General features: G+C 45.8%; 4 protein-coding genes across 8 annotated transcripts; 2 read left to right on the forward strand and 2 right to left on the reverse strand.

The window, feature by feature from the left end:
* The first annotated feature begins 20,159 nt into the window (after positions 1-20,159).
* Positions 20,160-33,986, forward strand: WNT8B (Wnt family member 8B). 2 transcript variants are annotated; one of them, XM_068166146.1, is made up of 6 exons: positions 20,160-20,474; positions 26,653-26,686; positions 27,932-28,070; positions 29,439-29,564; positions 31,544-31,686; positions 32,105-33,986. In XM_068166146.1, the coding sequence occupies exons 1-6, from the start codon at positions 20,416-20,418 to the stop codon at positions 32,660-32,662; spliced, it is 1,059 nt and encodes a 352-aa protein (XP_068022247.1). In that variant the 5' UTR covers positions 20,160-20,415; the 3' UTR covers positions 32,663-33,986. The 2 variants fall into 2 exon arrangements, with proteins under 2 accessions (XP_068022247.1, XP_068022246.1); XM_068166145.1 differs by lacking the exon at positions 20,160-20,474 and having other exon boundaries at positions 26,620-26,686.
* Positions 33,987-37,781: 3,795 nt separating this feature from the next.
* SEC31B (SEC31 homolog B, COPII coat complex component) lies at positions 37,782-73,041 on the reverse strand. 4 transcript variants are annotated; one of them, XM_068166191.1, is made up of 27 exons: positions 72,930-73,041; positions 67,842-67,930; positions 65,930-66,053; positions 64,917-65,112; positions 64,079-64,174; positions 62,933-63,073; positions 62,292-62,434; positions 61,941-62,040; positions 59,676-59,837; positions 57,645-57,797; positions 56,715-56,945; positions 55,278-55,352; positions 54,617-54,700; positions 53,862-53,970; positions 53,263-53,441; positions 52,487-52,613; positions 51,205-51,350; positions 49,884-50,057; positions 49,126-49,302; positions 48,220-48,430; positions 47,500-47,826; positions 46,437-46,475; positions 43,355-43,410; positions 41,967-42,113; positions 41,464-41,580; positions 40,314-40,385; positions 37,782-39,601 (listed from the first exon to the last, which is right to left on the reverse strand). In XM_068166191.1, the coding sequence occupies exons 2-27, from the start codon at positions 67,918-67,920 to the stop codon at positions 39,422-39,424; spliced, it is 3,645 nt and encodes a 1,214-aa protein (XP_068022292.1). In that variant the 5' UTR covers positions 67,921-67,930; positions 72,930-73,041; the 3' UTR covers positions 37,782-39,421. The 4 variants fall into 4 exon arrangements, with proteins under 4 accessions (XP_068022292.1, XP_068022294.1, XP_068022293.1 ...); XM_068166193.1 differs by lacking the exon at positions 72,930-73,041 and adding an exon at positions 70,945-71,101; XM_068166192.1 differs by lacking the exon at positions 72,930-73,041 and adding an exon at positions 68,563-68,629.
* A 2,779-nt stretch (positions 73,042-75,820) lies between these two features.
* NDUFB8 (NADH:ubiquinone oxidoreductase subunit B8) lies at positions 75,821-79,085 on the reverse strand. The gene is made up of 5 exons (XM_068166134.1): positions 78,976-79,085; positions 78,680-78,806; positions 77,972-78,071; positions 76,735-76,890; positions 75,821-76,048 (listed from the first exon to the last, which is right to left on the reverse strand). Exons 1-5 carry the CDS (start codon positions 79,073-79,075, stop codon positions 75,956-75,958), a joined length of 576 nt encoding a protein of 191 aa, XP_068022235.1. The 5' UTR covers positions 79,076-79,085; the 3' UTR covers positions 75,821-75,955.
* A 2,103-nt stretch (positions 79,086-81,188) lies between these two features.
* HIF1AN (hypoxia inducible factor 1 subunit alpha inhibitor) lies at positions 81,189-91,151 on the forward strand. Its single transcript, XM_068166131.1, has 8 exons — positions 81,189-81,368; positions 82,722-82,972; positions 84,065-84,213; positions 85,947-86,092; positions 86,592-86,698; positions 87,091-87,154; positions 87,379-87,489; positions 88,661-91,151. The coding sequence occupies exons 1-8, from the start codon at positions 81,198-81,200 to the stop codon at positions 88,703-88,705; spliced, it is 1,044 nt and encodes a 347-aa protein (XP_068022232.1). The 5' UTR covers positions 81,189-81,197; the 3' UTR covers positions 88,706-91,151.
* The last annotated feature ends 51,207 nt before the right edge of the window (positions 91,152-142,358 follow it).

Consider the following 142,358-nt stretch of genomic DNA (forward strand, 5'->3'; position numbering starts at 1 on the left):
TCTCCTCTAAGATGACATTTTTTGTTTCAGGCAGTGTTGCAATTTTTATGACCACATTTTCTGCTGGCAAAAGTATCCCCTCAGTGGAATTTAGCTGGTCAAAAGGATGATGCAGCCCTTGGGCTGGGCCAGCCTGGAGTCTAAGTAAGTAGTAATGCATTTGTTTGGTTCCCACTCTACTATTGACTGCTTATATGATACTATGCAGGTCTTCTAATCCTCCAGGAGCTGGTGCGGATGCCTCTTTCCTCCTTCCCAGATTTTCTGCTGTGCTCTATGGAGTGTAGATGACATTCCACATCTAGCACTGGGAAGTCAAAGTGTGGTTATAGATGTTATAACCCAAACGGCCATAGTAGAAATATTCTGTCTTGTCTGTTCTATTTAGAGTTCAGACATTCCTGTTTCCAAGAAGTTCATGAGGCAGATCTTCAGGCTATCCCTCAGCCTTTGACAAAACAACAGAGCAGAGCCTTTGCTGCTGTAGAAGCCACTGGCAGAATCAGACTTCTGCATGAGAGGCACTGAAGCACTGAAACTAAAGCACCCTTTCTCGGGAGGTGCATACACAATTTTTTCTCTCAAAATATTCAAATTAGTCCTAGCTGAGCATTTAAATACTTAATGGTTTTGAGTGATTGATGGGTTGAGGTACAGCTTTTCTGATACCTGGTTTGGTTTATGCCTGGCTCCTCATCTGAATACCTTGAGCTGGCAGAAGAGCACAGATTGATAGTAATTGTTTCTGCCATGGGAGCTGGACTCTTTTCATTCCTTAGCAGCATGATTACTGTCAGCGCCTTCTACAAGACCAGGTACAGGACATATCACAAGGATCACTAATTGCCTGACACATCTTTGGCGGTTACCAGCTCAGATGAATTTTCTCTGCTCCGCTAAGCTACTTTTGTTCAGCCTCAATATCATGTCGTGCTGCAACAAATTTGTTTGGCTGGAGAAACCCTTCTCTGGCCTCTTCTCAATCCTGCTCTGCCACCCAGCAGCAGAGGTGTTGAGCTGGGGCACAGGTGAACTCCAAGCTCAGCAAATGCTAAGGACAGTTTCTTTGCCCTTTAGTTGCACACTAAAGTAGGTAACTACCTTAAGGTAAGGTGAGATACACCTCCATTCTGTATGGCTGGCACATATGGATATCTGTAACCAAAATGTTTGCCTGGGCATATCATATGGTGTCAGTGGCTTTCAACCTCCTCTGGTCTCCAAGAGAGAGGGCAGATTGCTTCCCTGGCTTCAGCTCCAGCACAAAAGGTAGTACCCCACACAGACTTTTACATGTGCTTGCTGTTCACTGCCATGCTTAAATGCATAGGACTGCTCAAGGCATATCAAATGGTAAATATTTATAAAGTCAGGCTGGGATCAGGCATTGCATCTTTCCTGAAAACCACACTTCAGAACACATAAGGCTATTAAATTCATTTGCTTCCTTCTGTAAAAGGCTACTGCAGAAAAAAGAGTCCATTCCTGGTCATGAGGGGGCCCCAGTGAAGCAGTAAAAGAGAGCCATACTCACTTAGAAAGTGAGTTTGCTTAAAGGTAATTCACTCCCTTAAAGATAATTCTCCCCATCCTTTGTGAAAAGTACTGGGACACTCCAGATTATCTGACAGAGATAGAGCACCTCCAAGTAAAATCTCAGATTTATAACTATTGAAAAAGTGCCACCTTCTTCCCATACTTAGAAATAACTTTTCATGGTTTAGAGGACAGGGTTAGAAAGCTCATGTTGGGGGAGATGGAGACATTAACACAAACATGTTCTTACTGCAAGATAGCAATTACAATAGCACCATCTCCCAAGAATCAGGCAGCAGAGACTGAGAAATAACTTGGCTGCTGGAGAGCTGTTTGACTGAGACAGCAGGAAAATGGGTTTGGGAGATGATTCCAGTGAAGGGCATTGCATCACATAACAAATGGCACAGTTGCCACGGCTGCCAGGGTGTCTATCACAGTGATAGAACCAAAAAAAAAAAGAGTGCTTGGCAGTGCAAACACCAAAGTCCATGCAGAGCACAGTCTGTTAATAGGGGCTGCATGTGCCTCTGATTTCCTCTGGTTTTGTGAAACAAACAGTAGCACTTCACTTAGCACTTCAGTCCACAGCTAGTGACTCTTCTTTATTGATATGTCAGCATGGCCTTTATATGCTTCCCTGCTGGTTTATACTATTTTACTATATGAACCACAGACTGCTACCTGGTTTGAAGTTAAAATTGTGTGGAATTTCTGAATGCTTTTGAAACCTAACAGAAACTGCCAACAATGTAAAGACATGCAATACATGCTAACCTACACACCTGCCAACCTCAGCCCTACTGTCACAGGTAACAGCTACAATAGCTCTCAATTTTCCCTGTGTGGTAAATGAAATTATTAATTCAGAGTTTTCTCCATTCTGGTTCCTTCTAAAAAGCTGCCTCTTCTGTTTCCTTGGTTATAAGTAGTCAAATCCCCCTATGCCTTCTGCTTCCTCTGCAGTTGACAGTGATGTGGGTCAGAGCATCAGTCAGACTGACTGGGTCCTCTCTCCCTGCTGGTTGCTTCAGTTGCACTGAAAGCAAACCCTCCTGGTAAGGTGGAGAGCAAGACCTGAGGGATCCTACAGTAGGTAAGGGCTCATGTAATAGTGATCAGGAGCCCACAGAGTTCCCTATCACTGTCCTTTTACCCAACTCATATTCCCAGTCACTTTGGCTGCTCAAGGCAAGAGTCTTTTTGGAGGGTCAAACTCCATGGAGAGGAAGAGGCAGGGCTGGAATTAGGAAGAGGTTTAGAGCACTCACCCCTTTCCTCCACTGTGGACACCCAAGATGATAAACACTCATTTCTCCAGGCTTGCTAGCTGGGATTAATTTCAGGCTTGCAAGCTACACATGAGCTACAGCCCAGACTTCTTTGGGAACCCTTGCTGGGCAACCAGCAAAGGTGTTTCTTCTTTCAGTAGCAGAAGACCAAGACTCATCTGAGTGAAACCAAGGAGAGACATCCAAGACCATTGGCATAGCTGCCAGACTGAGCCAGTGCTGTTCACAAAGAGCCAGACTAATTGAGATCTGCTGAAGAAGCAGATTACCTCATTAACCACATGTATAGAAGAAGCCCCAAGCAAACCCATTCACAAGTAACCAGTGCAGCATGTCATATGATTAAGATCCCAGAGATCTCTCTCCTGGTTTGAAAGTTTGGGCCATCCCACTCTGCTATATTCCCATATGCAGCAGAGATGTAATTTGCTAGCTGCTGGGTGCCATGCAGTTAGAACTTCTGTTAACCCTTCTAGACTCAGCAAGGAATGCTGCTCTTTACCATCAGTCAGTCTATCAACCTGGCACAGTTATGAAAGGAAGTCATTGCACCACATACGAGACAACCAGACCACTGTGTAGAACTTCTGCATGTACATACTCAGTTTCATGAGGTGTTAGAAGGAGTATCCTGAAGACAGAAGTGCTACAACAGCACAAAAGTTCATGGATACTATTAAAAATCAGGAACCAGAATTGGTCTACCAAAACTTGTTACATGTTTATGTATTTCTAAAGGGTATAACTGAATAGTTTTGGTCAAAAGTGGAGGCATGAAGATTGGTCGTATGGTTGGTCACAAGCATAAGTACACACTTTAAAATGGGAAGGGAATTACATCCCCATGGATCAAGGGAGTCCAGAAACAGCAAAGGATGTGGGGACACTAGGCAGCAAAACACAAAGGAGAGCTGTGGCAGGGAGCTTTTCTTTGTGTCACATACAGGTTCTTAGACCAGCTGGAGTAGGTAAATGCCAAGTCTGTCCATCAGTCTGCACAAGTACTGAACTGTCCTGCTTATTCCCTATGAATCTGAGCCCATCTCATGCCACAGTATCTCCTGAGAACATATTTATTTAGAGTTCAGTATCACTAAGGTTGGAAGAGACCTCAAAGATCATCGAGTCCAACCTGTCACCACAGACCTCATGACTAGAGTAGGGAGGACACTACTATCTTCCACCATCCCACCAAAGCATTACTGCCTGGTAGCACAAAAGCCCACTTTGTACAAGTTTGTGTGTTTGAGTTCTGTGTATTTCTATAGATTTGGTTGGAGAAATAGTTACCAGAAATCATCACAGGCCAAAGACAAGAAAGATATATGCTACAAAGATCCTACTTGGAAGTTTCTCAAGGACTAATAAACTTTGGAGACACATGATCCTGACAAATTTGCGAGAATTTGATAAGCCACCGGAGCCTAACACTGTACAAGGCTGCCAGCACACATTAGCATCTACAACAGGTTTGTATAACTTGAATCACACCCAGGAGGGCAGTAGCTACTATATGCAGATGAAGAACGCAGAGTTATGTATACAGCTGGTGAGACAAAGTGCCCTCTGAATGAATTTCTGAAGACCTACCTAGAAGCCAGTGGTGCATCAGGATGACCTTCTGCTTCCAAATGTACATATTGGGGTTTGCCTCCCAGCAGTTGCTCCAGCTAATGTGTGAATGTGAATGGTGTTATGTGAATAGTTACCTGCTATTACTAATAACACCTTGATTCTACTAACAACAGCAGCTAATGACTAAAATATATTTTAAGAAATACTGCTAGGGGAAAACAGAGATTACCAGTGCTATCTCCTATCAGGGAAACAGGGATTTATACTACATGATTTGGAGAAATATGCTAAAGACAGTGTGCAGTCACACCTCTTCATGGTGGGACCTGCAGACCCAGTTAGGATAGACCGTGTTAGCACTTTGAGCAAACTATCCACGAAATTAAATCCCAGAGAGAAATCCTTGCCACTGCCTGCCAGAGAGATTTGGTGTCTGTGGGGAATACATTCCTCTTCTTGAAATGTGCTATAGAAAATTTAGTCAAATCTAGCCCTGTGGAGGGACTTGACAGGAGCCATGTGCCTGTTTGTAAGGGCAAGATCTGTTCTAAGGGAGAGAGTCCCACGTAAGAGTCAGCTAACCTTTGTCTGCTCCATCACCCACACGCTGTCTCCTCTGCATGCTTTAATGCATGGCTGGGGACTATGAACCAGCAGACTCAAGTCTGCCACTTAGTTGTTCTACAAACATGGGTTTGCTGTTTTTCTAAAACATCTCCACAGGGGTGCTTTGTGGCTGCCACTGATGTTCAGAGAAGCTATGAAAGTCCAGCACTTCTAAGGCAGAAGAACAAGTGCTGAAAAAACTTGAGACCCACAACATTTTAATCTTGCAATCCTCCCTCTCAATCTGCCTCCAGGTAACTTGAATTCCCATCTCTACAGGGCTGTCAAGTCTGTATCTCCTCTTAAGAAACATCCAGGTGTCTCCATCTATAAAAAGAACATGAGGTTGTTTGAATAACTATTGCAACAAAACTGGCTTTATTGAGTCAGACCAAATGTGTTCTCTGGCTAACCACAGCTAGCAAATGCTTAGAGGGCTATAGAACAATCAGATTACACCTGGACCTCTAATAACTACCCACAGCCTCATCCTCTGTCAAGCACTCCTATTTAAGTGCTGAAAGTCTTGAGCCAGGTCACAAAGGCTTGCAGCTCCTACCCTAGAGAGAGTGTACTACACAAAAGGCCCATAGACAGCTGCATGTACAGATTTCCCATGCAAGAGGCAGCCCAAAGCATTCATGGCAAGGCTGAGAATCAAATATAGTCTCTTGACACTGGGTTATATTTTCAAAATCATCTGTCCAAAACATGATGGAAATTATTAAACTAAAGAAAGAAAGGCTCTGACAGGTCAAACTTCCTTCTAGATTTTCTGATGTTCCAGCATTGATCACTGAAATTTCACATGCACACCTGACCTCTGTGAGCACAAGCACAGTGCTAACACATGCCTAGCTGAACAGCCATTCAAGCAAAACTTTCTGCTTGGTGAGCATGTTTCCTGTTGTCTGCAGCAACTCCTTCAATCCCAGCACACTGATATCAGCAACGTCATGATTTATTAAGACCTGGAGCAGACCTTTGCCAGTGTTTTCTTTATTTTTCCTCCCCCTCACCATTGTCATCAGGGATGAGGTCTAATCTTTGAGAGCTTTCTAGGTTCAGGCAGCTTGAGCTGGCACCCTTGCTAAGCTGTGGTCAGCAAACATTTTCAGTCAGCAGCTGACTTCCCACTGTCACCTGCCCACTCAGGCACACAATGAAGCACTTTTGTGCTCAGCACCTCAGTCCAAGGACAAAAGAAGGTCCCCCCAGGTTGTGGGACCTCCTCACCCCACATGTTGCCTACACCCTAATGCTCAGAAAGAAGCCATATTGGGTGTGATAGAAGAACAGGAGAAAAGTGACCTGGCTCAGCTATTCTTTAATGGTATTAGTCATCAATTTTCACTCATTCAAAGTTCCCAAAGCTTGCTTTCCTTTTCCCCCTCATATCTCTTTCATCTGTGTGAAACACATCTCAATCCTGCTGAGACAGTCCTGAGAACTTTGCTTACCTTTGGCAATTCCACATTTACCTCACAGTTCAAGGAAAGCCTGTGGGATGATAGCAGCTGTAAAGCTAAAGGGACTCCTTTCCAATCTTCTCTGCCAGTGCCAAAACATTGTCAAATGCCCACTGTGCTTCAATAAGCAGGGTATCTGCTGGCATGGCTCCAGTGACCTCTAAAGCTTCCAAACCAACTGCTGTTAGCAACCCAAGCAGATGCCACTTTTGTTTGGCAGGGTGGTTTTTAGAAAGCTACAGGGTATCAAGTGAGAGTTCTCCAAGGCTGTATCACCTGACTTGCAGGAGAGGAGCTAGCAAGAACCTTAAGATTAAATCCTATTGCTTTAGGAGTTTAATTACAGTGCAGATGGAGTGGGTGGAGGAACCTGTTATGAGGCAATTAAACAGTACACCTACTCAAGATCAACCCCAGTGATATTCACTCCCTCCCCTCAGAGAAGCATCTGCAGTCTGAGCATATATGTAGCAAGGTGAACATACCAGCTCCTCCACCAATGAGGTAGAAGTTGCCACCTTCCCTTTCCCTCTGTCAGTCTTGTGAGGATTAAAAAGAAATAATAAAATTAAAAAGTCTTTCCGTTGCTGTATGAAACATTAATTGCACTGGGGCTCAAGAACTTCGGGTGCACATTCCCACTATGCCACTGACTGGCTGAGCAACCTTCACAAGGACTAATCCTGACCTCACTGGCTGTAGGCGACATACCCCTGCTGCAGCTGATGTGATACTGCTGCATCTAATAAAGGAGTAATTGGACCTGTCCTAGATGGCCAAAGGTTTGCCAGTTCTGTTGGTTTTGAACCATTCTGAGGCCTATTTGATTCTGCATTGCTGCCTAAGATCTTTTTGCAGATGAAGAAAAAAAAAAGTCAATTCCAGATCAAAATGCTTTTAAAAATTTGACATCATTAAATATTACAAAGGGTTGCAGCTGGACTGTTTGCTTAGTGATGAAAAGGCAGAGGATATAGCCATGAGAAGCCTTTCAGCTAGGATACCTGCTTTTCAGATATCAGGGGAGATATGACAGCTGTTCAGATCTAGTAAGATTCCCTACAGACACTGTTTAAAGATCAAACATCTGTAATTTTCACTCGGACAGGACATGCTGCCAACCACTGCAGGAAACATGGGCGCACTAACAAAAGTGGCAGATTCTCTGTTTATCTGCAGGGACCAGAGAGTTGCTGAATCTTTGGCTGACCACAGGAACCTGAGAACAGTAAAGTTCATGGGTGATAAGACTGATGGCCAGGCAACAAGGAAACCAGCTGATTGATGCACTCCCCATGCTCTCTGACGTGGGAGGAGCAAGAGGTTACTTCAGTGGAATGACCTGATCAGGCACTGCCAACACACGAACACCTGCTAAAGCTGAAATCAACCAACCAAGATAGCAGCCCAGCAACCATCTCATCAAAGGGTAGCTTCAGCCTCAGATAACACTTTGAGCTCTACCCCTCCACTCCAGTATCTGCAAGTTCATAAGAATATGCCAGCAACAAGCAGACAATTACCACATAGGTCAGACTGCCACATCATCATCGGAAAAGACCACATGCCTTTGTTGCATGTAAAGCCAGGAACAAAGGCATTGCTTTCCTCAAGTGTGAGGACTCTAAACTGACAGAAGCACAGGCTCCAGAGCCTCAGGATTCTTTCAGGTTCCCAATATCAGACCCTAAAAGCTTTTCTTTCACACTTCCCAGAAAAGAGATGGAAACAAGGAAGAATTGCAGAAAAGTAACTCCCAGCAAAGTACACTTTCTCTCCTGAGAGCAGACCATGCATTGCTTTGTGCTCCTTCTCTTACACCATACCAGTCACAGTAGTTTCCAAATACATCCATTTCCCCTTTTCTCAAGCAGCTGCTTTACTAGCCCCAACCAGCTGCCTAAACCACAAGCAGAATTTCTAAGGCCTAATCTCTCAACCTGCACTAGAGTTTTGCTGCAGCCCAACACTTCTGTAGCACATAACATAAGCAACATCCTACATACTCTCATCCTCCAAAATAACCTTCTGGAAGCTATTGTCCCAGCAGGCTCCTTTTATAGGAAAACCTCACTGCTCGCCTGCCCTCTATCCCCATTGATGCCCCCACCTGGAAGGGGCTGAGGCTCAGTCTGCCTCTCCATAAAGCTTGTGTTAATTTCAGTACAAACTGTCCAAGATGCACAGGCTGAGCCCCTAAGTATACCTCAAAAAAATGTATTAACATGTTTGAGTGAGCATAAGAGAATGATCCACCATCTTAGCCTTGCATAGAGGACATCCACATCAAGGTTTACATATGTGAAAGGTGACTTTGGAAATCCTGACAACGATATTATGAAACACCCAGTTTTCAGAGGACAGGGACTCTCTTTTTCTGGAAATCTGGATTAGAGAGGACTGTTGGAGTTTTTTCCCTTAGAAGTTTCTGAGTCCTGCTCTTTGAAACTTGCTTGTAATCGTTAGTTCCTTGGCAATTCTGCCTTTGGCCTCTCAAAATAACCCAGCAAAGAGGGAGAGAAAACAGCTCCAAATCACCATTTAGCTGCTGCTACAAACAACATATTTGGGGCCACCTTCTCTCTGGTTTTATAGGGCTTAGCACATATTAAATGTGTGTGCTTTAACTGAGCTCAGATGAAGCCCCAGCAGTGTCTGCTGCTGGTGCAAAACCAGAAGAGTAACTTAGCTCTCCATGAGAGGCATTACATGTGAGACACTCTGGGGCTGAGGTCATGAAAGAACATGGCAGTGGGCTCTGTTCCTGTTTGTTGGGATATTGAGGGCACAAATCTCAGAGGACTGAGTGATTTTTGTCGGGGGTCCTTGTGATATGTAGGGTGCTTGCTCCTTCAGTGCATGGGGAAGATGGTGGACATAGTAGGATGTTCCTGATTATTACATCATTGATGCCATTTTTTTGGGAGAGACCCCCACTTTGGTGGAAATGCTGACAGAGTCCTAATACCCAGATCCTCTCACAGGAGACTTTGCTATTGACAGAACTCAGCAAACAACATGTTATTTGATTAGTTGTTTTCATAGCCAGTGCAGCCAGAAATTATTTCAAACTGCTCTGCTTTTGGCCAGACACTTGATAGAGTTTCATGTTATATATTTATTAAGGAAGTTGAGAAATCCTAACCAGACAAAAATAGCAAGGCTTGGATTAGAAACTGGTTGGAAGATGAAGAACAAAAACTTCACTGTTGCTCCAGGGTGCTTAGTGTTGCCAGAAAGATCCTGCTCAATGTTGATGTGGGTCTGCTGAGCTGGGGCAGAGGAGACACTGAACACAGGAGGCAGGCCTGAGGAAGCACAGTGGAAAACAACACCAGGTCTTTTGGATATCTGTCTAATGTCTTGATAAAGAGAGATAGAAAGCCAGTGAAATAGGTTCTCTCTGGTAGAAACTGCACACAGATCTCTTTGCAGCCCAGCAAAGCTGAAAGACATACCGTTGGAGGTGAGGTGCACAGTGGAGTTCACTCTGCTGCTATGCAAGATAGGAAGTTTGTTCTCTTAGTGACAAGTGGATCAGTATTAATGGTCCTTACATTATTTATGGGAAAAAGGACAAAGTTTCCTGTTTAAAAATGTCCTTTGTCAGGCTTTTTCTAGTCAAAAGGGAGTTTCGCTTTTGCACTGATACTTGCTGCCTCCTGCGGTGCTTCTATTGGGCAGTTAAAAATGGAAAAGGAACTGGACGGCCTAGTCTCCTCAAACCTTTGAGTTTTTTCCCTTCTTCAGATGGGACACCTTTGCAGTGTGCCAGTGTGTTACTAGTCCTGCTTTGCAGGAGTTCCGCTCCACAGAGAACCAATTCAATTACTACACAGTCACAGTCTGGAATCTGAGCCCAGGACTTGACTTTCCCACACAGAGGAGAGTTTTTAACAGGCAGTGGGTATGGTAATATGCATTGTGTCTGAGGATCCATGCTGCCACTTGGAAAGCAGTCACCTCCACTCACAACCTAGAAGTTAAACCTTAAGTGACTCTAAACCCAGAAAATTCTATTGTATAAACACATTTTCCTCCATCACTTCTTATTGCACATGTCATCTGGAGTCAATATGGCCAAAGGATAGTTCAGGTAAATCAATTCATATGAAGACTTTGATAATTCTGTTAAGAAAGTGAATGAAGGCTGCCATCGGGATCAAGTTCTCCATTTGTACTGAGTGCTGTACAAACCCGTATTGGGGGACACACATTAGCGCCAAAAGCTTACAGTCTAAGTAGACACTTGAATGGGGAGGGAGACTGTGGCACATGAAAAAGAAATAATTTGTCCATGATCAAATGCTGAGCTGGAATTAGAAGCTTCTGTGTCCTGACCAGCATCTGCTATCTTCTTCTAGCATCACCACCTACCAGTGACTTATGCAGTCTGTAAATAGTCGTAATAAAAAGTCTCCCAGAAACAAGCCGCGCTTAATTCCTGAGGACATTTTGTTCTTTCTCTGGTTACAAACCATGGGCGGGTGAGGGCTGTTCCAGCAACTGCATGCAAGGCTTCAGATGTAGCAAAAGCAGGCGGACCACAGCTGTAAGAATGACTCCTGTCATATGCAATCGTCTGTCAGCGCACCCTGCAGTGCTAATATAAAATGTCCTTTGCAAAGTGCACGAGCGTGCATTATTAGCTGAAGTAAGAGCTGAGGCAGCATCGCCATCCTTAAGTCAAAGAGAGAACTGCAGGGGAAATTTGTCTGAAGTTGGTGCCTTCAGTGCCACTGTGCATTACATAGTCCTCTTTGCTCACGCTGATGGCATGAGGTCTAAATCATGCTGCCATATTTCGGAAAACTGAGAAGCAGAAGGCTGGGACTCTGTCTCCAAGCAGGCACTGCAATGACATCTGGCAGCAGAAAGTCTGGGAGTCAGCACATCTCTCACAAGGTCCTTATGAATGGGTAAGGACAAAACTACCTACAATACATCATTCCAGGAAATACTTGCCAGTGAACATCAGTTTCTTCTAATGTGGTGGCACTTGAGGTTTTTTGTTGCCTTCTCTCTTTACATGGCAATGAATGCTTTGTCCTCCAAACACAGGGTCCATTCCTACTTTGCATGTGTTAACGTAAAACCAGTGCAAATGTGTCTGTTCATTTTCATTCTGAGACTAGATACAGGGCCCCATATAAACTTTTGATGTTTGGGAACAGCTGACTCTGTACAGGATCCTTTTTTTCTCCTGAGGCAGTGCTACCCCAGTGTATTGCTGTCTCAGCCTAGAACAACCTCTGGCCAGAAGCAAGGATGTTCTTGTGTCTTCTTTGGTAGGGTTCCCCTCTTTGCAGTATTGATATGTCACAGGTGTACTCTCAGCCCCCTCTTCCTCTCCTAGTAGCAGGTTATGCTTTGCTCTGTTTTCAGCTCAGACATATGGTACAACACCTTGCAGCCTGGGCCTGGGCAAATAATTTTCTGTGCCATGTCTCAGTTACCAGCCTCTAGTCAATGGCTGACTCTTCATGTTCTCGTATTCTGAGTTCAGTTCAGGGGACCACAGTATAGGAAAGACGTAGAGGTCCTGGAGCATGTCCAGAGAAGAGCAGTGAGGCTGGTGAGGGGTTTTGAGGGCATGTCATATGAGGAGTGGCTGAGGGGGCTGGGCTTCATTAGTCTGGAGAAGAGAAGGCTAAGGGGAGATTTTATGACTCTCTACAACTACCTGAAAGGACGTTGTAGTGAGGCTGCTGTTGGTCTCTTCTCCTAAGTAACTGTTGATAAGATGAGAAGAAATGGATTTAAGCTGTGCCAGGGGAGATTTAGATTGGATATTAGGAAAAACTTCTTTACTGAGAGAGTGGTGAGGCACAGGAACAGACTGCCCAGGGAGGCAGCAGAGTCACCATCCCTGGAGGTGTTCAAGAAGCATGTAGTTTAGTGGTCATGGTAGTTGGACTTGATGGTCTTGAAAGTCTTTTCCAGTGTAAATGATTCTATGATTCTGTAAGTGTACTGAGAGTTTGCAGTAGACCATGTCTTGGAATGGTGCACTGATGGAGCAAAGCCATCAGATAAGGATGACTTTGTGAAACATTCATACAAAGCAAGCTTAGTTGCTACCAGTTGTGACAAAAGTAACTGTCCAAAGTTCACTGTAATTCATTGACTTTCCTCAGCAGCACCTGACCAGCATGAAGCTTTCTTTTCTAGATGTGCTTCAATGGTGACACTCAGAAAAGGATTATTATTTCTGGACAAATTTCTCTTCCCTTCAGTCTCTGGGTCTCTGTTTTAGGGCTCAGTGGAAAATTTTAATCAGGCCACAGATTATGTTCTTAGCCTGCAACCAAAATGTCTACTCCTTTTAGAATGCAAAAGAAACATCTCCTTCAGAGAGTGTTATGCTTCAATAAAGCACCTCTTTGTGGTGGCCCTCAGCAATGGTGAAACAGGCTGGCAGTATGAAAGCCAAGGGGCTTGCCCCAACAGGCCAACAGAAATGCTGCTCTTTAATTATGCAGCAGCCTTTTTCTTGGGACAGTTATAAAAGAGGTCAAGGTTGTCCAACAACGGTGTGTCCACAACTTTCTTCCAACGACCATCAATAAAGCTGTTTCATGCTTAAGATTTTGATGGGAAGCTGGATTCTGGCTCTTGCAGCAATGGCATTTGCAAAGGCCTAGTGATAGACTTTGTAGTGCCAGTTTATCCTGCCCATCTTGGAGATGTTTCTTCATCTTGTCTGTCTGATTCAACCTCCAGCTTCCTCCTCATCACAGTTTATTGGGGCTGACTGTTCTGGCAGGAAAGATGATCCCAGTCAGTGCAGGTGACACTGGGGAGCACTGGAGCTGGAGCCAAATCTTGAGCCCTGAGTTTTATTAGGAAATTATTCAGTTTACAGCTCGGTGGGGGCCGCAACACCCATGGGCTGATCTGATGGCTCACTGCTGAAGTGCAGCCACTCCCAAGATGAAGAGTAACAACAATACACTGAAGACCAAGAGATATTCTTGTCCAAGAGCAGAGCCAAAAAGATACCATGTTTTAATGCAGGAACATTAAACCTGTGAGACCACTCAGGCAAACATCCAGTACCCACACCCACAAAGTTTAGGGCAACACAGAGGGGTCCTACATGTCTTCTCCACCACCCTAACACCTGTGATTTATGGGAAGCTTTTTGTTGTTCAGTGTTCATTGGAAAGCTTGATTGCCTGCAGCCCAAGGCTCTGTCTTTCATGCAAGAGAACAGCATGTTCCCAGCCCTGCTGTGATTCCACAGGAAACAAGCCCCAAGAGAACCTTAAAAGCTTGGACACAAATAGTTTCCCCTGTGTATTATTTTCAATCCAGTCTCATGATTTTTCAGGCCTGACTCATTCTGGGTAAATGCTGAGGGTTAGTCATGTTAGTCATCCATGGGCAAAGAGGAAGGATTTGATGCCAGTACAGTCTTTGATGCTGCTTTAGGGCAAAGAGCCGAGCCAGATTAGCAAGTCTTGAGATTTGTCCTCGGATCTGTTAGGGGGTACACTACTGAAGAAGTGTGGATCCAGATCTTCTACTGCTGATGGCTTTACATCCATCTCTCTGCTAAGGGTTAATGAGCACTCAATCATTCCTGAGCTAAATCCAAGTACCAGTGGAAGACTCGTTGGCTGCCATGGTAGCTGGCACACGGGGTGGTGTGCCACAGCACACAAGTGGCAGCTGCACCATGGCACGCTGTGGCAGAGAGCTCATATCAGGGTGCTGCTGCCCTCCACCTGTGGGCACAACTGCCAGTGTCTCCACACCACTGCTGTGAACGTTGAACTATTCACAATCATCTTTGGTATTAATGCATGATGAGGTCTCAAGGTCTGGAGAAGAAGGGAAGAGGGGAGGAGGAGAGGAGATTTTTTTTTTAGTCCTGGATCCCTTGCAGGTCCTGTCGTCTGCGCTGGACACAGGACAGCCCAGCACAGGATCTAAGGATGTTCTGCAGCAGCCGCTGAGCCCCAGCCTGGCTGCAGGCCGAGCCGGGAGCACCATCTGCCGGCTGCCACACAGCGAGCGGGCCCACAGAGCACACGACACGGCACAACTCGGCTGTAGCTGCTGCTGCTGTATGATCATTAGACAGCAGAGGAAATTAGAGATGAAAAAGATCGCAGGGTTGCCTGAATCCCTCAGCTAAATGCCCCCCTCTTTGCTTTGTAAGAAGACTCCAAACCAGTCTCTCTGCGCTAGGGCTGAGCAAATTCACTCGGGTGAAGGATACCCAGCTCTGAGTCAGCTGGAGCTGTTTACAACTCCCACAGAGCTTGTAAAGTTAAAGATCAAAGCGTGTGACTGGGCAGTTTTCTTCACGGAAGAGCTTGATTTTGTTTGATTTGAAATATGGTTTTGTTTCCAAATATTCCTGATAATAATATTGAGGGGAGAACAGGGAGCCTGAAAGGGAAACAAAATACATCTCTGGTGCAACAGTGACCTGTTTCAGTAGCTCCCACATAGATTTTTCAAGCAGTAACCATGTAGATTTTTCTTGGATTCCTCAGGTCTGCCCAAGATCCATACCAGCAATTATTTACAGCACACTGCTGAACTATCTTCCCGCTTTACCTGCCTTGTCCTCTGGCCCACTGAGCTCTACACACCTCTCAAATCCATAACCCCTTTTCCTTCCAGCTACTAAACCTTCTGGCCAGTAAAGGATATCTCTGTCTTTTTTATTGTATTTTCTTTTCCCTTTCCCTTTCCCTTTCCCTTTCCCTTTTCCCTTCCCTTCCCTTTCCTCTTCTCTCTTCTCTTCTCTTCTCTTCTCTTCTCTTCTCTTCTCTTCTCTTCTCTTCTCTTCTCTTCTCTTCTCTTCTCTTCTCTTCTCTTCTCTTCTCTTCTCTTCTTTTTCTTTTCTCTTTCCTTTTCTTTCCTTTTTCTTTCCTTTTCTTTTCTTTCCTTTTCTCTTTTCTTGTCATGACTCAAATCTGTATGTGCAGGGGCCAAGCATGTTTCCCCCTTCAGAAGGCAGAGCGCTCATGGGTGCTACAGAGAGCCACTTGCATTGACACTTGTGGCATTTACTCCCCATGACCCTGAGCTTCTCTGTGGTGGCCCAAGCAGGGCTTTCTGAAGGACGATGATCTTGTTCAGGATGAGGAACAGCAATATCCTGGTCCCCAAAGAACTGTACTTCCTTCAAGGTATACAGGAACAGAAGCAATGTGTGGCTGGGGTACGTTGCAAGACCTGAGAGATAGTATGGTCCCTCTCACCTCCAGGGTTATCTCACCTCTTGACAGCCAATCAGGAATGTGCTTCAGCTTGCTCAGTACTGCTCATCCTAATTACCTTCCTGTAGTGCTATACATCATTTCCCTCACACCTTTGTAGTCCTTTTTCTCTAAGCTGATCCTGCTTGTCCTTTAATACTACATCACCTCCACATTTTCCTTTGGTTTTCATCCCCAGATACCCTGCCTCTCAGCACTTCTGTCCCTTTACCCAGATACTTGGTCTCTGAGTGCTGGAAAAATATGCCCTGAACTTGTGCTTGCTTTCTGGAGTCTCAAACGTAATACTTTTTGGCCAACAGAGTTTAAGCCTATGCATGTCACTGCCTTGGCAAGTCAAGACCATTCAGAGGGAATATCCTCTCATACTAAAACTGAGAATATGTGATAAGGGAATCATTGTAGCCCCGGCTAAAGATGAACTGGTGCTCTAAGTTACTTGCTTCAGGGCATGGCTGTCCTCTATATACCACAGCAAGAGAGGATACTTCCTCAAAAAACTTTGCCTTTCCCTTGAGACTGACTGCCTTGAATCTTAGACTGGTTGATTGGAGTCTATGGCCATCTTAGAGCATAGGATAATGGATGTATTCCCAAACCACTGCCCAGCTCCAGGCCCCAGTTTTGCATTCTGTGAAATGGGAAAAGTGAAGAAGCTGTTTCACTGAGGCACTTTGACAGCTTCAGGTGGAAATCACTTTGTAACTGTCCATGCCTTGAATCAACCACCTATAGCCATTGCGACATTTCTGACCCTGCCCATGTGGAATAATTTTCTTGTGCACACCTTAAGCCTTTTTTCCGGCAACTGATGAACAGCCTAAATATCTGACCTTCCTGCCTTTCCCCACAGTTTGGCAGAAGTCACTTTCTGTGAGATGTTTGATGGATGTGTGCAGTCACATGGTTCACTGCAGAAGGCAATGTTCCCTTGAGCTGTCCCCGCTTAAACTGTAAGGAGAACTTGCACATGTGAGACTGTATTCAATACTGGTAAAGCACAAGCAGACCTTGTGGGAGAACGCTCAGCATGTGTCACTCATGCAAAAAGCAGTAGAGGCCACACAGCCATTTGCATGTCCTAGTGTGTCAATACCACCTTTAATGACACAACCTCAGAATAATATATCTAAAAAATAAACAAACAGACTTCTGGGCACACCAGCACCTTTCCTATCTTTTCAGAGGCAAAGTGCTCAAAACACCAGTTTGCTGCTTCTATTACATACCAGTCAGTCTAATAAAAGCTGTTAACATTTCCTCAGCCTTTGTCTAGTTTTTGCTTCTAGAACCACTTGATGGTAGGAGCAGAATAGCATAGGACATGCTCACTACAGGGTTACAGTTACACTTTCTTGGGGTGCTGGGGGCTGTTTTGATTAATTTCTTTATATTTTGATCTCATACCTTTTGCGTATCTTTTAAAGCAAGAGACTTCAGATTCCTTCTTGACCTTTCTGATGACCATTTTGTTTAAAAAAAAAAAAAAAAAAAAAAAAAGAAATCTTTCCTTTGGGCACTTTGCATTGACACCAAGAAAATGTTGAGATATCTTTGAGCCAGACTTGAAATTTTTACCCCCACTTCTTATCCTTATTTTTCACATCCATCAGTTGCATTGGTACCAGGTTGGAAGGCAGCAAGAGCATTAGAGGCTTTATTTTACACTTTTCCTGTGATTACTTGTACAAGCTCTGCAAGGACAGTTCACATCATCTCTGTACTCTGGAAATGACACCTGGACATCTTATATTAATGTTTTGGGTTGAGGTTTCTTTAACAAATTGCAACAAATTACCACAGTTCTCCATCTCCTGTTGTCCTCGAACCTTGTCTGCTATTCTGGGAGATGAACAAATAGTCAAACACATTACAGCACTCAGTGCAAAGGTTAGGGGAGATCAATATTGGCTAACAGGTCAGATGGGATAACATACCAGTCCTGGCCATAAAATACACTTTAATGTTCTGTCTGCCCATTTTAGAAAATTTACAGGCTTTTTGTTGGTAACAATAACAAAATTTGAGGAATGTTATAAAACAATTTTGCATTCCATTTCGCTTAGAGAGTACCTTATACAGTCTATTAAACAGCCTTTGGGAGCTATAATTAAGTGCTTTGAAGCGTGTTTGGGACAGTTTTGTTTCAGGCTTTGCCTCCAACCTCTTTGGCTTGAAAAAAACATGCTTGTTTGCAAGAAAATGACGATTGCATTTCATTGAAATTAGAAGTTGGCTGGGAAGGCTGCTTGGCCCAGAAGCACCCTGGTACTGCTGGTGCTTCTGTGGGCTTGGAGGAAGCCTTAGCTGCCTCTTGTAACAACTAATTAAAAAAAAATTAATTCCTTCTTTTTATTTTGGATCTACCTCAAATTATTTTGTTCCTCATTTTGCAATCCCTTTACTTAATTTGTTGTGGAGTAAACAAAAATAACTCACCCCAGGGAACCCAGTGGTGTTCTTCCTTTCCTGTTGGTCAAGACATGTCTGAAGCGTTGCATGATTACAAAATGATGTTGCTGCTGGACTTGAGGAATGAGAAGAGTCCAGTTCAAGAGTCCTGAAATAGACATTTGGAGACTCAGCAAGAATCAACTGGAAATTGTTCTTCTTCCCATCACTGGAAATAAATGGCAAGTGCAGGGTGGCAGCGTCTGCTGCTGCCCACCAGCACTGTCTCGGTGAGGATGAGCCCTGACAGGGCCAGCAGCCTCTTGGCAGCCCCTCAGCTCCTCTGGGGCAGCATCAGCCTCTGCAGCTGTTCCCTACACACCAGACCTGGGACAGCTTCTTCTGCACTTGAATTAAGCCACCAAACCCATTAAATAGTACTATTTTTCACAGCATTTAAATTCTGTTTCAATATAATAAAGAGTAAAAAAGAATAATTTGAAAAATGGATAAAGGGCTTGCTTCCCTTATCTTTCTGTATCTGGGGTTTTATCTTCTACTAGCCAAAAATGCAAGTTTCTTTCTCAGTGTACATAACACCTTGTTTTTTAAAATGCTCAGGGCTCTAGGAGCTGGGGCTTTAGTTAAATACCATCATCCTCACTGTAATAGGGTGCAGCTGGGAGCCACAGCTGACCCTGGAATCAGTTGCTGGTGGCTGCATTTTGTCCTCGCCTAGGGACTTGCAAATGACCCAGGCACTACCCAGGGCAGGTGGCCCTGCTGGCTGGGTGGGCAGCGCTCCAGCAGTGGAAACATTTTGCCAGTGGTGCTCAGTGTGTTGTGCTTCGCTCATACGGATCCAGAGCTTGCTGGTTTGGGCAAAGCCTGTCTTCTCATGGGATGGCCTAAGTCTGCATGAGTCTGCTTCTGCTGGACAGGTTTCCATCCCCAAGACTGTGTGACTCTGGAGGAATTTTTGTCTGCCTGAGGCGGCACTAAGCAAAGCTCAGCCTCCAGCTGGCACTGCTTGATGGCTCAGCCATGGGTTCTTGCAGCCCATCAAATCCTGCTCTTGTCCATTCCTTCTGCCCAGTGGCTGCACCCTGGTATGAAAGGAGTCTGACTGACCTCAGCCCCTGTTCTAGGTGATTACATCCATAGCACAAAAATCAGCTGTGCACCATAGAGAAGATGTTCCTACAGCTAGTCTTGTAGACCTAGGGCCAGTCAGTGTGGCTGTGGTGGTAGTGTGGAATGTCACCTATGTCCAGAAGGCACAGGCTAAATGTATTTCTGAGTAGCTCCAGAAGGTCTAGGCCTGGGATAATCCCTCACTCAGGGACTACTCACCTTTTCAAACTGAAGATATTCTCCCATAGACTTAATGGGAAATCCCCAAAGCAAAAACCTAAGGGGCAATAGGAAGGGTTAGTCAGAGGCCTTTCTCTTGGGCTGAGAGTGGTATGTTGCAGACAGGAGATGGGAAGAAAGAACAGGTCACCACTGGTCCTAATCTCTCTTGAACTCCTGGGGGAAACTGAGGCATATGTTCACATATCTGTTTTCCAGCCTTCTCCCTGAAGCAGACTGCATGGCCTCCAAGCAGCAAGCACAGGCAGCCCAAACCCTCCACCCCAAAGCACTCAGTGCACTCCGGACCCAGCGATGTCTCCAAGGCAGGCGGAGTTGAAGGCACATCAAAAGCAGCCCTTCCAGTTGCCTTTGCAGGGCAGTGCTGGTGGAGATTGAATCTAGTGATTACTTTAAGGGATTTGCTGTGTCTCTGTGTCTTTCTTTATCCCTCTCTCTCCTCTCTCTCTTTTTTTTTTTTCCTTTCTTTCTCCTTTCCCTCCCTCTTATCCCTTTCGTGGTGCATTTGTCTTCAAGGAACCTGGGGTGTTCTTTTCATCAGTTCAATCTCTCTCTGGCACTTGAATCCTGATTGGCTGAAGGACTTAGGGAAAAAAAAATCTTTCATTAAGTAGATAATCTCTTCTTAGGAAGTTCTGTGGCTCCATTTCACCAACCCCCTTTAGCTCTTACTTTAGGATTGGTTACCCTTTGCAGAAGTTGGGATTCAGGGGGCATGCACCTCTTCATCACACCAGGACCGCCGGGTGGAAAATAACTCCATCCCTTCCCTAATTTTGTTGTGTTTATTTTTTTGGTTTTTTCTTTTCCCCCCCTTTTTTCTTTCCTTTGCTCGTGGTGGTACCCAAGCTTCTTTTTTTTTTTCCCTTTTTTTTTTTTTTTTTTTTTTTGAGGATCTCCTTTCTCTCTCTTTATTTGGATTTTATATTTCACATGGACCCTTATCTGGGCATCTTCTTCCTCACTCCCTTCTTCCAATCCTGCTGTGCCTGGTGAGTATCAAGAGCATCTCAGTCTGTGCCACAGGCAGGTGCTCTTCCCGGACACCCTAAAGAAATTCCTCTCCACTTTCCTAAGTGCCCCCTCTTTCCCACTTAGCTCAGCTATGGTCTTTAATGGGACCAGATATTTAACTAAGTACCAGCACACTCATTGGCAGAGAGATTTGATCTAAGAAAGATGTCTTTTTCCCCTGCACCTCCTAACAATAACTAGCTACACAGCCAAATCTTGAGCTGGAGTAAGGTAGAATAGAGGACAGTGGATGCATTGGATTCAGTCTCACTTCTAACTGGGAAGATAATGCAACAGGAAAGTCAAGGATTTCTGTTTTTCAAGGCTCACAGTCAGCTTGTCTTAATCAAATCAAGTGGGGCTTCTCTTGCACTCCCTGAAGAAGACAGTCCCTGATTAAGAGCTCAGAGACAGCAGGGGTGAGTTAGATCCACAGGAGCATCACTCTAGAGGAGCAGCCTGAGACTCAGGCTCCTTGGCAGGCACAGGGTAAAAATATATGTCTGAAATGCATGTATTAAGATTTCCTGGGGAGAAGCTATTGGTACAGAAATTGTTATAGCTTGGTTCCCAACCATTTGGGTCCTGTCAGTCCTGTAGTCATCTCTTACAGGCCTCCTGTTTTGTCTTAAGCCTAGTTTTACATTTATTTCCAGACATGTTTGATAGAGGTGAACAGGAGAGTACACTTGCATCAAATCTCTTGTCTTGCGGAGTGTATCTATCTCATTCCCAAAGTGGGATGGACTCAAATGGCCTGGCTCTATAGGGACTTTTTTCCTATGTGATTTTTACTGACTACTCAAATATTGTTCTCCAGTTCTGTGATACCATGAGGAATCTGGTCAGTGGATTACAGACTTATCTCTCACAGCAAGGAAAGTCTTTTCCGATTCAGTTACTAAAATCCCCTTCCGCCCCCAGAGAAGATCCTGAGGGTTATTACCATGGATGAAGGAATCAAAATTACAGAAAGAAAAACTCATTGCCGTTAGGTTGGGAGTGAAATTTATGGTATTTCAGAGATTTTCCACTCCATTAAAAGAATGGGCAACAATTTGTATATGTCTAAGTGTTACACAGTAGCAAACTCAAGCTAAGTGTCCCTTCTGGAACAAGAGCAGTGTGCGTTATGCGGAGAGGCTGGGCAAGTACTCATGCTGCTTTTATTTTTCTTTTTCTGCTCTACCTGTATATGTCTCATACCTTCCTCAGTATAAACAGGCTTAGGATACATTAAAGGATTAAAAAAAAAAAAAAAAAAAGGCATTTTACATTAACAGTTTGAAGGGGAGAAATTTCTGAGGACAAAGTAGAGTTAAATAGAGAAATCCCAGGTATTTGCAGCAGAAGTTGAATGTCTAAATTCTCTCTCTGCCTGTCAGGAGAAAAGTTTACAGCTCGAGATAGCCCCACTTCTCTCTGAATGTTGCTAGTAGATCATGATTTCCAGAGAGAAAGGAAAATGGTAAACTTACTCAAAATTAGCATAGTGCACACACTGTCCCTTAACTCCTGATGAGGAGAAAGCAAGGTTCATGAGAATTGTACAATAATCCTGCCTGCAATTTTTGCTGGTCCTTCGTATCGGATCCATTAGCTTAAAGTGCAACAAGATTCTTCTTTTCTTGTGATTCAGTCATAAGATCTGGGAGGTAGGGGACAACATAATATAGATGAACAACAGTTATTTTTATATCTATATGGTCACTTCCCTCCGCTGAGTATGGATTAGATTCTGCTGTGTCAGCTAGGTTGTGTGTTTCAAAATATGAGGGTTGGATTTAGGAACTAAAACCCAAACAAATACAACAAAACAGAGAGAAGAAAAAAAAAAAACAAAAAAAAAGCTCCAAAAATTCTTGAGTTGCCTCCCAATCTCTTATCTTGTGAGAATAATATAACACTCTCTAATGCAGCAGCTTATTTCTAAATTTTGAATTTTTGTTTTAACACTTTGGCTGTGCAATTTTGCCTTTAGTTTCCAGTGTCTGGCTTTCTAATAACTTGAGAAAGCTTGTACTTGAGCGCAACATTCAGATCCAAAGTGAAAAGTATCAATTTTCTGTATTCAAATAGCAAAAGTAAAGACCTAAATACAGCTTTACAGCTTTATAATTTTTTTAAGAGCTGAACCAGCAGCACAGTAGCATGAATAGGTGATAGCAAACGAATACTTTAATGGCAGATTTGATAAGGCATATTAAACTGAGAAGTAGGATGCTGTTACTGATTAAATTGTAACTGAGCAGAAATTGGCAAAGGCTTCTTAGTGTTTGGTATGTGTAAAGTATAATGGTGCATCTGTTTGGCCAGGTTATTTGCTTTTGGGTTCAATAAAACAGTGACAGAATTCCTGCACAGGTATTCGCTACCTTCGAGACAATTTCCTAATATTGGATGCAATGAAAATCACTTGCCCTACATTTGGTTTTTACCTGAATTCCTAGAGTCATCGTGAGGGAAGCAGCATGCACTGCCAACAGCCCTACGTGGGCTGGGAAGAGGGCTGAAGAACTCATTGGGAGTCCTCTCTCTACCTGCTGAGGTCCCTCTGTGCTCTGTTTCAGTCTGTGCAGTGTCATTCTGTAGTTTGAAGGTGGAGGGAAAGAGGGTTACACAGCTAGAAGCCCTGTAAGCTTTCTCAGAGAAGAGAAATAATTTCCTCTCATGTGTGTGGTTTCAAAAGGTTTTAAATCAGTGTGGTGACACTGAAGTCACGGGAATTGGTCTGGTTTACACCCGTTGTGGATGCAGCTAGCTAGTTTGTTTAGGACTACATTTTGCTTTCCTTTAACGTGGTGTGGAAAATAGCGGAAATAAATCCATTACAATCACAGTACAGAGACAAAAAAGAAGACAGATTCATTTTCATAGTGATTCCTATTTGCAGCACAGAGATGACTCTAGTGGTATTATCAATATTGCACTACATGTGTGGAACAAGTGTGGTAATTGCTCCCTGCTGGAGACTGTATTCAGAATAGAGATGCATTTCTCTTAGCCAGATCATACAAGTAAAGAGAGAGTGCATGGATTTTGTCTCCATTATTGTATTTCCTTCCCTTGCAGCACAAATAAGAAAAATTTCAGCTAGCCTCCAGCCACATGACAGTCCTGTCTCCCCTTCTTCTGAATCTACTTGCAGCTGCAAGAGTTAAATGTGGGGGGTCAAGTATACCAGTGTAAATGAATCCTTCACTTGTCTAAGTCCCACAAACCCGCCCAGCAGCGTGCCTGCCTGTTGATCAGAGAGCTCAGGGAAATGCCTTTTCTCTCTCCAACTTAATAAAAATGTTTAGAATACCCTGCTGGGAAATTGCTACTGTACCATTTGCTCAGCTGCAGACGGTGAATTGGCATATCCTGAACATGACCTTTCTGTGAACCTTGAGGTTTATCCCACGAAGACCAGATCCTCTGCTTCAATGCAGTTATGTCAACTGACACCTGCTAACAGGCTGGGTTGCCTTAAATCCTGGATTCGTGCGTTACTGTCCTCCTAAAATCACCCTTGCAACTGCTCCTGATTCAAGATGTTCCTAATTCAAGACATGGCTGGCAAAGGTTTGAAGCAAACCGTTCTTATACACTGCAAATTTATTTTTTCCTGCCCAGGTTGGAAGCAATGAAGATGGGATGTATCTCTTGCTTTGGCCACAAAAGCAATATGAGAGGGCTTGCAGTTCTCTAGATTTTGCCTACACCAGGGCACTTTACCAAAGTTTTCTCACAGCTGCACCTAGGGGCTCAGATTCATAGTGACACCATCCTGAGTGTGGTCCCCATAGCAAAGCGCTTGAGGTCAAGGCAAAGGACAGGAGGGAAACCAGATGGAAAAACAAGTTGTTCATGCTGCTATCCAGTTGCATTAGGATGGGGACCCATGGAGCTTACACAGCCTGAATAGCCCCAGGTTCATGGCCCTGTGTGATTCAGGTCACCCAGTGCTCTAATCACTTGGCTACAGATGCCGTCTCTCCAAGTCCCAGGAAATATTTAATTAGCCGTACAATGCAGAAGCAGTTCCCAAAGGAAAATTCCTCTGCAGAACAGCCATCAATTTCATGCTAAAGTACTCATGGGGGCTGGAGCACAGTCGGGTCTGAATCCCAGGCCTGGAACAAAGGGAAAGGATCTCCTGCTCTTGTAATGCCCTGACACAGCCCCCTCTCTCCTATTTTGACCCAGAGGAATCTTTCCCAAAGCAGGCTTCATCAATATGGGCACATTCCCACCCAAAACAAAACAAAAATAATCCCAACAGTAGACCTGCCAGAGTGAAACTTAGCAAACTAGTTCTCTCAACTCTTTCTAAACTGTCAGTAACAGCAAAATCAAATTTCTTGTGACGTATCTCAAAGAAGATCTCTGTGAGGGCAGTTCTAGCAAAGGTGAAACAGGCTTGCTGACCACAGAGCAGTTTTCCATGGCAGAGAAACATCCTCTCTAAATCTCTTACGTGTCTGATGTCTGGGCACCAGTTCTGCTGCCCTGTCTGCCCCCATGTCCGCAGCAGGGCTGCTGCACGACTACACTTTGTCCCTCAGTTTAGGGCAGCAGTGCCTGCTTCTGCCTGTACTTGCGCCCACCCTGAGATACCATCATACCCTCTCTGCTGGATTTATAGCACAACAGGACTGTGCCTTTCTCTTCCATACCAGAGGTACCTGTGGCTCCAAATAGCATTGTCTGAAAACACACAGGAGGCAAAACCCATACCCTAACCTGTGCCTTTCTTCCCTGCATCCAGCCACTGTCTGCCCAGCTACTGGGATTTTCAGGGAATGGAGAGGAGCTAGAAAAGCAGCAAGCATCAGTGCATGCCAGGTAGCTCATCTGCAGAATGGACCTTGCTGCTGCGCTGAAAGGACAGTGTGGGTTAAGGCTCTGACAGGGCTAGCTGGAAAGTAAAAGCACTCTCCACTGAGAGACATCCAGTATTTGAAGCAGAACATCATCTCAAGAAGAAGCTGAAGCGCACACTTTCTCTCGATACATGCTGTAGCATTTTCCTGATCACTCACTGAGAAGTCTCAACCTACTCATTGCACTTCTCTGGCCTCAGTGTCTTCCCCTGGGGATAACAGCACTCACTCACTTCTCTGAAGTGCTGGGTGTTGGCGGGTTAGTTGTCCAGGAGACTCACCAGAAGTGATGAGAGCTGTTTTGCACACCTGGAGATACTGGAATGAGGTATTTGCAGGAGAAACCTCCCTTTTCTTGTTTCATTCCTGGCTAGGGATATTTGGGTTTGGTTCTTGGGCCTTTTTAAAGCCTCAGTCCTTTCTGCCATAACACAGCTAAGCTAGATTCACCCAGCGATCCTCCACATTTCTAACAGTGGTCACTGCACCACACAGAGTCCTAACACTGAGCATTTTCACTGAAACAGTTTTCTTGCTGGAGAAAGAAGCTTGGACCAGTCAGCATCAGTTCTGCTCTGCAAACCCCTGCCTGGGGAGAAGGATGGGGACTGGCTATGCTGCCTTGTGGCCCTTTACAGCTTCAATGGCAACACCAGAATGTTTAATTCTGGTTCAGAGCACCTTCATGCCCCCATACCCACCCTGTGCAGGAGGACAAGCGTGTTTGTGCTCATCACCATAATGTGACTAAGAAGCGAGGGTGTGTGACCAGAGATGGCACTGCAGGAAAACAAGGGAGCAGAATATGGGGAGATGCTGTTGTGATACACACTGCGAAAGAGCAGTGGTGTGACCTCCTACTTCCCTTGGCTTGGTGGTGCAGGGAGAGTAGTGCTGGGATATGGTCGTGCTTGTGGGGCTAGACACAGCACTACTTTGAGTTAAGCCAAGCAGTGGTTTGGTGAGGTAAAAAGCACAACTGGGGCAACAGGAAAATACTTAAAAAATAGGAGGATTGTTATGAAGGGAAGCTGTGAAGAGGAAAGAAAAATGAGGGAGCAGTGAGAGGGTTGCATTTCAGTACATCCTGGGTGAGAGAGCAGGATGGGGGGGAAGGAGAAGGCACCATCCTGACTCACAGGGAACAACAAGGGGAAGAGACCAAAGGTGGCTGCAGCCAGGAGACAGGCAGGCTGCAGGGGGTGAGAAGGGAGCCCTGGGATGCCAGGCATTCCCCAGGCCTCTCTGCCATCAACCCCTCCCCACTGACACTGTCTCTGTCTTCCAGGTCAGTGAATAATTTCCTGATGACGGGCCCCAAGGTAAGAGAAATCCTTTTGATCTCTGTCCTGATTCCACTAAACCTAGGGAGGGAGGGGCTACTCCTTCCCACTCCTCTCTGTCCAGCCTTGGCCAGAGGCCCCCTCATCCCCAGGATTCCAGCAATGAGGCAGAGGAGGACCAGGAATGGCCAGCTATGAGCTGCATCTCCTTGGGCTGTGTCAACCCTGAGCAAAGCTGGCCTAGGGTTCTTGAAAACTGTTTGGGGCCAGATTTTGGAGTTTTGTCCACTGGCACCACCTGAGGCTCTCACCTGTCAGCTATTGTCTCCTGATGATCAACTTAGCATCAGGACCTATATTCATCTAGTTGGAAAGGTACTTTCTTTAGGCCCTGAAAACCACACTTCCCTGAGGAGCACAACTGGAATTGCCAGTACCTAATTCAGTACCTTTGATTCCTTGCCTCTTTTCACCCCCTTCAAAGGCTTTTTTTCCTATCCAGGACCATCTATTTTTGTTCTGGCTATTCCCAGTAACATCGCCAAGTCTGTTTAGCTCTTCCTACATCTCAGTGCTATCGTGAAGCAACCTTGCCTCAGAGACCTGAGTGTCCCCCAGGGGCAGGGGAGCTCCCTGGTCTCTGAAGAGAAGTCTCTGCTTCCTCTCGTACTGGAGACATAAGGGGTTCTCCATTGCAGTGGCTGGCTGGCACATCTCCTAACATGGCTAACAGCCAGCAGCTCAGCCTTCTCCCTGTGGGAGGCTCAGGCTGACCCAGCACAGCAGAAAATGCATTTGCTGCTGCTGCTGCTGCTGGTGAGCTCCACTCTCCAGGGGAGCTGGGCCTGAAAGGTCTCCTCATCTCTGCACCTCTTGACTCTGTGAGATAGCATGAAAGTTATTTTCAGTTGAATGCCAGCCTCCCAGGGACCCTGAAGCCATGTTATTCCTGCTGTTTGCACTGTGCTTCTGCAGCTTTCTAGACCCCAAAGCAGCAGGGCCCACAATATGCAGCACAGGGTGGGAAATCTACACCTGCATCATCCCCACTGCTGCATAGGAAGCAGCTGGGGCTGCAGCACCTTTGCACTGCCTGCAATGGATATCAGAGCTGCTGAGTGACTCTCGTGGACCCTGGGGGTAGCCCTGGGACCCAGTGTCATCCACAGGGCTGTCTCTGCATGCTGGCCAGCATGTCCTAACTCAGATTTGGAAGTTAATGATGGGGAGGGCTGAAGCAGGACACACTCCATTCCCACTCCTGACTCACTGCTCTGCTCCTAGGCTTATCTCATCTACTCCAGCAGCGTTGCAGCGGGGGCACAGAGTGGCATTGAGGAGTGCAAGTTCCAGTTTGCCTGGGACCGCTGGAACTGCCCGGAGAGAGCACTGCAGCTCTCCAGCCACGGCGGTCTGCGTAGTGGTAAGGAAAGCCCTGGATATCACTATTGGGGCCCCCTTGCTACAAGTTAGAGCCCATAGGCTCCTCCTCTCTTCCTAAGTGCCCTCTTTTCTTCCCCATTCCCACCTGAGATGTGCCTCTCCCAGGAATGTCTCAGAGGGATCTTTCCAAGAAGCTCCCTCACCCATCAGCTCCCGGACACATGCTGGGATCTAGCTTCAAGACAAGGCAGCTTCACAATGCCAGCAATCACCTCTGGACTCACCAACGCCCAGGTTGTGCAGCAAAGAATTGCCCCACCAACCCTCACACAAGTGGCTCCCAATCTGTCATGGGCTACTGGACACACCATGCCTAGGTGGAGTCTCTCATCAGGGCATCCCAGGAAGGCTAAGAACCAATGTGGGGTGGTGGGGTGGCAAGCAGAGGGCTATGGCTAAATGGAGCAGGAAAGAGTTCATCAGTGATTGTGCTCTGATCAAGAGGCAGGAGAAAAGTCTTCCCCCAGCATCTAGAGGTCAGAATTACCTTGGTCAGAAATCCAGCATCCATGACATATGCCACTGCAGGCATAGCATATTATGCTGTGGTCATCCTCATTGTTTCCCATTCCTTCTCTGTTTGCAGGTACCAGCAAATGTTTCCATTTATATCTGGTCCTTTAGACACATGTATGACTCTGGGCCAAGCTCGTAACTGCTCTGTACTGATAGAACTTGGGTATGGAGGAGAGTCTCAGGCCTCTGGTGGGGAGTGGCAGCAGGTGAGGGACCAGAATCCCAGACAGAAGTGGACAGAGGTTTCAAAGTGGGGCCTTGAGGAGGCAACTGCAGAGCAAAGTAACACTCTGGGACTGGGAACAGGCCCCTGAATTTTTCCTGTCAAGCTTATCTGCTTGTATACAGACCTTACTGGTATCAAACAAAAGCCAAAGGCTCGGGGAAGTCAGCTGGTGATCACCACACTGATCCTGGTGGTAGGTATGGTCACTGCTCTGAGGCCTGGACAGTGTCCAGCAGAAGGTAAGGTTGAAGGAGGCTGTGATCCTTGGAGAGGGCCCCCTCTCCTCTGGGGTGTGACAGTGAGACGTAGGGGACATGCCTGTGTAGTATCCCCACAGCTGAGCTCCCACAAGGACAGCCAAGTGCTAAACTCATCCACACTTTTGAAAACAGCATGAATCAGACTGATTTGGGAGCTTTGGTCTTCATGCAGTTCAAACCAAAACTAAGCTAATCTGACATGTAAAGTCTCCTCTTCACCCCACAAATCACTGCCCATTGCAGATCTCTTCATACACAGTCCTCTGCAAGGTAGGAGTAATTTCTAACACTGGCCTTGCCATGAAATCTTCATCACATCTGCTTTCCTTGTATTCCCACTTGACAGCAAACAGAGAAACCGCTTTTGTCCATGCCATCAGCTCTGCAGGTGTCATGTACACGCTGACCCGGAACTGCAGCCTGGGGGATTTTGACAACTGTGGCTGTGACGACTCCCGCAACGGACAGCTGGGTAAAGAGAGATGAGCTGACATCCCTCTCTCACTTCCCAGGCAGCAGGAGACAGCTCTTCTCTCCTGAGGCCTGCAGAAACAACTCCTTCTCCTGGGCCCTGTATCTGGAAATAGTGCAGAGAGCAGAGCTGTACCTGGCTCAAACCAAAGTAGCTCCTATGGAAGCTAATGAGTCCTCCCCCAGTTTACACCAGCCGAGGTCAAGCTGTTGAGGTTTTCCATTACTTTTTAAATGAGCAGGAAAGAAGAGGGTTGCAGTTTCCCTGGTTTGAATCAAGAAAACTCTGTTTAAGCTGATGGAGGGAATAGCTGTATCATACAGGCAGAGGAGAGGATCTGATACCATGCACGTAACAGGCAGGTCTGGTTAGAGCAGTGCTGACCAGGGACCTTGAGGCTCCCAGTGTCTGTAGGATCAGAGTGATCACAGAGCAGAATCATTAGGAGGGAAAGCAGAGTGGCATTCATAGACCCTTCCAGTGTTTGTCAGCATAGCAGGCACATGAGACCACAACCAGGAGAACTGCTGTGGCAGCACACAGTCTTCACCCCATTGTTGTTGCAGTGGTACCCAGGCCTGCAGCTGCTAAGTAGCCCTGGGTGGGGAGCCCCTGGCTGTACTGCTCCAAGCTCTCCACTCAGCTTCCATGGAAAACATTGACATTTCAGTCTTTTGTTTTGAATGGAAAGAGGTCAAATTTCAAATTACCAAAATCTTTTAAAAGTCATTTCCCACCCAGCCACACTGGGCAGTCAGTGCCTGGCAGTTCTGACAGACCTCTGGAGTATCCAATATTTAATAATTTGCTGTATTGGCTAATAGTTTTTTTAAACCAGCCACTGCTTCTTACATGTCCAAGGCATGGCATAGTCCATCTTTAGCAAAGCAAGACTTTGGGCACACCAAACTTTATGTCCTCTGGAAAATTAAGTTAGTCATGCTCCACTTCCTTCCCTCAAAACCTGCCTGTTTTCCACGAAAATTTTCCACTGTGAACTTAAAACCTTGAAAGGCAAAGGAAACTTTTGGCCTTGCCCTGAACAGTGTGATTCAATTCTAAATGCTGTTGTGATGAATCCAAGTTGGTGAACGTTGTGTTCTCCCTTTGGTCCCAGTTCTTGATTTGGACTTCATCATCTACTGCAATTGCCCACCTCTCATGAGACACTCCTGCCTTTCCCTGAGAGAGGGGACATGATGTTTTTGAGGAAGTCCAGGCAAGGGCCAGGCCTTTCAGTAGAAGCACAAGGCCATTAAGCAACTACAAAGATGCACTGCACAGGTATTTAAGGGTCAGAAAGTTCCAGATTTCAAATCTTCATAAAGAATGTGTATTTTTCTCTAGGAGGAAAAGAAGCAAAGTGCATGATATGTTTCCAGTCAACTGAGCTAAGCTATTGAGCTCCCATGTAGTTAAGGAAAGTACCCCTCACATCTTTCTGTGTAGTTTCCCAGTTCTGTGCTGATTCCTTTGTTTCTTTATGATGATTGGGAACGCAGAACATTCTGAGAGGCCAAACATGCTCCTAGGATTCTGAGTGTACCAAAAAGAGTGCCTCCTCAATATGGGCATGCCAGGCTTGGGCTGTTGCCTGAAAGAGGGGAATATGCTCCTTCTGAACAGGATGTATGCACCAGCCTGCTAATCTATGTTAGCAAGATGCCATCCTTGTGAATCAATTCAAGTCAGGATTTGAGAGAAGGTGATTACAGACCCAAAGCCTTATATGTGAAAATGAGAATTAATGTAGAAAGCCTGGAAATTCCTGGAACTGCCACACAAGATATACCCCTTTGCTGCCTGGCATGAGCCCAAAGGAAGGGAATTGTGGAGCATCATGAGGCAAAAGGCTAAATTTGCCCCACAGCCTCTGCTCGATCCCATCTCTTCTGAGACCCTTTCTTGGCCCCAGAGCCACAAGCCAGGCAGGTGAGGGGCTAGTTCCCTGACAGCACATATCTCATCTCCTATCCTAGGGGGGCAAGGCTGGCTGTGGGGAGGCTGCAGCGACAATGTGGGCTTTGGGGAAGCCATTTCCAAGCAGTTCGTGGATGCCCTTGAGACTGGACAAGATGCCAGAGCTGCTATGAACCTGCATAACAATGAGGCAGGTAGAAAGGTAAGCCACTCTCTCCCTCCAGACCTGACAGCACATACCAGATTGGCTCTGGCCATTCACCGTGGAGAATCTCCACTTGCTGTGGCTGAGAGCACATGTCCAGAAGAAACAACTACCTTGCTGAGGAGGAGGATATGGAAGCAGTATTGATGTGATGCGTGGTGTTTGTTCTAAGGTAGAAATTCTTCTGTGATTATACTGCTAATGGCTTTTTGCTGTCCTCTTTCTCCCAGTTCAAGTAAGGGAGAAGCAAAACTGCAAGCTTTAAGCCAGCAAGCTCTGGGCAGGACCACTGTGTAGGGAGCATTGTTGGAAAACCCCCTCCACAGGCCTGGAGCCATGTTTCTCCTTGCACCGCTATACAGGAATGACACCTCTGGGCTCGTTCCTGAATCCTTTCTCTCTCCTCACCCTGTAGGCCGTGAAAGGGACCATGAAGCGGACTTGCAAATGCCATGGTGTGTCAGGGAGCTGCACAACGCAGACCTGCTGGCTACAGCTGCCTGAGTTTCGGGAGGTGGGCACTTACCTCAAGGAGAGATACCACAAAGCCCTGAAGGTGGACTTGCTGCAGGGAGCAGGGAACAGTGCTGCCAGTCGGGGTGCCATTGCTGAGACCTTCAGCTCCATCTCCAAGAAGGAGCTGGTCCATTTAGAAGACTCTCCTGACTACTGCCTGGAGAACAAGACACTGGGGCTGCTGGGCACAGAGGGCAGGGAGTGCCTGAAGAGGGGCAAGGCACTCAGCAAGTGGGAGAAGCGGAGCTGCCGGCGGTTGTGCGGGGACTGTGGGCTGGCGGTGGAGGAGAGGCGAGCTGAGATGGTGTCCAGCTGCAACTGCAAGTTCCACTGGTGCTGCGCTGTGCGCTGTGAGCAGTGCCGCAAAAGGGTCACCAAGTACTTCTGCGTCCGCAAGGAGAAGCGCGAGCGGAGCGGGGGTGGCGGAGCCAGCCGCAAACTCAAGAGAAAGCTCTGACTTGCCTCTCTTTCTCCTGTCTGCCCCTCTCCTCTCCTGCCCTCCCCATCAGCCCCTGGCACCATTGCCCTTTGGCTTAGTTTTATTGCATTCCCAGTGCTCCTTCACTGTGTCTTGGGCAAGGCAAAAAAAACTTGCACAAGCCCCTAGGTCTTGGCCATATAAGGCATTTCCCCTTACTGCAGTGGGTGATGACTTCTGGTGTCAGAAGACAAGATGAGATTTGGTCCCTTCAACTCAGTTGCTCTATCCAGTGGTGATGGTTTTACCACTGAACATGCCAGTAGTCTTGGTGGCTCCTGCTGTTTTGAGTTAGTCTGTTCCTCAAACAAGCACCTGCTCTAAGCTTTTGAGTAAATGAGATCAACACTTAAGAAAACACAAGGAAGCTGAGATGACACCACCAGAGATGGGCAATTCAGAGTGGTAATCCCTAAAACAGAAGAGGCTTCTAGTACCTAAAAAAAATAGGGGCAGTAAAAATAGTTACTACCTTTTATTAAGCCTTACACTATGAGGGAATAGAAAAGGCATGTGACTTCTTCCTGCAGCAAGCCACCATGCAGCATCACTTCTCATCCTTTGACAGCTTTGCTAAGCTCTCTAGTGCTTTACTTTGCATTTGAGGTGGCAGGAGCAAGACTGAAGCTGCTGCTTGACTTGCCCATCAAACAGCTGTTCAAAAGAGTAGTCCCATCACTTGCTTTTTACACACATTCTCTGTATTTTGTAATCATGCAGGTCTGATCTCCCTTTCCACCCCAGTATCCCTGCCAAAGCCTTTGACTGATGCCATAAAGATGCCCTCACACTTACTAGGACCCTCTTTCCTCCCAAATCTCTCACCAGAGTGGAGCTGCCAGCCAAGCCCATTCCCCACCTCCTGGTGTACTTGCCAAGCACTCTTAACCTGTCAGCTAACTAATTACACACTTCCTCCTAGTTTGAGAAAATAACCTTGGTTACTATTTAATGGTATTGTAAATAGGAAAGTGAAGCACTTTGAAGTTTAATTTATTGCACAGTTACTGTGGTGTATACATAAGATTTTCCTCTACTGCTTATTGTATATATTCTATGGGCTAAGCAAGCAGCAGGAAGATTTGGTTGATGCATCTGTTCCCTTACTGCAGTTGGGCTAGGCAGGGAAGAAGCCATCAGCTGCTTCCTGGGGGAAGCTCACTGCACCATCACAGTGATCTCCCCTGAACTCTGAGGTTATTGTCTACTTTGCTGTTTGAAATGCCCTTTAGCCAGATGAGAAGCCAGCAGAACTAAGTTACTGGCCATTAGACCTGTCTTGTAGCCAATATTTGTAAACCAATAGCCAATGCAATAAAGCAGTAGCCAAGTGCTTGCAAAATGCTGTTGTGTCTGAGTAGTTGGGTGGGTATTTTTCATACAATTGCATGTAGTTACAGTGCTGGAGACTAAAACACAGATGCTTACCCATCTGTTAAGCATAAGGGCTGACCAGTTACCTCCATGCAGCACAACCTTGGTCCCTACTAGCAGGTGAAAGGCCCTGCTCTCAGATTTTATGCCCATTGCCCATTGGAATGGGCTGCCTGGGGAGGTGGTGAAGTCGCCGTCGTTGGAGGTTTTCAGGAGGAGACTTGATAGGGTGCTTGGTGCCATGGGTTAGTTGTTTAGGTGGGTTGGACGTGATGATCTTGAAGGTCTCTTCCAACCTGGTTTATTCTATGTATTCATTTCGGGTTGCATCCACATGCAATGCAGCTGCCACAAGGGTGAGAGGGGAGGTGAGAGAGACTGCATTATCTACTTCAGAGATGATACACTGAAGATACTCCACACTCTCTCTGTGTCTCTTAGTAACCAAATACCCCCCCCCCCCTTGATCCTAGGACTACTTTGTTGAGGGTGAGAATTTGGACCTAGGGGAAGCTGAGGCCTCACCAGAGTAAGAGCATTTGTGTTACACTAATCTGGCTCTTCAAAAAGCGCAAAACCCCTGATCATCTTGGACCATTTTCAGGGAAACCTGAAGCACTTCCACTTCACACACAAGCCACCGGCTGTTTGTGCAATAATAGTTGTTAATACAGTGCCCCTGCCCTTGGACTCCCTTACATCTCTGTCAGCAGTCCCTCAGTGTCCCTGGGATGGGAACGCATCCTTGGGCAAAAAGGTGGCAAGGGCCTCTCACCCAGCAAGGAAAGCACAGACTGGCTTGAGAATCACTGCAAGCAAAGAGGACAGCATCTAACCTCTTGTCCCTCTGTGGCCCTGATTCCACAGCCAGCTGGAGACATAAGAAAAGATGATGTGGAAGCTATTCCCTATTTCCTTCCCCCTCCTTAGCACATGGCAATCTGAGCTACCCCATCCCTCCCCTACATGGCTGCCCTGTGAAGGCCGTGGCACAGCCCGGGATGTGCCCTCTGGGCACAATGATGCCTGTTGAAGGGGACACGAAGAGAGTATTACAAGCATGAGTGTGTCCGCCCCCACTACCATTCCCCCCCCCCCCCCCCCCCCCCCCATGCTTCGTTTGCTGGGAGAAAATGGCGACACCACAGCTGCAAAATGTGCTGACCTCAGCAGCAGGTCGGGGCGGAGGGGTCCCCCTCCCCGGCGCAAGGAACCCTTGGCGGTAAAGGCTCTGCTGCCATTGTGCGGCAGGATTGGATGCTTCCATGTATTCATTTCGGTTTAATGAAGGCGCATTCCTCAGAGGAGAAATATTTACATTCAGCTTCCCAGGTGGTCACCTTCGCCCAGATGACACACAAACAGGCAGCCCCCCGCTCCCTTTTCCAATCCAAATCTCTTTAGAGGGATCAGGGAGGAGGGGAGCAAGGGGAGGGGGCTGCAGAGGGAGCAGAATAGAGAAGGGAACAAAATGTTAATAAATCAGCCAGCCAGCCCTTTTCCCCTCCCCTCTGTGGAGTCAATGGAAAGTGTCATTTCACATGCTAATCCCCCTCCGCTCTCTTCACAACACCTTTTCCGAAAAGTGTTTGGGAAAAGTCCTTGTGGCCCGTTTACAGCTCCCTGCCGCTTCGGATTCCTTCTTGTCTAAGGCCACGGCCCCCGTGTGGGTCTCTCCCTCCAGCAGGGCTCCTTACAAAAAAAATCTCAACAAAGACTTTGGAGTTCATCAGCCTCCCACTGAAATTCACAGCTGCTGAACAAACTAATCCCCTCTCTTGGCCTTTCTTCCTTTCAATGGGTTCTTAGCTTCAAAGACACTTTGGGAAAGGACTTTGTGGGGACTCACACTGCTCCTTCAATAGAAGTTAGTGCAAGCATTATCTTCAGAGCAAGTGGCTTTACAAACAAATACTGCCTAACAATCTCTGCCCCTCCAGCTCCCCCAAACACACACAAACCTAGCCTGCAGACATGATGTTATCTGCAACAGGATTAGAGCTCTATTCCCTCTGCCCAGAGATCCTTTCCTACAGCTCCCCTAAATTCTTTGTCAACCCGGAGACCTTTTCACTCAACAGAAAATGTTTTCTCTGTCAAGTGGTGCAGGGATGCTGTGGTAGCATGTGCTCGTATTGGAGGAGGTAATGCGGAGGAGCCACTGTCCATAGACCAGAAGCTGTTACCAGCCAGCAGAGATAGTGCTGTAAATGGATACACACTTCCTAGTGGGCCTTGTACAGGTATGTGTGTGTATATATATACATACATAGACACACATCACACCAGGGCCCCAGAGGTAGGCCTTCCACCACAAGCCTCTCAAAGACCATGAAGTGGGTCACCTCACTTCCACCTGCCTGGTTTCCCTACCAAGAGTTTTTAGGGATGGTGCTCACTGGGGTAAAATTGAAGCAAAACTGAGCAACAGTGGGACAACAGGGCAACAGGACAAGCAGGAAGGACTCATAGCAAAGACAAGATAAACAGTCTCTGCACAAGTCCATGGGTAGTGGGAGCTGTGTGTGCTGGAGGGAATGAAGGTCAAAACGCATCTTGAGAAATACATGGAAAATATGTGCCCATTTCTCAGTGGTAGAAGTGGTCTGAGTTAAGAAAGAGGCTGGACTGCACAAGGTACTGTAACTGGATCCAGAAAGGTAGAATCTAAGAAACAGCAGGTATGTTAAATTCTCTCAGAAAGCTAAGACTTTCCTTATATACTCACTGAGGAAATGCCTCTGGCGCTTACCTGCCTACTCATGTTATGACCCTTTCTGAAGCCGTACAAGTGCTGCCTCTGAAAATCAGTTTGCATTTCTCCACGATGATGGACAGCTGGAAGGCCAAACTGGTTGCTAACTGTGCCTAGACTGAGCTGCAAAAGCCCTGCAAGACTGTCCTGCACTTGGTGTTTGCCTCTACCAGCATCAGAACTAACAAAGGCTGGTTTTCCACAAGTGTGTATACTGTGCTTGTAACACCCCAGAACTCTCATAAACACTGGCCCCTTCCCAGCAACAATCTTCCCCATCCAAACAATCTTTCACAACCTTTACTTCCTCCCAAGTTCCCCAACCCTGTGCCTGGTAACAGAGTCCTGTGTATTTCAGAGTTCCATGTGTGCTGACTGGCTGGTCTGTACATATACAGACCAGCTAGTCAGCTGACAGCAAAAGTGAACCATTTTTGGGTATTACATCAGGCTTTTTGCAGAAGCTGTTTTGCTTCCTTCCTAACTTTATATCAGTACCCATGTTTTACTTCAGTCTTCTTACCCCCTTAAAAGCTAACAGGTTGAGAAGTTATTAACTAATGGTAAGAACTGACAATTCACACTGACAATTTCACCAAGGGCTTGCTGACTTACTTCCAGCTCCCAATGTCAAGTGTGAAATTACCAACACTGCTGTAATTCCCCATGAGAACCTCAGCCATCCTAGGGATCTTCTTGCATTTGGTGCAGAAAAACAGTCACAACTGAGGCAGAGGATCTGGAGAAGATCAGTTCTCTGACCCTGCAGTCTTCTAGAGTGGGTAAAACCTGAGGTCTTACTACACCAGGACAGTTGCTGCCCATACCAGTGGAGTCCAGAATTGGGTTTGTCCCCCCTGTTCTCAATTGCCCCCCTCACCAAAGCTGACAACTTGGCTCTCAGTGGGTGGCCCTGCAGATTGAGGGAAGTCCCCTGTAGCCAGAGGTGACAAGCCAACAGAAAAAAGCTAGCAGCACCACAAAACACAGCTTTTATTTCTCAGTGCATCAAACCGCAGCAATAGAAACAACACAGCAGCAACGAGGAGGCACTTTGACCTGGAAAGGAGAGAATGAGACATGTCCTCTCCCTCACTTCTGATTCTCCTCCCTCCTGTGTCTCATGGTAGAGCAGACTGATCTGTGTAAGTCACTGAACCAGAGGCTCACAATGGCATCATCACTCAAGCAGCAAGTATCGGAAGCAGGGTCTGTCTGCAGCCAAAAGTTGGAAAGAAGTCTTGCTCCCAGACAGGGCCCAAGGATCACACTGCCTTGTTAGTGTGAAAGAGAGGAAGGCGAGAGGAAGAGGGGGGAAGACACACACAGAGATGTGCCCTAAAATCCCATCTGCCTTCCCAGACTTCTTCCTCAGGACAGATACACTTCACTCACCTATTTTACCCCAGAGAAAATGCCACAGTAATGAAAAGCCTCAGCACAGCCATATCCTCAACCTGGCAGCATCACCTCCTGCAGCATATTCTTACCACCACAGTGCCCAGGGGTCTTTGAGAACTACCTTTCTATGTGTTACTGTAGAGAGAATTAATATACTAGGGGCAAAGAGCTGTTTCCTGCTCATGTCTGGACTGGTCAGAGTAGCTTGAGGGGATTCTTTACGGAACCCGAGCATCTCTGTTTCTCTTAAAGCCCCTTGACTGTTTGAAAAGCTCAATGAGGAAAGCCCTCACATGACACTAGTGGACAAAAGGTCAACTGTGCTAACATAAAGGAAATGAAAAAGGCCAGGAGCCAGAGGGGGTGGCTTTTAGCCCAAAACCAGAATGCAATCGGCTGTGGGGAGCCTCACACAGAGCAGTCAAACCTGCTAGCATTCCTGAATGCAAAAGTCCTAGGAGCTGGAAGGGGAATCAGCCCTGATCATGAAATATAAAAGGGCTAAAGCCTACAGCTTATGGGAGAAAAGACATAAGAGAGGGGAATATAGGATGAACGGGGAAGTTGACTGTGAAACAAGAGGGCTGGGTGATGAAGAGTGAGAGAACCAAAGCTAGCCAGGGATAATAGCCCTAGTTATTGCAGGATATGAGTGCAGAGGGGTGGGAAGGCGAGTTGAGGACGAGAATGAACAGAAAGGAGGAACCAGAGGACAGATACTTAACTGCATCCCATCAGAGCAGGGATACCCCAGCTACCAAGGGAGCCCCGTTATCATTCTGGCAGTTTACATTGCAGTAGGGAATAGGGCCTGTGTCTCTCCTGTCTGATGGCACTGCAGGTGCCAGCCCTGTTTGTCTCCTAAAAAAATAAGAATGCCAGATGGAGGGAAGGAATTTCTCCTTTGTGCTGGGGATACAGGGAAGAGATAAGATCTCTGTACAGCCTGAACAGCCTGAAATTGAGATCCCTGGGCTGGGAAGCAGCCTCAGATTAGTAAGAAACACAAGAGAAAGAAATCTCCAGGAGTTCCAGGCACCAGTGCGCTGTCTGGAGAGTGGATGAGGCCAGGTGTATTTGCCCATCACAGTTCAAGACACTGCCACAGACATATTTCTCCAGAGACAGAAGAGTCCACAACCTGCAGCACATTCCGGTTGAGGGAGTCCATCAGCTCTTCGTGGGCACTGTTACAGCTGCCCCACACTTCACACATTCAGCTTGGCAGCAATCGTCATGAGGACTTTCAGGATGGGCATGAAACCGGACACCTCACTGAAACTACTGCTGCTCACCACTTGGGTGTGAACCAGGAGACCCTGTTGATAGTTCCTAGCCTCAACGCAGCGGGCAATTTCATGAAGACCCATGAGGATGGCTGGAGAGAGCTGTGGGGAGGGAGCAGAAATGAGTCAGCATACTTAGCACTACAACACAGAACCCCCTCCCACCACACCCCTTCCTCCTGTCCACCACACCCTATCCAAGCACACTTGCACATTCAAGCACTGTCAGAATGGATAGCCTGCTTCCCCTCTCCATTTCTCAGCCTACAACAAACATTAATCTAATACCCAGGCTAGGTAACAGTGAATACAGGTCCCAAGTAATGACATTTCAGCATTAATTGAATATCTGAGCACAGAACCCTGTCTCTGTTCAAGCCTAATATGGATACTCCAGGTAAGGGTGTATGTTAAAAGGATTTTTCCCTTGATAGATAACCCTTTAGCAATTTGTATTAGCTTCTGAGTTTTCTAAGCCAGAGATAACACTATGTTCATACTTAGCATCTACCCCCAATTGTCCTTTCCCAGTTGGAACCTGTCCATATGCCAGCATACCTCCTGAGGGTAAAAGCATTCTGCAAATGCCTCTCCAGCTTTTCCTTACACTATGTCTGGGCCAACATTAAGAAGAAGAGATAAGGTTGGCTGGAATCAAGGTACTCAAGGTGCATTGAATCCAGCCATCTGCCACTTCCCTTTCTCAAGTGGGCATGTGTTGGTGACACTGGGACAGAAAGGAAGGCCCACAACCCAGTGCAAAAGTGGAATCAGGAAGCCATCTGGACCACAAGGAATGGTGACATCTACTTACTGCCTGCTCGCGGAGCTTCTCGTACAAACACTCCAACCGCTGCAATGCATCTTCCAACTTCCTTCGGGTTTTCTGAAGGAAACAGGCAGTGCTAACTCTTTTGAGCTTCAAAGCCACCTCTCCCAGAACCACATTGTTCTTGCTCAGTCCCTCCCCTCCTCTGTTCTACCCACAATACCTTACAACTCAGCAGCATCTTGGCCTGTGCCAGCCAGGGACAGCAACACAAGCCAGCCATGCCCTCACTGTGCATGCAAACATGTACACATTCTCTCTGCAAGGCAGGAAGCTGGACTGGCCCTCTTTCCCATCTCCCAGTGTAGACTTCCCTCCTTTCTGACAATGCTTGCAGACCACAGGACAGTGATGACTTCCAAAGCTTAAGGAACATCCACTGGTTGACCCATGGGGCATTTAGACAGCCTCACCCTGTCTGACCTAAGCAACAACTTGTTCCCAGTCTCCTTAAGGGAAAGAGGGAATATCCTTCCCATTCTAGGTAACCACCAAGGAATAAGCCTGAATACTGAAGCTCTTTTGGAACTGATCCCAATAACCCTATCTTGGATAATTCACTCAGGTAAATTATACTGTGGCTAAAAATGCCTGTCTCTGGAAAATGCTGGGACAGACCTGTGAGTCTTAGATGCTCAGGCACATTGCACTGCTGTACCAACCCAGCTCTTCATCCTCCATGTCAGTCAAGTATTTAAGCCCAAATCAACAGGCTTTCTGTCCATAGAGGGAGCCTTCAGCTTATCTCCCAGAAATTGCTACACTGCACTCTCAGAAAACACAGAGCTCTGATGATAGCTGCTAATGCCATCTATGCAAGAAGTATCTACAGATCAAGCTAGTGAAAAAGGAAGATGAATTAGCTGTGTCTTTTCTTCTTTAGTCAGAGACAAAAGCCAGGAGAACAGAACCATTGCTCCAGACAGGCAATGAGGAATAGTGAATAAATGCTACAGAATGCATCTCAGTTCCCAAGAGATGGGCAGGCCTAAGCCCTAAAGGAAGAAGGCAAATGGAGATTAACTTGGTCACAGGGAGAAGACTCTGCTTCTCTTTTCCCAACCAAAAGAAAGAAACACCAGTCAAACATCTAAGAGGGGAAAACAAGCCAAAGATCTGAGAAGGGACGACTTACTGGATCAGTGGCGACAGCAGAGCAGCGTTGCACCAAACCTTCAAATGTGTCCTTCAGAGCCTGGTGCTCAGGGGGCACCTCCTTCCTCTCAACCCTCTCCACAGGTAGCTGGTGATACTGACAGAAAGAGAAGCAGCTGAATGAATGCAACAGGAGCATGAAAGGCTTGCAGATGCCCCTCCTGAACAGAAAGAATTTCAGTCCTTTGCAAATCCAGAGAATATCTGGAAGCAGAGAGTTAGAGTCTCATCTTCAGACTGTGGTGTATCTTCAGGCCCAACTTACAGCAGGTTGATAAGTCTGCCTGGCCTCCCTCCCTCTCTCCCAGCTGTACCTGTATACTGAGGCAGAGATGTCTTACAAGGGCTATGGAGCACCATAAGCCCTGTGGCTGTCAAGTAATGAGAATGTCAAAAGCTGAGTTGTTTTAAAGCTGAGTAGTTTTTTTAGTTGACAAGGAGTCAAGTAGACTGGCTGGGGAATGTCTCACTGTCCCTGAGTACCTGCAGGCTGTCTTCCTTGGGTGCTCCTGGGGGTGACTGGCCAGATTCTTGCAACCTAGACAGCTGAGGATGGATCCTTTGAGGCTCAGATGGTGGACTCATTACTGGAGCTGTGATAGGGGCTAGAGGAGTAAATTTCTCAGGCAACTGTGAGCAAAAAGAAACAACCCAAATTAAAAAAAAAAAAGGTTAAAAAAAATAGAATCAAGAAAAACAAGTCCAAGGAAGGAGGGCTGGTTACACTCCACAGTCAAATTCAAATTCCTTTCTAACTTTCAGAGTGCCCAGTTCTCAAGGAGATGTGTGACACATCCCTATTCTTTTAGCTCCCTGACTCAAAGCGTGGGGCCCTTCCTCTTGCATCCTAGATGAACAGTCAAAGCATCAGCAAGAAAACTCCTCTGGAATTGTTCAGACAAGATCTGTTGCCCCTGAAAGCAACGGTCCTCAGAAAGCCGCCTTGGCTCTGCGACGGCACGAGTCCTGAATGTAGAGATTAGTAGCAGCAAAGTGTCAACAGTGCAAGTGTTGGGTAAAATCCCACGACATGGGGAGAGAATCCTCTTGCAAACACTTCACCGTGCCCCTGCTAAGCCAGAGAGTCAGGACAGATTCACTTCGACGGGGCTAGATCAAAAGGAGATGGCTTTAACAAGAGGCTAATCCTGTTGTAGTGAGCACAGCCTGAAGCAGGTTCCCAGCTACGTTGCCAGAAAAAGGGCGAGAAGTCTATTCCAAGCTACAGAAGAGGAGTAGGGGGTGGGAATGATGCCAAAAGAGCTTCTTGTCACACCTGCCAATAGAAAGCAGTGATAGAAATGGGGTACTGAGAGCATTTTTCTGCAGAAGAGCTCAGCTCACACATGCTCCAGTGTAATCACAAGGCAGAGAGTAGCAGAGTAGCTCACAGCTATACCTGTCCCAACTTCTTGCAGCAGAAGTGCCCTAACAGTTGGTATCAACAGCTGAGGAAAATGACTGTGGGTCTCACTGTGCTGAGAGGAAATACTGCCCCCAGCTGTCAGGTGTGAAGTGACACCAATCTTCCCAGCCCCTATCAAAAGTGTATGGGCAAGGGGATAAGATTAAATCCTTACTTCTAGCAACAAGTGCCTGTAGTCAGCCTGGGTAGTATGACAGAAGATGCAGCATCACAGATGATAATCATGATACAAAACAGCCACCCTGAAGAACAGCATGCTAGTTTGGATGGCAAAGGGTCAAGACGACTTAGGTTCCAGTCCTAGATATGCACACAGTGCATAAGTAGACAGACCAACATGGAATGTCTAGACTGTTGAGTGTGACAGGGAGCATTTACATGGATGTGTCTGTTTCATGAACCTCCCTGGCTAAAAGACAACTGACACAGGCAGCTGAAAGCTTACCTTTTTCTTCTGAGGGCCTCCTCTTACAGCAGAGGGATCAGTCCAAGATTCCTGAGCTGCCAGAAGAAGAGACAAGGCACAAGTGTCAGACTTTGAGAAGGTGACCACAGCAACAATTCATAGTTGCTTACATAGTTTGGAACTTCCCTCAGCAAAAGGGACTGTGGCTCCAATTCCTTCATCACTGCACCTTCAAGCCATTTCAACCAAGGAACTGCAGGCCCAGCTCATGGTCCCAAAGAACTGCCTTTTGCTTCCCTTTTCCTTTCTTAATTACATTCTTAGCAAAGAAGTATGTGCACAGGCTTCACGAGGTGATGTCTGATGAGACTGAACTGGCACATACCCACTCCTACACAGAAAGATTTTGTGCATCTACCTGAAGCTTTCTGCATGGACTGTAAAGGTCGGCCTCAGCATCAGGCCTGAGCTTTGGTTGAGACCTGCATGTGTGTGCACATCAGAGTTCAGGGAGTTTCTGGGATTCTCCAAACACCGACTCTAGTGCTGTGATACCACAGCAAGGGCTATGTAATGCTTGACAGAGGGCTTCTCTCCAACACTCGCAGGAGTGCCTCATGGCAGTGCAGAAACATGTAAATTGCTGTGATGAACAGGGGAAGAGTTAGGGTGGGTTGAATTTTCTCCTTCTAAAACTGTATTCATAACCAAAGCTTAGCAAAATTTGCTTGCTTCCCAAACAGGAGGTAACAGACTTAACTAGTAAATGCCCTGGGAGCAGAGTGGTGTCTCAGCAGATGCTTCTGTGGTATCCAGGCTCTAACCTTCTTCCAGGTAGTTAAAAATCCATCAGATAACATGACAGACTTGTGACCACACTGCATTTTGCAAAGGTCAAATTCCAACCACCTTTGCTGCTTCTGTCCTGTAAGGGTACCTGCATCTCTAGACAAAACCTCAGTGCTTCTTTTGTCACCCCAGTATTAATAACCTGAAGCCCATGAGACAGGAATAATCTGTGAGAAAGTGGCATAATTCTAAGGGGCAATATCAGAATTGCTGGAGCTCAGTGCCACACTTAATGAGCCACTGATCCTGAACTGAGCTTTAAAAACCACAGGGGAAAGATGCAAAAGGTGCTTCATTACTTTAATTACCTTTATTATTAAAATTCTGGCAGCCTCTTTTTGCCCTCCCTTTTCCCATGATTTCAAGAACTCTCTCTCTGATGAGTTTGGATCAGTAGTTTAATTAAGTTGGCACTTATTTCTAACTTGGGGATTCTGTGCCCTAGAACTCTTCTGGCCCCCACCGAGCCTGTGGCCTAGAGTCCCTGGCACTATTCCAACTCAGTGGCAATTTGAATCCTTGCAGGAAACAGCTATTTAAATTACAGCCTTTAAGCCAGGCATTTAATCATCAGACATGAGACAACAGGACCTTGCTGCACTTTGCTGGGATGAAACTGACTCTCTTGCCTATGCTACTTGTGAAAGAGAGTTTCTCACTAACACTCAAAGGAGTTCCCCATGGCAGCAGTCTCCAGCAATATTTGTCCTAGAAAACACCAAGACCATCACAGGCTGGAGTCAGGGATAATCCCTGCCAGCCAAATAACATGGTGCTGTCCTTCACCTTGTCCTTGATGCTCCCCAGTAAGCATGGGACTTGTAGAAGTGGAGATCTCTCTTTGTTGTACTAGAGAGAAAGTGTTCCATGAGCTGTTCAGGTCATGCTCAGGGATTTCCAAAGCAAGCAAGTTTGACATGGGAGATTGAGTGATCTTACAGACCCTTTCCACGCTGAAGAAAAGTACCCATCAAAACCAGAATAATAACAGCAAGGAAGAAATCCTGGAGTTTTTTTAAGGAAGCCATGCTGGAACAGGTTGCTCAGGGAGGTGGTGGAGGCCCTGTTGCTGGAGTTTTTTAGGGCCAGGCTGGATGGGGCTCTGAGCAACCTGACCTAGTGTGAGATGTCCCTGCCCATGGAACTGGATAATCTTTGAGGTCCCTTCCAACCCTGACAATTCTGTGATCTGGGCATTAAAACTGGGGGTAAATGCTGCCAGGACAAGGGCACTTCTCAGCAGTGAATTCTCATAGGACATCTTCAGCCTGAGGAAGTACTTGAAATCCTTGCCAAGGAATCATCTTGGGGTCTTTTTATTTCTCTGCTGAAGGGACAACTCCTTTTCTGGAGACTCACTCCACACAGCAAAGCTGGTTTGGTGGGATAAGTGGCTATTCAGTACTCAGATTTCCTAAATAAATCTGAGAATTCCTAAATAATATTTCGTGCCTGGCAGATGGTCTTTGGCACAAGCAGCAGGCTGTGCAGAGATAGCCCACTAAGACATTGAGCTTCACTCCACTGAAAACACAGACTGGAAAACACCTAATCTCCATCATCAGTGAATCCCAAGGACAGGAATCAGTATGGAGCACCAGTCAGAAAATCTCTGCGGTCTAACTTCTCCTCAGCAGATGGACTGAGATTTAAAGCCAAACCTTGCCTTGTAACTAAGGCCAAAGGGCTTTCTAGTTCTCCTTGGAATTCAGCCCCCAAATTCTACTTTGGAAGCTCTGCTCCACCATTGCTTATGCTGGGACCCACCTCTTCCAAACCACCTGGGGAAAGCACAAGCACAAGTAAAGCCATGCATTAATCTGGGAGTCTAACAGGGAGAACGCAAGACAGTGGTTACAAACATGGCCTGTTCCTTGCCTAGAAAACCAAGAAAGGAAAAGGGGCTACTTCCCTGCCCTGCTGGCCCAGCAACTGCCTGAAGGGACACAGAGACTGAGAATGCTCCAAGTCCTCTAGGACTAGAGGAAAGCAGAGAAGGAAGAAGCTGGAGCTTGTGCTTTCTGTAGCCAAAAGTCATCAGTAAGAGCACAGCACTTTCATTTCACTTTCAACATCCCTAGCTGCCACTTACTAGTCCTCAGGACAGTATATCCACTATCCCAGCTATGTAACTCCCCAGGCATGCAAGGAAACAAATAGCAATGAGCATGCACACATGCACACAGAGTAAAATGTGAGCAAACACTCCGCATTTCACTGGAAGCAGCAACATTGTCTCCCCCACAGGTAGGGAGGCTTCTCTGGGTACTACCTGCATGATCCATGTGGGGATCTAGCCAAGGGAAGAAACCTGTAAATCAAGGCAGGGTGGAAGAGTCATCATCACCAATAGCTTTTACTTAGTGAGCAATGTCCCTGGACTATTATCCCTGATAGATTTTCAGAAGGAATTTGTCCATCCTTCACTTGGAGCCTTTGTACATAGTCTCCATAGGCTTCACACTGTGGGATTTGCTATCCTTGGTTAAACCCAGCTCAGCAAAGAATTCCAGGTGGAGGCAAAAAACCTCAAAGGCTCAAATCCTTCATTCTCAGAATACACATAGCTGGAGAAACATCTGCTGAAAAATTTAAGTATTGTCAGCCTTGTTAGGAATCGCAATAGCCTGGACAGTCTCCTGAGACAGCAAACAATTAATTAACAAGCACCAGATGTGGTGGAGTTGTGTGAAATAGAGGGAATGCTCATCTACTGGCAGCTAGGTCCAGCACTCTCTTTTAATTCATCATACCATCAAGGACTTGACAGTACTTGCAGGCTGGGCTGGCTTCAAACTACAGACCCAGAGGGGAAAGGCTTAGGTCTAGAGCAGTGTGCAGAGGAACCAGAAGTGATTCCCAGGTTGAGTATTTTATGGCAACAGTGGGAAGAACTAGAGCACAGCATTCAGAGGAATTTTATCCTAAAGCTAAGCACCCTATTGTCCCAGCATTTCAAATATACCTTCTTATTACATAAGCAGGACTGAGGCAAGCAAGGCTTACACTAGGCCTTCCCTAAGCAACACCCTCCTTTCAGCCACAGCAGATGCCTCTGGAGTAGATGACTACTCATGGTGTACTGGGAACCTGAAGAGAGAATCTTGCAACCACAACCAGGGAGACAGAGCAGCTGAACAGGTTGAATAAAACTGCCATCACTGCTGTTTCATCATCACAGTAGCACTGAGCACAATGTGCCTGTAAGGTTAGCCTCAGCACCACATCCAGCCTTTACGGTGACTGAACGGACCTCAGAAGATCCATGTCCATTATGTACTGCAAACTCCACCCAGAAGTGTCCTGAATACACAAATCACACAAACAGTACTTACCTGTGGGAGGAGGAGGAATGCTGACTGCTGGCAGGGGCTTAGTAGATGGAGCTCCAGGGCCTCCCTGAGGATACCCCATGTTCATGGGGCAGTTGTAAGGTGCTGAAGAGAAACCTAGAGGAGACTGGCTTGCCACAGGGAGAGGACAAGCTGCAGGAAGCTGAGATGTTGGGACTGAGGCTGGAGTGAAGAGGGCAGGTCTAGGCGGTGGAACACCAGGAGATGTCATAGGCAAGGACTGTCCTGGCAGAGAAGGTTGACTGGGGAAGTGAGCAGGACCAACAGGTCTGACTCCCACTGGTCCAAATGGCAGAGACTGTGACACAGCTGCAAATAAGAGAACGTATCAGCATTACTTATTTCATGTACAAACTACTTCTCATGTTCTCTTTCATGCTAGTTAAGTCTTCCTTTCTCCAAGCCATACTCTAGAATTTCTATGCCAGGCATATCCTCACAACCCAGGCTACTTCAGTCAAACTCTGACACAGAATTAGCTATGGTTTCTCCACCCCTGTTATATGCTCATTATCAGTGGTCATGTGGCAAGTGTTGCTAGAACTAAATGTGTCACAAGCACTGAGAAGCCTCTCAGACAGCTGACTTGTCCTTTGCAAAGTACAATAGGCCTGTGAGGAATAAAGTAGAGGAGCCATACATGTACAAGGCCTTAGTCTGATAAAACCTGAAGAATAGACACAGCCATTAGGTAATGCTTACCGGGCCCTGAAACAGTTGCTGGAACCAAGCCCAAGTTGTACTGTGGGTAAGGAGGCCCTCTATAGACATTTGTTTGTAGAGCCGTGCTGGCCTGAGGAGGGGCAGCCTGGTGAGGTGTCATAGATGTTGTGTGCACTGCCTGAGGTGTGAAGAGGGAAGGCACTGAAGGCTGAGAAGGTGCTGAAGGGGCAAATGATGACTGATAGTTGGGCTGCAATCAAAAAACAAAGAACTTGCAAATGGCTGACACAGTTATGTGCATAAACACACAAGCAGGTGCATTTTCTATCCCTGTCACTTCTCAGGCAAAAGAAGATGCTGCTTCTCTCAGTGCCCTGGATGGATTGAATCAAAGGCCTTTCCCACCACATAATTTGCTGAAGAAGATGGGCACCCCATCCTTTACAGCATTTTCCAGCTCTCACAAGAATTAATCCTCAGAAGCCAATTTCCATACAGTGACTTTCTGGAAGCATAACCAGAGGACATAACGAAGGAAAAACAATGAAGAAGCAGCAAGCAAAATTTCCTCAACATTTTCCTGACAAGGAATTACGCAAGAACTGAGATTAATCCAGATTACACTAATTTTACTGAGATATTAAGGTGAGGTGGGCACAGGAGAGCAAACTACAGCCCTATTTTCCCGCAGTATGTGAGATCTCAGTGGATCACTACACCTTTAACTGTCACTCCAGTGACTGCATGTGGGACAGGGCTTTGTGAAAATATGCCCCCTTTGGATTATCACAGAGTTTGTGATTGCTCCAGTGAAAGACATCACTGATGAGTTCCTCAACACCAGCAATCTGTGTCTTCCCATACTGCTTCATCGGGCTTCCACATCCCAGTACACCTTCTTTCCTCTCCCCAAGCCAAGAACGAGTACCTGAGTTTAAAGCCTACCTTCTCTGGACGTCTGTGACCTGTTTTGTGGGCTGATCCTTCAGGTGTGGCTGCTGCAGATACGTGCTTAACAACACCCACATTGACACGAGTGTAAGGAAAAGGAGGTGGCTGCTGACCACCCACATTCTCTCCTTGAGCATGGAAAAGCCGGTCTCGGAGCTGTTCAATCAGGAGCTGAAACAGACTATGCTTCAGGAGAAGTACCTTGAAAGCTTCAGATGAAAGGTGCTGAGGAGGCATTCAGAACTGACCCTGGCCCAAAGCACTGAGTAGCCACCCCAATAGCTACCAGGTAAAAACCCAACCAACCTGTAAGTGACAGTCTGAGATATCATCTGCCGTACTCCCGTGCAGAAGAAATTGCACTGATCCTTCCCCCAATCTTCAGACTTTTCCCTCCCCAGACTCTACCCAGATTTGGGCACTAGACAGATTTCTTTCAAACTAGAAGGTGACATCCCTATTGTCCTCCTCTACCAGACAGTTTTATGAATAGATGCAGCTTCCCTGGAGAGCCACTTCCCAGGAATCATTTTACAGTTACGAAGCTCCCTTGCTTTTCCCTGGATCAAATGCACTACAAAGAAAAATCAAACAAAGACCACAAGCCATGTCTTAGGAAAAAAACCCACACCTGTCCTCTCAGGTTACCATAACTCAGGTGAAACCTTAAGTCCCAATGCATGTCAAACCCCATGTCATACATTTTTCCCCCCATACACTACTCTCCCCACAGCAACTCCTTTCTCGCTCACCTCTTTAGAGCTGCTGGGTAGGTAATTCATTGCAGCTGCCAAGCATCCTTGTGATGCCAGGAGACTGGCATACTGGGTGATTCGTTCTGCCAAGACAGGGCCTGGTGCTTGTCCTGCTCTGCCTCGGAGCATCTCAATGGACCTGCTTAGCACCATCACCTTCTCTATGAGATCCTGCAGGGGGAGGGAACAAACAGACCATGCAGAATTTGACTCACTTTACTGTTCCATCCCATGATGAGACAATACAAGATAGCTTTCCCTGCTTTCAGCTGACATCAGGTCTAATCTGAACACATCTGAACACTCTGCAGCAGATACTATCACTGATTACTGTTTCCTCAGGAGCACTTTGTGGAGAAGAACAGGAATCATGAAGAACACCATTACACTGCTACTTTTATGGTAAGAAAAAAAAGAAGATCAGAAGCCACAATACATTCCAATCAACTGTGATCGTGTTTACTAGGAAGCTACTACTGTAACTCTAGGATTTAGAAGCTATCAGCTTGGAAGAGGGAGAATTAAAACTGTAACAGAAGGAATTCACAAGAACAAACTACTATTGCTGACAGACCAGAAAGTTTTTAGCTATTCAAAGCTGTTTCAACTCCTAGAAATCAAAGTAACATTTATATCTTTAGAATGATGCATGCATCATTGGCTGATAACTCGGGAAGGTCAGTTTCTAGCGGTACTAGGAATGCTGAATCTGCCTTTTTGTTGCTCTCATTCATTAGTGGAGTTGAAAACATTACCTGCAGACACCCAAGTGGAAGATTTGTTTCGTTAATTCCAGCAACTAGTGGACACAATAGCCAGGACTGCTTTAAGGGTAACAGGGAGGTAACAACACTGATTCATGTACAAGCTGTGACTGCCCATTCTACTTGCAGGGGGAACAATACAGCATAGGCTTTGTTTAATTTTGCCAAAGACTGCTCTGAAGGTACAGCCAGATAACTGAAGCATTCCAGTTAGACATGAAAGCACAGCAGCAAATGTACTTCCAGGCAATTTCCAGTACAAAAATTGGTAAAGTCTAAACTTGTCTGACTAAAGGAAAGCTCAGAGATGACATCAGAATATGAAGACAAGTGGGTAAGCCATAACTCCTGTCCATGTCTGGATTCATCTGCAATGTCATCACTACTCTCTACACATACAAACCCTGAACATTTAAGAGTGCAAGTCTTCTTTAGATGCAAGCCCATAATCCAGGCTAGAAGGAGAAAATTTAGTGACTACAAACAGGCCTCCAGATACTCTGATGGGATAACTGGCCTAAAGAGGCGTCAAACCAACATTATAGCACCTGTACCTGCAGGGCAAGGGGTGATGAAGTCTCATGGTTTTTTACCCAGCATTCCACCAACCTCTCCACATTGCCTGATGAGATATAGCAAAGGCAGGCATCATTGGACAGGGCTGCATCTCCCTCTGACTCCAGGCGGGCACCCAGCATGTCTAGACAGGAAGAAATACAGCAAACATTTAATACAGTCGCTTTTTGAAGAGGTCATAGACTCCGATGTTCATCTCTTGGCAATCCTACTCTGACTCAGAATTGAAAAGTGTTGACAGCTTTGGATTTGCAGCTAGACCTTGGGTAACACAGAGAAAGGGGCATCATTAAAGAATCCCAAAGCCAACTTGGCTAAAAAAAAGAAGCAAATTTTACATATTTGCAAATTATGTCTGCCCAGACATATAAAGGAAAGAAAACCCCTTAGAAATGACAGAATAATTCACTGAAAAAAATCCAATGCTTTTTTTTTCCCCAAAGAGGAGTGGGAATCTCCAGGCAACAGCAGCAAGAACAACTACTAATCTGGTAGCTGTCAATCTTTACCAAATGCTAGGCAATAAATGTGAGCAGGACCTAGCTCACTATCACCACCACCACTTTCCACCCCTGCAATCCAGTCTGTAAAAGATGTCATGTCTTGCATCTTGAGTGTGTCATTTTACTCGTACAAAGTGCAGGCATTTCTCCAATTGCACTTAGCTGTTCCAATCAGCCAGGAGCTAGTTCCCAACTAAGCAAAACGAGCAACATAATCAGATTCATTCAGTAGATTTTCTCTGAACTCTGGCTCTCACAAGAAGCAGCTGCTGAGCATGTTGGACTGTTAACAGGATGAATGAAACTACTGGAACCATCAAACATTCATTAACCCCTGTTTCTGAGTTTAAAAAGGGGGGCAATATGCTGAAATGATAAATCTCTTTCAGACAGTGAAGCCACCCAACCTTTTACCATCAGCTTTTACCATCAAGTAAATCTCATTATCCCTAGAATAAAATAATAAATATAACCCTCTTAGTGTCTCATTGAAGTGCCTATCATGCTGGGGTTTTATTCCATACTATTGGTAGAGGTTACAGGAAATACCAACATATATAACTTTACTCTAGGATGCTCACCTACAGTGTGAATGTCACTTCTCCTAACTCAACAATCCAGACTTATTTAATGTTCCAGCTAGCTGCAATGAATAAGGAGTGCTTTCCTTCTTCAACAATATCCACTTCTTTCTGTAAGCAGTTTAGAGTTGCCCTCCCCTCAGACAGATTGTATCAAAATATATTACACCGCATACCACAGAGCTGGGCATAGTCTTCATGCTTTGAGTATGTTAGTAAGATGGCCAGTGCCTCCTTCCAGCTCTGAAGATCACATGTGCAAACAATGTCTTGCCAGTTCTGCTGCACAATGGAGGAAAGCAGCTGCAAAAGAAACAGAAGATCTCTGTCACTGAAGACAAAGATTACTGCTTAAGTAAGTGCACCCACAGAGCTAGCTCTCTTTCAAGAACACTTCCCACTATGCAGCAACTACCTCACTGTACATTAAAATCCACCAATTCCAGCATCCCAATTTTAACGGTAACTAGAACCTGATGCCTCTAAAGAAAGTTTAAAAGCCCAACAAAGCACTTAATATGGAAAGAGCTGCTCTAGGCAACACTAAAGATCTAGTTAACACAAACCCTGCTTCAGAGCAGCTGTATCAGTGACCGAGAATATAGTGTTTGGATATCCCAACTCCTATTATGCTTCCCTATTTGTCAATTAATAAGCTAGCATCTTCCTAGCTGGCCTGTAAAGGGGCAGTATGCTCCACAGGTTACAAGCATGGGGATCTGAGGAAGAAACCACTTGGTTTTTAAAAATGGAACACAGCACACAGACATTCTAGGTGAACAATATGAAGTTGTCAGACAACTACCAAGAAATTACAGTAAGTGCCTAGCCAAGAGGAGATGCAGCTTCTGTTGACTTTCTACCAAAGCATTTCTACATATATTCAGACAGACATCTGCCAAAATATTGCACACCTTCCTCTGCTCAGTAGGCACACAGAATTGGCACTTACCAGAGAGAGTTTTGTCTTACGCTTTGCAAAGTAGCGTTTCTGAGTCTCCTTTAGGAGGTTCTCCCCACCAGCTATAGCCAAGATGATGGCATCGGCAAAGCGCTCTGCCCGCATGCACAGCTCCACTGCACCCTCAAAATTCCCCAGCAAAAGGGCCTGGCTGATGAGTCCATCTGTATCTACAGAGGTGAGAAGCAGAGTTAACCAATAGGGAAGCATCATCCAGATGAATTGGTGATGCTCATTTTAAAAGAGCAGGCAGTGAAAAAAAACAATAATGTATGGAAACTCAGCTAAGAAAATCTGGAAACCCAAAATAGGTTTTTCGCCTCAAAAAAAAACCCAAACCACTGACTTGACAGCCTTCCATCACCTAAAAGATTATTCTATACTTTTAATGGGTCTCTTATCTGAGAAGTATATCCTTGAACAGTGCAGAGATACATTGCATGACACTGGGACGGGTCATGTCTTTATAAGTATCCATCTGCTGGAGTGGACCAGATTCTTCCTGGTATCTCTAATTTGTTTAGGACGTTTACGTTTTCCCTCCTCTCCCCTTCTCCTAAAAGGGCAGAAACACATTTCATGTAACAAACCTTCTGTGACAGGAATCTCCAAAGTGCTCATATTCTGGGGGATGAGGTTGTCAAAAAAGGATGAAGAGGAGGAAACAGCAGCTACATCATTGCTGGAATTTATCAGAAGCTGTGCAAAGAGTGCAAGAGGTTAATTAATTCATTGAACATACAGATCTTGCCCAAAATAGCTTAGCAGACTATTAAGTGGGATGGGACTGCTCTCCATTTGGTTAAGCATGTTTATATAAATCTTGGAAACCCATCGTGCTTCCTGTCACTGCTCTATCAACCTGCACAGTTTCACCAGGGTAGTAACAAGAGCAGAGCTGTTACTGACAAAGCTTAGGAGATTGATGGTGTAAGACATACAACACCAAGAATATCACTGGCCAGCATTCATCAACTCAGCTGCCAGCCCTTGAGCAACTAAGGACAGAATAGGGACAAGCCAAACAAGTGGTATCTGTAACTACCAGGGAGGATCACAGCCATGCTTGGCGCTCTATTGAAATTCAGGACAATTGCCAGCCCTAGAATATCTCACCAACTCTTTAGTTTTTGTGAGGAAGACTACTAATTTGAGGATAGGGGGTTTAGATACCTTAGAGGACCAAATTTACAGTGCATGGTGGACCCTGTGTGGGTCTGACAGGACTATGAAATGCCCTCTGCAATGCCTGCATTGAGCCCAACAATTTGTGTTTGGAATTAAACCTTCCTATTCATTCTGCTCTCCACTGCTTTCCCAGACTGGTAAGACATAGAGGACATACCTGATCTGGCTGTGCTGCATTTGTCTCATCTGCCTCAGGAAGGGGCTGCTTATCTGGTATGCCATTGCTCAAACACGAGGCAATCTAGAAAAGTAACAGATGTTCACAGAGTGAAGCCCTTACTGAAGTTCAATGAGGCCACCAGGTGACTGGCACAATTACCCTAACTCTTTCACTGGTTTGAAAAGCCCACCTCCCCTATCCCTGGCTAGATGCTTATCAGAGGTTATTTAATCCTTTTCAGAGCACTGTTCATGTAGGTGCAATAGTTTTGTCCCCTACAGCTCCATTAGTACTACATCAGACTTCATCTGTCACCTTCTTCCTGTCTGAGGAATCCCCTGAGATGCAGAGCTGGATGATAGAAGTTGTCACAACCTTACTGTTGTGTACTTCCCAGAGCACCAACAACCAGAAGCAACATGACTGGGCTCAAGATCCTTTCGGTATGATCCAGGACAGCTACAGTTATACCCCTAGAAGTGCTCATATTTGCTTTTTAATAGGGGATATTTGAGGTACCTCTCAGCTGAACTTTCATACAGTTTTCTCTTTGTGTGCTGTGAGATGATTCACTCACTTCCAGTAGGAACCTTACAACTTTCCTGCAGCAGTTTTAGTCCTGTAAAGGTTTTTTTTCCCTATTGGATAGACCCCTTACCTTTTTTTTCAGATCTTCCTTGCTATAGCCCAGCAGCTTGAGTAGTTTTGTCCTGGATTCTTTCTCCAGATTCACCTGATTCCCAAAGGATATTGAAAAAGACATGAAAATATGTAAAATCTTAAACATTTACACGCTACCAATGGTTGACTGCTTCTGGCAGCAGCAAAGTTTAAACATCAGTTCATAGATAAAGAACTTAAATATGGGAAGTCCACTTAATGACTAATGTGAGAAAGTCTCAGGAATTTAAGTTATAACCATGATAAAAGGGTGAAATTCAAGTTTTTCATATAATTACTCATGAGGTACAACTGCCTATCAGGGATACAACTGTATGTGTAGTTAGTGTACTTGGTCACTAGTTCCCTGAATGGTGCAGGGATTGCCAAGCTAATCTTTTTTCAGAGACAATGGACTGAATTGAGTCCAGATGAAACTGAGACAAGTTGGTTGCCTGAACTCCTAGATGGCTTCACAAAAATTAGTTCACTAATTACTACAGAAGCTCCTTGAGTGGGTATTTCAGACAGACCCAGAGAGTGCACACAGCCTACGTGATCAGTGCTACTTGTATGCTTCAAGGCATGATTAACACCCTGCAAGGAGAATCTGTCGGTGTCAGTAAGTCCTAGGCTGCTCTTACCACAGGACTAAGCAAATTGTACATGGATAATATACTTGTAAACACCAGAAACTGTTATTTCAGATGCAAAAATGGTCAGGCAGGGCAACCTTTTGTACAGAAGCTTGGTCTGTAGTTTAAGACGATCAGTAGTAAAAGATCTTTTACATCCTGGAGTGGTTTCACATGACCATGGGCCAGCTGGATTACAAAAACTCACTAGAATGACAGTTCATCATACCTCATCCAAAGCAGCTGAAGGCATTGTTGCAACGATTACATATGCAATGGAAACGACTGTCCCCACCTAAATAACACCTGGCAACCCAATTCAAGAGACATGATTTCTTATGCTAACGCAATACTGTGGAGAAGATCCCAAGATTTCACCCCTCACATCACCATCCTATGTAAGGCTACAGCCAGTCCTCATGCCACCAAAGCTCTCTCCCTTATTACTGGGGAATTCCATTGCCCATTCCAACTTTGCCTTGAGAAATAATAACAGTAGAGCTCCACAGGTAACAGGAAGACAAAGCTTGGCAGTGGGCTGAGATGAGAAAATCCTGTTTAGCACTTTGATAGGAAGCTCAAATAAACCCACTGAAAAGACCATTCCAACTGAAAAACAAAGCCACCTCCAAGACCTTGAATGCAAAAACTTTTCTTTAGACAAGTAACTAACTAGCCTCTTCAGTTCCATTTTATAACTTAAAGAAAAGGAAAATAAAAGGCTAGGAGGACCATAAGGAACACATTCCACACGAGGATCACGAAGAACTGACCTCTGTGTTTCAACATAGCCATCCTACCTTCATGAATTTCCAAAGGTTCTCATCAAATGGTAACTTGGCTGTCTGGATCTTGCCTTGACAGTAATCAATTAGGTTTCCCGACTGCAATGCCATCTGCAGTTCTCTGGATCGGAGCAGGAATTCAGTTTCAGTGGTGACTTGACTGATGAATACCTGATGCTGGTAGGTCTGCTGCATTTGCTGTCCAGGAGCTTTGGTGAGACCAAAGGAAATAAGTTTTCCTCCAAACTGAGAAAGACAGAGGGAGACAGAGTAAGCATTCTTACACATAAAGGTAAAAGCAAGCCTCTTAGCTCTTAATTCAGCAAACTCAACTCAAGCTCTAGCTGTGATAACAATGTTTGGATGGTAGGGACATTGAAGGAGTTCACATTACAAGCACTTCAGCTGAACACTGAGAACCATAACACTTGTGTATGCGCTGTCAAGCCTAGCCAATGGCAAACGACAGAGGCACAGAGGAAAAAGTGCCCTTTGGAACTGTTTGTTCTTTTCTGCCTGCTATGACACAAACTATCATGCAAATGGCAGGCACTACACAGAGAACAAGTCAAGCTACAGACTAAAAGACCAATTCAGTCTTTCAATTTAGGAGCAAAAGGTGAAGAAAATTAAATATCTGGATAAGAAAGAAAAAGAGCGTAATGGGAATGCATGTTGCAGCCTACAAGGCTAGCTTTTAGAAGCCTTCCTTAGCTTTGTTAACTCTTACTTATAACTCCCTCTCTGCTACAGGTCTAGGTGCTTGTTGGAAAAGTATCAGACTGCTGAGCAAAAGAGTTTTGCTCTATCGGACACCACATTGCACCTTATACATTCATTAAAACATCAAGCAATGGGAAGATAAAAAGGTTTCTTTAGCAAAGGATTGTGTCACAAGACAACATATCTATTACATTTTAGGCTAAGGAAGTTCCATTCACTTACTGCAAAGGAAACCCCCACAGGTCTGCGAATCCACTTGGGTGGCTTTTTTAATGGTGGAATCAAGGTGGTCTGAGCTACTTGCTCTGGCACCTGCAGAGGTGGAAGGATCTGTCCTGTGCCAAAGGGATCCAGGTTGTTGAAGGAGGAAGAAATCTAGAATCAGATGGAGAAAGGAGTAAGATATAATTCAATCCCTCTCTGTCCTCAATAGCAAAAAAACCTCTTGCTCAGTAATTAGTTCCATTTCTTGCTGATGAAGAAAAAGGCTATTAAAGCCCCTCTTCCTGGAATTACCACCAAGCCTTTGGCATTTCCAAAGTTATGGAAATCATTTTCAAGTCATTTTTCCTTTGCAAGATGCAAATTCCCCAATAAACACTGCCAATACTCAGCTCATAAACATAAGAGTTACAAAATTACTCGTTTTATGCAAGACAGTGACAACATATGGTCAAAAGTTGTCCAACCTATTTCTTGTTTTGCTCACAGAGGAATACTGACCCACGCTCTGTTGCTGGGGTCTTTCACATAGGATAGTTTTAAAGATTGTCTCAATCTTTTATAGGTTAGATGAGGCTGGTGACATAATCCCCTCAGACTTTCTTGCCCAGAAAATAAGGAAAGTGGCCTCTGAACTGGATTTCTGGCATTTAGGAAATCAGTGAGCACATATACAATGCTGTTTACAAGCGTTCTTAGTCATTAACATTCTTGGCATAGATTTGTTGCTTGCTAAAGATAGTCCTGGTCAAGTTTGACTGGATCATATTTCATAGCTCAATAGCTTCAGTATACCCCAAAAGAAGCAAGACAAGGCTCAGCAAGCTACGGTTGGGAGTCACTGGCAACACCTACACATTTTGTTTTTCAAGTCTTTCTTGAGGGGAAACCAATTCCAAACAAGGACCATTTCCTAGAGGAACCTTTTATACCCAACAGATCAATAACCCTAAACTTTAGAAAAATAAATACACACTACTAGCAGGGTACTAGTAACATCAACCACTAGGTCTTCAGCAGAGTTTCTGTCCTGGTAACGTGGAATCCAGTGGAAAGAGACCTACTGGTGACAACTCCTAACCTTCATAATTGCCATTATCTCTTCCTATTTTTGTTGTTGCTTGTTGTACAATTCATCTAGGAGCTACTCTATTTTCTCTGGGTTTGGAGAGTGGAAGTGTGGTGCGTGCACATGAAGAATGCACAGAAAGAAAATTCTCCATGGGTTAAATAAATCCTTAATCTCTTACAGCTGTGCCTTGATAAAGTATTTTCTTTCTCTTGCAAATCCTATGAAACTGAACTCAGTCAGCTGTAAATGACTATATAAATAACATTTAAGCCAGCTCATACGTATTCTCTTAAAACCTGTATTGTAAAGCTTTTGTTGGCTGGGAGAGAAGGAAGGAATTAAAAGACTAGTCTCCAGATTAAAACTAAAAGTTTAGACAGTACTGACATTTAATTTGTTCAGAGTTTGCCCATCTATTCATTGGCTAAGTAATGGGTTTCAGTATCAAAATATTAACATGCTCCAAGTTATAGTCAGCTGATTTGAGGAAAACTGCAAATAGTGGCTTACAAGCTACCTTTCAAAATTCTCTTCAGAACTAATGAAAAATAACATGTTGTATTAATTAGTACCAATGTATTTAATTTTAACCTAATGACAAGGCAAACTTGTTTCTTGACAACAGATGTGCTCTTATCTATTTTCACTCTAGTAGTAAATAACCATTAAATATATGTAACATCGAAACGACACTTGATCTTGGTTCTCTTTACACACTTTAATGAACTTCACAAGAAATACTGAAACAGCTTTGTCAAGAGGTACTGTAGTTCATTTGGGGCCTGGTGGATATGAAGTTCTCATACAGGTATCCCATGCCATACAGCTATATATCCTGGCGGGTGGGACAGAGTGCATCACTTAAAAATCACACTGTTAAATACGTGCTTCTAATGCTCTCAGAAGTCAGGTGAGTACTTGCCATCCACCAAAACCACAACATGCTCACAGGACTTTACCTTGTCAGCCTGTGTCTTCCGCTGAGCTTCCAAGTTCCCACCCATAACAGAATAAATATTGATCCACCCATCAAAAGTGGCAACAGAGAAGACTGAAGGATTCCTGGGACACCACTGGACATCAAAGCACCACTGACTCTGAATGGGCAACTCATAAACCACCTATCACAGAAAGAGAGAAGGCAGAAGTGTAACGTTAGTCCCTTGTTTTCCCCAAATTAGCTGCCCACAGTACTCATGTCATACTTTATTTACGTATCACCATGGTACACAAGTCTCTTATTTTTGCTTCTCAAAGGATTCATTGCAACTGAGTTACAGCACCTTGAGGCCAAACAGTAGAAAGACACAGAAATCTGTGATACCATAGGTTTCTGATTGTAGAGCAAAATGCAAACCCAACGAGTCAGTACTGTCACACCTGCTGTTAACCAAGGGAGACATACCAGAAAACAACACAGGAAAATCAGAAGCCAAAAGGTGTCCTGAGCAAGAACATGAAAACAGAAAGAACAGTCTGTAATAACAAACTTGACAAGGAAAATAGAAGAAAAAGGTAGAACAACAAAAGAGGACTCTAATAGCTGCAGATGAACTATGATGATACTGCAGCCAACAACTTTCTGGTCCAGCACTCAAAAATCCAAAGTCCAATTTATGGCCCTGTCACAGACTTCCTGCATTATATTGGGCAACACAAGAGCACAACCCTGACTTTGAATCTCCAGCCTGTAAAACAGAGAGATTTCCTTTATGCTTGACAGGCACAAAACAGAGAATCATTTCTTTCCATGTGAGAACATGATCTATGTTTTCTGTTCCTGAGCACAAAACCTTGCATTTGCTTATATCAAAATGTGAGCTGCTAAATTTAAACAAAACCCAAACAAAACCAAGCATCAACGAAAGGAAAAATATAAAGCCTGATACCCTGAAAAACAAAGAAACCAACCTGCCAAACTCACCAGAGCAGCCAGCACTGTCCTTACTATGGAAAACTTTCTCAATTTTTCTGTCAGCTGAAAATCCGGTGTCCATTGGTACCAAGTCAAAAAGATCCCCCTAACAATAGTTGGGGCATAAATGACCAAGCTGTATTTGGATTCTACAAATCTACAGCAGCATGCATAAAGATGAGCCAGCTGCACTAATAATGTGGGGGGTTTAATTTTTATGCTAAAATACAGTGAAAAGACTTAGTACAAAAAAGTAGATTTCAGGAACATTACAGAGTCTGATACTTTTCTAACCACTAGACATCTGTACAGAGTGAGCAACAAATCCCATGAAACCACAACAGCAGTATGCCATGCATTTTATGAAAATGGATTTTTTTTCCCATGCCTCCAAGGTAAAGTTCGTCAGCTAAGTGAAGGTGTCCCATGAAATGAATCCAGACCGGGGCTCCCAGCTGTCCTTTGCTCAGCACCTTCCCCATACTACCAGCAAGATCATAAATTCTGTTCAAAGTTCAAAATTCAATTTCATCCAGAAATTCAGTAGTGAATGAGCACACATGCAGAAAAAATTCTGACATAGCCTTGTCTTAATTCAGGTGACACCAAAATATTTCAAAGATGGTAATTTCAAGATATCTGACTAGATAAGCACATACACATGGACCCGCTGTGCTATGAATAGTTTACACATATACTTAATTACATTACTCCCCTCTCAATGACCCTAGGAAATGCTCCTCATTCTCCTTCAAGTTTTCCCCCCAAAAACCAACTGGCTACTCTAGGAGAAGACACAGAGAACACTATATGTGTAAACACAGCAAGAGTAATCATAATTAGCTGAAACTAAATTTTAGTTAAACCTTTCTTGTCTCTGTGATCTCCGGACACAAATATAGCAGAGAAAATCTGTCTCTCTCTGTGGGTTTCAGTCTGGATATGGACAGCACTCTTGTTAGAATAGAATAAACCAGGTTAGAAGAGACCTTCGAGATCATCGCATCCAACCTATCATCCAACACCACCTAATCAACTAAACCATGCAACCAAGCACCCTGTCAAGTCTCCTCCTAAATACCTCCCATGATGGTGACTCCACCACCTCCCCGGGCAGCCCATTCCAATGGGCAATCACTCTCTCTGAGTAGAACTTCTTCCTAACCTCCAGCCTAAACCTCCCCTGACGCAGCTTGAGACTGTGTTCACTCCAGAGAGGAAGTACATTGTCATTCCACAGGGTTCCAGAGAAAGGACACATACAGAGCAGAGCAGCAGATCATGGGTACTTATAGCTGTGGTTATTTACCTCCCCTATACTTGGGTTCCAGCACAAGATCCGGTTGTCTTTGGCACTACTTAACAGCAGTTCAGGGTCAGCCTGGCACCAAGAGACAGAGAGAATTCCCCTAAAATAGATCAGAAATAAATCAGTTATATTTCATACCCAATCCACTCTCTCACTCTGTCACCAAGAAAACATCAGAAATGCTGCTTAAGCTCAGAAATCCTAATTCTCATCTCCACCCTCAACCAGGCTGACCTGCAAAAAAACACAAGCCTATCAAAGAGTCATAGTTCTTCCAAGTCCAGTCCCCCAGATGTCTGCCTTTTAAAGATGGAGATCTTTGAAAAAACAACACAACAAGCAGGCCCTCACCTTGTGTGCCCTTCCAGCTGGCTCAAAGGAGAGGTAGCAAAACGCAAGTCCCATATTTGGATTACTGGCAAGCGGTCATCCTCAGAAGAAAGGACTAGCTGGGTTGCAACTTCTGGATGCCAGGCCATTCCTGAGCAATGCATCTAGGGGCAAAAATAGCATGGGCTGAAAATTCAGCAAAGCAAGCTGGAAATAGCAAAAATGGTTCAGAACCATACCATTCTACATCTAAAATGCTTGACATAAAGCACGTCCAGCAACGTCTTGCTATGGGAAGCAGGTATTTCTACCTTCTCTACACAGCAAAAAAAACCTACTAACCATACAGAAAAAAAAGGTTTAGGTCAAAGCTGATCTAGGAAGACAGCTGAAATTAAAATGAAGGAGGCTTCTCATACACAACCTGCGAACATAGAAAATGAAGGCAAGGGTGTCCCAATTTTAGGAACACCTAGGGGTCTTATTTCTTCATTTCATTGGGGGAAAATAACGAGCAGTGCTTTGATGCTGCCACTTCAACAGAATCAGCCCCAACAGTTCTCACAATAACAACACTTGATCCCAAAAGCCTGTGCCACTGCTTTGCAGTCACATGTGGCATGGCATAAGCTAGTTGGAATCACAGTCTTTCCTCCACTCACTCTGTTGCTGTGGTCACTGACTTTGATGATAGGCTCATTCTTCCTGAGGTCCCAAACCACAGCTTTGCCACTGGGGTGGGCAGAGGACAGGATGTGCTGTACCTGCCGATTCCAGGACACCACACTGATGTCTTCATGAGGCTGCCAAGATAGGAAAGGCCAAACATCCATTACTCACAAGTTGAGGAAACACTAAGGGATTTGAAGCTATGTAAGTTCCTTTTTTTTCAGTCACTGATCAACTAACTTGAAATGACATCACTGACCAAAAAAAGACTAAGAAGCATGGAAAACCCTTTACTTGGAACGTGCAGTCTAATTCTATGGGGAAATATCACCTGAAAAGCACCTTTGCATTTGGGAATAGGTACTGGATTCTGCACTGGCCAAATGTGCCATAAATCTGCAGCTGAGAGAACGTAGATTCTTCTACCTTGACTCCTGGGCTGAGCTTAAACAGAAAGATGACCTTGTGCAACATTTCACAAGTGCAGTGAGATGGAAAATGATGAAGCATTCAAGACTAATTGCCTTTACTGTATCTGCTGCAGTGCAAGAGATAAGCAAGGAGACAAATGGGAGGCTTATTGGAGGAAAAACTCAGCCTGTTGCCAGGCAAGTTTACTATGATTTTTTCCACTTTCAAGCGCTGATTGCCCTGAATAACATAATCAGCATTAGAAGATCAGAAGCTTCTTCCTCTTCAAACTCAGAAAACATTATCTGGGAGGAATAGCCAAGATGCATTAAATGGCTCACTGGTTTTGCTAGGGATATTACTTTCATGAGATATGAAAAGCTTCAGCTGATGCCTGAAGTAAATTCATTCCTCAGAGAAGGTCCAATAAGCCTTCTTAATCCATCACACATGTCCCAGCTGGATCACAAGATAAACTGGTACATTACTTGATTCAAATCCACAAAAAGCTTACCCATCCATGCAAAGTGCTGCCTACCTCTACTCCCCTTATAACACTCCACCTCCCCAGAATGAAGCTGATCAGTCAGTTCTGATTCATCTTTATCCTGACAGACGTCAAGGTCATTCCCCCTTTACATACTCACGAAACCAAGATGACTCCACATACTCACATCTTTTTACTTTGTAAAATTTCAGAAGTATCACCCAGAGGAAAACTCATTTACCTGTGATTTAGCCCCTGGAGTCATAGGCACACTGAAGTTATTCAAATCCCAGATGAAAATTTCAGAATCATTGGCTCCAGAAGCCAAGAGGTTACTCTGTAGCAAAAAGAAAAGCTCAGCTGAGTTCCAGAGGGCAAGAGGCCAGATTTCTTAAAACTAAATGTAAGCAGAAAGGAAAAAAAAAGGCTTCTGAAGTCAGAAGAGAGCTGCACAAAGAAACTAACCAGATTATAAACCAAGCACATTTCTGGCTTCCCTGCCTTCAGCTGGGCCACGGTACAGGCCCGTTCACAATCAGTCTAGCAAGCTATAGGTACAGGTAGCTGGTGTTACACATCATGAAACTCTGCCACAGTCCTGGAAACTGTGGTCTCTGGCCAGCTAAACCTTTGCCCAGCATCCCAGCACCAAGTATGTTTCTTCTGAGAAGATGCAGACTTCTCACAAGAGTCTGCAGAAAACAGTCAATTTGCCTTAGTAATACCACAAGAATTTTTGTTGTGTTCAATATTCACTTATGTTGCAGTCCCTTCAGATGCGATTTGAGCTGCACTGAATTAGGCACCGATGAACAAATAAAAAAGTTCTGATTTCAAATGTGCAATGGTCTAACACGTAACAGTATTTCAAGCTGTTTTACAGAGAGGTAAGAGACTTGATCAAGCTCATAGGGGAGGTCAGCAGCAAAGCTGCAAACAAAACCCAAATTTGAGTTCCAAGTCAGTCTTTTGTTACAACTACCAGGCTGCTTTCAAGTTAAAAGCTGCTCCCTAGGGAAAACCAGGTATTTTTAATAGGAAGGTTGATGTTCATTTAGACATATCTTGATGTAGCATACCTGGAAAGGGTTGAAGTCAAGAGCTCGAACAGGACCTGAATGCTTCTCCGTCTGCCCGAGGATAGGCTCACTCTTCGATGCCAAGATGCGGTGTGCACTGTACATTGTCAACACACCATTGTCCCCTCCACCAATGATCACCCCAGGGGACTCTGGGGACCCATTCCCAAAGTTACCCCAGATCAGCTTATGAAACCTAAAAAAAAAAGAAGGATAAAGCTGGTATAGGCCACACTATTTGCTGGAAGCCAAGATGCCCTCTGCATTACCAAAACCCACATACACATTCAAACCTATCAAAGATAACTAACAGTCTGCACCTTAAATAGCCATTTCCCTTTGAAGATGCCTGTGGCTCTTATACATGGAAATGAGCTTCCACCCAAAGCCTTTTAAAAGGAACACAGAACTGACAAAGGAAGAGGTAGTCTGTCTCTTTGGGTTTGTTTTCTCTATATTATTTTTCCTCCTCACCACCCTACACCACAAATGTTTAGGTCCTCATATGTGGTTCAGTGGGTGATCTCCTGTAACCCACACCAGACAGAAAATAAAGATTACGAGACTACATGCCTTATTTTCCAGAATTATTATCTGAAAAATATGTTTACTGACTGTAAAAGCTGAGGAACAAATCAAGGCTGTGTTTTGCATTCGGTGCAAATGTCACCCACACTCATAAGCCTATGAAATTGCTTTGTCTTAAAAAAGAACCCAGAAGATGAGTTTCACTCTGCCTCTAGTCTCCTTAATGCAAATCATTAGCCCCATCAGATTCACATGATACAGAATCACTGTCCTAACTACCATATAAGTACTTTCAGACTTCTAGAACTATCTAACCGCTGTTACACTATTTGCATCAACAAAAATGTTCAGTTCTTGAAGACAGAAGTCAGCTTATCCAAAGATCACTTTATATCCCCAAAATATGATCCTCTACTTTCATTTCTTGCTCCAGAAAAGCCCTGTTCAGTTCCACTCATTGATACATCAGTATGATCCTCTGGTACCTGTTTGAGGCAGGAAGTGTTCCTTTCTGCTTCATGTCCAGAGAGGGATCCCTGAAGTCAACCTCGAATATCTCCAAGGTGGCATTTGTACTGAAGGATGCATCCAGCTGTTGGGCAGATGTTCCTAGCAGACAAAAAGGGGAAAATAAGTGGACACTTTTTTCAAGAGCACAAGATACAAAAAGAACAATGCACTGGAACCTATGCCTCACAGTTGACAGAAACTTGGTTATGCCTGCTTCAGGAGAGGGCCTCTTTAAATACTTCGGAAAGAGGCACCAACAATTAGACAAAGACTCTGAAACAAAGTAGAACTTCTTCAAGAAATTCTGGGCACAAATAGTGTCAGAAATAGTGACAGAAAAAGAGGGAGCGGCCTCAAGCTGTGACTGGGTAAGTTTAAAGTTTTAGGAAAAAATTTTTCACAGAAAGAATGGTCAGGGATTGGAATGTGTTGCCCAGGGAGGTGGTTGAGTCACCAGCCCTGGATGTGTTTAAAGGTCTTTTGGATGTGGTGCTTGGGGATATGGTTTAGGGGTTAACTTTGTACAGTAGGGTTCTCAGTGGGACTTGGTGATCCTGAGAGTCTTTTCCAACCTGAATGTTTCTGTGATTCTGTGATCTCTCCCTCTTGCCATAAATGTAATTCACACACCCTTTTCCAAGCAGCCACAGCTTCTGTTATTAAGTCCTCATCTAAATTACAAATGCAGTCACATCATGAAACCTGGTACAAGTACGATCTGAGATACTTCTGCAACTGCTCTTCAGCGAGCCTGTACATCTTGATCAAACCTTCTAAACATGATCTACAGCAAAATTTCTTCAACCTTAACCAACTAAACATTCCCCAATGACCCACAGAGAGCTAGCAGTCCCACAGTGTTGGGCTCTTTCCTTCTAGCTTACAGAACAAAAGCTAAAAATAGGTTTAGTGTTGCCTAAGGGGACAATGCTAGGCAGATAGTAGCCAGTTACCACAGAGGAGCTTGGTGACTGCCCACAGCATGGAGAGTGCCCAGGAGACTATCAAACAGCAGCACAGATTTTGAAACTATGCAGTTTCTGATCTAAAGTAGACTGAAGCCAAGCCCTTCAGTCCAACAAAACCCTGTCCTGTTTAGAGACGCACAACACAGATTATCTACACCAAACATGGCAATGTTGCTTTTGAGGCAACAGCTGAACTTTTGTGAATTTCTTTTGACAGCCATCCCTGGGGCAAAAAAAAAAAATAAAATGGCAGCCCTGCACAACCCAGGCAGGAGGCAGAGCTGACTAGTTGACTAGTTGTCATGTTGGACAGATAACCCAAGATGTTGCTTCTGCGGGCACTCAACTCTCACTGCCAATTCAATGAACAAGCAGACGCTGTGCTTCAGGAAATAAAAACAAACAAACAAAACCCAATAGTGAATAATGAGCAATATCAACAAAATGCAAATTCAAGGTTTTGCAGAAATATTGGAAATGGAACTTTAGGGAGAAGAGATTTCTATTATTTAATTATCAAACACCATGATAATGCCTGAAAATCAACAATGTAAAAGTCACCTCAAATGAAAATTACTAGAATGCATTATTTTTCCCACAGATATACCAAAGAAGTAACCTTACTTTAATTTTTACAGTGAGCAGGTGTTGGAGTTCATACACACTTTATCAGAAGTTAGGTCAAAAAAAGCCATGTGTTCACTCTTTGAAAAAAACGACTGGCCTTTAAGGTGCAAAGCTGCCCTGCTTTGCCAAAGAATTCTCTACAAGTCACTCGAAAAAACAACATTAAGGCTGTAACATTTTTGGTGTATTGCTTGTGAGTTTTCCAGAGATCATTAAGGTGAGAACTGCTGAAAGTTAATGCCAATTAGCTGACATTCGTACTTCGATTTTCACAAATTGTGAAGAACTTTACCTGCTGCTAGATAAATGGGGTGGTTGTTTGCTGGACTCCATGCCTGGACAGCTGTTCGCTCAATTTCCTTTAGCTTCATTTTCTAGGCTCTAGAAAAAAATTAACACAGTGGTTAGAATAGCCTGATAAAAGGCAACACAAAAATAGTCACACCAGTAACACAGTATCTCCCCCTTACAAAGCTACCCAGTGAACAAATTGCTCTTGACAGTTACTTGCTACTTCCTGTGCTAGTCAATAGGTTCCATAGAAATGAATTAGGGTATTTTAGAATGCATGAGGGAAAAAAAAACCAAACAAACAATCCCATCTGTCTCATCCCACATTTTCTCTCTTTATTATATGCCCTGATTGCAGGAGGCTTTCAGCAAAAGGAAGGGGATCTAAATTAAACAACATACTCAGCTCTTCACTCCAGGATGATTTAAATCAGCTGTAGAAATTAATTTAAATAAATATATTTGCAAAGCACCAGTTTCTCTCTCTGAACAAGTTGAGGCTGATATATACCTAGGCAAAAATGGAGGAAAAGGAACCTGAGGGCAGGCTAAATTCCAAGCTGAAAAGTGACGTGGACACACAAAACAAAGTGCAATGCCATCACGTGGCAATTCAGTTAATGTACTTTGTTCTTGTTCCTCCGAGAAGTAAAGGGAAAAAACTAATTTGACTTTTTGCTTGAGTTTGTAAATGGTAGAAGGTGAGGAGAAGCAATTCCCACCTGGAGTACTGCATCCAGTTCTGGAGCCCCTATTACAAGAGGGATATGGACGTGCTGGAGCGTGTCCAGAGAAGGGCCACGAGGATGATCAGAGGGCTGGAGCACCTCTCCTATGAGGACAGACTGAAGGAGTTGGGGCTGTTCAGTCTGCAGAAGAGAAGGCTCCAACGTGACCTAATTGTGGCCTTCCAGTATCTGAAGGGGGCCTACAGGAAGGCTGGGGAGGGACTTCTCAGGATCTCAGGTAGTGATGGGACTAGGGGGAATGGAATGAAGCTGGAGGTGGGGAGATTCAGGCTGGATGTGAGGAGGAAGTTCTTCACCATGAGAGTGGCAAAGCCCTGGAATGGGCTGTCCAGGGAGGTGGCTGGTGCGCCGTCCCTGGGGGTGTTTAAGACCAGGCTGGATGAGGCTCTGGCCAGCCTGATCTAGTGTGAGGTGTCCCTGCCCATGGCAGGGGGGTTGGAACTAGATGATCCTTGTGGTCCCTTCCAACCCTGACTGATACTATGATACTATGATAATTCAGAAGTAAATAGTGGGTTTCAAGCTCAGATCTGACAACAGTTCTTTCTATTTACTCTGGAAAGCTCAACTGACACTTGTAAAATGGGAACACAACTTCCGTACATCACTGGAGAGAGACGAGTGGGCAATAATGTAGCAAGACAGCTAAAAGTCAAACAACTGCAGGCAACGAGGCTGCAAAATTGAATGAATATAAACACCGAAGCAGGATTCTGTTCTTGCTGAGGAAAAAGCACTCAGCACCTCTTCATCCCAGACTATGCTGTGCTTTCTGGGCATGTCAGTAACATAAATGACATGTGGACGTATCAGTCACAGGCTAGGAGGGTCACTCTCATGAGCAGTTCCTAAACCATTTGAGCTTGGCTGCAATGCAGTCTTAATTCTAGCTAAACAGAGCTGCTAACCATGCAATCAGATGATATCATGCTGTATAAAGTAAATCTGCCAGCAGGCAGCACAGAAAAACACTCTGCACCTCTCCAGCTTGCTGTGATTAACCTCTCCCAGTTACTTGACATTGTTTGTGTTAGCCAGGCTGACAGTTAAACCACAGTCTGCATCACATGGCCTTCTCTTCAAATGCAGGGCTACAAGAGTCCATGCTTCAGAGTTTGGCTGTTTATTTGTAACCAAGTTCATAAAGGTTGCTTGCTGTGGCCAGCCCACTGTTTGGCCAAATCACCAAAAAAAAAAACAACCAAACAAAGCAGTTTTGAAAAAGCCTCCTGTCTCCTTGTGGCTTAGAGGAAACTATGGCCTCCTGAGGCCCACACATAGAGAGAAATCTGGTCAGCACTGCTTCTTGGGAATCAGTCTCCTGGTTAGCATCTCCATACTTTTTAGGATTTCTTTTCCATCACCACTCTGAAGCTGAGCTTCCTCTCTCTCCCTCATGCACTACCAAGACTAGCTGTTTGATTAGAATTTATTAATTGCTTTTTAGTATTAGTCTGCAATAGTATCTCCAAAGCTCAAAGTGTCTATTGATATTTTCACATTAACTTTATTCCAGCTCAGCTCAGGCCCACAGCAATCAGAAGATAACTTTTTATATTAAGACAAGTTTAACTATTTCCTCATACAGCCCAGGAACAGATGTAGAAAGGTCACCTCCTCATCACTGTAAGAGATCTCTAAAGCTTACTGTCCTATCCTCCAGTACACTTTGATGAGTACTTATTAGGGCTCCATTATATTCTCTCTGCCAAGATGTTACAATGCCTACTCATTTGTCTCCCATACCAATTCAAAAACACTGTTAAGGTATCCTCTCTTCAACGAAAATATTCCCAGAAGGAGTCAGGTGAAGCTGCTAGCAACAGCCTACTGCACAAAGCACCACTTCACTGATGTTAGGGAGCAGGACAGCTGGTAAGCTCCTTACCAGTCCGTTTTTGCCTCTTCCTCCTCCAATTAGAATACATCAATTGCAAATGCTGGCTGGAAATATAGGCCTCACTGCTTCTTGGGGTTTGAGGGCAATTCACCTGTGAGTATTATCAGACAACAGCCGAAACCCCACTTCCCTCTAGTAAATTAACTAGTAAGAAAGGAGAGAAGAGTGCAACCATCACAAACCTACCCAGGTGAATGGTACAAGCTTCCACTCTTTACCTTCTGTGCCAGGCTAACTGCAAGGTTGGCACAACTTGCATTCAACACACAAAGAAACATAAGCCCCCAAAACATGCAGAATGGTATGGATCAGTTGTCCACCTTTATTCAGTCACTAAAGCATCCTGCAACAGAAAGTCAACATCACTGTTCTCTTTTCACAAACTTAAGTCAGGAGAGAACATGAAGGTAAAGTGTCTTGCTTGTAACTCAGATATAGGAAAGCAAACAAGGTACCTTTTAGAGTGGCTCAACAGCAAAACTGTAGAAGTGCTGGATCATAGGTACTGAACAGGTACACTGTGTTCCCAGTCCCCAAGGAAAAGCATAATAGTGTAAATAGACCTGAGAAGGCCCACAGGAGATGAGTAAGAAAGGTAAGATCACAGTATCACACCATCTCTTAAGTACCTCCTGTACATTCAGCTCCACTATAGCTGAAATTCTACAGGGATACAGGAGCACCTCCTCCTTAAATCAGTGGACTGAAGGGGAAAAAAAGCCTAATTTGAGTCTTACTCTTAGAGGAGCGACCCTTCTACAACTGCCTGTATCCAGGACAGTGCTCACGAGCATTAAAGCAAGAAAAAACCCTTCATTAGTAACCTCTTGTGGCTGCCTGAGAAAAATATACAAGCATTGGACTTCTCACAGGAGAAATTTTAGGGAGAGATTGCCACCTGCTGTCACCTCCCAAAATAGCAGCTAAGACTACTGATAAAGCTCACGATTTTCTCAGGACCTCTAATTAATTAATCAAGACAATTCCTCCTCCTCCTCCTCCAGATTACAAATCTAACGTATTAGCGAACCTCGACCCCAAGGGGAGTCACAGGACAGAAGCTGCATTTCCCCGCAGCCTCCCCCAGGCATGGTTTCCCACACGGTGTCCTTAAAAGGTAACACAATCTGCAAAGCAAAATCCAGCAGGTCAGAGGACTCCCCACCACTGAGAAATGAAAAGCACACAGCTTAATGGTGAAAAGTAAAAGCTCTCAGACCGTGACAGACCATGCAGACAATCCTGATAAGGGCAAAAAAATTCCTCACCTACAGTAACTTAAAATACTTGTGGCTTAGAATGCATCCTTAAAGACTGTTGGGGTAGTTTTATCAGCTAAATCGACCCTCTAAGTTGTCATGATAACCATTCCTGGTATCACTCTGAATAAGGCCTTCTCCCTCCTGCACCACACAAATACTGTCAATCAGAAATCTCCTCCTACTGACTTTCCCATTTCTCCTCCAGCCACCCAAACACTCCTTTTTGAAGACTTCCTGCTGATACTGGACCTCCAGCACAGCACACAGAAGTGACAGCTTGATGCCTCTTAGCGAAAGGTGAAACTCGGGTTAAAAAAGACTTCTCCAAGGTCACCTAGCTGACAAGCAGCCATCCTAAGATTTGAAAAAGGCTTCTCAGCCGTGACACAATGGTTAAGACACAATTTGTCCTACAGCCTCCATATCCCTGTGTCAGTTTAAAATCTTTGTACTGCCTCTTCCACTGGCATTGCTGTGACCTTTTCACAGCTCCCCCTATAACCAGGCTGTTCTCATAAGTGCTTATTATAAACCCTGATTACAGAAAGCAGAAGGTACAGAGCGACTAATCTCAGATAATCGTTGGTGTTTGCAAGACAGGATTGTTGCAAAGTAGAGCTCAGCACATTCCTCCATGACTGCTCCCACGGTATATAAAAACTTCTTGAGTTCGGAGCACTTTCAAAAGCTATCGCTAAGCGCCACGGCAGTATACAGATGGGAGTGCGTATACACGTTATCTAGTCAGTTTGGGCCACACAACAGCACTGTACAGTATGGTAGTAAAAAAGCGGGAAGGTCTAGGAAAAAAACATTGATCTCGGCCACCGACTGTCAGAAAACAGGCTCTCGGTTATGCTAGAGGCCTCTCTGTAGCCCAGGTCAAATAGCTTAAACTCCCCACTGGCAGTCCCCCGCCTGCCACTGTCGGGAGCGACGGGACCTGCGATCGGAGCCGGCACAGCCGGCAAAGACACCGGGACGGGCGGGGCAGCATGTCAGGCCGGGGCTGGGAGAGGGGTTAGGGGGTCTGGCCCTGGGTTGGCTCCTGCGCCCCTGTCCCTGTTGCGGGGGTTAAGGGGCGCGAGTGCCGACATAGGAACAGCGGCTGGCGTCACGCCGAAAGGCACGGAGGCGGCGGGAAAAGAGGGAAGGGAGGGGCGGTCGGCGGCCCTTACCGGCTCGCTGGCCGTCACCGCCGCGCCGCCGACCCAAGCCCAAGAGACTCCCGCAGCAGAACCCTCACGACGGTGGCCGCCGGGAGCCGAAAAGCCGCCGCCCGCGAAGCGCCGCCCGTCACCCCGCCCCTCACCCCGCCTGCGCAGGCGCCAGCCCCGGAATCCTCCCCGACTGCGGCTGCACCGACGGGTTGGGGCTGTAGCGCAGGGCGGCGGCCAGAACCAGCGCGAAGGGGACTGGAGCCCGTCCCTATGAGGGCTCGGCCCCTACCGCCCTTCAGGTGTGCCCCGAAAGCGTGGGAGGGGTGTTGAGGGCTGATTACAGTCTCCTGCCCAGTGTCGGGGTGTTCCTCAGCTATGGCACCACGGACCGGTGTCAGGCAGACAGAGCTGAGCCAACAGGCTCCTGGGCACTATTTTGTTTTTAAGATACTTGAATTTGCCCCATCCAGTAGTCTGAAATGGCCCATGCTGTGTGCCAAAGAACAGCACAGCAGGAGCTGGGGCCTGAAGCTCCTGATAGCTCTGAAGTTGCTCCCCTCAGAAGAACATTGCCTCAACTAGAGATTTAAGCCTTTCTGAGGGGACATGCAGAAAGGAAGGAAGCACAGCTTAGGAATGTATTTTCCTGAAAACATTTTAGTAGCCAGAGTGGGGAGAAAAAAAGAAAAAAAAGAAAAAAAGAGGGGGCAGAAAGGCCCAGACCTAATTCCCTCACATCTTTTCCATTTTGGGGAGATTTGCCTAACACAAGACACCATTTCTACAGATTCCTGGGCCATGTTCTTTACTTCCCCTTGAATAAAATCCCACTGGTTAGATACAGACTGGTCATGAAGCTCTCCAAAACAGTGAGCAAACAGTGCTGGGGCAGGGCAACTGTGTGGCATGCAGTACCAAGTCAGAAGGGCAGTCCCCAGCCTGCCTCTGTGCTACTGCTGCGTTATCATTTCACATATATAAAGGCAGCCATCACTGCCCCTTTCTTTCATTTTACTTAAAAGACTTTTTACAACTCTCACAACATTGTATATCATGCTGTCACATAACTACTGTGGTTATCCTTACTCTAAGGAACATGCCCCTGCAAAACGCTTTGTAACAGATTTCCATTTTAAGGTTCCCCACAGCTCAAAAATACTCTAAAAACCCTTCTGGTATAAAATATCACTGTAATTTAAAAGTAAGCATTTCCATAGCTAGAAAAGGTGGCAGCTTACAAAAGCCAGGAGGGATGGCAATTTTTCAGCACTACTTTATTTACACAAATACCTGTGTATTAGAATAGAATAAACCAGGTTGGAAGAGACCTTCAAGATCATCGCATCCAACCCATCGACCAATCCAACCCACCTAAACAACTAACCCATGGCACCAAGCACACCATCGAGTCTCCTTCTGAACACCTCCAATAATGGTGACTCCACCACCTCCCCAGGCAGCCCATTCCAATGGGCAATCACTCTCTCTGTATAGAACTTCTTCCTAACATCCAACCTAAACCTCCCCTGGCACAGCCTGAGACTGTGTCCTCTTGTTCTGGTACTGGCTGCCTAGGAGAAGAGACCAACATCCACCTGTCTACAACCTCCCTTTAGGTATTTGTAGAGAGCAATAAGGTCACCCCTGAGTCTCCTCCTCTCCAGGCTAAGCAACCCCAGCTCCCTCAGCCTCTCCTCATAGGGCTTGTGTTCCAAACCTCTCACCATCTTTGTTGCCCTTCTCTGGACTCGTTCCAGCACGTCAACATCCTTCCTAAACTGAGGGGCCCAGAACTGGACACAGTACTCAAGGTGTGGCCTAACCGGTGCCTATTCAATTGTGTGATTTCCTTAAACACACACCCTTACAGAAACTCCTACAGAGAGATCAAGCTAACTGGCCTTTAGCATCTGGGGTTAAAAATCTTTACAGATTGGGGAAAAAAAAAATAATGAATCACTGTTTTCAAATACCTGCTTCTCTTAAAGCACAAAACTATGAGTCATGACAGGGTGTTGACAGCATCCAGTTTACAAGAGTCATCCAGAAGAGGCCAAGCCTTTAGATTTCTGTGATGACCTACTTCTGCAGCCAAACAGTGGTGTCAGAGACACAGCACAGAGTAGTTGAGGGAACTTCCACTGTAAATCAGTACTGAAGGTTATGTCCCCTCCAGCAACAAGGGGAGAAACTTATGTTAAAGGAAGAATGAAAAAAAAAATCTAGGAGCTTAAAATTGTCTGCATAGTTTTCCCAAGCAAACTACTGATGAATTCATAGGAGGTGCAGAAACAGTGGTTTGCTGCAAGACATCTCACCCATGAAGCTTGCCTAACTCAAACTCCGGTGGATAAGCTCAAGCCATACAGGAGCTATTTGAGCATCTGTGCTCTTAGACCAAAGCCCAGGCATAGCATAACAAATGTGGACAGCACTGAACTTCCTCATTAACCTTTTCATACCACTGTTGTCCACAGCTCTTCAAGCTATACACTGTAAGGCTCTGTGCCTCGCAAGCGCTCCCTGCTGGTTACACAAGCTTCACTTAAGAGGGCATCTAGATCAGGAACAAGTCACAGCCAAATTCCAGTAAGGACAGAGTTCCTCACAGACAGCAGGAGACTCCCAAGCACTGGCATTTGCCAGTCTGGTTCTGCCTGTCATCTCACATTAAACAACAACACTTGAGTTCCACTCCAAACAGCACCTGCAGTAAACCACTTGGTAACAGGCAATATCTGCTACATAAACAGGCTTAGCTAAGGCATGTTAGTACACAAGCTACATAAACCAACAGCAGTCCTAGGACTGCACTCAGAACTTTGCCCTACAGCCTGTTTAGAAAAATGGAAAAGGTCGTTCAATTTCTTTGTTCAGGCTTCTCAAACCAAAAGAAGACAACTAGCACAGTAGGTATCATCAATATATTTCACTGCAGTTAGTTGTTGAATGTTGAAGAACAAGCATCAATGCATGCCACAGTGAACACTGGAGAAGATGCCAGCCCCAAGAGAGCTGACACAGCAGAAACAGTGCTTCAACTTTCAGATTTCATAGTGTATCACCTCTGGTGGCTTTTTATTGGGGTCTCCTCCTCTCTCCAGGTACAGGTCATTGAAGGGGTATTGCTTCGGTCCCTACAAGGAGAGAAAGTGTGGCAAATTCAACGCAGTTATCAAGTACATTGAGGAGTAAGGGCAAAAATAGCTCATTCCATCTCAATCTCACCAAAGTCAAGGCTTGTCATTTACAACTCAGATTTAAGTGTTTCAGCAGGAATCTTAGAGTATAAGTAAATTCAAAGGTAGAGTTCTTTGTATAAACCCCTGTACTTTAACAGCAGCATACAGATGGTCTTGTGTTTAATTCTTAATGAACAGTTCATCCGGGAGCACAAAGATAATATATTACAAAACCTGACTGTGCATTCAAATATATTTTTCATAAATACATTCCAAATGATCTGGATCGTGAGATATGATTAAAAAACACAGGGCAAAATAGATAAAGCATCTCCCTTGAGCAGATGCACACAGGGAAGAATACCTAGACCAAAGGAGGGATACTGTAAGAAGCATAGCTTAGAATTCGCTCACAGTGAACAGAAACCACTCACTATGAAGCAGAACCCCTGTGCTGAGCAAAGCCAGCCAACAGAACAACTCAGGCTAAGTGAGACTACAGGACATCCCACAGCCTGTTCCCCACCAGCAGCAGAGTTTTGCATTCACATTCACTCAGCTCCAGCAAAACCACTTTTCTGGGCACTGGCAGCAACAAGAAACACAGCTACTTTTCCTCTCTTTACCCAAGAGTAACTCACCACAGGCCTGTAAGATGGATAGAACTCTCCAACAACAAACATGATCAGCATTGTACCCAAAAAGAGAAGGAAGTGATTGCGCATGGTGTGCCAGGGAACTGGAGTGGGGGATGTATCAACACGGGTCCGAATATACATGTCAAAATCCCAGTGCATCTAAAGAACAAAGGAAAACAGCTGCACATTTACCAGCTCCAGCTGCTTTGGTCAAGAAGTGCTTTACAGCACTCACAAAACTGCCAGAGGCTGTTTCATCTCTGTCTTGGAAGTGGAGTTAAAAACTACCGAGGAGATAAGCACAGTCACAGCAAGTTGTCACAGTAAAACTCAGGACTCCAAATTCCTATGCTTATACCAGACTATATGTTTAATTATTTGACAGGAGAAGCTTTTATTTATATACATAACCACTCTACCTTAGATTTGTTCCCCAGAAGTGTTAAAAGGCATGGTGTAAATCAATACCCTCACTTATGGAAGTTCGGTCACAAACAGAAGTAGCAGTGTTATGTCAAACAAAGCAGCAATCACCTACCACTTGGAAACTGGTTCCTCAAAAACAGGCAAAGCACCTGCCAGTCTTACTCTGTGACAAAAGCAGGGCTGGTAGCAAGCTAATGCCCATCCTGATGTAATTACTCCTTTCGTTACTTGTGTCAATTACTAAGTTTGGTACTCACAGTTAGGCTGCAGTCATTCATAGAAAGACCATGTACTAACAGGAAAGTTAGTCCTGACAAGGAATTTGAGTAACTTAGATGTTGAAAATTAACATAGGTGCTCTATTAATCCATTTTCTTAAGGATAGCTTGTAAACCTTCATCAGAGAAGGTAAAGTAATAAAGCAGCAATAACTGCCTCTGTTGTACTTAAGAACTTTACTCAGACAATGGCTTCTTTGCTAAATGGTTCTGAATTAAGCTCTCATACTGAGTCAGATCAGACAAAAAAAAAAAAAATGGGGGAAGACTTTACTATTCCTACAGAAAAATTTAAGTTCATGAAGTCTCCCTCCTCATGTGTATAAGGATGCCAACATTCCTCAACACTTCTACAAGATTTGTCATAATGGCCACAGCCAAATTTCCCCTCTGCTGACTGTCCCTGCTTGCGTACACAACACACATCTGCACTTGAGGGTGCAGTTACACAGAGAATCAACCAGGAAGCACTTACATGATATGCATGTACTTAGTAACAGTGTAATCAGAACAAAAAGCACTACTAGCATTCCTACCGGCTCTCCCCAGTTATGCCTCATATCTTGCTGGTCCCACTGGTACCAAGGGTCTCTCTCATGAAGAGACTTATTAGGGAGCATGGGATAGTCACCATATCTGTGAGAAATAGAGGTAAAAAAAGCAAGTATAAAAGAAAGATGTATTAATTTAGATACATCTTGCAGGAGACACTATAGGATTGGCCTATGGAAATAGAAAAGTTAAATATTACTTTCTTTTTATAACTCCTACATATAGACATTTAAAAAATTCATGCATACAACTAGAATAACGATCATCACCTTGACACCAGTCATTTCAACAGTTAACATTCCTCAAAATGTCATTTTTAGGCTATACTAGCTGGAGGAAAATGTAAGCTTAACTGAACTACAGAGCCCTAGTTATCTTGTACTTTGCACGTGTCAAAGTATTCCTTAACACTTCCTGAAATCATTATTCCAGAGATGGCTTTCAGTTCATCTCTCTTAGCCTTGCATTACAAAACCACACAAAGTCTCTCATACAGCATTTTATTCACACAAGTCTCCAACTCATTCCACTTGCTCCTGCTTCAAAACACTGATATACATCAACACGCTTCAAAACTTCACACTCATAGCACATCATCTCCGGGCATTTAACTGAGACTACTAGCCCGCAGCACCTCCAGCAGGGAGCTGCCAGCCTTGGCCCGTGAGGGTATGGGACCCTTCGCAGCTCACCCGAAGCCGTCATCGGGATAGGGCTGGTAGTCTTCCACTCGCATGTTGTACTTCTTTGCGGCGGCTGCGCGCTCCTCTGGTGTTCGGGGGTATGGCCCTGGCATCATGTCTTTGGACATCTCCGAGGCTGGCGGGAGAGCAACGAGGCAAGGTGGGCACAGGCCCCACCGTCAGCTGCAGCCAGCCTGGGGAGGTCGCGCCGCCCTCACGCGTCGGCTCCAGAATCACCTGCCCGCTGCCCCACGGACACCCACCCCACCACCAGCCAGGCCCCCGGGTCCCACATCCCCGCTCACCCGCCCGCGCCCCAGGGGGCGCCGCCACGGCAGCCCGCACGGCCCACAGCCGGGCGGCCGCCCGCTGCCAGAGGACACCGCGGAGCCCAGCCGCCGCCATCACCCTCCCCGCGCAGGCGCGACCTGACGGTGGCCGGTAGGGACAGAAAAACAGAAGCGGAGGAGGGGGCGGAGCGATCCTGGCTGCCGCCCGCGCTGCCGGGTACGAGCTCTCCGTTCAGGGCGTTAATTAATCAGCCGCTGTTATTATAATATTGACATAAGAGCTAATGGATGGAAAGGGCATCAGTGCGGTATTTCTCTGGCTGTCACCGTCTGAAGCGGGGTAATAGGAATTTATGGCAGGTGTCTCCCCGCAAGACGCGGGGCAGCCTCCCGCGAAGCAGCCGGGTCGATGCTCAGTCCGATCGATGCTGTGGCTGGCGGCGTTATGCAAATTGCCTTCTTTGTATCAATATCAATGTTATTAAAGTTAATACCCGAATGTAGCCATCTTATTCCCGTGGACCCAGGGAAATGCAAACAGCTGAAATGGCATGTTAATTCAGCAGTGCTATTCTTCAAATGTAAGCAATACATTATTGTAGATGAAATCGATACGAGCATTAAAGGATTTTGCAGTTTACTTCATTATGTAAACTCTGTAGTAGTTGAACTCATTTTCTTTCAGTTATTCACATCAGCTGTAATGGGTAATGTCTCTATAACGATCTACATTATAAACCTTTGCAGATCAAACCCTATCATGGACAATTTGTCATTAAAGCCATTCCTTCTAATAACAGCATTAATTGTAAACCTACAAATTGGATGAAGATAGCGATGAACCACAAAACCACATCTGAAATAGAGCGTGCCTGAGATGGAGGCATTGTCATGGGCTTGGACAGGATCCTTTCACTCATGCCAAAGGAAGGCCTTGTCCTAGCATTTTAGGGATGGTACCTTAATTCAGCCAACTCCCTTACAACTGAGTATGCAGTGAAGTTAGTATGTCAATTGTTTATTTAATAAAGTTACTAACTCAAGAGACCAACACTCCAGTGCAGAGGCTGCTGGCATTTTCCATGGACCCAGTGCTTGGTGCCTGTCTCACCCCTGCAGCACATGGCACCTAGGGGACGGCAGTGTCATGCTGGAAGGGGGGACCCTCAATTCCCAGCTGTGACATTTTTCTGGGCTCACACCTCACTGCAGGCTCAGATCATGGTTGGCTTCTCCTTGCATCAGCTCTTCATTACTGGTTCTTTACTTTCTGGGTTATGCCTGAATCTTTCATAGACATGGCTCAAGCTTCCTGAGCACCCAAATATGTTTGCAAATACACTGTAAATTTGTTTTTTTCACCTGTACATACACAGCTCTGTAAAGGGCATTAATTCTCCTACAACCTCAGTACATTAATAACTTTAGCTCATTGAGTGTACAATGAAAACCTCTGAATGCCAGAGGCCAACATTTTCTCAAGACCTAATGCCTCACGTGTCACTTACACTTGGGCAAGAAAAAACATCGTTCTTACTGCTTGCAGCTTGAAAGTAAAAAGTAGACTTTGTCTCATGTAATAAACATACGCTGGGTACATACGTTTACTTAAGCATGTATGGTCCTCAGTATACGATGCATGAAATCTTGCTAAAACGAATTAGTCACACAATGCCCGCTAATGATCAAAAGGCAGGTATTAGTTACACTGGGCAGCACTATGCACTTTTTCTTGTACCAAGTGGTAATTAAACTTCTGGGTTCCAGGCACAGAACTCAGCTGTACATGTCCTGCAGCCAGACTGAGGAGAAGGGACAGTCTGCTGCCCTGGAGCAGGATGTGGCAGCGGAGCAGCCTTGCAGCAGCTGGCGACTTCAAGAGGAAGGTGCCGGCAGTCGCAGGCACGCAGGGCGGTTTGGGGCCAAGCACCCGGCGCCACGGCGGCCCGCAGAGGCCTCGCAGACGATTCCTTCTGTTGTATATAGTGGATTTGTTCCCAAGTTTGCTCCCAACTCCCAGAGGTGTCCAAACACCTGAGAGCCTAAAAGGCAGAGGGGAGTAGAGGCCGTCTGCAACGTCCCTCCGCGCGGGGGCGCTGCTCGTCGCCGCCTCTCCCTGCTGCCCTCTCCATGGTGCGCCTCTGCCTCCCGCCTTCTCCCTTCGCTTCCGGCGTTGCCAGGGGTGGGCAATTTCCGCTTCCGACTGTGTATTTCCGGGTTTTCCGGTTGTGGCGGCGATGGCGGCGGCTTCCTCTTCGGCCGCAGCCGCGGGCTGCCAGGAGGGCTCAGCGGTGGCGGCAGGGTGTGGCTGGAGCGAATCCCAGTTTCGTCGTTACTCCTTCGAGACACGGCCTATTCCGCGGCTCAGCCACAGCGATCCCCGCGCCGAGGAACTAATCGAGAATGAGGTGCGGTGAGCCGCGGCGGGGCTCGGAGGATTGTGCTTCACGGCGCGGGGTCTGCTACCCCTGACCGTCTGGCCGGGCAGATCAGGGCCCACAGAGCGGCTTGCAGAGTGTGGGACTCTCCCGCGTCCTCGTGTGGGCTCGGGTGCGCTCCATTCCCCGCCCCGGCGCTGTCCCTCTGTTGCTGCTGTCCCGTAGTTCTTAGTTACAGTGGAGATTTCTTTTTGGTGCCTACGTCGAGTTGTTACATTTGCAGATTTCTTTTGCTTTAAGTGCTTTGTTTTCTGGATAGAAATCGTGGAAATGTTATTTAAAACGATGGGTATATGTTCTTTATTTTATAAGTGAGAGTGACCAGAAGTATGAAGGTTGACTTGCAGTAGTGGCTCTTGGACTGGCTCAGGACAAAGTTAATCACGTACTTATAAGATGTAGAAGATTTTATAAGATTTATAAGGAAGCCCACAAGAAGGAAAGTTGTGTGTACACAACTTGGAAACAGGAGCTGCTGTTTTTGTTCATGTTGCTTATAGGTGAGGAGATAGGTGCTGTCTCTTCTCTCCCTCTTGTAGTGTTGGGATTTTTTTGCTGGTGTAACAGATGAATAAATGTTGGGGGGTTTCGTGGCTGGAGATTATCTTTGATCCTCTGAGAAAAGAGATCAGTGCTGTTCCTAGATTGAGAAGTATCTGTCTGCCAGCAGTTACCCCATCATAGCTGAAGCTGGCAATGACCAGACAGTAACTGCTGTGTGTCTTTGCTAGGTGGCAAGACCAAGTAGGCCCCAGAGTTTTCTAATGTTTGTCTAACTTCACATGTTAGAGATTGGCTTAGTAGACAGCAGAATCTGCCAGCAGTAGGACAAGGAGCAAGGGGTACAAGCTAGAACACAGGAGATTGCACCTCAACATTGTGAGACACTTCTTTACGTTGAGGGTGATGGAGCACTGAAAGAGGCTGCCCAGAGAGGCTGTGGAGTCTCATTCTCTGGAGACTTTCAAAACTCACTTGGATGCCTTCCTGTGCAGCCAGCTGTAGGTGTTCCTGCTTTGGCAGGGGACTTGGGCTCGAATCTCTAGAAGTCCCTTCCACCCCCTAACATCCCGTGATTCTGCTATTCTGTGATCTGCCCCATTACTACCAGGATCTTGCTGTTGGAGCAGGCCTCCACTGTCTTAAAATTTCCTGTCACGTTTTGCTAGGTTTTTTTTTCCCCAAGACTAAGGGATCTGCTTACTCTGAAGGCTCTTTCCAGTTCCTTATTTTCAAAGAGAATTTGTATGGTTGTAGTAATGAATGTGATCATTCTCAAGTTCAAGAGATCTTTGAATCAATAAACTCCATGTTTCTCTCCAGGAGCCGGTGGTGCTAACAGATACGAACCTGGTTTATCCTGCTCTGAAATGGGACCTGGACTACCTCCAGGAAAACATTGGCAATGGAGACTTCTCAGTGTACAGTGCCAGCACACACAAGTTTTTGTACTACGATGAGAAGAAGATGGCCAATTTTAAGAACTTCAAACCCAAGTCAAGCAGGGAAGAGATGAAGTTTGCTGAGTTTGTGGAGAGACTCAAAGAAATACAACAAAAAGGGAGCGCTGAGAGGTAAGTGATACATGGAGGTTTCTCCATGCAGGTCTAAGTAGGGGGTAAGTTTCAGTAAGTGAAGATAATGATTAAAGTCTGTCAAATTTTAATGTTTTTTATAGCCTTGCTTTTCCTGCAGGGCTGCTAGTTGACAGTTGTTACCTGATTTAAAAAGTCATACCATTGGTTAGACATTGTCTGCAGAGATTCACTTTCTTTTCTTTGTCTCAGGCAGGATTTAGAAAGAGAATGCCTTAAGCTTCACTTTCTTTCGACAGACTATGGCATCGGTATAGGACCCTAGTTATTTGATGAAAAGGTACAGGCTGTGTCACTCAGAGTCTTTTATAGAACACCAAGACAGCTGGTAATAACTGTCTTTTAAAAAGATGAGAAAAGGTTGCATACATGCTGTGTCATTTGTTGGTCGTGATGGCCTATACTTCTAACAGCTGTAAGTTACGGAGACGGAATATAGCTATTAGCAATTGTACTTAAACCCTTGTTTAATTTTGCCAGTCACTAGCCCTCTGAAAGAACTTAGGGTTGCTTAATTGTGTCTTAATGGGAAAAGATTTTGTGTCGATGTCCACTTGTCTGTGCCTTTCTCTTCTTGCTCAGCTGCAGAAAGATACCAGACGTTGAGCTTAAAAATGCATTTTTCTCCCAGCATTGAAGACTGGTTTGTAATACTGTGACTGTTAATACAGTCTACTGCAGTCTAGCAAAAGTAGTAACTCATGCCACAGTTGAGTTAGACTTGTGGCATTTATCTGGGGATTACTCATGAGTGTGTTTGATATTTTACAGTGGCCAATTTCCTCCTCCTGCACCATGAGGAGACTGTTCTTGCTCTAAAATTCTCTTTTCTCCCTTGTGATTGTTCAAGCAAAACTGAGTTCTGCTCCCTTCTGTATCAAGAAATCTTTCAGCAAACTTTGGGGACTTCTTGAAACTGTTTCCTTCAAAAGGTGTTTATTGTGTATGGTAATAGAATCTCTAGGAGTTGTCTCTTTCTTTTGACATCTTTCTGAAGAGAAGCAGAGATACATCTTTATGTTCATGACAAAGCTTCGTATTTGATTTCTGCTTGTCTCTGGGAAAATACAGGCTATATCTCCAGCAAACCTTGAATGACACAGTTGGAAGGAAGATTGTGGTGGATTTCCTTGGCTTCAACTGGAACTGGATTAACAAGCAGCAAGGGAAACGTGGCTGGGGTCAACTGACTTCTAACTTGCTTCTTATCGGCATGGAAGGTAAGCAGTTTCCTCTGACTGGAGGGAAAGGCAAGAAGATCTGGTCAGCAGTTCTGTATTTCAGATCCACAAGATCTTTTGAATGAATTCTCCATTAGTCTCTAAGTGTTTCTTCAGAGCAGGTTGTTTCAAGCTTTGGGTTGGGAGGACTGTTGTCACAATTTAACATGGGTTGTGGAGAGGAAACATCCAAAGGAGCAGCTTGTTTCCTCAGTGACATACTGTGAATGCCTGGATGCAATCTCTCGCTTATGGCCAAAGTCTGTGTAGTGCTGGTAGGGCTGTGTTTTCAGTAATTGTGAGTCATATTAGGAGACCTCTTTAGTGTTTGAATGCTTCAGATGCAGTAGATTTAAAATGCTCAGTCTGCAGATTTACAATGCAAAAGGACTTGCAAAGTTAGCCTTCTGGGCTTGGCACACTCAATGTCTACCCAGGAGGAAATGTTGATTACTCTGAAGCATTTGTTCTTACTTGAGCCTGTACACTGTGGAGAAGAATTCACTTTCAATTAAGAGCTGAATTTGTTCTTGGGAGGTTAGAGGGCACCAGAGAACTTGCAAATGGATAAATCCTAAAAATATCTGGATAGAGTGGAGTTCCAGATCCATGTGGAGACTGACTCATCGGCAGGTGGCTTAGAAGGAGAGCGTTGTAGAAGAAAGTGATCTCAGTAAGTGGGCAAGGAACATACACAGTTTCATCAAGTGGGATGGCCTAGGATAGATGTGGCCATCACACCCAATTATAATTGTCCTGTTAGAATTGCTTGGCAATTCATGGCTGTTCAGTTCTGACAGTAGATTTTTTTTCCCCCCGCTTTGGAACAAGTCCTGCTCAACTTAAAGCAGCTTATCTTTGCCACTTGTTTTACTAGCTGAGAGAAAAGAACATTGCATAAATGCACTGCACTCACACTTCCCTGCAGGCCATAATGTGATTGCTAAAATTCTTATTACCAATAGCTTATGCACAAGAACCAAGGAATTGTCTTGAGCTTAAGTCTACTAGAAGAAGTCTTTACTGGAGCACATGATTATATGATCTATTTAATGAAGTTACGGCATTAACTGTAATCTTAATTCCCTTTAGTGAAAATGTATATGAAGAGCAAGCTAAATGAGTAATACCTAAATTGGCAAACAGCCTGAAAAGAGTAGTTGCAAGGGGTACAAAATGCCCCATTGTATTTAAAGATTTAATTAAGTTTAATTACATTTAGGATCTAGTGGTGACTGTCAAGCTTCAAAACCATTAAGTGTACTGAGGAGATGCGTTGGGAGCTCCAATGACAAACAGATTTGTTTAACTTGTTTTCTTGCAAAACTGTTAGGACTTTTTTCAAAATCAGGCTGTTGGACACATTTTCTCTAGACTCATAAATTTTGAAAGTCCATTCCATGACTTGTCATCTGAACAGAGAGTTTTATGAAAAAGTTGCCTGTCAGCATCCACCATCTGCTGTTCATGGAAACAAGCTGGAAATCCAGATCCTGTAGAGCATTAATTGCTGAGTATGGATTTAGAATGGAAATGAAGTGGAGTAGCAACTGCTCAATATAGGCTGACTGATATCATGATCAGTTTGTAATGTTCCTGTGATCATTTTCCTTGTTTAGTTTTATGAATAGGTGGAAGTGCGTTTAGTGTCTTGAGCAAGGAGTATGACTTGTTTCTGTCTTTTACACCTGTATGTGAGAGTGTCTAGATTATCATGTTTTCTCTCTGTGCAGGGAATGTGACACCAGCTCATTATGATGAGCAGCAGAACTTCTTTGCTCAGATTAAGGGTTACAAGAGGTGCATCCTTTTCCCTCCTGATCAGTTTGAATGCCTCTACCCTTATCCTGTGCACCACCCATGCGACAGACAGAGCCAGGTGAGAGTAGCAGATCTGTTCTCTTCTTTGTGCCAAAAAAGGGCATTTTTTAAGATGCTAGGTGGGAGGAAGCTGCACTAGAATTAAAGCTGCATACAACTTGCTGAGCTTTTGTAAAACCTGTGTTCAGATCTTTTAACTGGTGAATACATTGAGAATAGACGGTGGTGTTTTTGTCTGTGTCCGGTTGTGATGGTATTAGGGCTAGAATCATCTCCATACTGGCAGTACAGTGAGTGGGGCTGCAGTTGCCTACTTCTCAGTTCTGTTTCACCCATCACTTGGTCAAATGCAAATTTGGACAGAGACAAATTGCAGGACTCCTAACTGAGTTGGTGGTACTTTGAAGGTACTGCAGCACTTTGCAGTGTAGTTAGTTCAAGAGTGGGTATGTAAAAGCCATATAGGGAAGACCAAGATGATTTGACACTGAGAGCCAATAATGAGGACTGTCATTGTAGGAAATAATTCTGAGTTTCTTAATGTTTTCTTCTGCTAGGTGGACTTTGACAATCCTGACTATGAGAAGTTTCCAAACTTCAGGAGCGTGGTTGGCTATGAGACGGTGGTGGGTCCAGGGGATGTGCTGTACATACCTATGTACTGGTAAGGAGGATAACGGGACTGCACGGTGATCAGCAAACAGAGGGTTATAAGGGTCTTCTGCTTAAAGTGTTGGGTTGGCTCTTACGAGAATTTTGGTTTGACTTCTCCAACAAGACATTTTATGTGATATTTTAGGCCAATCTGCTTGTGCTTCCTATCCATTGAATGGCAGCGATATTCTCCTTGTCCCTATGTTGCTGTGCGAGTACTCCACTAACATGTGCAAGAAAAGGATCTGTATTTAAATACAGAGAGCTTTCCAGAAGTTCTGAGGTCTCGATGGTGGAAGTGCAGGGCAAGATTTGTCCAGTGCTGCCTGAACTCATCCATCCAAGGTATTTCACTGTAAGCTACAACAATAATTTAGTGTATTTTCTGTGGTTTCCGTGCAGGTGGCACCACATTGAGTCTCTCCTGAATGGGGGGATTACCATCACTGTGAATTTCTGGTACAAGGTGAGTGCAAACATCTTCCTGTGCAGCTTGGATAGCTCTACCCCAGAGGACTTTTCCAGTTAGAGATGTATTGGCATGGAGCTTCATTCCACCATGGCCTTTGCTTTAAAGCTGAAAGCTACTTTCTCCCTTTCAAGTCATGTGTAAAGAACTGGGGGGCTGGGAGAAGGTGGAATAATCTGCCTATTCAGGAAGCATACAATGAATTATTTTTGATATTTCAGGGTGCCCCAACCCCAAAGAGAATTGAATACCCATTAAAGGCTCATCAGAAGGTGGCGATAATGAGGAACATTGAGAAGATGTTGGGAGAAGCCTTAGGAAATCCACAAGAGGTAAAAAAAAGAACCACATAGTCACTGCTCTTGTAATTGTTATGGCTTAATGCAAAACTCGAGATGCCAACTATTTGGGTCTGCAGGTATCACAGTGAGGTTAGGAGAAAGCAGGGTTGCTCTGTTGCTGTGGATGGTTCTTCCTGCTGTCTTCAGAAGCTCCTTTGGCTACAAAAAGGCAAGCTCTTTAAATTATAATTATAGAGAGGACCACTACAAACAACGGAGTAATCGTTCTTGTATGTAGAGGAAAACATACTTTAGCTTCAGACACTGCCAGGAAAGTGGTGACCTCAAATTCTCTTTAGCCTTCTGCGCAGAAGCTATACCCAGTAATTGCAAGAAAAAGGTGCTTTACTTTTTGAATCCAAATCTGTTAAATAAGAAAAAATCTATTAAGTCAGGTGCTTCCCCCTTAGTATGCATCTGAGTCATACCTGAACTCTTTGTAGTTTTAACCAGCTGGTATTTAAGAAAAAACCAAAATACCGAGAGTATAGTTTTGGAGATCTTCTGCTGATCTGAAAGTGGAAATATAAGATGCATATAGAAATATTTCATGGTCTTGTAAGTCCTTACCACTGTGCAGGAACTCCTCTTTAGCACACTTGTAAGATCATGACTCTCCCCTGAGATTATCTTAACAACTGCCATAGCCTGCCAAACTTCCCTTAGTGACCAGGCAGTTCTGAGAAGTGGGAGTGGTGTTGAGTGAAAACCAAACCTTAGCACAATTATCAGTCCTAGCATTCCTTCCAAGTGACACCAAGGAACACTGAGTAAGAATGTTCCTTCTTTGCCCTGCAAAAAGCACCCCCCTGCTGACTGTTGGATTCTTTTAATAGCATCTACTGAGAAATCACGAATCTAGGGTGAGAAGTGAAAAACTTTCAAACAAATACTGTAAATGCAATGTGTTGTGATGAATTGGATGTTGGCAGAGAACACTGCAATTTTGGTAGGATGTTTTGAGTATGTGCTCAAGAGTGCCCCAGTGTTTTCTCTAGAAAATACTTCAAAACTGATTTTTTGTACCTTAGGCTTAGTTTGTGCTGAGATCCTCTGCCCGGGCCACTCAGCTCATAATGTATTGTGATACAGAGGAGCAGGCTCTGCAAGTGCCATTTCTGTGTGACTGTCCCAGCTAATGACCTGGTTTTGCTTTGAACAGGTGGGTCCCTTGTTGAATATGATGATTAAGGGACGATATGACTAATGCCTGGCTGCCCGGGTGACTGATGTTGGAGCTGCTTTGTTCACAAGCAATGGAAGATACTGAGCGCTAGTATTGCACGCAGCACTTAACAGACTGATGGGTTTCCTGGCCCATCCCTGCCCCACTACAATACAGGGGGCAACTGGAACTGCAAAACCGTTAGTACCCCATTCATCCTCCACTCTCATCTAACCGAACCTCCCAAGAACCTCTGCACTTATTGGAAGCTGGATTCATGCTCACTAACTTGTGTTTTTCTCCCTTTGCCCTGTTTGCCACAACAAAGAGCATGGCTTCTGGCACTCAGATGTGTCACTTCAGGATATTCAGGCATTTGAAGAGGAGCTTGGAGGAGAACCCAAAGTGATCTTGTTTCATGATCCTCACAGGGTTTGGATATCCTGACTGTGTTTCTGTGTTGATGCCTGCAGTGGATATAAGATGGGATGTGATAGGTTTCACAGTCCTCTGTTAGAGGATCTGTCCATGCTCAACTCTGGCACTATTTTGTATAACAGAAATGAACATGTGAGATGGTCTGTGTGTGCTGAGCAGCTGGACAAATGATTCACTTCCTTTAACATAACACACCTATGCTTTGGACTTAGTACAGGGTAGAGATCAGAGTGAATTCATCTAGTGGGTGAGTGCCAAATCCTGTGGTCTCCAAATAACATCTGTGTTGTAGGAGTCTAGATAAACCTCCTTTCTGACAGCATTCTCTGGGGAGTGAAGTCTTCTCTCTTGCTCTTCTGAAGCTGCAGTGTGGTTAAAGGGGTATGTAGCATTATGAAGGGAGATACATAAATGCCAGGGCCCTCTGCAAGTCTTGAACGATGAAGCCACATTTTAAAATAAAATTCCCCACTGTCAAAATGCAGTGTCAGATAGGTACAGAGCCTCCCTTCTCCTCACCAGGGGTGCTGGCTCCTTGGACTAACACGGGAAAGTGCCCTTTTTACTGAAACTGCAAGAACTCAAGTGTGTGTGGCTGCACATAGGTGCGCGTGTTTGTGTGATGTTGTGTGGCTCCTGTCCATCAGTTAAATCCATGCCAGTGTGTGGTTCCCTTCCTTGTACAGTCATGTGAAAGAAGTCAGGGCTTTCTGTTTAAATGTGGTTAAATTTATCTGGATCCTTTTTGTGTTCTGGGATTTGACATGGCAGGCTGGGAAGTGGCAAGGCCAGGGCACAGTAACAGGACAAGCCTGTGTTTTAGAGTCCTTAGCAATCGCCCTGGAAAATAATTTTGCTTTCATCCTATTCCCTTTAACAGCCTTAGGCTAATATGGAGGCTGGCTTTTTATTACTATGAGGTATGCTGCACTGCTGTCCCTGGTTTGGGGGATGATGCAAAGGTCTTGTATATTTGATGGGTTGTAATGGGTCCCAAGAGCTAGATAAGCTGTTTCATAGCCCATATATCTCATCCCAGAGAATAGTGGGGATTTTTTTCTGTTGAGACTTCCCAGTATTTTCTCTGGTTTTCTTCAGGGCTTGTTCTGACATGGGATTCTGATAAAAATACTGAGAAAATGCTATTCAAGAAGTCCTCCATCTTTGGCCTCAGGTCCCATCTTTTGCTGAGACAGCTCATGCACCACTTGCAGTGAGCTTGTCTTGCACAAAGATGAAAGGCTTCTCAAACAGGAGGTCCCAGGGACTGGTTTTCTGGCTGCCTTACAGGTCAGAACAAATGAAGTCTAATTGGCAGCTGCAGATCCTTGTTTAAGAAATGTCTGTGTCACTGCATAGTTTGACTGCCACGTTACTTGCTGCAGACTCTCCAAAGCTGTGGTTAGACCCAAACAAAGGTCACACAGCTTGATACTTATCAATACTCAGTTTTGGGGCAGGTGGGGAAGAAGGCTAAGCTGCTGATTCTGGCCAAAAGCAAGGCCTTCCCAGGAATCCTAGGCACATGCCATTGGTTGAAAAATGCTCAAACAAAATCCCATCTCTGTGCTATTTATTCAGCACATGATGGTCTCCAGTACTACTTGTTAGACACCATCAACTCTTGAAGCTCAGGGTGGGAGTTCATATCCCATGTGGAGAGGGAATGGTACTTACAGAACTTTAGTTTGGTTGTTGTTTTTTTTCCTTTATTTGCCAAAGGTCTAACTTTTAAAGTGTCTGAACAGGTTTTGCTGCACTTGACTTTGTGAAAGCTCATTTACAATGCACTGATGGACTGACTCCCCCCCCGCCATCCCTTTTCACCTTGTGCTTTCAATGCCCCTTGCCATGGTATTGGGAAGCTGTGTGTGTTCTCTGCTAGGGGTGTGTGTGCAGGGGGTGGGGTGTGACAAACACACGGTACCTTCTGAAGTGTAGTTCTTAAATACAACCAATGTTGAACAACAGAACTGTGTGGTTTTATTTTGTGAATGGCAGTAGGGGAGAGCTGTGTAAGGAGATACGCATATAAAGCTACTTTTCAGTCTTTCTGGTAACTCTGCTTGTGTTCTTCATTGGTGAAAGTTACTGGTCTCCAGAACTGCCTTCAAAACAGCAATACCAACTGCATTATTGTGTGTCTTCACAACTTTTCCTATATTACTTCCATAAGCCTCAAAGGAAAGCTGGGAATAAGGTGGTATCCTTGAACCTCATCAACAAGTGTACATGGGGAAGGAACAAATTGCTTGACTTCAGTGGTGTCACTATGCTGTGGTCACTGTCACAGAACAAGCTACACTATCAGGTCTAATGAGTTCTATCAGTTGCTTATCTTTTGGGTTGCCATGGGTTCCATTTGATCCTTTATCTCATTCATACTTTGGTGAGGAGAGATTGGGAATGGTGGGGGAAAGGGCTAGCTACCTGTGCCTGGGGCGCCACAACTGGCATTCTCCCCTTACACCTCTGGGGGACAGGGTGAATGTGGAGGGAGCAGGAAAGATGAGTGGATAAAGCCGCCTGTGACCATGGGTGCTGTGCCTGCTGGGATCATCATCTCTGAACACACACTTCTCTTCACTGAACTTCATGGTCTGTTACATCTGATCCTGTAGACTTTCTGATGTACACATGCCTCTTGGGTACCATGCCCAGCTAGCATCACAAGGCATGTATGTAACCTCGGGTTGTGTAAAGAAGCAGAGGAAACTGAAGGATGAGAACTGTCTCATTTGAAAACCAAACCAAACTCCCAAGACTTCTCACTTTTAGTCTTTTTCTTGTTTGCCTTTATTACCTTAGCTCCTAGAATACTCCTCTTATGTTTCCCCCACATTTCCCTGCTCCCTGAAAAGTGGGATTTTTCTAAGGAGAAGCAGCCTTTCTCTTGTAGATCACAGCTGCAGGATCTTTCCTGTTGAAAGAAGAGCATGAGTTTCTAGAATAATGCACTCTACCCCCTTGGTGATCAGGGTCAGGCTCAGCTCAGGGATCACCCAGGAAATTTGGAATGGTCCAAGGTGAAGCCAGCAGGTCAGGATCAGGGCCAGGGCTGAGGACATATGGGACATAGCTGCAGTTGTGGGGACACACAGGGGGTGATGCACACTCTGCAGCAAAGCAGCTCTTAAGGGAAAGAGGGCTGAGGCTGCTGCTTGTTTTCTTTACAACAGCTCTTACCACTAAGCAAGCTGTCCTTGAACACAGCCAATTGCTCTTTAAAGAGGGACAATGCACTTGGGACCTCGACAATCTCAACAAGCCTCTGTTGATGCATAGTCAACTCACTCTCCTGTCCCAGCCCTGGAATCAGAGCAGCAGCTGCAAGGGGGGAATTTTCCTTACACAGTTGTGTTTTTTTTTCAAAGCGCTTTTCTCTAAGATTCCTTTCTGCCACGCGTGTGTGAGGAGCTTCCTTGCACTGTGGTTTATGGTCTTCACTTTTTCCTGCTATTTTGGAGATGGTGCCTCTTCAGCCAATAGAATAGAATAAACCAGGTTGGAAGAGACCTTCAAGATCATTGTGTCCAACCCATCAACCAATCCAACCCACCTAAACAACTAACCCATGGCACCAAGCACCCCATCAAGTCTCCTCCTGAGCACCTCCAATGATGGTGACTCCACCACCTCCCCGGGCAGCCCATTCCAATGGGCAATCACTCTCTCTGTGTAGAACTTCTCCTGAACCACCATTTTCTCTGGGTGTTTTCCTGCATACGTGGTGTCTAGAGGAAAGGAAAAGAGATGCTGTTGCTGTGACAAACACATGCAAAGTAAGTTCTAATTACTGCCTTGCAAAGTCAAATATTTGTTGCAAGCAGAGGATTAATTGTGGGGGAAGGGAGCGGAAGTGGAGGCTCTTGGAGTGTAAGTGGAACAGATGCCTGGACGCCTTGGGGAAACGCAGCTTTCCTCTACAAATCAGAGCTTTAAATTACAAGGCTTTTACCAACGAGAACAGTTGTGGGAAGTCGTCTGCTCTCATTTGCGTAATGGCTTCTGTCACTGGTGATTAGACACAGGATGAAGGAAAAGAAATTTGACAATTAGAAATGAGCGATCATTAATCAGAATCTTTGTTAGAAGGAAGGAAGGGGGGAGAACATCCTGCAAACAATGGAGGCTGCCACTAGAAACACAGTGAAGTCCATGAGATGTGTAACTGAGTGCTACTGTTGCTCTACAGAGCCCCCTCTGCTTAGGTATGGAGTGGCAGCAAGGGTCTTGGCTGGGTTGGAAAGCTTCATGAAGGTAGCTAGGAAAAATCCTTCTGTGCTGTTCAGTGATTCTTGACTATCTGCTTAGTAAGGGGAAGAGAACATCTTGGAGCCCTCTCCTTTCCTCATTAACACCTTGCACTTCTTTCTAAGTGCATGCCTGCAAATTGCCAGCAAAACCCACACACCTTAAATTTTTGTGGTCTCCATTCCCCACAACTTGCATGCAGCTTTGCATTTTCTGATGCAGAGGAGAGCAGGCATGGGCCTTGAATGGCATACAGAAAGATCAGGATGAGCAATATAAAAGCAATTTCAGGCTCTTTTCCTGATAATGTCACTTATTACAAGAGCAAGGAGGAACCCGATGGGCTGCATGACAGGTAAAGGCAGGCAGTTGTGGCTTCTCTGTCTTGTTTGCTGGCTTTGCTCATCATCCAGCCATGCACAATCCAGTATACAGATTTGATTGGGGTTTGTGGGTTTCAATCAAACTGTCAATGCATGTGAAATCTGTTACCTGTTTTCTTACAGCTACATTCAAAGTCTTGTCAGGTTAAACATTTTGGTATCATTTGCATTAAGAGGCACTGCCTCTGATCAACAGCTATAACTTGAGGGGGGGGATGACAGACAATTCGTGGGGCATATAATGTTGGCTGGTTCATCTCAAGCTTAGTGGCTTCATTGATTTCAGTGACAATTCCTGTCTTTGCAAGGCTAGGTCATTCACTTGAGGTGGAGGTTTCCATCAGGGTAATTATTCTTTCTGTGACTGGAAATCAAAGCAAATACCTCCAAAGGGAAGAACTGAAGGCATATTGCCTCATTCCCAGCTGGCTCTGAGCTTAGACAAGTGACAGCAACTTGGATTTTCAGCCTCTTCCCATGCCTAGTTTTGTTCACCACAGGAACTCAAGATGAAAGCAAAACCAGCAGAACTCAGAACAGGATCTAACAGGGCTGCTTATCCAGTGCTTATCATAAGAGAAATAAGGAGAAGCATCAAACACACTGCTAGGGGTGAGGAGATGAGTCTGATAGGGATTTTTATCTCCTCTTAAACAAGCAAGGGCTGCTTCTCGTGCAAGCAGCATTTTAAATGCACATTCACATTTGGAAGTGGACACCTCATTCTTTATATGGATGATAAGGCAGCTTGTGATGTTGTATGTTTGCTGCTAGAATTCACCTCATAAACTTGCAGTGAACCCTGAGAAAGCCTAGACTTTAATACAGCAGGATATTGCCCTTGCTGTGGGAGTGTCACTGCACTGGATGGCAGGAACCACAGGTGTGACTTTCGTCTCAGAATTTTAGTTGTACTTTTTTCCTCAATAGGCAGGATTTGCCATTGAATGGCTTGATAGGGAGAACATCTGGATGTGGCTTAATCTGATCACTGGAAGCCAGGAAGGGAGGAGAGTGTATGCTATTCTGTGTACAGGTAATCTGTGTTATGAGATCTGCCATGTGCCCTGTGCTCCCTGAGCTGCTTAAGCGCTTGCTGGCCTCATGCAGTGAGCTGTGGGAAGAGTCTAGTTGAGCTGAACGCTAGGGATGAGGGCACATGGGATTATTGTAACAGCATCCAAATGGGCAATTTCTGTGGGAGAGCTTAGTACCATGGGTGAGGGACTGATTCTGCTCCAAATTTCTCTGGCAGGACCTCTAAACAGTCTCTTGGAAGCTGCTGCTATCCATCTGTGTTTCACTGGGGTAAAATGCTTCTGGCAGAAAAGAAATACTGGTGCTGGTGGCCATTTAGGGCAAATGCCAGTCACTACAGGCTGTGGAGCTAGATGGTATGAGGTGGTATAGTGGTTTGAACCATTTCAGGTGGTAAGGCTTTGCCTGGCATTTGAGGTAGTAAACTTCTGGTCTGTCAGCTCACATGAACTGCAGAGATTTGTAGAGCTGATGAGTCACAGGGCCACATCACTTTTGCTGTCAGGTCTGATGCCACTCTAGCAAGGCAGACCTTACTGTTCTTTGAGTCTCTTTTTGGGAATGGTGCAAACCTAGCATGTGAGCAGGGCTGGGAGTTTCCAAGTGGAGTTCAGGGCTCTGAAGGATTCACTCATCTGCCACCAGTTCACTCCAAGCGCAGCCTGCGGTCCCTTGTTTCCACCTCCTCCCCAGCACAGAGGCAATCCTGTGTCTCTCCTGCTTTTGCTGTTTGTTTATAGCTCTCCCCGTCTCATCTGTCTTTCTCTCCTCCTTCCTCATCTTTTCCCTCTCCCTCCTCCCCCTCATTCTCTGTAAGCAATTAATCATTTTGACAGGCTCAGCAATGGCCTTTATTTCCTTGAGGCGGTCAAGAAATGTCTGTGAGCACCTTCTTTGACACCTCTCATGTTCTCTCACCAATCAGATCAGCCACTTTGCTTGGAGTGACACCATCAGAAATGTGGGGAGGGGAGCAGGAGGGGAAACCAGCAGAGGCTGACGGGAAATGAGCAGTGGGGCAGCATGTAGTTGGGGTGCCATGTGGGCCCCCATTAGCTGTGATGAATATGTCATTTCACTGTAGCTTGAATGTGTCATAGTTTGCTCCCTTCCTCTCCCCAGGCTCCCCTTTGAATCTTGGTTTCAGTGTAGAGGCAGTTGGGAAGAAATCAGGCTACTCAGAAAAAATATCAGCCTCCAATAGAGTGGCTGGAGGGAAAACCCATTGGAGAAGAAAGAAGAGCAGGCTGGAATCATCAAGGGAAAAATAACGGGGGTGATTTTGCAGTTGTGTGTGGGAAACTCCCCTTTGTCTTGTGCAGGAAGTTGACTCTGAATCTCTGTCATAGTTCACCTGGACTTGTCATGTTACCATGAGGATACCTTCCATTCACCTGCAACCAGGGGAGCTTGTGGGCCACAGTACATACTATTGCAAATGCTCTGACACCTAACTGGAATGAAAATGGGGCAGATCGGGGTGGATAACATTCTCCCAAAGATTTTTTCATCTGTTCTAATCAAGCTTTACAGCATCCTCTGTACCCTTGGCATGGAGTCAAGGAATGCCATACTTCTGGAGTTACTCTTTTTTCCTCTTAGCTTGAAAGCAGATATCCTCTACAGCATGGAGAAGAGACCCAGGAATAACCATTCTGCTCAGAGCCTGTGGGATGTCTAGAGACCCATAGTGCTGGGCAATGGATTGCACAATCCATTTACAGAAGTGGAGGAAACAGTGAAGGGGAGAACGAAGTTAAAGATGATGCACTCAGAAATCAGATGGAATGTGACATAAAAATGTTGCATAGGGTAGTTAGGTATCATAAGGCAGGAGACTGGATATAGTGATCTAAGGGATCCTCTCTAGTCTTGTGTTCCTGTTATACAAGTAAATGAGCCCTGAGTTGAGCCTAGAAGTCAGGGAAGCGGCTCATCCTGGGTGAAAAGCCCTAGAGTAAAAGACTGACTTAACTCTTCAAGTAGGCAAAGAGTGGGGCAGATGAAATGAGGTGTCTGTACTTTGAAGGTGCCACCTCTTGAGATGGGACGCTCAAAGCAGAACACTTCTGAGAGGAGTAGCCAGGGAGGTGATAGCTCCCAGCTGGCTCTGGGAAGCTCTACATCCTCTTGCAAACATCAGTACTCACTCTTCACCATGCCCTACATGAAAGAGTTAGTCATAGCTAGATGGATTTAGTGACGATACTAAGGCAAACCCACAACCTCACTGCTACACCTTCTTGTTGTTTTCTCCTTGTAAAAAGGTTGCCCTTCAGGTACAGACCTAAAAACTGATACAGTCCAAGTCCAAAGGGAGGACAATGAACTCAGCTGGAATAAACATCTTTGCCCCTTGTGTGATGACTGCAGCAGATCTCTGGAATGTAGGAAAGCTCAAATTAAAGAGGAGTTAACAGGCACTTTCCAGCAGACAAAAAGGCAGTGTGCACTCCTCTGACAGACATGCTGCCCCATGTCTTGGGAGTGACTGCTGCCAAGTTTGCTGCTGAATTTTTCTAAACTAGCATTTCTTTCAAGGAAATATTGATTTTGTGCTTGTGGTACTAAGCAGTGTTGTTGAATAAAAGGCTTCAAACACTTGGCAAAACAGTGGTAGCCCTTCATGGCATCTGGGATCACTGATGCAGCTCACATTCTGCAGGTCTGTGCTCATGTGTCCATGGTGAGGAACACTAGCTTTGGGCTGCAATTCCTCTTTTCCAGTATGAGGTAGTTACGTTTGCTGCCTCGTGATCAGCTAAGGACAGGAGATAGAATAGAATAGAATAGAATAGAATAGAATAGAATAGAATAGAATAGAATAGAATAGAATAGAATAGACCAGACCAGGTTGGAAGAGACCTTCAAGATCATCACGTCCAACCTATCATCCAACACCACCTAATCAACTAACCCATGAAACCAAGCACCCTATCAAGTCTCCTCCTAAACACCTCCAATAATGGCAACTCCACCACCTCCCCGAGCAGCCCATTCCAATGGGCAACCACTGAGATATTTATTAGCATCAGAAAGTGGCCTACCACTGGACAGTTTACATCCAGTAAAAGGTAGGGACATTTATTTTTTGAATGTAACTTTATGAAGTTTCAGAACTGGGAGTTTTCAGAAAGAATGTACGAGATCTTCAGAAATTAAATCCCACCAATGCAGTTAATGCTGCCTGTCCTAGAATGTCTGTTATAAATCATTAAGAGTCCTAATGACATCTAGGTCTTTAATAGTTCCTTACCTGCTGCTTGCACTCTCTATTCTCACTGTTGCTCTATCTGGTAAATTCAGCTTTGTCTGCCCAGAGAGATTGTGTTGTCTCTATTCTTGCAAATATCTACTTGTCTGTCCAAGGCCCAGAGCAACCTGATCTGATTGTACCTGCTTTATGTGGGAGGCTGAACTACATGATCTCCTGAGGCGTGTTCCAACCCTCTTTATTCTATAATCCTTATGGGTTTGCCCAAGAGAACTCACAAAATGATTACAGATTCCAGGTACCCAGAATGTAAGAGAAGTATCTGATTATTCTATTGCTCTAGTTACAGGCCTTTGTGGCAGGGTGTTGTAGGCTGCTTTCTTTGGTCTCTGGGGCTATGAAAAGCTTCCTCACTGAACTCACATATCTATTGGCAAAGCTGGTCAGTAAGGCAGGCTGAGGTAGATGATAATGGATTGAGAGCTCTTAATCATCACATATCAGATACTTGTTGTTTCCCTCCAGTGAGCATCCATACCATGCAGCAGGGCAAGGGCAGAGCTGTTTGATGAAGAACCAAAGCAGCACTGCCACATCAGCATAGTGCTGAGACTTGGCTCACTATGGCAGAGGTATTACTGCTACAGCTGAGCTGGTGTCCTCTGCTTGGTGCTGCGCTGAAGTGGTGAAATAAGTGAGCTCATGTGGAGATGTCAGTGTTGCTGTGTAGATACATCTGTTGCCTGTCCTCTCCTGGAAGGCACAAGCCAGGCTACACCAGCACTATTTTGGCCCTGAGCCAGCTGGAGTTAAAGGACCCAAATCTTCAGTCAGGGCCTGACCTTCCGGTCAGGATGCTATATACTGTGATGAGATGACTTGCCTAGTTGTAAATGGGAAGGTGTTGCAATCAGGAGCTGTGACCCCCACCATGGACAATCTGGAATATACCCAGTTAGTTGGAGGCTGAATAAGAACTCACCTGCACTTTCAGGGGTGCAGGATCTAATTCCAGAACTGGTCTGTGCTCTATGGGGCACTGTTGCTGTCCCTATGGATTTCTGCAGCTTCATGTTCAGGTGCTAAGCATCTTTGTAGTGGCCTGGATCATCTGTTGTTTCCTGGAGAATTTGAAATATCCTTGGTTATTGGCAAGCATCTCTATGTCATGCAGCTGTTCCAGACTTGTGAGCAGCACTTGATGCTTAAAGGGAAAGCTAGAGCATGAAGCTAACTCTGCATGTTTCTTTAGGTGATAGAGGTTCTTCTCCCCTTGAGGACTTCAGGATTGGAGTTTGGGTTGGTTTCATTTAGGAATGTCACATTTTGAGGTGCCCTGGCCAGCACAGACATTTGTGTCTGGGCTCTGTCTGTCTGGGCTGCTCTGAACGTTATGGATGTGTTGCTGCTGTCTTTGCGGAGTGGATGAAAGTGTTTGTGGTAAAATGTAATCAAGTGGAAAATTGCAGTGCATATAAACACATATGGCACTCAATGACTGGGCATTAGGCACAGTGTCTGCAGGCAAAAAAAAAATTATCTGTAAACGTTTCGCAGCAAGTTTCGAAATCTTAAAGAACAATAAGATATTAGCAATTTAATGGGGTGATTCAGCGAGGCAGCCATCCTTGCTTTGGGAGAACGAGGATGCATGCAGCTGCAGTGATGGGAGCGGCTGGGATTACTCAGCCAAGCTCAACAAGCCCTGTCTCCCAGCACAAGACAGCTGCCAAAGGTTTCCTTCATGTGGCAAGGTGGCTGTGCTTGGAGGGGAGACAGGCAGGAGGTGGCCTGTGAACCTTACCAGTACCACCTTCCAGCCTCCTCCAAGAGCCTGCTGTTTACAGCAGCGTTTGGAAGAGGTTGCATGCAGTCAATGAGGCAGAACTGATGGGCTAGGTGGATCAGGCCTGGCTCAGGTTGGGAGCTGCAGAGGCAATGTAGGTTAATGGCTGGCTTGGCCTCTCAGAAAGGGAGAGCTGGGTCCTGTTCATCTGTGCCTCCAGACTCCATCTGCTTATGCTACGCAGGATAGCACCTTTCCAGCTATTGCAGAGCCTGCAGAAGTCCACATCCCTCCTCAGGGCACCAGTTCCGTGCCCTGCCAAGGAGCTCTGTCATCTACTGGAACTGCACTTGAAACTTTCCCATCTAACACAATGGGCCTTCACCACCTGAGCTAGTTGTCAGTCTCCAAACCTTTAGCTTTGATCCTGCTGCTTACAGGGTACAAAAGTATGTCATGTTTGAAAACGATTTTTGCTCAATGACAGAAGTACCAGAAAGGTGTTTTTCTTCTCTTGACATATGCTGACTTCTTTTTTTCTGACATGAAGAAGGTTACCTGTGAGTGAGTGGAGAAATGCACTTTGCCAGTGTTATCTGGCAGTGCCTCTCCCACGGGATATAGGAAAGCAGCTTGAATACTAGGAGGAATCTAGCTTCAGTGGCTCTACTGACTGCCCTGAGGCCCTGGATCTGGTGGCCAATCTTCCTCAGCAGCTGATGAAAGAACAGGTTCTGAAAAAGGAGTGAAGAGGGTACCAAATGGGAAACCCCAAGGGTATTGGCAGCTTGGTCCAGAAAAGCCTGGCTGATTCCAAGCCTGGCTGGGGAGAAATATTCCCAAGCTCACTGGTGACAGTAACTGCCCAAATGAAATATGCATAAACACAATCAGTATTTCTGGGCTGTAACTGACTGCTTTCCAGGAACACAGTGGGGCCCTAAGCTGATGTGAGTAGAGGCAGTAGGTTCTCTTCATCTCCCTGTGTAGGACCTTTCATTTTTCATGCTAGTTTGTACACAACCATGAGAATATGCCTTCTTTTGGATCTGGTCCTGGAAACTGAGACCCAAGTGCCTGGATCATTAGCAGAGTGTAACTTCAGTGAAATTACAGGCAGGCCTGTATTGATGTCTTTGACTTCATCTGGCAAACTGCTTAAGGCTGGACTTCATTAAGACAACATACCTGCCACACTTGGGTATTCAACTCTGGATAGAATAATGGTAGGAGAAGCTTTTAATGAATTGGTATTAAATAACATTTATTTTAATTACATGTTTTTATCCATTTAAGAAATTTCTCCTTTTAATCTTATCTCCTTAGGCACGGTATCTTAAAAAGAAAGGTTATATTTCTTGCCTTGTGTCACCTGCTGGTTCAGGCACTCACAGTGTTTACATCTATAAGCATTCTTGCTGATACATAAGTACTGTAGAGAAGTACTAGGAAATCAAGCTGATGAGGCATGCCTACCTCTGTTGAGTACAGATATATTTACCTAGGGAGCTCCCCTGCCTTTGTAATGTTCAGATGAAGCCAGCCCTCAAAGTACTGGCAGAAAATATTCAAAATATTCTGTTATGGTCAAATTCAAACATGAAGCTCTTCTCAAAACTTGCCCTTTTTTAAAGGGTTTTGCACCTACATGAACTAGTTTCCTGCCTTTTGCACTCTCTGCTTTGCTACTTAAGGACTGTAGCTTGTTGCCAGCTTTATCTTTTCTCTGGATATTTCCATGCTGCTGCAGGACTAAGCCCAGGAGCCTTCCTCTCACACAAAAAAAGAGGTTAATAACCCCTGCCTTTTGCCTTCTTAATCTCATCAGTGTGCACACAGATCTGGAGACAGAGGTCTCTTAGACCATGTATGTATGGTGCCCAGAGCAAGAGAGTCTTTACCTACTTCAGCTCTCTGCTGAGAACACTAGCTTTTACCTCCTGCCAGATGAAACACAGGATCATGTCTACTGGGATCTGGGTAGAGATGTAATACTCACTTTCCACAGAGAAATTCAGGGCTGTGGAGCAGTAAGGCTTTTGTGTTTCTGGGTACATTTGTATCAGTCCCAGAGGATATTTGCCCTCTTTTCTGTCCATCACATGAGTCCTCTTATGAGCCTTGCATTCATGGTGCTACATGAAAATCCGTCCTCTAGACCTGTGGACTTCTCAAGGTTCTCCAATGTGATCCATGTTTGCTTCAAGTTCCCTGGATTTCAAACACATCAGAAGTAACTTCAGCCAGCCAGCCCTGGACCTGGAGTCAGACCACTGGCAGGCAGGGAGCTTCCAAATGAAGGGAGCAGAGCTGTGATCTAAGGCTGAGGAGATTCAAGTGCAAACAAAAGTAACACATGATGGCTGAATTTTCTTGGAGGTGTTTACTATGGTCTGTTTGCTTGAGGCATGCAGTGGCCTAGCTGGAGGTCTGGCGTATCTAGCATCATAGGAAGCTTCTATATGAGCTCTCAGTCATGGTGTTGTCTTTGAGCATGAGTAAATGAACAAGAGGCTGAAACAGTTCTCTGCACTCATGGGCTTACATGTGCCAGTTTCCTCAGGGAGCTGCTGGGAAAATGCAAGCTTAACTGGGAGGGCCTTTGCTAAGCTACTCAGAAGAGTGAGTGACAATTAATACTTTATGGTTCCTTCTGGAAAACCATTACATGCCTCTGGGCCTGAAGTGCAAATAGGCCCTAACTGTACTGGCAGTTGTTTCTGCACACAGGGGTTACAGTACAGTTGCTGTCACCCTGGAGAAGGTCCTCTGGAGGATGACATGTATCTTCTTTCTGGCTTATGACCAGAAGAAGGGAGAAAGTCCATGAGCAATTGTGTGAGACACTTTGCAGATAATTTGTGAACCAGAAGACTATTCTCTTTGAGTAGGTACAGTCACCTCCACTGGTCCCATGGCTCAAGTGCTCTTTTGAGATAAGCAGTTGCTGGTGTTCTTAGCACAGGTCAAGAACACAAAACCCCCCACTCCTCTTGCTTGCTGTAGCAGGTGGTTTGACATTCAGATAGGCAAACTAGAAAGGGTAGGTTGATAGAGTGCATGTGCTGGCTGTTCCTATGACAGATTATGAAGCCACCTGAGTCACCATCCCATTGTCCCCACCCACATGGAGCCTGTGGTACTGGAGGCAGGTCTGCCTGTCACACCTGAGAAAGCTGTACAGCTCAAGCACACTCAGGGAGAGATTTTAAGTCAAGAAGCAGCTGTTCAGTCACTCGGTGTAAGCTTGTGGGCAACTGAGGGAATTCTCCTGGTTTCTTTTGTCTAAACCCCTCCTTCCCAAAGGGCCTCCTGTCAGGGTTTGAAGGCACTGGGACAGAAAATCTACCACTGCTTTGAGGAATTTGCTCTAGAGGTGAAAGGCCCCCATCACTTCATATAGAACCCATCACTGGATCTCATTTTTTGACTGGAGTTTTTCTGGCTTTGCTGTAGGCTTTTCTCTTTCCCTGTCAGCATCAGAAACGTGTGTAGAAGCTGCACACTCCCCTGGCCCCTAGTACTCAAGTTGCCTTTGACCGCTGGGTGCTGCTACACCTGCTGTGCTGATTTTGGTTTATTTGGCCTGTGACTCCCCTTGCTAAACAACAGCCAGACCTGGCCCGGCTGCAGGAGGATTTGCCATCAGGCTGGCTGCTGCTTTTCCCTGCCTGCAGTATCTCTGCTGTGATGGCAGCTTGCCTTTCACAAAGTGGCTCTCCAGCTCTGTGAGTCACTTTGCTTCTCAGGAACAGCTCTAGTGAGCTCTGTCCCATGATGCTGGTGTTGCCTCCTGTGTCCAAATGGCTGGAGTGCTGTTTCCAAAGGAAGTCACCATCAAATTCTGGCCTTGTACCCTGGGCACAACCACACAGTCACTGGCCAGCAATTTCCAGGCACTGCGACAAACCTATCTGTCTGATGATGGATGTGTCTCCAAGTGCCCAGACACACTGGGACAGCAAAAGAGCAGGGGTGGGTGGGTAAATTCCCATACTGTGGTCTCACATGAGGGTTATAATAAAGGTGGCTGTGGTGGGTCATGAATGCCCCAGGATATGCCAGCTCAGGATAAAGCATTGCTTTTCAAGTGCTGAAAGGTAGCCCAACAATCAGAGAACTAGTGAGCAAATGGGGAGCACTCATGTAGGTCCAAGAGAGGAGAGCTCAGACCCAGAGGGTCTGTGTTTTCTAGTGTCTGGGCTATGATCAGATTTGGGGACACCAGTGTTGATGGAGGTGTCTTTAGAGGTAAGCAGAGGGGAGAGCAACGAAAAACCCATTCTAAGGCAGATAAACCCACCACCCTCCCTTGTAAGAAAGACGGCGAGAGAAGAGATCCGTTCGCTCAGCTGCCTGCCCGTGAGCAGTGAGACGGGCGGCGCAAGTGTGGGCACAGCCGTGGCTGGCCGGCGGCCCGCGGCCGCCCTGTGCCACTGCGGTCTGGCCACGGCGTGGCGCTCGCGGTCCGTGCGCAGCTCCGCGGGCGCGGGGCTGCCGGCACCCCGGAGCGCGGACACTTGCGGTCTGCAGCGGGGGACTCTCAAGATGAGAGGAGGCTCAAAAACTTCTTTCTGACCTGCGGTCTTAGAGGAGCAGCTTTCCCATGAAAATCCTCTCCTGTAGCGCAAAGTCCTGATGTGTCAGAGGCCCCGGGCACAAACCTGAATCCGGTTTCAGCCTCACTTTTGGAACTCAGGTGCTGGACCTGGATTGGGCTTGCCTTTTCTACACCATACACACAGTGCTGGGGATGTACGTGAGAACATGTACCTACACCTGAACACTGGTTTTGCAGCATGGCTGCTAGGTGTGGTACAATTAAAAGCAAATGATGCAAGTTGTATTTTCATTCTGCCACATGTGTTGTCCTGTACCAACACAATCCTGCCGAGGACTTGTGTGTGCTCCAGTTACACTACTGGGAAGAGACCTCGTGTGTGCAACAGCCAATGCTGGCTACTCACGTTTTTCTTAGTGGGTTTGTTGTGTTATTTGTTTGTTTTTCTTCCCCCTGCTGCCAACATAAAAGTTCTCCCCTCTTTAATCTGCCTCTCTAGCAGGTAAACCAAGTCCAGGCCTGTTTTCTGTGGCTCACATTGCTTTCTTTCTTTGCACCACTGTCTGTTTTTCTGTACTTCCTAGCGCTAGAAATAACACTGGGGTGTTCTTCAGGCTTGGAAGGCACTTTCGGAACCTCGCTGTACTTGCAGCTGCCTTCCGAGCAGCCCCAGCAGCCTGAGGACACATTTGGCTCAGCTGTGATATTTGCCTGTTCAGAATGAAGAAGGAAGGACAGATGACCTGTGATGCTCCTCTCAAAGTGGAGGTGATGCTCTCGCTCCTGCGGGCACTTTTTCTGGTGCAGGAGGTGCATTCTACACCTTCTTTTGCTCCACCAGCAGGATTGTGACTGAGACCTGCCCGATACCTTCCCTGGGGATCCCCTCAGTGCTCCCTCCTCCTCTTTCCCTGTTGCAGACCCATGCCAGCGAGCTTCCTGTCTTTTTCCCCTTGCTCTTGCTCCCGGAAGGAGAAGGAGCAGCCTGTGCTTCGGTTCTCCGCGGGGAAGGGTGCGGGAGAGGGTGCTGCGGGGGCCGGTGCGGTGCTGGGAGCTGCAATGTGCGCACTGGACCCACGAGGGCAGCAAAACACTGCGGGAAAAGAGAACTTTCCGCCCAGGTGGCCGCAGGCTGGTGACAAAAGGAACCCCAACTCGGGGCTTTTCACAGGCTTTGGGGAGTTTCGGGGTTGCTGCCTTGGAGGCTCAGCAGACACTGCAGGCACACTGTCTGTCTTCATCTCCTCGTGGGTCCAGGGCTCACTCAGGCTTCCTGAGGGTCTGATGGCAGAATGTAGGATGGTAAGAATGGGCCTGATGCCAAGGGCACGAAGCTAGCAAACTAGCATCACACTGGTGTGCCCTTGCCCTAGTGCCTGTTGGAGCACTTCTAGGTCTACCTTCTGCTTGACCATCAAAGCAGATCTGTCCTGGCAAACACATTGGAAGGGGATCTGGTTTGGTGATCTTTCTCTGCAACTGCATGCCAGAGTTATGTACGTAGCTTTCACAACCCTCACCAAACATCATCTGTGTTCTCATGGTTTAGAGAAGCTTGGATGCCCTTTTCAGTGCACCTAAGTTGGAGAGCATTCTGCCTCTGGACAAGTGGTGCAATATGTGACTAAGTCTGAGCCTTCCTCACCTTTGAGCCTTCCCCTCACTGGCAACAAAGCTGGTGAGGGGTTTGGAGCACAAGCCCTATGAGGAGAGGCTGAGGCAGCTGGGGTTGCTTAGCCTGGAGAAGAGGAGGCTCAGATGAGACCTTATTGCTGTCTATAACTACCTGAAGGATATTCTGTGGTCTCTTCTCCCAGGCAACCAGCACCAGAACAGTCCCAAGCTGCACCAGAGGAGATTCAGGCTGGATGTTAGGAAGAAGTTCTCCACAGAAAGAGTGATTGGCCATTGGAATGGGCTGCCCAGGGAGGTGGTAGAGGTAGAGTCACCATCACTGGAAGTGTTTAGGAAGAGACTGGATGAGGCATTTGGTGCCATGGTTTAGTTGATTAGATGGTGTTGGGTGATATGTTGGACTTGATGATCTCGAAGGTCTTTTCCAACCTGGTTAATTCTATTCTATTCTATTCTATTCTAGTCTAGTCCAGTCTAGTCTAGTCTATTCCTCCTCACCCAGGAGAAGCAACGCCTCTCAGAGAGAAACAAGGAGGAGTGAAAGATCTCGTGAGCTTCCCGATGGAACCACACAGCTCTAGTTTGACAGGGCTCCTGAGGCTTGGGGATGCCATGGGCTAAGGCAGGCTGACCTAGAAAATACAAAGTCCCAAATAAAGCAAGGCAGTGGTGAGAAGAGTTCATTCCTGTTACCCCACTAATTAGGTACCTACCACTGCATCTATGCCATGGATCTGGCCCCAGTGGCTGCTCCTCGGTACTCACTGGGATGAGCAGCAGAAGGCAGGGAGAGCTGTTCACCCTTCTTTCATGGGGGAGACGTGGAGGGAAGATGACAAAGCACAGTGTGCAGAGGAGGAAGCATCTGCTTCCACAAAGTGGGGTGCAGGGGCTGTGGCAAGTGACTCAGAGACACCTAGGCAGCACAGCTAGTCACCTCAGTCTCAGATGTCCACTCACCAGGCACTGTGCTCCCAGTCAGTCTTTACAGCTCCCTCCTTTCCCCTCCTTTTCCAATCCTCTTGTACTGTTTTCTTGGCAAGGGTGCTGGCTTTTAGCCCCTGCACCTCATGTGCCCTATTGATAGCTGGTAATTTATGTAAATCTCCTAATATATGGATTCTGGGATCAGGACAGAGGGTTTGTGTTGAGATGAGATTAATATGTTTGCAGATTCTTTCTGCAAAGAGAGGGAGAGAGGCAGCCAGGGGCTGGGATGTTCACCCTAGGTCTCTATTAGCACCTCTGTGTGTGCCAGCCATGCCCAGTTTCCGCCTCCCCTTGACTGGCAGTGTGGGGAACTCTGTCTGCTTCGGCCACCCTGGTCATCCACAGCCAGCATTGCTGGCCAGCTGCTCCAGAGAGCCAATTTCTGGGAGGCCACAAGGTGCCCAGTAGTGGTTTGCATCTCTCTCTGCTCCCCCAAAGTTTCAGCATCTCCAGAAGGTGGCCGGGCTGAGCTGCGATGGAGGCTGCTGCTGCCGCAGGGTCATGTGGCCCCCTGGAAGTGCTGGAAAACTGCAGCTCAGCTTTATTTTCCCTGTGACAGTTCAGGACATCATGTGCTGCTTGCAGCCACTGGCCTCTTGGTGCAGCTGGGACTCAGTGTCTCCTGGTCCAGGCTGAAATCAGGGATGGGGGGCAGTGTAAGGAGCAGGACATGGGCTGGGAGACTGGCATGCCAGCCAGGTGGCAAGGCACAGGGATCTTGACAAGGGGAAAACAGTGAGCCCAGCACCTGGTCTGGTGCACATTTATTGGGCTGATGTGACCTTAACTAGTCTTGAAGGATGGGCAGGGTACATGATGTGCCCCTGTCCCTCCTATGACTGCAGTCCCTGGTGCAAGAGGTGCTGCGTCTACACCCAGCCCTGTCCCACAGCTGCTTGCCTTATCCAAGCACATCTTCTGACCTGGTGCATGTACTTGTCTGCCTGGACTTGGCCTGATGCAATGCTAGGTTGGCTGATGAGGTAGAGCCCACTGGGGCTGAGTGGCACTGGGGAGCAGGCAGTGGGGAAGGGAGTCACCCTCTGATTCAGATGTTCCTGTGGAGTTCCCATTCCATACCTGACATTTAGAAACCAGGAATCTTGCTGATGGATAGGATTTGATGTGGTAGAGTATATTTCACAGCATGCCATTTATCCTGGTGCTGCCTCATGTGAAATGTCAGCTGTCTGGGAGCTTTTCTGATCACTCTTTGAAGTACTGGTTTCTGATAAACTCAGGAGAAGGCTGCTTTTTCCTCACCAGGTCAGAGTCCAGGAATGGCAACAACTTTTCTCCTCTGTGCAGAGTCCGTTGGTAAGACCTGACAGCTCAGACCTGTGTACTGACGGTCAGGATGGGGATCCTGATTCTCTCCCTTCCTCTGGTGAACCCTTGCTCCTTTAGGGGGCCATACAACTCCCTTTTTCTCAGCCCACCTCTCTCTGATAGCACCCTATCTCGTGCTCCCTCTCTCTGCCTGTGTATGGATTTACTCCCAACATTTTTTTAGCCTTTGGAGGAATATTTTTAACACTCTTGGGGTTGCTGCTGTTGACAATGGAAATCTATTGTGTTTTATGTGCCTGGAAAATGAATTTTCATGTCAGAAGAGGAGAGCAATTACCACAAGCAAGAGAGATCAAATTGGGTCTTTAAAAAGAAAATAAAGTTCAGATCTTATCTGATTAATGAGATTTCTTCCAAACCTTAACAAATCTTAATTACAGTGACTCTGCTGGAAGGGATGAGGTAAAACTAGGATTGGGGGCTATCTAAACAGAACTGCTCTCTTCTGAGCTAGAGTACATCCCTGCATGAAAGCAGCAGGGACGGCCATTGAGTGTGGAAAGCTGCTCAGCTGGAAATCAGCAAGGCAGGATTCTCCATGGAGCCTGAGCAGCTCCTTCCCCAAAGGCTTATAGTGCTGGGGGAGAGCCCTGCCAGCCCTGACTGGCAGTGAGCCCACTACCTCACTCTGTCCCATATCCTGGCATCATTTCTGCTTCAAATCTCTCCTTGCTGCTACAAGTTTTCCACCTCTTTCCGCCTCCGCCCCCCCCCCCCCCCCCCCCTTTTTTCCTTGCAATAATTGTTCAGTTGTTGAGGATTTTCACTCTCACTTTCTTGATATTTTAAAAAATAAGCCTCCTGTTTAAAGTAAGCTGAGAGTTGTGAAGGTTTTTTTATTTAGTGTAAGCTCACTAAATATTTTCTGATTGTTTCATTGGATTGCTTGCATAACATGAATCAGAGATTCTCCCTGTTACCCCTTTATTGAACAGAATAACTTTCTCCCTGAAAGATTACAAGAATACAAGTCTTGAGCTGAAGATGTTGAGAAAGGGAGACTCCAGCACTTCCCGTAAGCTAGGCTGCTCTCCTGCTTAATCACCCTGACTTCCTCAGACAAAGTAAAACAAAATAAAAAGGATCCAGTACTTTATTTTTAATTGGGACTTGTCTGGCTGCAGCATTTATCCACTGACTCTCGTTACAGCTTTCCCTGGCAGATCAGAGCTTTTTAATACCTGGTGTTTGTTCCTTAGGAAGAAATTTGTATGCAGGAAGGAAGTCACTTCTTGATCTTTTTAATAAATGAAACAAATGGCTTCCTTCCTGCTGTAGTATGTCGTCCCCCCATACACCTCCAGTTTTGGGTAACGTTTGGGGCTCTTCAATCCTGTCACCAGAAAACAAGCAGCGACAGAACAAGGTAGAAACAGAAATAAGTCCAAAACCCTGGAAAATCAGGCAGCCAAACCCTCCCTCCTCTTTGTCTGTATGAATACATTGTTTCCCTTTCCACTGTCTTTTGAACAAATATGGAAAACTATCACTGCTCTAAAAGATATTTTCCCAATTTCTGTATCATTTCAGATTAATTATTAACAGCTATTACCATAGGTGGAACTAGCTGTCAGCACTTGAGTGAGGGCTAAAAATGATAACAGATCTGTGTATTTAAGCACAGAGTGTCAGGGTACCAGTGTGAATTACAGGATGGGCTGTAGAGTGCCCAAGCGTCCCCTCACTGAGCTTTGTCACAGAGCCCTTCTGAGGTGGTGAGCAAATGGGCCCAAATAAGACTCTGCTCCCCGGCTGGCTCTGGGAAGGAGGCAGCCCAAGAAGCTGAAGTCGTGTGAGAAAGCCAGTCACAGCAGGATCTGAAGAGAAGGCAAACAAAGCAGGGCCCAATGATGTGCATGTGTCATCTAAAAAACTTTCTGCTGTTGGACTCCTAGGGTCTCTGCCTAGTACTTCCTGCTTACAGTGTCAGGCACAAATTTTGCTTTCATCCCTGGTTTATCCACCAAATTTCACTCTATCTTCTCAGTCCTGCAAAGTTTCAAAATGTGTGAATAATTTAAATCATTTTTGCCTCATTTCCACTGTCTGATTTGATTCTCAACTGCTTGTCTTGTTTGCCTGATTTATGAAGGTTTGTGGGTTTTGGACATTGTCTCCATTTTTAGTAAGAGATTTTTTTTTTATTGTGATAAATATTTATTGTGATAAATATTGTTCTTTTACTGCTAGCTTTCTCCTCAAAGCCCTGATTGGGTGAAGTTCTTCTGTAGTTATTCCACTTCAGGCATGTACTTAAATCTGCTCAGAAGAAATGGTCTTGGACACAGAATTAAAATATTTTCCTAAATTGGGAGTCAAATCTTCAGCAAATACCCCAACTTGCCCTGCTCATACTTGTGACTACCTTTGAAAACTCTGATTTCTTTTGGGACACTGGGAGAGGAACAACCACAAGTACATTCAGAGAGAAATGTTGTTTTCCTTTCACGTCTTTGCAATTTTCAATGAAACCTGGTTTTGCATTAAAAAAACCCACAACCAACCACACAACAACAACAACAAAACCCAACAAACACCTCTTCCCTAATATTAACAACTTTAACTGTTCAAAAATCAAAGAGCAAGCCCTCAAACCAGCAAGATTATAAAAATAACATAGTTGGGATTCTTTTACTGGCTTTCTGTTTCAAGGGGGGGGGGGGGGGGTGTCGCATTTTCAAGCCACTCTCTGCATTGTCTGAGGTTAGAAAGTTACTTTTTAATTGAAGGCTGAATTCCTGATCCTATCATGTGTCCTTTTTCTTCCTGTGTCTCCTTCTTCCCCAAACTCTGCATACGGTTTTAGCTGCAGGGATCTCATTTCTGGCTGTGATTCTGCTCTCCCAGGGCAATGCCATTGGGTTAGGAGCAGGCAACTGAGCCCTGAAGCTCACCCAGGCAGCGGGAATCTACAAGCAGAGCCTGGCTCCACTGTGCCAACTCTTTAAAAATCATGGGCTTGGTCCCCATTCACCTTTCACAGTTGCAAAAGTGTCTTAAAAGCACCATGTTAAAAAAAAAAAAAAAAAAAGAGGAATTAGCAAGTGGCTTCTTTTCTGATGCCATTGTGTTGTGGAACAGCAGGCCAGCTTTCAAGCTTTTTGCTGCATCCACAACAAATAGTTATTTCTTAAGAAAAAGGATTAAAAAAGTCTGCTCAGAGCTTTGCATATAATCCTATGACTCCAGGACCCAAGGCTTTGAGTAATATCAAAATCGAAATAAATTCTCCCTGTGAGAATCATATGAATCTGCCAAATTAGTTCACAGGGGTAAACAAACAGCCAAATATTAGTATTCCACACTAAGAGCTAAATCCTATAAGTGGGGCCAGGGTTGCACATGGATTATCCTTTTATAGTTCAGGCATGGATTTACCAAGGGGATTATAGGCCTTCCCCTCCCCAACCTCCCTTCCTCCTCTCCACCCCTGGTGTTGCCCAATGCTGCATGCTTCCACCACACTGTGCAGTGCCTTCCTCCACCTTGACACCCTTTCTCCTGTCACCCTGCAGGACTGCATCTGCCCCCTTGCTCCTCCATCCAATCAAGGAGCAGAGGCCAAACGGTTATCCTCACCCGTATTCCACACGACAAAAGCAGGACCAGCAATGACACAGAGGTCGGTTGGTTCCATGTCCTAAATGGGTGCATCATACCTGGGGGATGGGGGATAAGTCCCCAGATGTACCAACTTCTTTTCTTTCTACCACTACTTTGCATTGCCCAATGATGTTTCCTGAACAGGGATAACGACAATTTGATCTGACACCCTGCTTCAGTTTTCCTTCCCTATTGGTCTGATATTGCAGTCCTGATGGCTTGTCACTCTTAATATCCTGCACACTTTCACTGAGTCCCTTGGAGCATTGGAAGGCTTTGACTGCACCCAGAGTACTTTGTATGACACTGAGGTGTCACATACTTACAGAGTTAATAGACTTGTTCCCTTCTTGACTCTTTTCCCCCACTGCACGCACACAAATATGTATCTGTGTGCATGTGCATGCACAATCACACACACATCTTATTGTCAAAACAAACATAGCTATTTTTAACTGGATTCTTGCTTCTCTTTTCAGGCAGAAAGAATTCTGCAATATAATTTGCTTGGTCTGATCCTTTTATTTGTGTATTTTTATAGATTACTACTATTATGTAAAAGTGCCCAGTGCTTCACAAGACACAAAATACAGATAATCTCTGTTGTGAAGAGTGTGCAATCTAAACAAAACAGACAACGTAGACAGGGCTCCTAGAGAAGCACAGACAAATGAAGATTAGTCTTGGGATTTTTTTTAATAAATATATTGCTAGCATTATTGGACAAGAAATAGGCATGTTTGCTGCTTCTTCCCCCTCCACCCTCTCATTTAATAATACTTCCCTCTCATTCATGTGATAGAGTTATGATGCAATATGAAAAAAAGCCTGCTTTAGGTTGCTGGCCCCGGTTCAACATCCCTGAATCCCATGCTTGCTCCCAAGTGCTCACGTGTTTAAGATTTCTCTGGACTGGTGCCTTAGATCATGCAGTCTATTGACAGCTGCCCTTTTGCTTACAAATGAAACCATCCCTAAATCAATACGAAAAAAAGCCCAATGTATTCTCCTCACCTGTTTAATGCCATGGTTGTGGATTCTTGTAAGATGTGCGAACAAGCTGATGTCTACAGAGAAAGCAGTAAGAAAAAGAACACCTTCCCTACCAGAGGAAGCAGGTGATGTATATTTATGTACAAATCACCCTCTGGGGCTTTTGTTGGTTTGCTCTAGAAATGTGCTGGGTGGGTTGACAAGCAGGGACTATTGTCTGGTGTACTTTGAATGATGCAGATCCCCATCACTTTGAATCACAGCTTTCAGAAAGGTTCATTTTGGAAAGATTTTGCATTTGGGTAATGAACATTTCTCAAATCACTTGTATGATTCCTTTTTGGGGTTGTTTTTATTTCACAAAAGGTCATTGCTTGCCTCCTTCCTCCATACCCGTACTTACCTCCCATCCTAGTGGTTTTAAGGATTTTGTGGTTGTAAGGGCAATAGAATTCTGTGATATAGAGGAAATTGTGTCCGTGGTGCTGTACAAAGTCAGCGGTTCTGTCTAACAGGGCTTACAGACAATGCTCCACCAAATCAAGAGCAGGTCCCTTGGAGTGAAAGAACTGTCTAGCTGCAGGAGGCTCACCTGGCACTCGACTGACATAGGTTTAACAGCATTTGCTTGCTATCTGATCCAGCTCCAAGCCACTGGAGCTCAGATTCCTAACTGGAAGGTAGAGAAGCCTTGTGAAGTGAGGGAAGTTCAAGTGTGCAGAAGAAAAGCAACTACCAGTAGAGATATTTTGAATGTTTCTCATCTCAGCATGCTTAATTGCTCAGGCTTCACTGCCTTCATCCTCCTGGATACAGTGCATGGAGTGACCTGTCCCTCGAACATCAGTCACAGAGATTTGGAGAAGGCTTGCTGGGGAAGGCATTCAGAGAGTCCCCATAGGCAATCACAGGTGGGAGGAGGCCACTGGAGGAAGGTACATTGGAAAATGCAGAGATGAAGCTGGAATATTTCCATTTGATCTCCTCTTTCCATTTTCCATGGAGATGATACAGACTGAAAAGATGCAAGTGTGGCAGCAAGGAAGATCTAAGTCACAAAAGGATCTGAGAAGGGTGGGCACCTGTGAATTCACATATGCAGGCAGTAGAGACAGATGTGCTCCAAAATGTTACTTATGATGCCCAGTGAAAACCTTAATGCCAGTGCCCCAGCCAAGTCATGCAGAACCACTGGCTTGTCCATGCTTTGTTCATCTGATGGCAGGCATGGGGTGAACTATTTCTGCTGATGGTGTCCCTGGTGAAGTGGGGTAATATTGGGATTGTGTTTCAAGTCAAAATTTGCAATTTCTCCCAAGACCCTCTCCCAGCACAACACAGGGAGGCTCCCAACACTATCTGGGGAAGAGTGAACACTGGCCAGAACTATGGCTCTGCAGCTGGCTTGCAGAGTGGCTTGGACTGGTCACTTACACCTCTCTATGTCATCTGCTCTTTCACTTTTCTTGCCTGCCTTGTTGGTCAGCATTTTGAGGCAGACAAATCCTCTCCTTTGGCCATCCAGTGCTTGATTGCTGCTGAAACTAGTGGCACATATGCAACACAAAGTCTCTTCCCTCCTCCACCAATCCCATCAACAGTGGGTCACATTGCTGGCATGCCATGGCCATGATTCAAAACCTACTGATGACTCACATTTGTTTCTGCACTCCAGTTGCGTGTCCTGTATCAGACCAGCCACTTCAACAGGAAGTTTGGGCTACCGTGCCATGGCAAATTAGATCTCAGACCCTGTTGGTTAGATGCTGAAATCAGGACTTTGGCCCTGGAGAGTGTCTAGGCTGTCCTGGCTAACCTGGCCACCTGTTGTTTTTACCCATGCACAGTTTCATTACCAGCACATTCTTCTTCTGAAACTGATACATCAGTTTTAATTAGTTAGGTTTTCTCTTTCTAGCTAGAGAAGCCTCTTACCTTCAAAGACCAACTTGCAAACATTAACTCTTCTAAATGTTTCCCCCCACATGTGAACCCCTCTCCAGCCTGCCTTGTAAATTATGTTCAGTCCTTTACTTTTAGCAGGCAGGTACTTAGTGTGATAAATTCAGGTTAGGGTCTCCTTAAATGTATGTATGTGTGTGTCTATCTGTGTGTGTTGTATTGAGCCATAAATTACTGCTCCAGCATCATAAATTGCCTAGGGAAAGCTCCATTTTTGGACTTTTCTTTCAACTAAATGAGATAATTAATGTAAGAGGGAAAAAAATGGGGAAGACCTTCTGCCTCCCTGGAGCCCTTTGCCTTGATGTTTGCCTATGAAACTTCAAGGTTGCAGTGGGGTGGAGATCTTAGTTCTGGAGTGGGGGAAAACTGCAAAGGAGCTGAAGATCTGGGAGGGTGTGGGTCATGGGGACAGGCAGTGTTTTCATTTTGCCAGGGCTGTGGGAGGGACTCTAATGCAGGCTGTGACCCTATTTAATAAAATGCCTAGGAAAGCAAGGGGCCAGGAGGAGGGGGCAGGAGAGAGACTCAGTGGCTGGGGCTGGCAGGAGACTGTCATGAGATGAAAGTGGCCCTTCGTCCATTCCTTTTCTCCGTCTCTGCTGTCAGCACTTTTTAATGTCAAACAGTGTGAGTGGTTGGTGGGGCTAGTTTCTGTCTCCACATATGTATTTTTTTCCCATTCCCTAGAACTTCAGCCAAATGAATTCACTGCTTGGGAATGACTAAAGAGCGGTGCGGGTGGCCCTGCAGGCATCCTTTTCACCAGGACCCTGAGCTGAATTTTTTTTTAGGTCTTTCTCTGAGGCAAAAGCTTGTCAGGGAATGTCTCCTTCCTGCCCTGCCACCCTCAAGTCTTAGACCACCCTGGGTCTAAAGATTGTCTTACACATGCCACCACTGCGACCGCTGTGAGCATCATACCATGAACACTGTCCACAGCATAATGTGGTCCCTGTGCACTAGGCTGACATTTAGGGAACTTGGTATCCCTGTAGTCTCCATCATCAGTCTGTTGGAAGACATTGGGTCATTCATCATGCAGTGCTTCAGTTTCCTACGTTTAAAATGTGACTAATCATGATTACTTTGTTTGAGATATATAAAAAATGCAGGGTAAGAACCTGTTTCTTTTGTCGGTTGTAGGTGAGCTACTACCATACAGCTCAAACCTACCCCCTCAGTAAGGTGGTTGGTTATGCTGGGACTGTGGCTGCAGAGGTAGGTGACCTTGGAGCACCAAGTGGTGGTAAGCATTGCCATGGAGTCACTACATATGTGGCATCAAGTTCTGGACATCTTTGCTGTGGTCCTTGCTTGGCACTGCACACACCCACTCGTGGGTCTGACTCACGCATGCAGGTGAGGCCATGTCCTGGTATAGGCTGCTGCCTGTGTAGCACCATGTGCTGTGTGGGAACTGCCTTAGGGGAGTGCCTGCCAGGGGACCTGGGTCTGTATGTGGTAGCTGCAGTCAGCTGAAGAAGGGCTGCAGCATTGATATCACCATCCTTTGTAAAAACAACATCAAGCATCTGGGTTTTCTATGCCCCACATGAGCACAGCCTTGCATCCCTCGGTGCCAGAGCCAGCACTGCTGCAGTGGGTCACACATGCATACTCTGGCATGTGCAGGCAGTCTAAGGATTGCTTCAGAAGATAAGGTAACCCAGGTTTAGGCTTCAGTCCCTTTTTTGATACAGACTTCTTTCATGGACTTAAGACATATCTCAGCCTTGGTTTGTCTCCTTTCCCTAACCTTGGTCCAGAAGGTGTAGCATGAGATTATCACAGCAGCATTGAGAAAGCAAATATTTCCTGCACTAGGAGGTGCTACAGGTAGGCCTCTCTATGGTATCAGAAATGGTGAAGGTGGCTCCATATGTTTGCAGTGTTTAGGATGGGTTGGCTGAGTGTGGAGACTCACAGGAGGTATGCTGACACTACTGGCTTTGATATAGCCTGTGTGGCATCACCTGCTAGACTATGATGAGTAACTCTGGATGCAGGTTCATTTTTGATTGTCCCATGGTATTTCAGAGGGCCCAGAGGGGCTCAGCCCTCATGGGTGAAGACCGTTTATCTTTGCAGTGGAGCTGGGCCATAATACCCCCATGAGAAGTATTTTTCTGCAGTTCTGCTGATGGGAGCTACCTGATCAAACTGTGGAAAGCTGATTGTTGATGGTCATGAGCGTGAGCTGTGCTGTGTTCTGCAGATGCAGATGAGGATACATTTTGACACTGATGAAACTGAAACTGTCACCTTTTTGTAAGTTTAAGTTCAGGTAACCGAGCCTAGGCAATTGCACTGTCTGTCATTTGTCCCCTTCCTCACCACAATATTTAACCTATTTGTCAATGTCAGCTGTACTTGACTCAAGGGCAGAGCCCACCAAAACGTTCTGTGCCTGCAAAATGTGTCAAAATTAATGATGGGGTAAAGAAGATAGGTTCATATTAGTGCCAACAATGGACTACTCTGCTTGTCTGCTGGGCAGCCAACACCTCCATCCCTAGTGATCAAACCACACATGGCTTGGAGCCAGTGATAGCACATAAGATGAGGGTTCTTCTGGGGCAATGGGAAGCACTGGAGGAGAGGTTGTCCACTGTGGTTATTGCAGTGGTGACGGAGGGACGGCAAAGGAATCAGGACACAAAGCCATCAGAAACCAGATTTCACTAGTCCTGCTGATCCCAAGACTTGCTTTGTCTTCCATTTTTGAGGTCAATGTAATATCCTGCATCTCTTCTCTGACCTAGCCATGGTGTTTGTTTGAATGAGACAACATAAAGCTGCAAATAATTTTCTAGCTGGAAAGGTGCAGCTGGGAGGGAGGAGATGAGCAGGAGAAGAAGGGTCTAAACTGGGCACCTCCTTGTCCCTGGTGTGGAGTGCTTTATGAGGGGCACACCTGCACATACCAGGGATGTTTTGGGGTGCTTACAAGTCCAGGATGGGAGCATTGCTGCTTTGGTCACACAGTGCTGGTGTAGGGCACAGGCTGAGGGGACACTGCTTGTTTCTCGGGGGTGTGATGTGTGTGGGGCAGGAGGAGCTCGGCTGCTTCTCTGCAGCTGGTGGGCACATGCTGTGCTGTTTCACAGCAGTGTGTGTTTGGTGAGAAGCTTTGGCTGTCTTAAGCACCTTTCGAATACATTGGGCACAGCTCATTGAATCCTCTAACAATCTAGCTCCTGTATCCTCTCCCCCTGTCCCCACAGCCAGCACCTTTTTTTCAAGCAACAGCAGCTGTGCCTGTGCCCTATACTCCTCTGGGCTCTGTCCCCATACCTCCTGCCCAGGGGTTGTGCCCCCTCACTGCCCACATTTCACAAAAACCCCTCAGAAAAGAGGATTTTGTTGCTGGCAAGAGGTTCCTTGCTGGTGAGGATTTTCCAGAACTCAGCAATTCCCAGACCCTATCCCTGTGTGGAGAGAGCTAGTTAATGGGCCATTAACCAGAGGAAGGGGAACTCTCCAGTGGCTGCAAGCAACAATAACAACAAAACAACCCTAAAACAACAATGCATACCCATGAAAACTGCACCAAACATCAGAAGGAGTTTCATGGGGGGGGGGGGGGGGGGGAAGGGGGGGGAAAGAAACACACATCCAGAGAGATGTGGTTGTAAAACCTTGGTTAAAAACCAAAGCCTTGTTAAAGTAATTGCTTTCTCTAGTGGAGAGGAGTTTAGACTTGACTCACACAGCCACAACAAATTCTCTCTCTGCTGCCCTCTCTAGCTTTGTCCCAAGACGCTTACTCCTGGACTGGGGATGCAGCAGGAGGACAGTGAGGGATGGCATCTAGGAAACTCAGCTTCTGTGCCCAGGGTAAGGAGCCTGGCTCTGGGAAAGATAAGAGGGTGTGTAAGAAGGTGAGGGTAGGAGTGCATGCAAGCTTAGGAGCGTGAGTATTCAGAGAGAGTGTCCTCTCTGGAGAATGCACAGATATCTTAGGGCTTGGGGAGTGAAAAGCTAGGGAGCAGGGATGCTGAGTGTGTGCAGACGGCAGCTATTCAGGGAGGTAATGAAGTGCATGGGTTTGAAAATTAAGCAATGCAGAAGAAGGCTTGGTACTTGCAGTAGCCACAATGTCCCTGAGCTAGCTAGTGTCAATGGCTTGTAAATCTTTAATGGTCTACCCATTTAGTTGAGCTGTGCACCCACTATAATAAAGCTCTTTGGGCAGGGAATGAGCACCCCCTTGGGAACTGGACCTGTGTTGCTGTGCTGAGGCACTTGCCTTACTGCTGGGGAGAAGCTGCTTTGCAATATGGTTGCGGAGAGCCTTGCACAGCGTCTGCAGCCTCTCAGCGTTGCTGCAATACAAACAATGCAAATCACTCTTTCCAGAACTGCATCCACAGTTTCACTGTTCTCATTGCAAATTCACTTGCTTTGCTCTCCAGCTAAATACTCTGCACCTGGAAACATGCACTTGAATGCCATTTTGGTGGTGCTTGCTGGTTGGAAATCAATATTAATTTACTTGTGCGTGTAAATACAGAAACGTATTTATAAGTTTCAGATCAGTTGCAAACACATGCAAATTCTGTACATAAATTCTCACTCATTTATGTAATCTGTTCAGTAATATCATTAAAGAGAGCACATCTACTGCCTGACTAGAGTTACATTTGCAATGCGCTGAGATCAGCGGTGATTATTCACTTACCACACTCCCTTGCCCATGCAGCTCCCAGCAGTGTGTGATGCTCTGACTCCAGGTATCTTCTGCTCTTTTCCTGTGATGGGCAATTATTTTTTTCAAGGTTGTTGGGTTGTGGTTTGGTTTTGGGTTTTTTTTTTGTCTGTGTGTGTGTCTTTGAGCATAAGCAGATTTGGCTCGGGGCTTTGGGAAATCTGTGGTTTATGGCACAGAGAGGGATATTGAGGTTTCTTTTGGAATAAATACCTGTTGCAAAGTGCTTGCAAATGCACTGGACTTGACCACACAGTGGGTCTCCTCCAGGTTTGTGTCCCTCCAGCTGCAGATCGCAAGAAAAGTAGGAATTATTTACAATTTGACAAAAAAAGAAACATGGTCAAGCAAGACATCATTAAAATACACTCTTAACAAGTGTGTATTTCTCAGAGATGTCATTTGAGAACTGCCCACTAAATTACTGCTCAGAGAAGTAACTCTGAGTGAAAGGAAAAATTGTCTGGTAAAACATATTGTATGTCAGTGCTGAGAAAATCATTAACATATATATGCTGTAGAGAAGAGAATTCACTAGCTAAAGCCTATCAATAAAGATATACCACATTTTTATGATGCTGGAATTAAAGAGACCTGATAGAAAAAAAGCCATACTCATTTTATTAAAAAATATGGCCTTGTCAAAGCTGTTTCCTTTCCAGGATAAATGAAACTCAGCCATATCGATATTACTGATTTTAAATTGTCATTTTTAAGCTCAATGCTTTATTATTTGTAATTATTTAATAATTCCAGCAGATATGAATCGGTCAAACCTCTGATTTCTTGGTAAGCCATTTTGACTATTAAAAATACTGTGAAAGCAATCCTGCAAAAAGAGGCACCCAATTTTATAGGCTCGACAAAAGATTCCTTAGTACCAAAGTGCCACTTTTCACAGCAAAATGCTTCCAGTTCAATGAATAGGTCTGCATTAAAAGCTGTAAAACAAAACACACAGGAATGAAGATTCTGTCTTGTATGTTCCTAAGGTGGAAGAAAGTATCTACTGTGTTGCATTATTTGATAGGTAATATATGCTTATAACAGCTGACAGAGTTTTGCCCCCGGGCAGAATTAAGGCTAAGTACTCGCTCTTGGCATTCTTATTTCCTGTTACATAGGAGTCTGCACTGCAGGAGCATAATATTTTGCATTTGTTTCCAAAACTCTTTTTAAAAAGGAAAAATGAGACAAACAGGAACAAACAAAACTCAAGAGGAAGCATGTGCTGATGATGGCCGACGGTAAAATAACAGGGACTAACAGCTTTAACCAGCCTATATTAGGTCTAGATACTCAAGTATGTACCTATGTTACAATATTCTGGGTGATTACCTAGCCCAAGGTGAGGCACCAACCCACTATGCTTACAGAAACCTGGAGTTGTCTCTGTTTACCCTGGCAGCAGAGACTGATTTCATGATAAGTGTCTCTATATAGGGCATACTGGTATTGAAAGAACTGTCTTGCAGATACGTGGTTTTGTGCAGTGGATACCTAAAGTCTTTGTTGCATACATGTTGGCTCAGTTTTTCTGAGCTGAGGATATGAGTTGTCCTCCAAACTGTCATTAGTTTTGATAAGATTTCTCAGTCCACAGGAGTAGGTCTCACTGGGAATGCTGCTGCAGAAGAACACAGGCACCGCAGACAGGTTTTGCATGCAATCCTGTAGCTTTGCTTTCAAGCAGGAAGGAAACCAGCCCTAGGCAGGACGGTGGAGAGGTGGGGGGCAATCTTTGTTTGCCCACACATCACGTTGAGGCTGCAGAGTTCCTGCAAGTAGAAGGGATGTGTGTTGGTTACACTTTGCACACACATGCTTGTTAGTGACTAATCTGATTGTGCACGTTCACTGTGGCTTGTGCAACTGAATGACTGCACACAAGGGGCTGGGTATTAATTACATGCTTGAGAGATGTGTGTCTGTATGTGGAGCTGTGGTCCTGAGGAAGACCCAGAGTTTGTCTTGTCCTTGTGTTTGTGTAGCTGTGGCTTGCAGTGTAGAACAACAACCTGCTGTCTGCACTCTGGATGGGTTCCACAGGCCGCAACAAGGCAGCTCCTGTACGGGGTGGTGCTACAGTTGTGTGCAGGTAGGGAAGGTTTGCTGCCCACTGAGTGGGTTTTATAGACTCCATGTGCCTTCCTGAGCACAGCTCTGAGTCTACAGCCAGCCGCTGAACTCTGGTGGTAACAAACAGCCCCATTAATGCAGTGTCACAGATTTCATTAGGGCGTCAGTCCCAACCAACATGGCCATAAATCAGCGAGATGGTATGAGGGCTTGCAGGCCCTGGTTTCAAGGGCCACATAGTCAGAGACTCATAACGCTCAAGAGGAAATGATCATGAATATTATTTAAAAAAATCAGAAATGTATATTAGAAAATCTCTGAGCTTATCAGATGGAGTGAGGTTGGGTAATAGCTGTTATTTATACTGCTTGTGCAGAGTGATAAAGTGGTGCTTTATGACCTGTGGTTTATCACTTAGAATAAGAGTCATGTGACTCCATTAAGGTTCCTTCTGTAGAAATGAAAAAGGGTAAATTAATGTGTTTTTTTTATTGTTAAATATTTGCACTCTCCTAAACCCAGTTTTTATTTTCTCTGTTTAAGAAGTAGCCTATAAGCACAAATAAGTTTAAGTTTTGATTGATGGAGAGGTGGGGTGAAAACTCCCTTTTTGTCAAAGGCTCTCTGGAGTGAGCCAGCCTCCCACCCACTGATGTCTATCAGCAGGGCTGAGTTCAGAGAGGAGGGAAAGGGAACACAGTACAGTGACACCTGAAAAGCCGCTCCCCTTGGCCTCTCCAACCTGTTATCTGTTGGAGAAACATACTGTAGTCCTGCTGCTACCTCAGACCTTGTTGCTGCTCAGGGAATGGAGAGGAGTACCTGTGGAGACCAGAGGTGTAAGCAACTCTAGGCAGCCTAAGCAATGAGAAGGAAGAGTTACTGGTTGAAATGAGGCGCTCCCAGGAGAGCACAGGCAAAGAGCAAAGAGAAATTAGATTCTTCAGAGATGTCTTGAATTGAGCAGGAGAAACTGTCCTTACAGACATCTGTATGGGCCTAGCCATGACAGTGAGTTCCATGGAAAGCCATGGACCATCTGTCAGGACACTGCAGTCACTGGAACTGGAATGGGAGCGCAAAATCACAGCAGTGTTATTCAAGAAGCTATACTACCACTGTGCCCCATGAGATCTGTGAGCTGCAGCTGATGGGAAGGCAGTGGCACACATGCAGAGCTGCTGGGCAATGACCAGGTACCCTAGGGCACAGGACAGCACAAGGAGACCAGCAAACTCCAAGGAATTGATGGGCTGCCAGACTTTCCTTAGGGCTTCTGGTTTAGAATGAGATGATCACAGATGGGGTTTCAGGAGAAAAGCAAGATTAAGCTTCTTGGTCATGAGATAGCATGCTAGCAGACAGATGCAGTCAAGGGCTTTGCTGGGTGACACTGACAGACACACTCCTCTGTCATCTACTGTGCTCACAGTTTTGCTCTACCTACATGGTGCTTCAGTGTAACTGAAAGGTCTTCCAACTTCCTACAGGCCTGTTTTAGCAAGGCGATGAGTGTGGGTCAGCAAAGGAGCAGAAGCAAGTTAGGTTACAAATAGCTTTATAGCCTCAGCTTTGCAAGATCAGAGCACACAGCATAGACAGTTATGGGACTTTGCAGTCCAATACTTGGATTCAGCTGTATGTCACTCAGTTTTCCTGCTTGTAAAGTGGAGTTTACCCCATTCACCTTCATCAGATTATATCATAGTATCAGTCAGGGTTGGAAGGGACCACAAGGATCATCTAGTTCCAACCCCCTTGCCATGGGCAGGGACACCCCATACTAGATCAGGCTGGCCAGAGCAAGGATAGTTGAAAAATTACCTGTGGAAATTAAAAGGTCATGAGCTTGATAACAATTTTGATAACAATTTCCCAATTTTTCTGTCTCCAAATTGGAATATTTGAAGAACAAAAATATTGTTTCACTTCTCAGAAATAGAAAACAAAAAAGTTTCAGTAAGCTACGAAAAAGAAAACAGTTGGAAATGTGAGAAATCTCTCATCATGTTTTTTCACAATTTCTCCTTCCTTAAATTTTGAAAGAGTAAGTTTGACTACTTGGTGATTATTTCAAAATCCAAGTCCTTAAAAGTGCTTGCAGGGAGGGAGCTGTCTGGAAGTGTGAGAGGGATGGTGGACCAAGTATCACAGGCACACAGGGTAATATCCACCATAATGAAGCCTTCAGAAAACCCCTTTACCCCTCCTATTCCTTGCACACACATCCATGTTCAGGAATTTACCCCTCCATATTGGCAGCTTTCTCATCTATCCACAGCACTTGTATGCTGACAGATTCTACAGTTCCCAGTGGCATTCTGGTACCCACAGCACTGTACAAACCCATAACAAAGAAGTAGTCCTGACCTGGCCAGACCCCAGGGCCCAAAAGCCACTGCACCAAAACAAAAGAAGGGAAGAGAAAAACAGTGACAGCTTGGGAAAAGAAAATAACAGACAAATCAAAAAATAACAGACAAATCCAAAATAAAAAGAGGAAAATAATTATGGGGTTTTTTTTTCAGTCAGCCCTAAGGACAGCTGCTACAACTATTCCTTGGACTGAGTTACAATTTGGGGTCCTCTTTTGTTAAGAGACAAGGGTCTCAGAGTCACAGAATGGTTCAGGTGAAAGAGACCCTGGGACATACCTCGACTAGCCTCCACCTAAAATAGGGCAGCCTCAGTATCAGAAGGAGTAAGAAGCCACTCTTCTCTCCAAGAGCAGTAGCAGTGAAAGTAGGCAGAAAGGCTTTGAGGATACACACAAAATCAATGGTGTAACAGGCAGGAAGCCTCTTTCTGGACAATAGATGCGAGTTCCCCAGAGGACTCTGTATTCAAAATGCACCCTACAGCCAGTGCACCCCTAGGGCTGTTCAGTCTGGTTTGTTGTGCATTCTGCCCAGTGATAGGGGTGGCTTTTCTCTCCAGGTGAAGATCTGAGCATGAGTGGTGGCTTTCAAGTGACCTTGTCTGTAGGCAGAATTCAGTCTGATATCTAGCTCTCTCAGCATATTGCCTGTGTGTTCCTCATAGTCATTTCCCATCATGGCTATGTGCTAATTGTCTCTAGGGGAAGTGAGGAGAAGGCTTATTAATCTGTGCACTCAGGAAAGGTTGTAAATCACTGTGTGTTTCCAGCAATAAAATTGGCTAAATAAATTAAAACAAGCACTAATGACCCAAACAGAGCTCTGATGTAGTGGGAGTGGGCTGGGGCAAATAGCTGTATTTGGATATAGGGTACACCTCAATCATATACATTCTTCTGACAGCATCCTTGAATATCTCTGACCATAATCCCTTCATCCCAGATGGTGTGCCCCAGTGCATCACCAGTATTATAGGTTGCTCTCTCTGCTGCAGAGATGACTTTAGCTTTTTAACTCTGTTTTTCTATCCCTTCTGCTTTTCAATCCAGCAGATCTTGGTGTTGATTTGTCCTTTTTCTCTGGCACTTCTCACAAACTCAGTGCATTTTTTTTAATGCAGGTATGCTGAAGATCATCAAAGCCAACAGAGATGTATATCCATTAATAACAGCACAGCTGTCCTTTTGTATATTAGTGTAAAAAGTCTGTTCAGAAAGATTTCATACAGAAAATTAAAAGACAGGTTTGCAAACAGCCTGTATGGTGATGAACAGCCAAGGTGGAAAAGTCACCCCATAGTCTTGTTTTGCAACAACCTCTTTCATCTGGGAGGCCTGCAAAATCCTCCACCAACTATTCATCAAGTGCCACTGAAATGTCTGATCTAGCTCTCTAGAGAAAGTGTTGGTACCAGATAGTTCTGTGTTTTCTATGCAGTAAGTGTCCCTACAAGAAACCTTCTGAGAATAACCTCAAACATTTTCTGTGATGATTAAACACTCCTCTGTTTTGCCTAACCATCCATTTCTGCCTTTTGATAATAGGCAGAAACAACTCATTTTATACCCACAAATATAAGAGCTATTTCTCAAATCAGCACTAGTGTGCTGCTGTTTAAGGTAGCTCACCTGCTCATGGATGTACTTTGCTGCCTTCATTAAAGACCATGTCTCTCAAAAGAGATCATAAGGAAAGGAATTTCCTTGATGTTCTCCACAGAGGATGCACTGAATCAGGGTATTCCTCAGTCCTTGCAAACTCATCAACTTTATGCTTCCTTTCCCCAGAAGATGTGGGTCTCTGAGATTTCCCTTGCCAGCAGAGACTGGAGGAATGCTTCTGCTGTGGACGACCACCCACTTCTGGGATGTGTATAAGTATCAACAGCAGAAAATCGAGGAACATGAGGCTCTGCCATGTAAATTCAGGGTTATGAGCAGAGGTTCCTGCTCTACTTTGCACTGGCAAAGGGTTGCCTGTTCCAAGAATCAGTTCAGGCAAAATCTTTCTCTTGTTTCCTTCTGGGTTGGTTTGGTGCTTCTAGACATCACAGCAGAGAGTCAAGATATTGGATCCAAGGGTGGCAGTATCTCTCCTCCTTTGTCTGCCTGGCCAAAACTATGAATTTCTCCAGGAGCTGAGTCCAACAGCATAACAAGGCATTGATACAAACTGCCTGCAAGGTACTCACTAGACCATGGGTGCCTCTATTTACCCTGCAGGAGGAGGAGAGCACCAGCTGTCCACTAGCCTCCAGCTGGATTTGGGCAGAACCTCAAAAATAACATGATTTATCTTCTATCAGTCCTAGGCCTAAATCCTGTGAGCCCATACTCTCTCTTTTGTCTTTAGATCTTATAAACATAAGAACTGCTAAGGGAAGTGTTTTCAAAGGTGTCTAAATGATTCTTTATGTCTATCTTTCTTTTATGCTTTCTGTGAAAAATCGTACAAATGGATGCCACCACCTCAACCAAGCTCAGAAGTCTGAGGAATTTTTATTCCACTTGGTCTCACCACTGTACCAGTCCAGCACAGATACCAGCTCAGTCTCTCGGGCCTCAGCAGAGCACTTCTCTGTGTTCCACACAGCAAGTTAGCACACAATTCATTCTGGAAAGCACAAAACATTTTGTGAGCAGTTGTTCTCTTTGGATAGTTTTTCCATATCCTTTGCTCAAAATTTATTTTATCTTTTCATTCACTGTATTACTTTTCTAAATTTTCACCTTCTTGTCATTCTTAGCCCTTTTCCTAATTCCAATCATTTTCAAAATCAGTAGTGCTGGAGGATGGTACAGAGAGGAGATTAGCCCACTTAAAAATAAAATAAAATAAAATAAAATAAAATAAAATAAAATAAAATAAAATAAAATAAAATCCATTCAGAAAGCCAGGAAACAGAATCACCAAATCAACAAGGAGAGCTTTGAGCTCTCTGGTTTGCTCTAAAAACTGTTGATTGCTTTTGCACCAAACGCCGGGCCTGATTCTTCTCCGGCAGAGTGCAGCCAAGAATTACAAAGCGAGTCAACAGACAGTGGAACTGAGTTCATCTGAAAAGTAGCCAGAAAAAACCTCGGGCTATGTTTGAGGCGTCCATTTTTAGAAGGAAATTTGCTTAGGCAGGGGAATACCAGCATATTCAGGGTGAGTGACTCTGTGTGTGTGCATGTGTGTTTTGGATCTCAGCAGAAGGAAGGGGTGTCTTGCCACCCCCAGGGGTCGGGAATAGTGCATGCATGGGGAGGACCTATTATATTATTTTTCTTCCACCTTAATGAACTCCTCTCATGTCCACCTCTGATCAGTGGAGTATGACAGAGGGTGATTGAAGGCCAGTCTCCCAGGAAATGAAGTTTGTTCACACAGCCCAAGTATGCTGGCCCTACTGCTGCCTGCCTCTGATTTATAGGACCAAAAATTCCTTCCTCTGGTAACAATAACGCTCTTAAACTCCAGACCCCTCTCCCTCACAGAACCTCCAGACAGGGCAGCCCAAACCCAAGAGAGATGGGAGGCACCCAGCAAATATATCCATCAACACAACTCAGGTTTCAAAGGAATATGAGACCCTCTAGGGTTAGGCTTACAAAGCCAAGGAGTGGAGGAGTTCAGCCACCACTCCGCAGCACCTCCTCCTGGGAAGGGGCAGCAACAGGAGTGACTATGTCCCAGAGAGGGCAGGAACCACAGCACTGCCTATGAGCCAGATGGCACAGAGAGCCCAGGTTGTGTTTTCAGGGGAAATTTTTGGCCCTCTGGATGAATGCCTGATTCTGGGGCTGGGGAATGTGTCTCCCAGCACAAAAACTTTCTTCCTGCAATGTCTCCTCTGTGATGGGGCTGCCGGCTAGAGAGCAGTCCAAACGTTTGGTCTCTCATGCTTGGCTTCAAGAGATTTCCTGCAAGCTCAGTGTGTTTTGTAGCACTTAAAGGCAGAAATGAATGGCTGTGACTGATGGTTCTGTAGCACCATGGCTCCCATGTGGCACCAGACTCATGCTGAGTGAGATTGTCACAGGAAAGTGCCACATCTCCCCACTAGACCTCAGGAAACATCCTCTCCAGATAATGATGAGGCTCTGAGATGCAGCATGCAAGTGTTCAAGTGTGGAAGGCATGCTGACATGGCGCTGAAGGTTTTGTCCATGCTGCCTGGTGAGGCTGGTTAGTGATGCATACTGTGGCCAGGCACTGCCTCAGAGATTGAAGCATTTCCCAGACAGGGAACCTGTGGTTAATTAAACAATAAGATGATCTGAGGGCACATTGTTTCCAGGCTTTGCTTTATTAGACATAGACATAAAAATACAAGTGTGGCTATCAGGGCAGCCTCTGAGCTGGCAAGCACAGCAAACATGCACAAATAGATGCACATTTTCTGCAGCTGGATCCTCATGATCAGTCTTAATATTGCTGGCAGACTTTTGACTCATGGGGAGAAAAAGAACTTGAGCCCTTTTGCAACAGGACAGTTGTGGTTGCCAAACTGCAAGACAAGTCCTGGCAAGAAACAAGTTCATTCTGTAACTTTTCTTCTTTTATCACTTACTTATTAACAGCTCTCTCCGGTTCTCACCTGAAGCTGCTGACCTGTTCCTCCTAGACAGGGCAATTAGCAGGGAGACAATGATCTGCAGAGGGCAAGGAGCAGCCTGTGCTGAGGTGGGGGTGGAGGCAGGGAAGGGCTATGGGAGGCCGAGGGTCACAGAGGAAAGAGCTATTTATGGCCCCAAGAGGGAGGGATTCAGTAAAAGGCCATCTAGCTTGACTTGACTTCTTCTTGACCTATCCCTTCTGCAAGATACTGGTGTATCTCCCTGCCCCCATGGACTTCCAGTGTCCCCAGTGGCTGGGTACAGGGAGAGCCTAATGAAGGTGGGCTGAGTAGAACATGGTGAACCATGTGCCAGCTCCATTAAACCTGTGAGGTGGCATTTTAAGTGGGAAGGAATAGATCTTGCCCTTGCCTTGTAGTCTACTTACTGCTAGCCCCAGTAACTTCTTCTGTGCAAAGAGATGGGAAAGCTCTTTGCTCTGCCCTTTGGAAAGACTCAGTTTCCTCTCCCAGTCTTTGCTGTGGTTATTTCAACAGAAGGTCTGTGGGACAGTAACTCTGTGTTCATGCTGGTAGCTAGCACAGAGGGCTCTGATCTCTATCTCTCAGCCTCCTGTGCTAACCGCAATACAACTAATTGCTCAACAAAGAGAGCAGGTCTGCCTTACGTGTGGCTGATCTCCACATCTGGGCCAGCCCCTTGGCATCCTGATACAAAAACTGTTTTGGAACATACCCCTTGTAAATTATGAATCTTTGCATATTTCTGTCCTTCAGAGCACCTCCCCTTCCTTGCCCGAACATGCTGATACTGGTCACAACCATGGGGGCTTCCAAGAAATGAGCTTTGTGGTGTAACTGAGTGACACTGCATAGGAGGAACCCTTCCTCTAAGTAAGTGCCCAAAGATAGAAGGGTTAAAGGCATGATATTAAGCTAGATAATCATGTTAAATAGCATCTAAAAATGAGGTTGGTCATTCCCAATATGTTTTTGGATTAAAAATTGACCATTTCAAAAATGAAAAGCATTTTAATGGAGCAATCCTGTGAGATGCCAAATGTTTTGGCCCTGATCTAGCTAGGTATTTAACCATGTACTTTAAGCTGTTCATGTGCTTAAACATTTTGCTGGATCAAGTCCAGAGCTCTCAGTATTCTGTGTGATGTGTCAAAGGACCAGGTCTGTGTTTGCAACAGCATTGCTGAACTCGGCCTATAATGATTTCAGGCATCACACAGAAAACATTTTCTGTTAATGTACTATCCAACAAAAAAACTTACATTTCCTTGGGATTTCTATCTTAGGTGTGTGTGCTCTCAGATGGTGTTATAGCAGAGAGGTTTACTAGCCAGAGTATTTGTGACACAAGGCACTTGTAAGTAAAATTTAGTGGGAGCTACAGGAGAATTATTTTGTTCTAAAAATGTCAAGATTTTCACCCCAGACTTGACTTTTAAAGTGACTGAAGACTGACGGAGAAAGAAGTGGAATGCATGAACACTCCATCCAGTCAAAGGTGACCAAGATAATTTGAATCATTCACAGAAATTATTTAGAAAATAATTTCAAACAACAGATGGGCAGGAATTATCAGCTGATGGCAGACAACCGGTGAGCAGAGAAGGAGACCAAGCTTTTGAGCAAAGTAGTTCTCTGCAGATGGCTGGTTTCAATACGACAGGATGAAAAATGAACCTGACCATTAACAAGAAGTGAAGCGGACTAGCTGAGTTTCACTAGTCCTAGTGAGGGGAGTACAAAGAACAAGAAACAAACAGCACTGGGTGGAAAAGGTGAATCTGATTTCTAACCTTGTGGTTTGTAATTATGGTGTTAAATGTGCAATTGAAAGGTGAACGGATGAGATGGCATAACTAGAAAGAGTTTGTGGAAGAGAGCTGAGTAGTAACAGGCTCTATCAAAGCCAAAAAGGATGCATGCCAACATTGTTTCTCTTGGCATAGGTCAAAAAGCAGACTGTGTGACAAGAGAGAAATTGGAGAAGACTGAGATAATGCCCAATTAGATCATGCAGTTCACCTCCCTGGGGCCTGTGACAGACTGGTAGGAATTTTTTCTGCTGGGGAGGGGAAAAAGAAGTCAGACATTAAAAATAACTCTTTTTCTTTTGTTCCCCCCAAAAACTTAACTCAAACAAAACCTCACATAAAAATGTCATTTCCAGCTTAGTATGTTCATTGCCTGCTATCTTACATGAAAAAAAGAGTCAGATACTGACTGTGAAAATGCTCATTAGTTCAATGCTCCAATTTCCTACTATGACAAAATTTTGGGAAGACGCAATTGTGCCTTTTATTATTGCTGAAATCCTTCTCAGTCACATATAATCCTGAGCCCCATTGCATCAGAGTGTCACAGGTGTGCTGTTAGAGATGTTCCTGGCAGGACACAGCCAGAGCAGAGCCTGACTCACCAGTGCCTGGCTTAGCCCAAGCTGGAATGAGCCATTTGCCACACAAAAACGAGTTGCTTCAATGTTGTGGCTCCTTTTTGCATATGTTGTTGTGACAGTTAAGAACTCTTGCAGTTCTGGAGCAAGGCTGGCCACATCTCTAGTTGCTTTCAAGTTAAATGCGAGCCTGCCTTAATTCTGAGAAGACTTTAAGGAATTATTATAATTTTTCTGATACCAGAGTCATCATGCTTAGGTTACCTCTGAGAGCCTGACTGACTAGGCTAAACTTGGCAAAAGACTTCTGTATGTAGGTGGTAGGAGGGATGGGAGCAGCACTGAGGGTGTGCTGAACTTAGTCTTGCAGGAAGGCTATACTGTGAGCTGGTGTCAGGGCCAAGAACAAACCTGTGACTCCTCAAGCCCTGTGCTACCGATTGTACCACAACAGGCTCTTCTAGCATCGAAACACTCCCTGTTGCCTTTTCCCTCAGTGCAGTCTTCAAATGCTTTAAATAGTGAAGACTCCTAGTGGGTCTCACAGCCAGTGTCTTCCTTAATTTTGTTCTTCACTTTTATCTCCTTATCTTTACTGAGAAGTCCCTGCTGTCATCCTACCTAAGCCTAGTTTTGTTAGCATTTTTCACCAAAACTTCCCAGCTTTGTCTCTGTCATTAGCAATGCTTTTAACATTCCTGGTACCTGGCACCAAAATTCTGATCTGTGATGCACTGGTGGGGATGGGCAGTGACAATCAGAATTACATTTTATTTTGGAAAATTCTAACTATGAAGTATTTTCTTGGCATTACCCTACTTCCTTATTGCCCTGGGTGAGATGAAGACACCTGCTGCAGGGAGGGACTGGCTTGTACATAAGTAGACCTTCCATCAGAAAATAAGCAGTCCTGCTCTTCATTACGCTCCATCAGTGGGCTAATGAGTACTGACACCACTAGCAGCAGCTATAGTAAGACTGCTTGCTTTGAACATGAGCTGGTCAGATTTTTAGATAGTATATGCAGCTGGAGAGAAAACAATGGGGTTTGTGACTGCATCTTCAAGACAGTAGGAAGGAGAAGAGAGAGGAACAAAATCACCCCAAGGGAGGTAGCACTGCACATTTGTTAGGAGGTGGTTGCACCTGACTGATCTCTGGCTCACCCCTCCATCTAAGTGTTGACAAGAACTCCCTGGGTGTGGGAATGACCACCTCTGGGCTGGCAACTTCAATCCCTCCCTCATGTGTGGGACCACAGGAGTGAATGGCCGAGGGGGCTGGTCTCATCTCACTTTTCCTCTCCCAGCAAGGAGGAACTCTGTCCTTGCAGGGCTGTCGAAGGCCAGCTCAGCCCTCTGTGACCAACTACAACTGCTGCTCCTGTGTCCTTTCCCCCCGGGTGCTGAGTTCATTAGCTGTGAGGCCCTAGTTTTATGGGAACCCTCCCACCCAGCTTCCTTCTGGCTTAATGACAAGACCATTAATGAGAAGCCAATAAAGCCACAGTGCAGAGCAGCACAAGGGCCAGCTGCCTGCCCATCTTCATACGTAAGCCAGGTCTGGGGGCAGGAGGAGGCAGAGACACCCCTGAGTTATGCAGAGGTGACCCCTGAGAGTGGGGAGAGCCCACAGCTTGAGGGCAAGCTTTCATGCTCTGCTTTGGGGCTCTCTTGCATAAACTTGCCAGTGTGGGGTTGGGGTTTTTTCTGTTGGATTGTTGGGGCTTTTTTGTCTCCGAGGAGAGAGGAACAAGGTCTTTTAATGAGGGGAGGATTAACAGGCCATAAGACTCAGCCCTGAAAGAGCCGTCGGTCTGTGGGGCCACTCAGCAGGACACAGAGTAATTGGATTGGATCCCAAAGAGCACCTTGAATCGGTTCTGAGGCAGCCGCGGCGGGTTGCGCTGGAGGGGGCCAGGGGCCAGGGAGGAGGGGAGCGTGTGGCTCTTTAAAGAAGCCAGAGCCAAGATGGGGGATCAGCCGGCTCATTAAGGGATTAGAGTGTTTGTTCTTCTCAAGACTTTTGTTGCTAAAACACTTTGCACAGCATTTTCTGGAGCCTGGGGAGCTTAAAGAGCTTGTCAGAGCCCTGCTCTTGTCCCAGTACAGGAGCAGAGACAGTCTTTCCTCTGGCCTTACTGACGATGCCAACAGCAGCTATTGCTAGTGACAGCTTTGCTCTCCCAGGCCTTCCCATCTCTGGTCATAGTGCTTCTGTCTCCTGTGGGTTTTGAAGTAAAGGAGGAGGACAACAAAGAGGACAAAGCAAAAGACACAGGTCAAGAGGGAGTCCTTTGACAGCGAGGGACACACTAACTTTTTTTTTTTTAACCTTAGTATTCATTGCATGAACAACAAAGGACTTTGTATATTCTGTGGTGCCCTCTGAAACTTTTAACCTCCCCATAGAATCTGTGCTTGGTCTCCAGCACTTCTGGTAGCAAATTTGGGGCAAGAAGCACTGTTATTTGTGTATATGGCCTTCATATGAATGTTGTGGATAGAAATTATTGCACAGACCAGTTTGCCTACCAGCATCATCTGAAATGGGCCAGCTGCTGAAATGAAGCGTGGGAAGAGGCTGGGCAGAGAAGGAATGGTGCAGTGAGACCTTATCTGACAGTGCAGCTAGCCAGGAAGCTTGTTTCTCTTCTGCACCATGGGAGAGGGTAAAATCTCTAAGTGCAAATCAAGGTGATGGAAAGGTGGCTCAGTCGGTAGTGCACCAGACCCTTACTGGGAAGGTCGTGAGTTCAAGCCTGCAGTGGGCAGTAGTGTCTTCCTTACTCTAGTCATGAGGTCTGTGGTGACAGGTTGGACTTAATGATCTTTGAGGTCCCTTCCAACCTTAGGAATACTGAATACTGAAATCAAGAATTGCTTAGATAGCAGTGTGGGCTATTAGATGTCACAAGTTCATCCATCCTCATGACCCACACGGAGATTTCTCATCTGACCATCCCTTAACTGAGCTGCCGTGAGGCATGTGGCTCTGGGCATGGGCAAACCCTGCTACTGTTGGCAAGTGGTTGAAATATGGAGCCAATGGTAGAGCAAAGGCCAGCAGAAGTGGTAGAGAGGCTACCACCCTATCTTAGCATAGCACTAGAGATTCTGGTTTAGGGGTCCTGTTTCTGTCCCGTAAGCGCCACAAATTTCTTGCATGGCGTAGCAACACTTGAAGCACAAGCACAATGCTGTGGGAGTTCTTCCTCCTGTCCATGGGGTGTGTACATTGCTGTGACCTGAGAGGTAGGGACTTCCTACACAAGGACACTTGGAGGGTGACCCTGTTGGGTTTGGAGGTTTGCCCTTGTGTCCTGCCAGTGGGGCCCTAGCACCCAAAGCCTCAGCCCCGAGCCCAGTGACTGTGTGCTGACTCTCCACCTTTCCATGCAGACTGGGATCTGGCCCCCTTCCTTGCAGGGCAGCTGGCTGCAGGCACAGGGAGTTAGCTTTGAAGTGAATTTGGTCTCCATCTTTAGAGAGGTCTGGAGGCTGAGCAAGGGGAGTTTAGCCAGTTGTATAAAGCAGCAAACAGAAGGTAGTTCAGCTCCTAGGACTCTCCAGCACCTAGTGCAAGTTGCACTCCCACTACCGCTCTGCTGAGCAGGATTTTCAGCTGGGAAGTGTCCAGATGAAGGGAGAAGGGGAGAAACAGGCAAGCAGAGGAGGGGTGAGGAGAAAGAGGCTTACAGGGAAAATAAATGAGACTCCCCTGAAATTAATTGTTTGAAGGGAGTGCCCCACTCAGCTGTGAATTCTGAAATGATTATTGGATTTGCAGGCAGACGGGGAACAGAACGGGTCGGGTGCACGATTAATATCTTATTGATAGCGGATTAAGAGAGCAAGATCAAATCTTTAACTGAGTGGAGATGCAGTTTATCAATTTGTCACAAAAAAATGTAGCAATCAGAAGTGGAGAACATCAGGGGCAGCTCGTGGATCGACCCATATCAGTGCTTCACAGCACAGCTCCACATGGAATCTGGCTTCCACCCAGGTGCTCAGAGAACTGAAGGAGATTGACTTGGCATTGGTGATGCCAAGAAGAGTGGCCCAGGGACAGCTGGACCTCGAGTGCATTGAGAACCACCAGACAAGCTGCAGACAGATGATGTCGTGCTCCCGTGGATTCTGCACAACAGTATTCTGGTATGGGATGCAAGCAAAGCAATGGCACCCGGGGAACACTGGCTTCCCAAGATGGTGTCAGCCAAAGATGTGAATGCTCAGCCCTTAGCATGGCAGTAGATGGAACTACAACTAACCAAAGCCTCCTAGGATCAGAAAAGCTAAATAAACTTTTCAAACCACTTCAGGTGCAAGACAAATGGTATTTAGAGAAAAAGCTCACATGCCATATGATGTAAAACTGTGGGTGCTACACAGCTTAGTGGCAGCCTGGATACATCATTAATATCTAGATATTGACACTTCTGAATTCTGTTTGCATCTCTGCTCCTTAGCCTTCATCTGGTGGTATTCATGGCTCATGTGTGGAAGATACTTGCAACTACTGAAAGCATCTTGACAGATGGGCAAAAAGGCAGGAGCTCCACCAGAAATATCCAGCTTAGAAAACAAACCATTCTGCATCTTGAAGTAGCTCTGTGATATGGAACCCCTTTTGCCAGCATTAAAGAGTGTATGGGCTACTTGGGGCCTTCTCAAAAAGCCCAGTCTCTTAGCTGAAAATCTCAGGTTTCTCATTTAGAAAAAAAAATTACTTCTAGCCTATGTGGCCATGAGCTTTTAAAAATAACCCCTAAAGGCCAAGAACAGAGGGCAGTGGAGGAAGAGGCCAAAGACAAGTGTCTGGTAGGTTTTTGTTGGTGGTGGTTGGTTGGTTGGCTTTGGTTTTGTTGTATGTTTGGTTTTTTTAATCAAACTTTCAATTTGCAGCCCTCCCTTATAGATTTTTTTGCCTTGAATGTTTGGTTTTAGCAAACAGGGAAAATAAACCCAAGGCAAATGTTTAATAAGCACCTCTTTCAGAGCAGGCACTGTAAGCAGCTGTGATGTCTCTGCAGCAGAGCCTGGCACTAGATTTCAATCACCAGTTGGACTCCAGCATTTTTTATTTTGTTATTGCTAACGTAAAACTTCCTGCTATTCCAACAGATGGGGGATGGCCTGTAGAAGCCAGCAGCCTCCTTGGTGGGCTCTGGAGTCAACAGGAGTCTCTGATAGCAATTTTCATTCTCTTAAGGCCTTGCAGAGACTGTTTCAATCCCTTGGGCCTTTGCAAAAAGATGTTGTGCACCTGGGTAAAGCATGTGATGGTGGAAAGGCTGTTCCTACTGAAGGCAGTCTCTCATGCTGGCACTGATAACTTCAAAGGCAATTACATTCTCACTAGGGTTTTTGGATTTCCACATGAGGCCTCCTGGCTGTTTGCAGTCCTCTTCAGAGTCCTGGAGCGAGATGGGGGCCCCTGGGGCTTGAGAGTGTACAGGTGAAAAAGGGGGCCCAGCTGGAAGCCCTTGGAACTTGGGTAGAGAAGGTGAGGGGGAAGGAAAATCAAAGATGAGTTAATCCATGGCCTTGTTTGGCTGCCTGCTGGTTACTCCTCTATACCATGCTGCTTTTTCCCTACCAGCATGTTAGAACCTGTGACAAGCTTTGACTTGTGACAGGTTTTCAGAGTACTCATAGAGCCAGTGAGGGGCACTACCCTGCCATGAGCGATGTGAGCACCATGATGTAGAGCTCCAGAGCTGATGAATCCTTGAGCTTGATAACACAGCCAGCTAAATCAGATAATGTGGTTTGCTCCACACTGGCACCAGGACAAAAAGCTATATGTCAATCTGGTTTAACTGGCATGTGTTAGCAGAGTGAGACTGATGCACATTGACTGCAAGACTATGAGGCTAAGGTGCAGACTCCCAAGAGAAGAGCAAGAGAAGGTATCATATAGAGGTGCAGGTGTGCAGTAAGATGCCCTCTGCTTTGGCTGTTCGTGATACAGACCATGAGGTGGAGAAAACTGTTGACCATGACCTCTGTGCTTGCAGGAGGAGCCAAGTGGGCCAGTGGGTTTGGGAGGAATTAATGACCTAACCACCTGCCCCACTCTTCATGTGTGACCTTCTCTCCCCCTGGTTTGTTCATTGATCGTACCACCCTCCCTGAGTTCTCCTGTAGCTCCTTGTACCTCTTCTCTGTTGCTTTGCTAGACAAACAAAAGCTGGTGTACCTCTGGGCTACCTTGCTCTTTAGATAGAGAAGACCATGTAGCCCAGGTCAGACATTTTAACCATGGGATTCCTATTTGATCTGAAGCATGTTTTTCTCCTTTATATTTACAGAACTCACTGTGGGACGTGTAGTAGGGTGGCCTCTGTTAAGGGATGAGTTTGATGTTGTTCATGTCCAGGGGTTAGAGGATGTAACCATGAACTTCCCTGTACTGAGAGTCCCCAACTGGGAGTGTGTGGGGTGTTACAGCCATGGATGACTCACAGCAAGCCTTGGGAAGTCCCTAGAAATCGAAGTGTGTGGGGGCAGGGGAGGAAACTTTGAATTTGTAGCCAGAAAGGGTCTGAAGAAGAGACAGCGCAAAAGATGTGCTGAGTGTGTGGGGAGGGAAGGCAGGGGCAGGAGACAGGGAAGGGGCCCTTGAGATGACACTTTGCTGGTCTTTCTGTGCACTATTGTGTAAACACGTTGAAAGCTTGAAAGCCATAGAGGGCCTTTGTTTTGGGAAGAGTCCCAAATTAATTGTGATGTACAGGCTGCCCTTCAACAAGTTCTGGGCCTCTCGTTCGTTTCTGCATCAGCCTCCAGCAACAGCAGGGCCAGGCAGCCCCGCCTTCGCCCTGGTCCCGCTGCACCTCCGGGGCCAGCAGGGGAAGTCAGACCCCTTACTGAGCCGCCTGCACCATGGCGTGCCCTCACAGAGAAAGGTGCCCAGCGTAGGCTTCCTTCAGCCCCGTCCCACGGGAGGCCAGGGCGCATCGATGCTCCCGTGAGGGCCAGGCCCCTCGTGGCTGTCATATGACCGGTGTGGCCTTTCCCAGCACCAAGCCTGGGGGGCTAATTAGCGCATTCAGGGGCACTGCTGGACTGGAAAGGCACTTGTCTGGCAGCAGGGAGCCGGGAGGTGTCCCTGGGGGGTGTCGCTCCCCGCTCTCCTCCTCCCACTGTCCAGGTCTCCCCTCTGCCGGCAAGGGGAGGGTGGGAGGAAGGGGAGCGGGACCGGGGTAGGCCGTTGCAGCCTCCTTGGCAGGCGGTGGCTCGGCTAATTTGCCGGGGATGTTCGGCCGGGTCAGGCGGGCGCTGCCGGCCGGGGCGATGCGCTGCGCTGGCGGCCGAGGGGCGCCGCGGGGCTCTCTCCTTTCACTGCCTCCCGGTTCTGCTCCACAGACCCTTCCTTTGTCAGCCCTCTGAATAGGAGCCTTGCCTGCCCGCGGCCCCGCTTTTAATTAGGGCTTCCGCTGCCCGCGCCTGCCCCTCCACTGCTGCCCGGCCCCCCTCTGCCTCTGCCCCCACTGCTTTTAAATTCTTTGACATAATTTAGCGCTCGCTCTCGCTTGCCCTGGCTGCCAGCCGGGACAGGAGAAAGGCAAAGAGAAGCCAGCCGGTGTGCCAGCAGCCTGGCATGTCCGGGCCCCAGCTGGAGGGGCGGGCATGGGGTTGTCCCACCACTGCCAACCCAGGACAAAGAGAACACACCCCACCTGACGCACCGCTGTTGCCCGGGCTGCAGCAGGCAGCCCTGTTGTTCCTTGTCCATGCACTCTCCCCGTGCAAGGGGTCATAGAGACTCAGGGCTCTGGGATGTGATACCCTGTATGGATCTTTTGGTCTGCAGCCTCTGCCACAGGTGGGCAGAGAGGAGATTAAACGTGGTGGGATTCTCACACCAGCTGCTGCCCCATTTGCTGCTGGGTGGGTTTCTGAATGTCTGTGGAGAGTCTTCAGGGAATAAACATCTCCAGAGTGGAAGAGGATTAGAAGATGGAGAGAGGTTCCTCTTTGTGTCATCATTCTTGCCCTCCTTTCCTCTATCAGCAGATGTTAGTAGGTGGGAATCACAGCTGGGGTATCCACAAGCACTAGGTCTGTGGCTCCAGCTGCAGCAGCCCCCTAACCATCTTTACCCTGCCACATAAGACAGCCCAAGACCGCCACGGTGCCAGCAGCATGCCTGCTTCCTGGGCTGCTAATACCTGCAGAGGTCTGGCCCTGCTGTGGCCGGTCAGATGCCAGCTGGTTTTGTGCCATGGTGGTAAGACCAGGCAGGCAGAAGCTGAGCAGATGCTGAAGTGTGGGCCAGGGTGGGTGGTGCAGTTTGGATGTTTCTACCTCATCTGATACAATCAGCATTGCTGTGCAATGCGAGGCAAGTTGTTCGATAGGAATGACCCATGATGCTGGGTTAATTCTGTTTACAAAAGAATAAATATTATAGCGGTGTCTTATAAAAGAGAATCAATAGCTTCCCTTTGCTGGGTGATCCCTTCATGTCTTCGAAAATCGATTTCCCCCCGTTCCCCTCCTCCTGGCTGCACAGCTATCTGTTTTTCGGGGTGACGGGGGGGTCAGGCGATTATTGAAGTATATGTGAATTTACAATATTAACGACTCACGACGGTGTGTCCGCAGGTTCACGGTGAATTAATTATCTGTTTAAGAAGCCATGAAGAAATCAATCAATGAAAATTTCTCACTCTTTTGAGAGTGAGGGAGCTTGTCAATTTTTTCTTTTTAACATGCACCACATTTAAAGGAGCAGTACAGCTTTCCAGTGGGCGAGGGGCAGGAAGAAGGTCTTTTGAGGCTGTTTGTTTTGGTGCAGCACTGGCAGGAGCAGCAGACTCATGTACTGTCTCCTCAGAGAAGAGAAGGCACTAAGGATACATCCTGAGATGGTTTTGTCCTGGAGTTAAGCCAACAAGAGTGGCCTTCTCTAGAGGGAAAAGCGAAGGCCTGGTGGTACGCAGCATGTGCTAGCAGACACTGTTTTTGTGGGCAATGAGGTCTGTCACAAACATGATCTCCTCTGAACTCACCAGCCCTAGTGCCCCTCTCCTGGAGACCCATCTGCTATCACAGAGCTGGCAGAGGCCAACACATAGCTGTGTCTCAGCTGCTCCAGCCTGGAGGGAGCAGGATGCGCTCCCATTGATGGAAGCAGGAGACAGTGAGTAGCAAACAAAGAAGAGCAGCTGAAAGCAGTAATATCTCAAATCACCTCAAGATACACTGGAAGAAGTCCAGTAGAGAGCTTCATGCGTCAGCCCCCAGTATTGACTGCCATGTCTAAATCTGGGACAGACACTGGTGATAGTGCAGCCCTGAAGCACAGGCTGCACATGTCCTCCTCTGGACCTGCTCCACAGAGGCAAGGTGAGGCAGCTCTGGACAGCAAATGGCCCAAACCTGCTCATCTTCACTTGACACTAAAGCTGCAGCTAGGGGAAGGATCCTTATGTTCTTGCAGACCTCATCAAGAGTTGCACCACGTCCCCAGGGGTGTTGGAGTCCAAGGCATTCAGGTAGACAATAGCTTGTGGTAGGTAATGGCAATGTGTAGCGTTGGCAGCATCTGGCTGTTAACTTGATGATATTTCTCTGTTTTTGAGTGGGGGTCAATGATATTTGAAAACTGGATGGGAGCATTTTCCCTGCTTTTCAGACATTGACAGGCAAAAAAACATATAGACTTTGATGCTGGTCGGAAAACTAGCAAGGGAAGATAGATCCCAGAACTTCTCAGAGGTTTGTCTGTAATTCCTTACGCCTACCCTGACCCTCCTAGAAACTGCCCCATATCACCTCTCTTGTTTCTATGGAGGATGTAATGTGTTGTCACTTGTACAATGACTGCTATCCCAGCTAAAAGGGAAGCAACAGGGGCTGAGGGAGAAGAGAGGAAACTGAAAAGAGGGGAGGGCATGAAGTTACCCAGAACCTTTGGCAAAAGTATGCTGATCACTGCTACTATCCCTCATCCCTATCCATAAACACAGCAAAGCAGGGCTGCAGCAGAGAGAAATCCACAGTATTTGAGTAGGAGGGTACAGAGGGAAACATTTGTATGTGGCAGGCAGCTGGAGACCCTGACAAACAGCCTAGAGGAGAGGAGGGAGCAGGAACAACCTCTGAGGCTGCTTCTGTCCTTACAAGCCCAGGCAGACGTGGCCTCTTCCCAACCCCATAATCCTACTGGCCTGTGCTGAGAGGAGTCCCCGCCAGGCACACCCATCGCTGTAACCAGAATGGAGAGAAGAGCCCATATTGACACAGGAGCATCTGTGTCAGTAATTGTCACACAGCCTGGCAAATTGCTTCAATGTGCCATCCCCTCCAGCCGCACAGCTCAGAGGTGGCAGCAGGCCTGGGGATGGCTGTGCTGCTTCCAGAGAGACAGTAGGAGCCCCAGACCCAGTAGAAGGGGTGAGAACCACACAGGGATCTGCTGGATCCTAGCCCAGCTCCCTTGTGTCTTGACAAAGTCTCACTGGATAACCGCTTGGCAGCTGCTCTGGCTGCAATACCCTTTTACTCAAGTCCTTCATTCTTAGTGTAATAATCCCAATTCAGATGACAATGAGAGAGGGGGAGAAATTCCCATCATCTTCAGGCTGCCATTTACACCAACCAAAAGGAAGTCTGAAGGAGGGTCATGCTGTCCCTCCCTCCCTCCCTTACTGGGCCGATGGGAACAGGGTATCTTCACCAGTTGACTCCAGATAAGCACACAGCTTTTCTCCCATCCACATATGCAGCTTCTTTCTGAATCTACGTAAACTAGAAAAGAAACAAAATATGAGATTTCCCTCCCACCCCCCCAAAATTAAATACCTGTTTTGAGGCTGCATAAACAACAGCTTTTGAGATGTCACAGACTGGAGCCATGCAGCACCCTGTAAAGTCACTAGGCTGACCAGAGGTGACAGTTTTCCTTTCCATCAGTTCTTTTAAAAAAAATCTCTAGTTCTGACAGTGTAGTCCCAGCAGAAATTAAATTGCCTCCCTGGATCCAGACATACAGTTTTGACAAAAGACTCCAGACCTAATCATGACATTCTGAGATAAGCAAGGCCTTCAGAATTTAGCTTAGTGGAGGAAGCTCTTTTAAAGATACAGTTATTTCTAAAAAATCATGGTTAAAACCAGTCTTCTGATCTGCTGTCACTGGTTACAAGCTCCTCCGTGTAAAGGTATTCTGTTCTTCTTAGGTCCTAGCTTCTTTGGTGCTGAGAGAACCAGCCTAAAATATGAAAACCGAAATCACCAATAAACCACCCTTAAGCCCAAGCACACTAATTGAGTTTACTGCTAACAACTTTAACGCTCCATTAATGGCTGTGTACTTTGCCTTTCTATT

Source organism: Melanerpes formicivorus, unplaced genomic scaffold (assembly GCF_026170545.1).
Source record: "Melanerpes formicivorus ecotype bairdi unplaced genomic scaffold, bMelFor1.0.p_v2 SCAF_98, whole genome shotgun sequence".
Lineage (NCBI taxonomy): Eukaryota > Metazoa > Chordata > Aves > Piciformes > Picidae > Melanerpes > Melanerpes formicivorus.

Coding starts and splice junctions, on each gene's coding strand:
- SEC31B (XM_068166191.1), bottom strand. CDS start 67,920: ATGAAGCTAAAGGAAATTGAGCGAACAGCTGTCCAGGCATGGAGTCCA. Junction 53,442..53,861: donor GGAGATTCCTGTCACAGAAG/GTTTGTTACATG, acceptor TCACCTCTGTAG/ATACAGATGGACTCATCAGC. Junction 47,827..48,219: donor AGCAACTGTTTCAGGGCCCG/GTAAGCATTACC, acceptor TCTTATTTGCAG/CTGTGTCACAGTCTCTGCCA.
- NDUFB8 (XM_068166134.1), bottom strand. CDS start 79,075: ATGGCGGCGGCTGGGCTCCGCGGTGTCCTCTGGCAGCGGGCGGCCGCC. Junction 78,807..78,975: donor GCCCCCTGGGGCGCGGGCGG/GTGAGCGGGGAT, acceptor CTCTCCCGCCAG/CCTCGGAGATGTCCAAAGAC. Junction 78,072..78,679: donor TATCCCGATGACGGCTTCGG/GTGAGCTGCGAA, acceptor TATTTCTCACAG/ATATGGTGACTATCCCATGC.
- HIF1AN (XM_068166131.1), top strand. CDS start 81,198: ATGGCGGCGGCTTCCTCTTCGGCCGCAGCCGCGGGCTGCCAGGAGGGC. Junction 86,093..86,591: donor CATGCGACAGACAGAGCCAG/GTGAGAGTAGCA, acceptor TTCTTCTGCTAG/GTGGACTTTGACAATCCTGA. Junction 87,155..87,378: donor CTGTGAATTTCTGGTACAAG/GTGAGTGCAAAC, acceptor TTGATATTTCAG/GGTGCCCCAACCCCAAAGAG.
- WNT8B (XM_068166146.1), top strand. CDS start 20,416: ATGGACCCTTATCTGGGCATCTTCTTCCTCACTCCCTTCTTCCAATCC. Junction 20,475..26,652: donor TTCCAATCCTGCTGTGCCTG/GTGAGTATCAAG, acceptor TCTGTCTTCCAG/GTCAGTGAATAATTTCCTGA. Junction 28,071..29,438: donor CCACGGCGGTCTGCGTAGTG/GTAAGGAAAGCC, acceptor CCCACTTGACAG/CAAACAGAGAAACCGCTTTT.